The 144,179-nt window shown below is 37.0% G+C and overlaps 2 protein-coding genes and 1 pseudogene across 9 annotated transcripts; 1 reads left to right on the forward strand and 2 right to left on the reverse strand.

Moving 5' to 3' along the window:
• Positions 1-8,362: 8,362 nt before the first annotated feature.
• On the reverse strand, positions 8,363-9,509 carry LOC138823049 (zinc finger protein 42 homolog; annotated as a pseudogene).
• Positions 9,510-19,703: 10,194 nt separating this feature from the next.
• Positions 19,704-38,162, reverse strand: Cep44 (centrosomal protein 44). Of its 6 annotated transcripts, none has more exons than XM_070016460.1 (11): positions 38,079-38,162; positions 34,847-34,981; positions 33,671-33,818; positions 31,828-31,974; positions 30,913-31,032; positions 30,005-30,175; positions 28,511-28,717; positions 25,866-25,935; positions 22,940-23,058; positions 22,660-22,697; positions 19,704-21,953 (listed from the first exon to the last, which is right to left on the reverse strand). In XM_070016460.1, exons 2-11 carry the CDS (start codon positions 34,933-34,935, stop codon positions 21,911-21,913), a joined length of 1,152 nt encoding a protein of 383 aa, XP_069872561.1. In that variant the 5' UTR covers positions 34,936-34,981; positions 38,079-38,162; the 3' UTR covers positions 19,704-21,910. The 6 variants fall into 6 exon arrangements, with proteins under 6 accessions (XP_069872561.1, XP_069872562.1, XP_069872560.1 ...); XM_070016461.1 differs by having other exon boundaries at positions 34,847-34,985; positions 38,079-38,159; XM_070016459.1 differs by lacking the exon at positions 38,079-38,162 and adding an exon at positions 37,472-37,812.
• A 123-nt stretch (positions 38,163-38,285) lies between these two features.
• Fbxo8 (F-box protein 8) lies at positions 38,286-80,148 on the forward strand. 3 transcript variants are annotated; one of them, XM_070016464.1, is made up of 7 exons: positions 38,286-38,368; positions 45,909-45,995; positions 52,631-52,967; positions 55,547-55,673; positions 73,557-73,675; positions 74,770-74,966; positions 75,781-80,148. In XM_070016464.1, exons 2-7 carry the CDS (start codon positions 45,920-45,922, stop codon positions 75,966-75,968), a joined length of 1,044 nt encoding a protein of 347 aa, XP_069872565.1. In that variant the 5' UTR covers positions 38,286-38,368; positions 45,909-45,919; the 3' UTR covers positions 75,969-80,148. The 3 variants fall into 3 exon arrangements, with proteins under 3 accessions (XP_069872565.1, XP_069872566.1, XP_069872568.1); XM_070016465.1 differs by lacking the exon at positions 45,909-45,995; XM_070016467.1 differs by lacking the exons at positions 38,286-38,368; positions 45,909-45,995 and adding an exon at positions 38,692-38,782.
• Positions 80,149-144,179: the final 64,031 nt, after the last annotated feature.

The raw sequence follows: 144,179 nt of genomic DNA on the forward strand, positions 1-144,179 counted from the left end.
GTACACATTTTCCTTGCTTAGTTTTATCTCTGAACCACACAAATTTTCTTCATGAGAGTTTGACAACAAGACTAAAAAAAAAAAAATACAAAACAACAAGAGAGGGGATTAAAAGAATCACACCGGAAGCACCAGGATTTGTGAATAGTGGAGAGAAAACACCTGGGAAACACGCCCTTTTGTTACAATCTTAGGGTCACCTGGGAAGTTGTAAAAAGGGATCAATGGGGACCCAAGGATAAAGCAGAACAGAAATAACATCTGGAAAATCCATCTGTCTCTCAAATACTTATTGTCATTTAATGGATCCAGGTGGCTGGAAGATCACCTGAAAGTGATTACTCTGATACATGAAAGATCTGAACCAAGTTGTACCATTCACACAGCTTCCTGCTTGCCATTACATGCTCAGTTGAAATATTTCATTGCAAGTATATTTTTGCACTGTATTGAACCTGTGTGTAAAGAGGAAGCAAGAAGTAGGCGAACAAAGCAGAAAGCCAGGTCACAAGGGACAAAAAGATGAGCGAGACTTGGTCTGTGAGCTCAGGAGGAACGTATTACAGAGACAGGTAAATTAAAATGGAACCTGTGAAGTGCTATTATAGACTGGATTGTTAGCAGAGGACAGGGATGTCTGTGTCTTGAGGAGATGTGAGGATTCTCACAGCATTTGAGATGACTGTTGGAAAAAATGAAAGCAATATAATAAGGGGGGGCAGGGAAGGAAAATTGGAGGTGCTGAATTCCAGTCTGGAAGAACAAGTTTCAGCTGAAATCTGATATTTGCCACAGGAGTGAGACAGGGAAGAAGAGCATAAAGTGCAGAAGATGTAGAAGATGCTCAAAGACTGGTAGTGAAATAAGGGTACTGGGTCTAACAGCACCATCTTGTCCTCTTGGTGGAGGAAGGTGAAGTCCCACCCCCCAGGTGATGGGCATGCCTGAATTCCTAGAGGCAAGGGAGAGAACTTGGACAACAGACTCTTGAGCTTCCTATGACCCTGTCCCAAGACCACAACCCTATGTAGGCCCCAATGAGCTCAGCTGCCATTTGGGGTCATGCCTCATGTCTCCTGACTCTCCTCAGGTCACCATAGCTTCTCACTTCAGCTCTGATCTAGTTTGTTGGTATTGTTTTACTGCTCTTTCTTTGCTTTACAACCCTCATGGGTTGTAAGTATATAGGAGACTTCAAGTTCTTTTTGTTTTAAATATATATTTTTATTGTAAACATACAGTAGAGAGGGGTTAGTTACATGAGCAAGGTATTGAGTACATTTCCTATCATGCATTGTTGCCTCCTTTGTTTTTCCCCTACCATCCCTTCCCTCCCCAACTGCCCCCCCCCGTTGTAAAATTCGTTTTCAACATAGTGTCTTGTACATCTCATTGTTACAATGGGTCTTCCTGTATCCTTATTTTAGCATTTTGTTATTTATTTAAAATAAATAAATTTAATTTGGCCTGAAATAAACCTTTGTTTTCCCAGTTTTTAAAAAAAATATTTGCCCTCAAAAGCAAACAAACAACCTATAATCAGTTAGAGAGTGTAGAAAAATCAAGGAAAGGGACACATCAAGAATGACAACTCTCAGGGCTGGGAAGGTGGCTCAGTGGTAGAGCTCTTGCCTTGCATGCTCGAGGCCATTGGTTCAATTCCTCAGCACCACATAAGCAAAAAGAAAAAAGCCGGAAGTGGCACTGTGGCTCAAGTGGTAGAGCGCTAGCCTTGAGCTGAAGAGCTGAGGGACAGCGCCCAGGCCCAGAGTTCAGGCCCCATGACTGAACCCAAAAAAAAAAAAAAAAAAAAAAGAATGACAACTCTCTTGGAAAAAAATTATATTAAGTAAGCCAGGCCCAAAGAAACATAGGTCCCATGGTTTCCTTTATTTGCAATAACTAGTATATGTCTGGGGCAAGCAGAAAAGATCAAAAGCTATGTACATAATGCCCATATAAGATGATGTTAAGCTAAATGAACCCCAAGATAGGGAAACAGTGTTTTTTTTTCTTGCTTGCTATTGTTCCTAACGTACTTATAATGTACTAAGTTTTTTTTTGTTGTTTCTTTGGTATGTTCCTCCCCCACAGTATAACCCCTGTTTTCACTGTATTTGATTCTGGTGCCCTGCATCTCATATATATTTCTAATTTGGGGAGGGGAAGGGAAAAAACAAAATGCTTAAATAGGGATATAGGCTGACCCATTGTAACAATGAAATGTACAAGACACTATGTTGAAAACCAACTTTACAACTTCAGGTGCTGTGGGGCGGGGGGAAGGTGTTGGAGTAGGGAGGTGGGGAAGGAAGGGATAGTAGGGGAAAAAGAAAGGAGGGGGTAACAATGCTCAATGGGAAATGGACTCATTACCTTGCTCATGTAACTATAACCCCTCTGTACAGTATCTTTACAATAAAATATATATATAAAATAAAAAAGAATGACAACTCTTAAGAAATGTCCTGCAGAAAAGAAGGACCAAGAAAATCAAGGGGTTGATTGAACCAACAGAAATGGACCATGTTTGGAAACTGCCAGGGAAAAGGTGAGATTTGGTGGTCTTAAAATTAGATATAGCTCGTGAAGTGAGAACATCGGTAGGTTGAAGTGTTTAAAAAGATGTCAGCTAGAGAATGCTCCTTTTCTATTTCTTCCTATATGGATTATAGAAATAAAAGTGCTATTAATGTCAGTTTTTGAGTGGATGTTGGGATGTGACTATCAATTTGCCTCATCAAATTCTTAATTTGTTCTTTTTTTGGTTGTGCGGATTGAACTCAGGGCCTGGGCACTGTCCTTGTGCTCTCTTATTCAAGGCTAGCACTCTACCACTTTGAGCCATAGCCCCACTTTTCTTCCCTGGCTGGCTTTGAACTGTGATCCTCAGATCTCAGCCTCTTGAGTAGCTAGGATTACAGGTGTGAGCCACCAGTCCCTGGCTTCATTTTTTTTTCAATGAAGCAAAATCATATCAAAATCTCCAAACTCTATCCCACTGTGCTACTATGAAACTTAATCCTAGGGCTGGAAACATGGCTTAGGTGATAGAACTCCAACCATTGTATTAAAGCATCAAATCCTGGTCAATGAAGAAATAAAAGTCATTCCTGGAGTCTTCCCCTGTCCACTTCACAATTGCACTTTTATTCTGAGATCACAGGGAAATGACATTGGGACTACTGGCCATCATTCTTACTAATAACCCCAAACCTTCACCTTGACACTCAAGGTCCTGCAGCTATGCTAAGCTTTGCTGATCTTACATCACCTATGAACCAAGGAATCTACTGTGAAACTGCCCAGGGCCCTGCCGGAGTAGCCAGGACTCTTCCCCTTGTAGTCCTACCAGTTTCATAAGAACCAGAAGGACACAACATGTGCAGATCGTCTCTGCCTGCAAGGTGTGTAAGCCCTCACCTCCTCTCCTTCATCCTTGGGAAGCTGCTCTGTACTCTAGAAGACACATGTGCTTCCTTGTGTTATTTCAGAGCGCTCTAGTTCCGTCTTCACATTACACTCCATTATTTTCCCATTTCTTTCAAATCCTCTAAATTCTCTGAAGGTTTGTGGCTTTGGAAAACCAAAAGGCCAGAATGATTTGTAAGCCTGTTGCACGTTCTGCCCTATCCCAAAATTACTTAAATGGTCAAGGAAGTATGAGAGTGAGGGTAGACAAAAGGCAGAAAATAAAAAGAGGGGATCATTCATACACACAACACATAACCTACAGCCACGTGCCAGTGTGTGCATTATACATGTTGCATGTATAATACTGAGAAAACTGATGCATGAGGGAGTTTGACAAAATAGTACATAGTAGAAGTAAGAAGTTACCTCAAAACAAACATTCTCATCTCGAAACCTAGTCAGTTAATCCCTTCAATGAATTCTCAGTGATTTTCTAAAACTCTGATCATATGGGAGCCTATATACATCTACTGACAGGCAGCCAAGCACAGTGGTGTACTTACTTAGGAGGCTGACTTGGAAGCTAAGGCCAACCTACATTAGGTGTCAACACCTTCTCTCAAACAGGAAAAAAGAAGAAAAGGCCAAGACGCTTAAGAAAGGTCCAATCTGATTTTTATATATATTAATATTTCAATGAAGAATACCCACTATATAAAAATATACACATGAACTTTCACATGAATAACATTTAGTGTTTCCTTAACAATGGAGTTAAAAAAATAATTTAGATTGTGTGTGTGTGTCTGTGTGTGTGTGTGTGTGTACTGAGGCTTGAATTCAGGGCTTGAGCGCCATCTCTTAACTTCTGATCCAGGCTTATGTTCTACCACTTGATCCACAGCTCCATTTTTGGCTGTTTGGTGGTAAATTGGAGATAAGAGTCTTGCTGATTTTTCTACTCAAGATATCTTGGACTCAGGATCCTCAGATCTCAGACTTCTTAGTAACTGCGATGACAGGTGTGAGCTACCAGCACACTATAGATTTTTAAATGATAAAGTTGGTATATATGTCCCCTCAAGTTCTGTATGCGTTTCTATAAATAATAACTCATAATTGATATTTTCACCTTATCAGGGTCACACAGGGCTCAGGACTCTAAATACTGACATGGAGGGTCAGAAAAGCTATCTCAGGAGAGAAAGGACCTTGAATACTTATAGCCAAAGAATGTTATGATTATCTTAAACCATCAATACTTAAAAAAACACCTATTATGAACCTATTATGATGGCAAAAATTAAACCTAGCCACAAATTTTACACCTTTTACAACAATTAACTGGAAATGAGATCAGCCACCAGGTTTTTGGCCAGTAATGTGCAAGAAAACATCAGTGTGTCTCCTGCCCTGAGGGCTGCTGAAATGCCAACCCCTTGGTTACCACATGCTAAGGGAGACAAGCTTTAGTCAGCAATCCTGGGCTCTATGAGATCATAATCATAACTTCATGCAGAAAATTAGGAGGAAGTCAATGCCCTCTGGCAACGTGCGAGCGTGGTAGAGAAAACATGTAGTGTTGGTGAAGGCTTGATGACAATTCTGCATCTTCTTCATTCAGGCCATCTGCTTTCATTTATAATCATGATACTAATGCTCATCTGTTACTGGTTCAGGAGGGTTTACTGGTAGCCTAGATATATTCAAGAAGTTAAATTTTCAATCTGCATAGAAAGCTAATAGGACACTCAGTGGTCAGAGTAAGGCAGAATTCATTTTTTTTTCTTCTTCTTTTTTTTGTAAAGGTGATGTACAGAAGGGTTACAGTTACATAAGTAAGGAAGAGTACAATTCTTGTTGAATATTGTTACCCCTCTCTCATCTTCTCCCTCTATCCCTCCCCCCAACTCCTCCTTTCTGCACCCCCCCCAAGTTATAAAGTTCATTTCCAAGTGTCTTGTGAGTATTACTGTTGTATCAAATTCCTTGTCTCAAGTGATTTGGTTTGCTAGCCCCTGATTTGCGAGGATTATAAACTCGGCTCACTCGTAAGAACACCTTATTTTTTCTATTATTTAACATTTTAAAATTTAGAGTGGAGGTCATATACAATAACTCTCTGGGAAGTGGCGCTGTAGCTCAAGTGGTAGAGCACTCGCCTTGAGCTGAAGAGCTGAGGGACAGCGCCCAGGCCCAGAGTTCAAGCCCCACGGCCGACAAAAAAAAAAAAAAAAAAAAAAAAAAGGACTACAATAACTCTCTGATGTCTATAAATTATTTTTATATTGTGGATGAGTATTAAGAGGAGAGGAAAGAATAACTTGTGAAAATAAAACAATTTAGATAGCAAGAAAGTATTTGGCATAGGTCATAATTTGTAGATTAAATTCTTGAGTTTTTTTTTATGGAATCTGAATGCATTCCACTTACTAAATCCTCAGTTAATTTAGTGCTGAATTATAAGAGGCACGTGGGGAGATGTGAGGGATGTATCAGAGTTATCCCATGTTTATTTCTTTTTTGGGGAGTGGGGGTCCAGTCGTGGGGCCTGAACTCTGGGCCTGGGCACTGTCCCTCAGCTCTTCAGCTCAAGGCTAGCACTCTACCACTTGAGCCACAGCGCCACTCCTAGCTTTTTTCTTTTTTCTTATGTGGTGCTGAGGAATCGAACCCAGGGCCTCAGGCATGCAAGGCAAGCGTTCTACCACTGAGCCACCTTCCCAGCCCCCATGTTTATTCCTTATGTCTTGTGTATCCCTGTGAACTAAGCCATAAACAACTGCACCTGTACATTTATCTTATAGCCCTATGGTTTACACGTGTAAGAATTTATCTTAAGTATGTATCTCAAGTCCTATATTTCAATCTTTCTTGTAACGTTAATTTCTCCAGTGTCCCAAATGTATGTATTCAATTTTTATTCATTACCAATTGCAAGTAAGCATGAGAAGTCCTGAGTTCAAGACTCAGTACTGGCCCCAAAAAAGGAAAGAAGGAAAGCTGGTGGCTCATGCCTGTAATCCTAGCTACTCAGGAGGCTGAGATGTGTGTGTGGGGGGGGGGGGGTTAGGTTCAAAGCCAGCCCAGACAGGATGTGAGACTCGTATCTCCAATTAACTACAAAAAGTAAGTTGGAAGTGAAGCTGTGGCTCAAGTTGTAGAGCACTACCACCTTGAGCAAAAAAAGCCCTAGCACGCTCACCAAAGAAAGAGAAGATACTGGAGAAGTCTTTTTTTTAATATTTATAAGCATATGCATGAACACACCTTTATTTTAGTTTTTGACATATAATGATAAAGATTAATAGATTTTAATTTTGGATGTTTTTTTGTTTTGGTTCTGGGGTTTGAACCGAGGGCCTAAAAATTGCTGATATGCTGCCACTCCTATGCCTCCAGAACTGTTTTTCACTGGTTATTTTTTTTTTTATTTTTTGTGAACATACTGTACAGAGGGGTTACAATTACATGGGCAAGATAATGAGTACATTTCTTATCAAGCATTGCAGCCTCCACCTTTGTTTCCCCTTCCCATCCCTGCCCCCCCCCCCCCGTCGACGTTGTAAAGCTCGTTTTGGACATGACAACTTGTACTTCTCATTGTTGCAACAGGTCCACCTGTATCCTTAAACGACTTGCTTTTCCCCATCTCCTCCACAAATTATACCGACATCAAATATAGTGAAAGCAGGTGTTATACTGTGGGGGAGGGACATACAAAGCAACAAAGAAATAATCTTATAAATGCGTGAGAAACAAATGCATGAAAGAAAAAAACATTTAAATACATATCTAAGGGTCCATTTTCCTAACATCACCTTATCTGACCTTTTCTGCTTGATTCATACATATACTAGATATTGCAAATAAGAGAAACTATGGGACCCATGTTTCTTTGGGCCTGGCTTACTTCACTTAATATAATTTTTTCCAAGCCTTTCCATTTCCTAACAAATGGGGCAATGTCATTCTTTCTGATGGAGGCATAGAATTCCATTGTGTATATATACTACATTTTCTTTTTCTTTTTTTTGGGGGGGGGTTGTGCATTTTTATTTTAACTTACGAATTCACATCACCAAATATGATTACAATTTGATAGAATGATAAAATTATAAGACAAATCTAGCTTTAAAGAATATGTAACCACTCATTTTACTATATACTAAAAAATATTCATTAATTATAAGACAAATCTAGCTTTAAAGAATATGTAACCACTCATTTTACTATATACTAAAAAATATTCATTGATTACACCTGTGATTTACATTACTAAAAGCTACATAACTAAAAACTAGAAAGCTAAAAGTTATTTTCCTATGTAGTAGGTGAGAATATATCCAATAATCTAACATATCACGGGATTATGTTTTTGAAGTACATTGATCACTGACCTTTCTACTGAAAGGAAAAATATTGGTGTTCTTAAAATGGCATCACAGCTGAGTGCAGGTGCCAATATTCCTAGCTGCTCAAGAGGCTAAGATCTGAGCCATACAGCCCAGGCAAGAAAGTCTAAAAGATTTTCATCTCCAATTAATCATCAAAAAAGCCAGAAGTAAGAATCTGGCTTAAGTTGGTAGAGCACTAGCCTTGAGAAAAATAGCTAACGTACCAGTACTGGTACCAATATATATAGTTCAAAGCCAGCCTGGGCAGGAAACCCCAGAGACTCTTATCTCCAATTAACCACCAGAAAACCGTGGCTCAAGTGGTAGAGCACTAGCCTTGAGCTGAAGAGCTGAGGGATAGAGCTCAGGCCCAGAGTTCAAGCCTCATGACAGATTAAAAAAAAAAAAAAAAGACAAGAGACAAAAGAGGAAAATAAGGACGTGAAGATGATCAAATATATTTCATATATATATATATATGTACATATATATATATGAAAGTGTTAGGAACCCATTATTTTGTTCTAGGATAATTTTTTAAAATCCCCGTCTAGAAGCAACAATCTAGGATGCAAATTTTTCTCCAATTACTTTTCTACTAATGGGGTTTATCTTCCATCTTCTCTCTTTCTTCTATGATTTCTTTGTCTTCTTCGTATGAGTTAAGATGTGAGCTCTCATGTTACTGGACTGAATAAACTTTCTGTTACAGCCATCTAAAGGACACTCGAAACGTTTCTCGCCAGTGTGGATGCGTACATGTGTACGTAAGTTGAAGTCCAGGGAAAAGCGTTTCCCACATCCTTCATATGTGCACTGGAATGGCTTCTCTCCACTGTGCACCAGATAATGCCGCGGTCAGCTTGGCCTTTTCTGCAAATGCACGCCCACACTCGGAACACACAAACTGCCGGGGACTATGAACTAGGGAATGCTTCTTCAGGGCAGCTTTGTTTCTCACCATTTTTGTGCAGCCCCTCTCAGGACAAATCATTAACTTCAGAGCACCACATGCTTTACTATTCGGAGGCTTCTTTCCAGTACCTTCTGTGACTGGTTTAGGATCCAAGTCACCACTGGGTAGTCCTCCAGAAGTGAGCTTCTTGCTTGGTGTGTGCTCGGAATCTCCAGGCGGTGAATTCGTTTCAAACATCTGTTGAGGAAGCTCTTGTTGGCTGCCTTTGGTCATGGGTGACAACGAAGGCTTAGGAAGGGAGCTAGTAGTACCCTGAAGAATCTGCTCAGAAAGATTTTTTTCTGTTTCTTCCTTCAGGATTGCAAAGGAGTTAAGGAACTCCTCTTGAGGGATGGATTCAGAAATCTCACCTCTTATTACACATTCTATGTAACAGTCTGAAAAATCATCATCTCCAACAATATGATTAATCTCATACAGCAGGTCATCTTCATCACAGAGAGTTTCCCTCCTGTGGTCCTGCCTTGGTTCGGCTTGGTGGCGAGTTTCTTCACTCAGGCCTTTTGGGCCACTTGGCTTTGCCCTTCTGTTCATCTGCTGCCTCATCTTGCCCTCACTGCTTCCTCTGGGAAGGATTGTAGCAGACTAATAACAATCACTTCTGGGTAGTTCTGATCCAAGTGCCGCCAACAAACACCTTAGACTGTGAGCTCTGTGAAAGCCAACAGTTCTTCTATTTTTCACCACATGTTCCAGCCCTTATTTGTCCAAACGAACTCTGACTCCTCTTCGCCCAGTTCCCGCAGAGGTAAGACAAAGGAGAAATAGAACTCGCACCCCAACAGCTGGAGGTGCTCGGCTCCCAGCCCCAGCCTCCTCCTGCTGGGTGCATTCAAACTGGGATATACTATACTACATTTTCTTGATCCATTCATCTACTGAGGGGCATCTGGGTTGGTTCCATATCTTAGCTATGGTAAATAAGGCTGCAATAAACATAGTTGTGCTGATAGCTTTAGTATGGTCTTCTTTGTGATCATTTGGGTAAATGCCCAAAAGTGGGATTGCTGGGTCATAGGGGAGCTCTATGTGGAGTCTTTTGAGGAACCTCCATACTGCTTTCCAAAGTGGTTGAACAAGTTTACACTCCTACCAACAATGCAGTAAGGTTCCCTTCTGTCCACATCCCCTCCAGCATCTGTTTTTGTTAGAGTTCTTGATGTTTGCCATTCTAACTGGGGTGAGGTGGTATCTCAATGTTGTTTTGATTTGCATTTCTTTTATGGCTAGGGATGTTGAGCATTCCTTCATGTGTCTATTGGCCATCCTTCTTTCTTCTTCAGAGAAATTTCTCTTTAAGTCTTTAGCCCACTTATTTATTGGGCAGTTGTTTCTTTGAGGATTTGTTGTTGGGGGATTTAATTTTTTGAGTTCCAAATATATTTTAGATATGAGACCCTTGTCCATGGTATGGCTAGTGAAGATGAGAAGTCATTTTTTATTGTTTGTGGAAATCATGGAGTATTTTTCACACTGTTAAAATAGTGTTCAAAAGCTATATCTGGGCCGGGCGCTGGTGGCTCTCGCCTGTAATCCTAGCTACTCAGGAGGCTGAGATCTGAGGATCGTGGTTCAAAGCCAGCCCGGGCAGGAGAGACCTTGAGACTCTTATCTCCAATAAACCACCAGAAAACCGGAAGTGGCGCTGTAGCTCAAGTAGTAGAGCGCTCGCCTTGAGCTGAAGAGCCTGAGGGACAGCGCCCAGGCCCAGAGTTCAAGTCCCACGACTGACAAAAAAAAAAAAAAAAAAAAGCTATATCTGGATTTTTGTAGTAACAAAATATTCTGTATTCTAGTCAAACACAATTATTGTTTATGGCACAACATCATATGTTTTATATTTATTTTTGTGGGGGAGCCAGTCCTGGGGCTTGAATTCAGGGCCTGGGCACTGTCCCTGAGCTTCTTTTGCTCAAGGGTAGTACTCTACCACTTCAGTCACAGCACCACTTCCATCTTTTTCTGTTTATGTGGTACTGAGGAATTGAACCCAGGACTTCATGCATGCAAAGCAAACACTCTACCATTAAGCCACATTCCAAGCCCTGTTCATTTTTATTAGCATACATTAGTTATTAGTAGGGGGTTCTCATGTCCGTGTATGTATATAATTTATTTCCATGAATCTCTACACTGTTCTGTCTCCCTCTTGTCCCCTTTCCCCTTTCCAAAACAATTTCAACAGGTTTCATTGTTCTGTTTTTATACATGCAAACCACCTACATTGACCATATTCCTATTCATTCACTTTCCTTGTTAGCTAGCTCAACAATACCATAATTTTTTTGGGGGGGGGGTCGAGTCATGGGGCCTGAATTCTGGGCCTGGGCACTGTCCCTCAGCTCTTCAGCTCAAGGCTAGTGCTCTACCACTTGAGCCACAGCGCCACTTCTGGCTTTTTTCTTATGTGGTGCTGAGAATTGAACCCAGGGCCTCATGCATGCAAGGCAAGCACTCTACCACTGAGCCACTTTCCCAGCCCTACCATAATTTTTTGAATGTATGTGCTAGTCCTGGCACTTAGGTGCTGTTCCTGACCTTTTTTTTTTCTAAAGGCTAACACTCTACCACTTGAGCCACAGCTCCACTTCCAACATTTTGGTCGTTTGGTGAAGATAGGGGTCTTACCGTCTTTTGTGGCCCAGAATGGCTTTGAATAGTGATCCTCAGAACTCAGCCTCCTGAATAGCTAAGGATTACAGGTGTAAGCCACAAAACATCAAAAAATAAATAAAACAAATTTATACTAATTGCCATTTAAAGTATGTTATTTATTCTATTTTATGTACTTATTTCTGATGCCCATATTAGGGCTTGAATTCAAAGGCAGCTATTTTTCTCAAAGCTGATGCTTTATCACTAGAGCCACTTCTAGCCTCTACTGGCTTTTTGCTGGTTAATTGGAGGCAAGAGTCTTACAGACTTCTGCCACAATCCTTAGATCCCAGTGTCCTAAGTAAGCCACAAGTTAACATTTTTTTCATCATTTTTACCAAACTGCTTTATTTTTAGGATCATATTTAAAATGGAAAATACCTTCCCAGATATTTCTGTATCTCCAAGTGTCAGATCCATCATGTGCTTCAAACTGCCAAAATTCCCTGGCCAAGTATGCATGAATCCTGCCCACTTGCTGTTGTGGATCAGCTGTTTGTTCAATACATAGGGCTAGAATCAAAACTGTGCATTTGGACAGAGAGAAAATTATTTAAGTGGAGTATGTATCTATAAAGTCTGGTCTACGTGCGTTCTAAGTGGTTTTGTTTGCTTAGGATTGAGTAGGTTACGTTCTTGGTCCTGAGACCTAGAACATATAAAGACATTTCTTTCTAAATCATGCATTTACTAATGAAAGCAGCCCTCCAAGCTGCATGGGCCCACATTTGTTGTGGAGAACAAAGTTCTTGGAAATGGACTGAAAATGGAAAACCAATTGCCTTGGGCACAGAGGACATTTATATTTATTGTAGAAACACTTCAGATAAGACTTTTAAGAACCAGAAATCACCTTCAGAAAAACGTTATCATCTTTTATTTTAATCAACATGCAAGATTTTCATATTGATAGGTTCAAAAATTGTACAGTTAATTGGAAATTTTCACCTATAAGGATAAATTGCTTTAACAGTGATTTAGGTTTCTTTTTACTTTCTGTAGCCTGGGGATACCCGAGTCATTTATCTAGTATGCATACCTTTCCACAGCTGGATTTTCAAATATGATTATAAAGTTCATATGCCAGAACTCTCCTGAAAATAAATATGTCATCAGGCTTTGCTTTATTGTATGCATTTATCCTAAATGTAACATAGCTTGGTACAAACCTAGACTACAGTTTAGGACATTTTGCCAGAGCTATTCATGTATAGATAATATTGTTTGAGATTGTGCAAGGTGATTTAGAAACATCTGGGCTGAATATTTATGTACATGCCTCATATCCAAAGCCTTGCTGTTTTATAGTCCTTTAGGGGCAAGACAGGAACTATTTTAACACTTGTCAGTGTAACAGTTAATGCACTGCTGAGACAGACTTGTAAAAGATTCGAAGATTATGCAAGAAATGAAGGGAACATTAAAAGGGTTAGTGTTTCATCAACATTTATAGGTTTAGAAATAGCTTTTTTAGAATTTTTTTTCAGGAATGTGTCTTTCATATCATGTGGTTAGGAAACATAAAGCAAAAACTCATGGGAACAGACTTTTAAATATTATAAATAAACATCATGTTCAAAAGAACTAGATGATGCAGTGTTAATAGTGATAGATTCTTCAACAAAATAGTCTTCTCAGGCTTGTTCTGTGTGATCCTCTTATAGCCCTTAATGATTTTAGAGATATGTTTTATTGATTTTTATTTCTCTTCTTCCTCCTTTCATTATGCCTGTTTGATACAAACTATTTCAAAAATCTTAATTTGATAGAACAAAGTAAGTAGGCAAAAGAACTATAAAGTCTTTGTTCACTAGCCACGTATTCACCTCTGACAGCATCCATCTAGAGAGAGCCCTCCAGCCCTGTTGGCTGGACGAATGATTCCATAGTGCGAGGAGTCTGCACTGTAGCTTAGGATGCAATTATTTCCCCCTCAGAGTAGGAATATTATAGACTGTCACATAAGAAATTGCCACAGGATACAAAACACTTTCATTAAAACTATAACCAGGATTTATTTTAGCATAACACTGTCTCTACCTATTCATGGATTTCTCAGATTTTTAACATTTAAAGGAGAATGACATTAAAAAGGAGTAAGGTGCTGGAGCTTCTCCGGGTTTTTAATTTACTTCCTAGTTTTAACTTCTCTGTCTGGCTCTTTTGATACAATTTCTCTGTCTCTTCCTCTATCCTTCCTTGCCTCATTTTTCCCCTAATAAACTTTTGTCCATTTTAATCTTAAAAGGAATATGAATAGTCAATTACATCGTCTTTAGCTACTTCATGCTGTACCTGGAAAAAGAAACAGAAATCATTTCTGTATGTAACTTAGAGGTGTAGAAATGTATGTGTTTATACTTTTTCAAAATTAATTTATGTTTTTGTTATTTCTAATTAGTGGTACAAAAAGGTTTCAATTCAGCATATCAATTTACAGTGTCATGAGTGACACTGTAAATTTTGTCAACAGGAAATGTGATTATAGATGCCTGAAATTTTAATCGACAGGTTAATTAGGACTAAAAAACATCTAGAAATTATTTTTTTAACTACAATAGAAGTTAAAGAGATACTAATAAAACACATCTTGTGAAAGTAAAAAGTGTTACTGATACTGAGAGTTAATAGGATTTTTTGGAATCATAAAAACAGGAAGGAAATACTCCCCTAAAATTTGAAAATCCTAGGGGTAGAGCAGATACCAGGAAACCTTTGAGTTTAATAGGCTTTTGTTGTTTCCCAGCTTACTCCACGTGTTTATAGTCAGAGCCTAGGTTGCCTCTCACGGGGCTTTGTTATTACCCCAAGGCCAGGGATACAAAGCCTATAGAACCTAGCAATTGCCGGTTTTGAGCTGTTTCTTTGAGGTGCCCTAATTTTAAGGCTTTTTTGGGGGGGAGGGGGTGCTGGAGGGGGTAAGAGTTAGATCCCTTTGAATTACAATGTAGTCTAGATGTTTTGCCTTTTTAAAAAAAGATATATTCCTTCTGGCAATATACTTTTTTTAAAAAACACATATTAAGTATATAAATGTGGGGTTTCATTTTGACAATTCCATACATGTATATAATAGACTTTGATAATACTCACACTATGTTACTCTTTCTTCCTCTCACCAATCCCTTTATAATTTTTTTTTGTTGTAGACTTTTTTCTTTTTGGTCAGTCGTGGGGCCTGAACTCTGGGCCTGGGCGCTGTCCTTCAGATCTTCAGCTCAAGGCTAGCACTCTACCACTTGAGTGTCAGCCCCACTTCCGGCTTTTTCTGTTTATGTGGTGCTGAGGAATCGAACCCAGGGCCTCATGCATGCAAGGCAAGCACTGTACCACTGAGCCACCTTCCCAGCCCCTTGTTGCAGACTTTTAAATGAGTTTCATTATGTCCTTTTAATATAGTTCCATGAGGTACTTTGATAATATTCTTTATCCCTTATCCTCTCTTTCCCCCTTTCCACCTTCAGCTGACTTACCATAGTCTGAAAGTTATGTTCTTGAGTATTTCTTTTTAGATGTAGCTTCTATATATGAGAGTAAACATGTAGCATTTCTCTTTTTTAATCTATCCTATTTTGCTTCACATGATGATTTTTCAGTTTTATCTTTTGCCCTCCAATGATACAACTTCATTCCTCTTTGTGGATGAATAATACTTTTTAGGACTACCACATTTCAATAATACCACATTTATCTGTTTATGGACAACTTGGATTATCCCATAGACTTGGCTGTTATAAATGATGCTGCAGTAACCATTAGTGTGCACAAATCTCTATTGTGTACTTCTGGGTTCTTTTGGGTATGTTATATACAGGAACATATAGTAATTCTTGTCTTTAGTTTTAGAGGAAACTTTGTACTAATTTCCGTGGTGGTAGACGAATTCACACCTCTACCAGTATTATGTAAGTGTTCCTTTCCACATTAATCCTTGCTAGCATTATTGTTATTTTGATGATAGCTATTCTGACAAAGTGGAATCTCAATGTCTCTTTGATTTTCATTTCCTTTTTGGGTACAGACATTGAACATGTTTTCATGCATTTTTTGATCTTTTGTACTTCTAAGAGGTGTCTATTCATTTGCCCATTTGTTGACTGAATTATTTGTTCTTTTTGTGTTCAATTTTTTTTAGCTTGTTATATATTATGGATATTAAACCTTTGTCCAATGAATAGCTGGCCAAGTTTCCCGCCCCCCCCCCCTTCTGTAGGCTGTCTCTTCATTTTGGCAAAAAGAGGAAATGGATATAGATGGAATATTTCAATCTACTCTTTTTTTTAAGAAATCTTTTGTCAATGGTATTTGTTCCTAGAAACTCCTGGCTTATCTTTGTATTTTCACACAAACACACACACATGCATAGTTACATATTTTATTTTGCTGTATTATATAAAGTTCTTATATTCTATTTATTAAATTTCAAGCATCATTCTAAGTGTTTTTACCAATATGAATTCATTTAATCTTAGAATAATATACAGCTGGTGCTATAGTTATACAATTTCAAATGTTATAAATGCCTGAAGAAAATTAATGGCATAATGTGATAGAGAAGTTGCTAGGTACAGGCATCAATTCTGACACTCCCAGCATACCTCCCTGCTACTTTTTGATTCCAATTTTCTCCTCTTTCCCCAGTTTGAGACTGGACTTGAATCGGGTGTCTGATGCTGGCACTCTACTACCTGAGCCATGCCTTCAACCTATTTTTATTTTTTAAAATTTTCTCATTATTTTTCTGGAGTTTGAATCTAGGGGCTCATGCTTCCTAGGCAGACAATCTTATCTCTTGAACCATGCCACTGTCCATCTTTTGTCAATTCTAAATTTCTTATTTAATTCTAAGTCTTATGTATATTATCGATACAAATCCTTCACCTAATTTGTGTATCTTGTTCATTTTTCTTTTCTTCCTCTTCCTCCTTTCCTTTCTCCTTCATCCCTTCTCTAATTTTTCCTCCCTTCCTTCCTTCCCTCCTTCCTGCCTTCCATCCTTCCTTCTGCTTGCTTGCTTGCTTTCTGACAGTCTTTAGAGCTCAGATTGCCTTCAATTCTTATACCAAAATGATCACCTGTACACCACCATGACCAGCTAACCATTCATTTGCTTATTGGCCTTTTTTTAAAGATCAAATGAAATCTAGTGTAACAGTTCTTGTGCCTTTGTTGAATGCCTACAGAAAGAATGAGTGAATGAAAAGTGTTTTTAAAAATGTGTAAGTGCAGAGCCTGAAGTGGTACAAGTGTTGTTCTAGAATTGTGTGTGAATTCTGCAGCCTTTGAATACAATAGCCTTAATGTTTTCATGTAAAAATAATGCATTACACCTGAGTTAAGTTTATCTGATACTCCAAAGTAAATGTCCATGTTCATCCCATGGTCTCCAACTGTATACATTTTCAGGATAAGTAATCTTTTTTATTGTGAAAATACTGTACAGAGGGGTTACAATTACATGGGCAAGATGAGTACATTTATTATCAAGCATTGTAGCCTCCTCCTCCTCCTTTGTTTCCCCTTCTCTTTTCCCATCTTCCCCTCGCCCCCCCCAATCCTCCCGTTCCCCCCACCACCACTCTCCCTTCTTTTTTCTTTCCTTTTGTTACTGGGGACTGAACCCAGGGCCTCATGCTGGTTAGAGAAATATTCTACCACCTAGGCAGGGAATTCAAGAACTCATGATTCTCCTCACTCAAGCTACAGAATATCAGGGGTTATAGGCATGGACCACTAGTCTCAGCTTTTTTTAATGTAACTTTTAAGTTTTATAATACTTTGATCAGTTCTCCTTCAGCTTCAAAGAGACAAACCTGGGAATTGCTAAAAATATCAAAATTAAAGCTTTGAGCTTTAAAAAAATATTGTGCTTATAAAATTGACAATCCTTTTACTTCAGAAAAAGGAGAGAACACACCCAAATTAATAAACTCAGAGATGAGAATGGAAACATCACCACGGAAACAACCAAGATTCAGAACATTATAAGGGAATACTTCTCAAAACTTTATGCTAATAAGTTTGAGAACTTGACAGAAATGGACCTTTTCCTAGCAAATATTGACATGCCAAAACTAAACCAAGATGAGTTAAACCAGCTTAACAGGCCCATATCAAGCATTGAAATAGAAACAGCAATAAGAGACCTCCCAGCTAAGAAAAGTCCAGGACCAGATGGTTTTACAGCGGAATTTTACAAGGCCTTCAAAGCAGAGCTCACACCAATACTCCTCCAACTCTTCAATGAAATTGAAAGAGAAAGCTCACTACCGAACACATTCTATGAAGCCATCATAACCCTCATCCCAAAACCAGGCAGGGACTCATCAAAGAAAGAGAACTATAGACCCATTTCTTTGATGAACATTGATGCAAAACTTCTCAACAAAATTTTGGCCAATCGACTTCAACAATTCATCCAAAAAATCATACACCATGATCAAACAGGATTCATTTCAGGGATGCAAAGCTGGTTCAATATACGCAAATCAATTAATATTATTCATCACATCAACAGGAGCAAGAATAAGAACCACATGGTTATCTCAATAGATGCAGAAAAAGCATTTGACAAGATCCAACACCCCTTTATGATGAAGGTTCTGGAAAAATTAGGAATCCATGGATCATTCCTCAATACAATAAAGGCTGTATATGACAAACCTACAGCCAGCATTATACTCAATGGTGAAAAACTAAAGCCATTTCCTCTTAACTCAGGAACAAGACAAGGATGCCCACTCTCTCCACTTCTCTTCAATCTAGTATTAGAATGCCTAGCTACAGCAATAAGACAAGATGCAGACATAAAGGGGATCCAAATAGGGAAAGAAGAAATAAAACTCTCCCTCTTTGCAGATGACATGATCTTGTATTTAAAGAGTCCCATAGACTCCACTCCCAAATTACTCAAGCTGATTCAAAACTTTGGCAAAGTAGCAGGTTATAAAATTAACCCCCAAAAATCAATGGCTTTTCTATATGCCAACAATGAGAAAAGTGTGGCTGAAATTAGGAAAGCAACTCCATTTGTAATAGCCCCACAAAAAATAAAATACCTAGGAATTAACTTAACCAAAGAAGTGAAGGACCTCTATGATGAAAACTTTAAAATCTTGAAAAAGGAAATCAACACAGAACTTAAAAAATGACAAAATCTCCCATGCTCCTGGATTGGCAAGATTAACATCGTGAAAATGGCAATACTTCCCAAGGCTATCTACAAATTCAACGCGATACCTATCAAAATTCCACCCTCATTCTTCAAGGAAATAGAAGAGGCAATCCAAAAATTCATATGCAACAATAAAAGACCCCGAATAGCAAAAACGCTCCTCAACGGAAAGAACACTGCTGGAGGAATATCAATACCAAATTTCAAACTCTACTATAAAGCCATAGTAATCAAAACAGCTTGGTATTGGCATAAGAACAGACCTCAGGACCAATGGAATAGAATTGAAAACCCAGAAATGAACCTACAGACCTATAGCCATCTAATCTTCGATAAGGAAGCTAAAACAATAGAATGGAAGAAAGACAGCCTCTTCAGTAAATGGTGCTGGCAAAATTGGTTAACTACATGTAGAAAACTAAAGCTAGATCCTTATATATCACCCTGCACCAGAATCAACTCGAAATGGATCAAAGACCTCAGAGTCAAAGCAGACACTCTGAAAACATTACAGGATGGAATAGGAGAAACCCTAGGTCTCCTTGGCTCAGGCCGAAATTTTCTGAATAGAGACCCGGAAGCACAACAAATCAAAGAAAGGTTGGACAAATGGGATTGCATAAGGTTGCAGAGCTTCTGCAGGGCAAATGACATAACTAGCAAGATCAATAGAAAGCCCACCAATTGGGAGATCTTTACTAGCCATACAACGGACAAGGGTCTCATATCTAAAATATACTTGGAACTCAAAAAATTAAACCACCCAACAACAAATCCTCAAAGATACTTTTTTTTTTTTAATCGGTTGTGGGGCTTGAACTCTGGGCCTGGCCCTACCTCAGCTCTTCAGCTCAAGGCTAGTGCTCTACCACATGAGCCACAGCACCACTTCCGGTTTTTCTGAGTGATTTATTGGAGATAAGAGTCTCACAGACTTTCTTGCCCCCGCTGGCTTTGAACTATGATCTTCAGATCTCAGCCTATGGAGTAGCTAGGATTACAAGCAGGGGCCACCAGCGCCCAGCCTCCTTTTACTTTTTAATACTTCCCCAAATGAAGTTTGAGTAATAAACAACATAAAACATAGTTACAAAGCTTTTAGTTTATTTTGGAAGAAATATATTACATGTTAAAACATCACATTAAAATGGTAAAGAGTAAGGCAAATGTGACATAACTGTTTTTCCCAGTGTATTTGTCATCCCTCAGCTTTGCCTAGACTTTTCATAAATAGTAGATACTACTTTTTTCAGTCCTGAGTTTTTACTTAAGAATTTCTTTCAGTATCCCTCAGGCTCTCATCTAGATCTACTCAAAATTGCTTCTCTGTTTCCTTTCAACCAAGTGTAGAACTACGAGCATAGTTCAGATAGGGCAGCATGAGCTACTGATGCCTTTGTTCGTAGAATGGTGATTGGTTATTTAATTTAGTTTAAAGAATGCTGGGGATGGAATTAGTGTAAATCCCAGCTAAGTAAGGGTTAATTATGTAGCTACCTCTTTCAGGACCTCCAGGTCATTCAAAAGAGGTTGGTTTCTTATTACAAACTACTTGCCAAGGTAATTATGAGAGAAAAACCTCTGCTACTTCAAAAGAGAATAAGTTGGCAATTCTTTTAATAACTTGAAGTAAAAAATTTTCCTCGTTTTTATTCTAGGATTATATTGTCAAAATAATAGAAAACTTTTATTCATTCTCCTATTAGTTTTTGATTAAGTTGTTAGTTAAAAGTATAAATAATTTGGATTCCAAATTTATACTTGGTAACATAACTAGAAATGTTTTCAGTACATGCATGTATTATGCAAATTATATGTAAGTTATATTACAAACATTTCAAATTTGGTACATATGTAAAAAAAAGGAAAGAAATAATGATAGGAGGAGACAAAGAGAAAGACAACTTTCATCAATCTTCCACAAAAATCTTAAGAATGTTTCTTTTTAAAATTGGGACTGAATTTTTTCAGTTATTTCCCCTCTTTTGTGGGGAATCACTGGTTTTAAAAGTAAAATATATATGAGCCACAAGGTGGCACTATAATTCCACACTGATTCTGACAGTCCAGAAGTTCCTTCGACTAGGCTAGTTTTTCAAAACTGTGCTCTTTTTTACAAATGTATCTTGTTTATAATTGAAAAACCAAGGTAAACAGGATTTACAAACTATAGTCTATATTCAAATTTTACAAAATGCAGGGCCATATGTTCCTGTATGTTACCATAAAAGTTCATAGTTTTAAAGTGTATAATAACTAAACATGGGAATCCTAAAAACATTTTTAAAGTTCTACTTGTAATTATAATTTAAGGTTTTATATTTTCACAATCAAATGTCAAACCATACATTACAATATAGACAGCTGATATGAAAAACATCAAATAACAGGTGAAACATACAGGAAAAGAAAAATATTCCATCTTTCCAATAATGGGGTCAATTAAATTGTTATTACATTTTTATTTACAAGTCAGAAAAATATGTTTTAAAAATCAATTTCATTTTCTCTTGATTTAAGGCATTTCCTCTCATATATACATATTTATACATATTTGTACACATACAAGACAGATGCATATATATCCAACTTCTCATCATTAGAAAAGAAAACCCACCTCACCATGTGAGAAACCCACCTCACCTCTAGCACTGGATGGCCACCACCAATGTGTGTGTGCTGTGGGTAATAAGCAGGAAAACACTCAGCATGTTCTCAGTGAACCTTATAGACCTGCTTTAATACAAAAGGAGAATCATACCCACACTTTCCCAGCATTAACTGAAAAGGTACTGCTTTGTGACTAAGCATGAAACAGCTATATTGTTTTCTTTAATTTTCAATGAGCTTTTTAAACTTCTCAGTACAACTTACTCATCAGCACAGATGGCAAGACTGTATGTCGGAGAAACCTCCAGGGAACAATATGTAAGTCCTAGTTGGCATGCTTCCAACAGGATGTAAACCACGGTCTTCAAGCCTGTACTTTAAAACACACTACTTAGCACACTGCCAACAAATGTCAACACAAAAACACAGTGCTGTAATGACTTCACTCTGTTAAAGCAAAGAACACAGCTTTTTTCCTAAGTGAAAAGGAGTGAACCAATATTATCATAGCTCAAAAATATTCAAAGTATTTATTCACGAAAGAATGAAAAACTCAGATACCAAATGAAATCCAAATTCCTAATAAACACTGCAATGTATTAAAATTATAGAGAACTCTTAAAATATACAACATATACAGTAGCCAAAATTCTAGAGAAGTTTGTGCAGAAGGAAGTTCTACAATTAGCGACTGGAGATCTTGAGTAACTCTGCAGTTTCTTCAAACCTGAAATAGAATAGAAAAGTGATAGATAAACAATTCACAATCAGTGAGACTTAAGTTATTGAAACTAAGCTTTTGAGTCTAAAATAAATGTGAATATTTTTGTATTCATTTACTATTAATAATAAACATACTATGGCTAGATAAATGGAAAAATAAAGTCAATTCTTGAAGCTTAAATTACTCTAGAATTTTTCAAATTTCAAGACTATTCTAGTTTTGTAAGGGATTAGGCTGTATAATATTTTTATATAATTTCACTTTAGATTTTCTTTAAACTGTTCTTTTGTAAACTAAATGTTATTTGCACTATATAAAACATATCATTAGTGTAACTTTATCAATAACTTAATAAAAAGACTAGTAGTACTTTAAATACTACTGATCTACATATACTTAATATATTAACACATCATATATATACAGATAACTCTGGATTAACTGCCAATCAAAAATATCCCTGCACTCCTTAATCCAGTTAATTTTATTAACAATGTTTTTACATAGCTTGTTGAAATCAAAACAAGTGACTCAACTCACAAACACATAACTGTGGGTGGATTTATTATTCACTGGAGTCTGGAAGGAAATTCCACACCCAACGACAGACTTTTGAGGTTTGCAAGACATATGCACATTCTATGTATATATAACCCAATACAATTCCCTATAGAGAAACAAATTTCTGTGGCCCCTTTCTGTTACTTACATTTTTTTCATCCTTTCCATTTTCTGGATTGTTGTTTCCTTTAATTTAAAAAGCAACAAATTTAGGCGATTTCTCAGAGTGAACCATCCTCACCAATGGACCATGAACATATAAAACACAGTCTGAAACATTGCATTAATGCTTGTTTACTCAACACAAACAAGTATTGAGAGCTTAAGAGGTCCATTTATCTTGCCAATAGAATATACAATTAAATCCAATGTTCACTTTTCCTGGTGACCTTAGAAAGGAAATCTAAGCAATGGTCTGTCTTTCTTACCTCTGAAAGATCCTTCAAACCACAGTAACGAATTGCGGAGGCTCTGGAAGTTGATGATACTGAACTGTAACCAGAGGAATGAGGGACATTCGCAGTCCCCTCTACATTGCTTTTCCTATCTGGGAAGAAATTAAATTTTAGGTTACCTATTCCTTTTACGTCATATACCTATGAATGTATTTCTAGATGGAAGGAAATCAAATATTTTAATATTAACAAGGCTACTAGTACAGATCAAATATAGTTTTAGAAACTGTTCTTTAAGAAAACAACCTACTTTCAAAGATCTAGATATTACAAATTGGCTAATGTAAATTGCAAAATGCACCTGGCTCCCTAGCATATACCTGCAATCCCAGCACTTGAAACACTGAGACAGGAAGACTGTGAATCTGAGGCAAGCCTAGGTACCACAGTATGTCTCAAAAATAAAACACTGGAAAAGACAATATGATCTTTAGTTTGATAACACGAGTTTTAAACAAAAAGTTAATTTATTTTGAAACATAAGCTACAGACTTATGTAGACTCATGTAGACTTCCTTCTTTAAATGGGTGACATCTATTAACAAGTGAACATTGATGAATTGGGTATGATATTTTCTTTGACTCAAAACTACTACAAATTTTGTCACTATTGTTCTGTGGCTGAAAATAAATACCTCTTAAAAACTAGGAGATTTGGCTAACAAGGAACTGGAATACAGTAGAAATATTTTCATAGTTTGCAGCTATGAAAACCGTTTTGGGAAGCAAGAAAAGGAGAATATAGAAAGGATGAAACTGGCATATTTTGTAAATGCATGTGGAAATATAACAATAAAATATCCTATCCCAAGCTAATTTTTTTAAAAAGAGAAAGAAGTGGAGAAAAATGAAAAAGACATCAGAAAATACTCTATTGTGAGTTGACATATATGAAAAAAAGTTCAATATCCACAGATTTCTTTCTTTAAAGAACTAAAAAGTTTAACATTTCAGATATGCCGATGTTAAAGTTTTCCAAGCACTCAATCACAAAGTATCACAGATAAAACCCATTCCTAGCCAGGTGCCAGTGGCTCACACCTGTAACCCTAGCTACTCAGAAGGCTGAGTAGCTACAGAAGCAGGAATTCTTATCTCCAATTAAGCACCAAAAAGCCAAAAGTAGGGCTTTGGATCAAGTGGTAGAACACTGAGGACTTCGCCCAGGTTCCTAAGTTCAAAGCCCAGGATGAGCATACACACACACAAAAAGATCACGTTCCATCAAATAAATCCCATGTATCAAGCATACATTTAAATTTAGCAGCAAAAACAATGCCCCAAGTAAAAAGCAGGAAGTAATCAGAAAAAGCAGATATCCTTCCTTCCCCCAGCCAACAAATCTCCTTTTTAAGGGCAAATTACAAGGCTAGGAATTAGGAGCAGCTATCTAAATCTACGTTCTCTTTGAAAAGGTAAAAATCTACCAAAAGGCAGTATTGAAGATCACTTCAGTTTGGGTAAACTTCACCTACTTTACACATCCTGAAAGGATTAGAAGTCACTACACTGAAATCTAGTTGCTCAGCTCACAATTTGTAAAAGCTAAAGATGAGAGACATCATTTTGAGTCCTTTACTCCCATTTCACCACTTAATAACTATGTTACTGTTGACATAGTGACTGATTTCCATTCTATCTTGGTTTCCTCATCTTTAGAATAAGGATAATGACAAGACTTAGTCTGTATGGTTGCTTGAAGAACTAAATGAGTTAATGCAGTCAGAATAAATAATGCCAGCACATGGATCTATAACATACTGTTGTTACTATTTACATGCAATAGCTGGTGGCTGTTAAATACTTATATATTAACTTCATGATGAATTCTATTATATTCCTCTTCTACAAATAGTAATCACAGGCACAAATCAAAAAATGCAGACCTTTACATTAAAAAAAATACAAAAATCAAAAGAATCAAAACTGTTGCTGGGAAACAGATCCTTGCTACATTAGTCACACTGAAAACAACACTGTGACATTCAGTGACGTAGAAAAGACATTTCTCTATTCTCCACTCACTTTGTCAGCATCAGTCAGGGGGGGTTTACATGCAAGACATTGACAACAATTCCTCACCTTATACATAAGACACACACACGATTACTACTACTTAAACTTAGATTAAAAACTTGAAGTGACAATTTTTGTTACTCTACAACACTGCATTATTCTACAATAATCAAAGAATACAATATCTTTAACAGCTTGAGAATTTAGTCATCTACTATGTACTAAGATATACAAGTTTGGCGTTAGTAGCTTTTACGTTCATTATCTTGTGGTTGTTGTAGAAGCATTTTCATTAAAAAATAAGGCTCAAAGATGCTAAAATCTCCCAATACTCATAAAAAGCACTTTTCTGAAAGCCCTGTGTCATGACACCAGTGCTAACAGTGTTTAAGAACTTACCAAAGGAACTAGCAAGAGGGGTAGACGAATGAAAAAGGGGAGGAGGAACTCAGTTGAGAATTCATTGTATATACAACAAAGCTAAGAAAAGTAAAAGGGAAAGGGCAGGTGGAAGGGGAGAGAATGTTGAAGGAGGTGATAATGATCAAGCTGCATTGTATTCATAAACTACTTTGTGAAATGTACAACTACTTGAAGGTAACTTTTTGTTGTTGTTAAAAAAGAACTTACCAGCCGGGCGCTGGTGGCTCACGCCTGTAATCCTAGCTACTCAGGAGGCTGAGATCTGAGGATCGCGGTTCAAAGCCAGCCAGGGCAGGAGAGACCATGAGACTCCTATCTCCAATAAACCACCAGAAAACCGGAAGTGGTGCTGTAGCTCAAGTGGTAGAGCGCTCGCCTTGAGCTGAAGAGCTGAGGGACAGCGCCCAGGCCCAGAGTTCAAGCCCCAGGACCGACAAAAAAAAAAAAAAAAAGAACTTACCAAAGGGCAGAACTTCTGCATCACTACTAGAAGTGTACTCTTCACTTGCATTGGAGTCCATAAACTCATTCTGGAAAGCACAGAGAAATGTTTAGAAGAAAATGAAAAGAAAAAGTGTCTCACTTTGTACAACTAAGTATAAAATATAAAGATGGCACAAAAATGAGATGGAGGGGGCGCTGGGAAGGTGGCTCAGTGGTGGAGCGCTTGCCTTACATGCATGAGGCCCTGGGTTCGATTCCTCAGCACCACATAAGTAGAAAAAGCCGGAAGTGGCGCTGTGGCTCAAGTGTAGAGAGCAAGCCTTGAGCTGAAGAGCTGAGGGACAGCGCCCAGGCCCAGAGTTCAGGCCCCACGATTTACAAAAAAAAAAAATGAGATGGAGGTAAGAAGATCATGGTAAAAGAGTGAGTCCATCTAGGAAAACAGGAAAGAAACCCCAAAATGGCGAGGAGTGTAGTTAAAGTTGTTAAGCCTTGCCCAGCAAACATGAGGCTCTGAGTTCAAACTTTACTTCTACAAAAAACTAAATTCCTCTTTTAGCCAGGTGCCAGGAGCTCATGCCTGTAATCCTAGCTACTCAGGAGGCAGAGATATAAGGATCATACTTCAAAGAGTCTGTGAGACTCTTATCTCCAAATAACCACCAGAAAACCAGAAGTAGCACTGTGGCTCAAGTAGTAGAGTGCTCACCTTGAGCTGAAGAGCTCAGGGACAGTGCCCAGGCCCACGACCAACAACAACAAAAAATTCCTCTTTTACAACTTTCCCTACAAACCGAAGAGGCCATTTTTACTATTAAAAGATAGATTTAAGAAAAAAAAAACCCTCAAGGTTTTCGTAAACAACACAGTATTAACTCAATTTATAATTTTTTTTTTTTGGTCGGTCATGGAGGTTGAACTCTGGGCTCTTCAGCTCAAGGAGAGCTCTCTACTGCTTGAGCCACAGTGCCACTTCCAGTTTTCCATTGGTTTATTTGAGACAAGAGTCTCAGACTTTCATGCCTGGGCTGGCTTTGAACTGTGATCCTCAGATCTCAGCCTCCGGGGTAGATAGGATTACACACATGAGCCATTGACGCCCAGCTCAATTTATAGATTTTTAATATTATTTTATGTGATAAGTCAGTCCTGGGGCTTGAACTCAGGGCCTGAACATTGTCCCTGAGTTTTTTGCTCAAGGCTAGTGCTCTATTACTTTGAGCTGTAGCTATCAGAATTGTTTTAAAAGCAGAGAATGAGATAGGGAGAGGAAGAGAGATGAGACTGATTGAGATACATAGTTTACTTATGTGTAAATGTCACACTGAACTCTCTCTTGTATAACTAATATATGTTAACTTAAAAAGATTATAGCTGAAATACATGTGAAGAAAAGAAATACCTATTAGGAAAGTATTTATTATTTGTTATATTCACTATACACTATGTGGAAAATAAAGTATGCAACTTGTGGACAGGGATGGGAAGGTGAAACTGGTGGAAAGGTAAAGGAATGACACTGTCCAAAAAGAGTTATACTTATTACCCACTTTATGAAACAGTAATCCTTTGTACAAGACCTTAATAATAACAATAAAATATATACAATATAATGTACTGTTATAGAGTTCATTCATACATATTACTATATATACTATCTAAATATTATATATTGATGCTACATTTATATTATATATCCTCTTACATAATAATATATAACATATTAATATGTGCTTTTCACAAATCTGCTTTAAATTTTTAAAAATATAATTTCGTTGCTATTCTTAAGGTATTGTACAGAGGGGTTACTATTTCATAAGTCAGGTAATGAATACATTTCTTTTTGTTTTTATTTATTTTTTGCCAGTCCTGGGACTTGAACTCAGGGCCTGGGCACTGTCCCTGAGTGTCTCTGTGCTCAAGGCTAGCACTCTATCACATAGCACCACTTCCAGCCTTTTCTATTTATTTGGTACTAAGGAATCAAACCTAGGGCTTCATGCATGCTAGGCAAGCACTCTACCACTAAGTCACATTCCCAGCCCATGTACATTTCTTTTTGGATAATGTTACCTTTTCATTCACTTTCCCCCTCCCATCCCTGCCCACAAGTTGCATAGTTTACTTTTCACATAGTGTATACTGAATACCATGACTGCATTTGTTTACCCTTCCTCCCTCCATTCTGTGTCCCTTTCTCTCCCCCTAAAAAAAAAAAAAAAAAAGCAAAAACCACACCACCACAAAACCCCACGTTTCCATCTCTTGGAACTTGTTTTGATAAACAGTACTTAAATTGATGAGAGAAGTTATGCCTTTGGGTTCCTCCCCTGAGAGTATTCTCCTTTAGTCTGTGTGTATATGTTACCATGTCCAGTTGTATTTTAGATGGGAGCTTTCACAGAGGACAGGAAACATGTGTTGTGTGGCTGGGTGTCCCTCTGAGCTTGGTTGACCTCACTAAACATGATTTGTTGTAGGTCCATCCATTGTCCCTGCAAATGGCCTAATATTGTTCTTTCTAATGGATAAATAAAATTCCATTGTGTATAGGTACCACATTTTTTTGATGCACTCATCCATTGTAGGACATCTGAGCTGTTTCTGTAACTTGGCTATTGTGAAAATTACAGCAATGAACTCATTAGAGAAAGAATATACCTTCTTAGACAAGAGTATTTCTGTTTCCAGAAGAGTAACTCGACTAAGAAGATTAGTCCAAGTCTTCTCATCTACCATCACTTTTCCTTTAATTGCACTTTCCAACATGTCCAACCTTTGTTCTATACACGGCAACTTTTGAAGCTTCTCATGGCACTGAGTAAGCATTGTCTCAAGTGCAGCAATCTCAGGAATAGATTTTATATCCTAAAATGATTAAGGACCATAATTAAATTTAAAGTCATAATATGAACTGCTACTCCCTTACACTGATTAGTGTAAATCCCCATAGCACTGTGTTGTTTTCCACAGTTAGGAGTATGAGTGTTCATAGAGCTACCTGGAGCCAGCCTACTTGAATATTTAAATCAGTTTGTCGTGTACATGAGCTTGATACCTCCATTTCCTTGGCTAAAAAGAAATTACAGAAATAACTACAGTTTCTATTTAATGATTCTTGTGAATACAAGAGAAGTATAACAAAATAGCTTCTTGAAACAACACCCAGCATAAAGCTAAGAAGAAATGACCAAGAAGACACAGTGTTGAGATTATTCGTATGCTGTATAATAGGAAATAACCCCAATGACTACCTGGTAGATTTTTGTTTTTGTGCTGTTACCTAGTCTTGAAATCAGAGCTTTTTGATCTTGCTTGGACTTTTCACCCTTAATCTCTCTCCAGCCATCTTCTTTTTGTTGGTGAACTGGAAATAAAAATCTCGTGGAGGAAGTGGCACTGTGGCTCAAGTGGGAGAGCACTAGCCTTTCGCTGAAGAGCTGAAGGACAGTGTTCAGGCCCAGAGTTCAAGCCCCATGACAGACAAAAAAAAAGAAAAGGAAAAAAAAAATCTGGATTTGTCTGCCCATCTGGCTTTGAAATTTGATCCTCAGATCTCAGCCTCTGCAGTAGCTAGGATAACAGGTATGTGCTCCCTATGCCCCAAAAAACTCATTCTTTTTTTCTTTTTTTTTGGTTGTTTGTGGGTCCCAGAGTTCTTTTGCTCAAGGATAGTGTTCTACCACTTTGGGTCACAGCTCCACTACAGGTTTTAGAATTAACTGGAGACAAAATTCTCACAGTGACTGCTCTGCCTAGGCTGGCTTCAAACTGTGATTCTCAGATCTCAGTCTACTGAGAAGCTTCGATTACAGGTGTGAGCCACCTACACCAAGCACAACTAATTGATTTTTGGTGTTTTTTTTTTTTTTTTTTTTTTTTGGGGGGGGGGTCCGGTTGTGGGGCCTGAACTCTGGGCCTGGGCGCTGTCCCTCAGCTCTTCAGCTCAAGGCTAGCGCTCTACCACTTGAGCCACAGCGCCACTTCCAACTAAATTGATTTTTAAGTAATGATAATGTACAAACAGTATGACATGATTAATAATATAAAAGGCTAGAAGTATTCCAAAGCATCAATTCTGAAATATTCGTAAATGTCAAAATAAGAAATAGAGGGATATACTGAAAGAAAAAAAATAACACTCTAAATTCTTACCTGTTGCTGGGTCTTAACTTCACACACTTGTATTTCAGGAATTACTATTTCAGTAGTCTTTATGCAATCCGAATCAAATTCTTCACTAACATCTGTTACTGAACTTCCTGCATCATCAGGAAGGTCAACATTATCTTCATTGTACAGGTGACGGATCACCAGAGCTTTTTTCTGTATAGTCACAATATAGTTTTACTTCACAATTATTTTAAACACACACAGTAATTCTGCAAAAAGCATATCCATTCTTCTTCAAACATTAAAAAAAGTTCGCTACTACATAATGAATCAATACACTATACACTTACTACAAAGGTTTATGTACAATGTGCTTCAGACTTTATAGTTAATTGGAGATAAGATTCTCACAGTGACTGCTCAGCCCAAAGGCTGAGGCAGGAGGATTACAAGCCCAGGCTAGGCCTAGCTTTACAGACCCTGTTTCTAAATAAACAAACAAAATATTATAATATAATTTACAAATAATCAAATAGGATGCAGTACAACTTTCTGTTAAATTACAATATATTAGACTTTCAGCTAATGATTCCAATGTGTCTCAGTGAATTACCATAAACTTCCCTATTATTAATAAAAGGCTCTTTATATATTCCCATGTTTTAGGGAGGTCACATATATAAGTAAAAGTAAATGTACATGATTATCTAATGTAACTTACCCAAATGACTACTACTTTACCTAGGAAATGGGGCAGAATTCAGAACTAGAAATATAATCTTGTTCAATTTTACATTTCTATGCTATTCTTCTATCTTTAGGAATGTTCCTCAAATAGTACCTAGAATATGCTATTAAAAATTTTCACAATGCAGGATTTTGGATGAAATGTTTTACGAAATGCACTTGTCTACTGGATTCATTATTCTCTGCATGTTTTTCTTTCATACCTTTCCTGAAGTGATAAACCTGCTAGTGACATCAATTCCAACAGCTTCTGCAACGTTCTCATTGCTTGAAGAAGGTTCTGCCTTATCACAAACCATTGTCTTTCTTTGGCATGATGGGGTCTTAAAAAAGTATTAGATATAGCAAATTTTGTGAAAAGCATAATATGGATTTAAATTCCAATACCACTCACTCATTTCTAAAATAGAACTGACAAACAATTCAACTCTAATGAAACTACATTTCATTTAAAGAAAATCAGCAAAGCATGGTAGCATACATCTTGGCCTCAGCAATTGGAAAGCTAAGGCGATGAGTTTGAAGCCAGATGGGGTTACACAGTAAACTCAGGGTCACTTTAGGCTATCTATTAAGACTCTGTGTCAAAAACAAACAAATAAACAACAACAAAAACACAAAAAAGCTTGCACTGGTAGCTCACACCTATAATCCTAGCTATGCAGGAAGCAGACATCTAAGGATCATAGTTTGAAGCTAGATAGCCACAGCAGAAAAGTCTATTAAGACTCTTTTCTCCAATAAACTACTCATAAAAGGCCACAGTGGCACTATGGTTCCAGTCATAGAGCACTAGCTTTGAGCTAAAGAAGCTCAGGACAAACACCACCACCAAAAAACTCCACAAAAAAATAATAACCCAAAAATCCCACACAAAAACATATAAGAAGTAAGAAAAATTCATCTATGAATTGCTAATTTGGGACTATCAATACTAAGTCACAGATGTGTAAAAGAAACCAGTTTTTAAAGCAAACATGAGACTTTATAAGGTTATTCAAATTTGTGAATAGCACATTAAATTATACTATGTAATAATTTGTAATCTAAGATTTGATTTCATATACTGAAATACCAGATCACCTGGTATTTGTACAAAAATCTGTTCATAAAATCACCTTATCAAGACCAGACAATTCCCTGTGTTTTTTCATCACACAATTCAAAATATCACAAGTAATTTGAATTTTCCATTCTGCAAACCCACATTGTATGAATTGCTTTTTGGTCAAAATTGGTTTATAATCAAACTGATCACGAAGAAGCTGTAAAGAGAAAAAGTATAGTTAGGAGCACTTCTTTAATTCAAAATGATAAATTGCCACCCGGACAGTACAGTAATTGCTACCTTTGAGAGGACAAGAATGGTCAAGCCATTAACTAAAGGTTCTAAAAACATTTATAGAGCTGGTTTAAGTCATACCAGTAGAAAATGTATGCAGATAGAAAATAGGTAGCGATATACCAGAGAGATGGAAAAACATAAGATAGCATCAAAAGGTACTAGAAAAACTCCTTATTCATTAGAATAACATACCAGATATCAAAAAAGTCATAGTTCTATTTATTTATAATTCTACCACTACATAATCTTTACACAAGTCAGAAGGCCTTCTGATCTCAATTTTCATTTTTTGGTCATGGGGCTTGATCAATTTTTCATTTCTAAATAGACTACAATGGCACAGAGTAGATCCCTAGAATTTCTTATAATGTCACTTAGCCTTCTGGATAAGCTTTCTGGGTCTCAGGCTAAAAAAAAACCAGAAATATAACAGACACTACATATTAAATATTTAAGATTAGATTCAATAGAAATATAGATTCTAGTGTCAGTATAAAACCTGACCTCATACCTCAAAGAATTATCTCAAAGTTTCAGTTCCTTCTTACAATGAAATTAACTCAGAATTGTATGAATTACAATTTTTTCCTGAATATGATTATATTTATAATCTCTACCCATTACAAAACTTTACTAAAATTCGATAGAAAGCAGGTTAATAACAGTCAGTGGTATATTGTAATTATTAAGGTAGCAAACTTCATAATGTAAATTTAGTCTATAGTCTATATGAAAGTATTTTATCAACTATTCATACTATATACACAATCATGCAACACATGACATTTTGGTCAATGAAAGACCACATATACAAAAGTTCTCTCACAAGTTACAATGAAGCACTATCTATACAGGTATACACTGCATTGTGTTACAACACTGCTTATAGTATTCAGCAGAGAAATATGTTACTCTGTTTGTAGCCTAAAACAATATGCTACAAAGGTGCCAGGTAATGCAGTAGGATATACCATCCAAATTTATGTGAGCACATTCTGATGTCTGCACAGTGACGGAATTAACACAATTGTTAGAATGCATCTTCACTGATTTAACAGATGGGAATTGCACACTTCAGGAGTTATTACCAAAACCTTAATTTAAAACATTATTCAAGCTGGGCACCAGTAGCTACTCAGAAGGCTGAGATCTGAGGATCACAGTTTGAAGCCAGCAAATCTGTGAGACTCTTCTCTCCAACAAACTTCTCAGAAAAAGCCAAAAGTGGCAGTGTGGTTCAACTGGTAAGAATACTAACCTTGAGCACAAAGAGGCTCAAGTATAGCACTCAAGCTATAGGAGTTCAAGCTCCAGGACCAGAAAAAAAAAATCATTCAGTAAAGTCAGGCTCTGGTGGCTGATACCTATAATCCTAGCTATTCAAAAAACTGAGATCTGAGGATCATGGTTCAAAGCCAGCCAGCACAGAAAATGAGACTCTTATCTCAATAAACTACTCAAAAAAGTACTCAGCGTGGCTCAAGTGGGAAAGTACACTAGTCGTGAGAAAAAAAGCAGTGCAGGGACAAAGCACAGGCCCCTTCCTGAGTTCAAGCACTAAGATTAGAAAAAAAGAAATCATTCAGTAACCTTTAAAACTCATATATTCATAATACCTTATAAACAGTGTCGGTAAAGCAAATGTCATTCTTTCCTACAAGATCCACATCAGATTCCATCAGAAGTTCTGTTAGGTATGGAGAGTATGAGGTAAGAGAATAGCTGATGATGGGCAAAGATGCTGCTGGGTCTCCTTTTATCAAACTATAAGGGAAAAAGAAAAAATAATTCCGAACGTTGGATAGTCAAGGAAGTATTAGAAATGTGAAAAATATAAACTTAACATTACAAGCATAGTAATTAGATAATGCATGATGCTCCAGATGCTGTCTCCTGATCTAAATCACTAGAGAAAAACTGCTATGAAGTAAGGCTGCTCATCTGCTCATGTACTCAGAAAATGACAGCTCATTAGTGCCAGCAGTACACTCAACTACAGATTTTCTAAAGCTCAGTGTTACTTGGCGTACTTCATTTGCTTCGATGTACCACTTCTCAAAGACTACTTATATTACTTCATTTGCTCTCTAGACAAACTTGCAAAGGTAAATTTTTATGAAATATGTTAGAGACCAGGAAAATAGGGATGGAAAAAGATATATTGTGATTGGGTAAGTAGTTTTACTGCTCATATGAAATTTGTAACTTCTTAGCTTTTGCTAATTTCTCAAGCTTAGAAGTATCCTACTCTTCTGATTGTCACTCTTTATGAATCATTTGCCTAATCTTGACTTCCACAAGGTTATCTTCAACTGTCTGTTCCACAGTGATGTCAGTCAGAATGACTCCATTGTAATCAGTATCTATGGGAGACAGACAGAAGAGATGTTCTGTTTTCTAGTTAGCTACTCATGTCTTTGCTAATTCTCACACAGTACTTAAGTCCTGGGTACTACCCCTTTGCTGTTTTTGCTTGAGGCTGGCACTCTATCACTTGGGCCAAAGATCTACTTCTGGATTTTTGCTGGTTAATTAAGAGAGTCTCATGGTCATTTTTGCCTGGGCTCATTTCAAATGATGATCTTGATCTCAGCCTCCTGAGTAGCAAAGATTACAAATGCGAGCGACTCATATCCAGCTATGCTTTCTCAAATATTTTAAGCATTAAATAAGTTTAACTAGTACTCAAGACAAAAATCTTTATTTTTTTCTTTAAGAGATTCCTATCAAATTATATACTATCTCAAATTATTTGCAAAAAGAATACAAATAAGTTTTATATTACAGCTTACCCTACATAATCCACCTCTTTAGGATAATTTAGTGCACGAAGCACTTGTTCAAGGTTCCGTAAGCTTCTCTTTAAGTCACCTGTTGCCATGATGTAACATTAGATTCAGCTCCAACTCTTGGAATCTTCTAACTTTCTACCTAGGAAAAAAATTCATTAAAAATTGCCTAAATGTTTTGAAGCTTCTCAATCTTATTTTGTACAGATTCTTATAAGTACTTACATATATATCTTATACTAGCTCTATCTCTGAACTTAGTATCTTTGTATTCATCAAGTACATTCTGCCTGTATCTATTATAAATTCCTGAACAAAAAATTAAGCTTGACTATTTTCATTTGTCCTTATAATGTATTTCATAGGACACTTACATCATATGACTTCCATAAATGACTATTTTTATGCTTTTAGAAAGTATGTAATATAATTAGCAAAATAGTAGAGATAAGGAAATTTAGTGCAGATTTAATCGTTATTCCCAGAGCTCTGACCTCACCTAATTGTCAATTCGTTGCTTTTTTATCAATAAGGAAAAAAAATTTTGTTAAAAAAAAATCAAGTTTAAGGTAGGTTCTGGTGGCTTATACCTATAATGCTAGCTAATCAGCAGGGGAGATATGAGGATCAAGGTTCAAAGCCAGCCCAGGTAGACAATTTAAACATAAAACTGAAGAACAGTAATGAATTATAACCTAAGTATATCCATAATAGAATCGATCAGTAAAATTAAATACATAAAAAATAACAATTTCAATACATATAAAAAGGAATTTGATAAAATCTGATATTTAATAATAGTTTTCTTAATTAAAGAAAATGGCCTATATTTGTTACTTTAAAAAGGGCTAATATTTTTACTGTCACCATGAACCACATAAAAAGAGATATTATGCAGTTTATAGTACAGATTCCATCATTAAGAAACTTTTAATAATACTAGAAGAATACAGTTTAAGTAGACAGTTCACATGTATGAAACCACAAACTAGACAAGGAGGAAAAGAGACAGATAGGAAACTGAATAGTATACACTGTAAACACTCATGGAGATGTCACAGCTAATGCATGCTAAATTTAAAAGGGAGATAGACAGTCAAAGGGACAGAGAGAGACAGGGAAAGAGAGAAAGAGGTGGGAGAGAAAGGAGAGAGGGAGAGATGGACAGAGAGAGAAAGATGGCCAGAGGGAGAGAGAGAAGGAGAGAGAGGGAGGGAGGGAAGTGGAAAGAGTGTTTTTATAGTGTTGCCTAGGTTCCTCAGAGTTGGCTATAAATCTGTCCAACTGATTTTAAAAATGAAGTTGTGAAGATCATTAAAATCACGTCTCCCATTCAGGTATCACTGGATCACTGGACTCGATATATTTTGTTGTTCTGAATGAAGCTGACTAATAATTACAGCAGATAGCTTACACTAACCTTTTACACTAACTTAAAACTGAGTATCAGAAGTAGAGAAAAAGCCAAATGGTTCATGCCTGCAATCCTAGCTACAAAGCTGAAACCAGGAGGATCATACTAGAGGCAAACCCTAGCAGAAACGTTTGTGGAGTCCCTTTCTCAATGAAGAAGTATAAGGTGACACTAGTTAGTCATCCCAGCTATGCAGGGAAGCCTAACTCATCCAGTCTGGGGAGAGGACAAGAGAGACCCTATTTCAAAATAACCAGTAAACTTCAGGGCTGGCTGCATGGCTCAGCAGTAACCTAATAATCACAGGCCCAGACCGATAAATCTCAGGACTGCTCCCTCCTGCTCCCCCCCCCCCAAAAGAGAAAGATCAATAAAAATTAATTCAACTTTCTACAAATTAGGAAAGAAAAGCTTAACTAGGATTGAAAAGATTAGGAAAGTAGAGCTAGTGGCTCTTGTGGTCATATATGCAATCATTAAAAGGGTTGCAAATTATTTCTTTTAATAGGTTAGCCATAATCCTAAAAGAGTCTAGCCATAATCTGAAAAACTAAAGTTCATTAAGATTGATTTTTCTAGTGAGGAAAAAAAATACGCATCCCTCCAGGGAGGAGGAGAAATATTTGAAACCCCTGGAAAACACAAGCCAGGAAAACAAGCAGTACTTACTAAGCCTTCTATGTAGTATTCTATGAACCAACTCGATGGATCTCAGCTCAGAAGATCCAACGAGAACCAATCAGTGTATTATTTCCCAGCCCTAGACCACAAACCAATTCTGTACAGATGAGCCGCCACAGCTCTTCCCCTGACTTTATGATCAAAACGGGAAAGCGAGGAAGGACCAAGCACCGGTGGCTCAGGTACTGTGAGCCTGGCTACTTCGGGAGGCTGAAGTCTCAGGATCGCGGTTCAAAGACAGCCTGGGGCAGGAAAGTTATCCAGACACTGGAGACTGATTTCCAATCCACCACACACTCGGCTCTTTTTTCCTCCTCTCCTCTCCTCTCTGCCCCCCCTTCCATTCCCCCCCCCCCATACACACACAGAAGTGGAGCTGGGGCTTAAGTGGTACAGCACTGGAACACCAGTCCTGAGCCACCAAGCTCGGAGTACCCCAAAACACCCCAAACACTAAGAAGAAGGGGGGGACGACCCCGATCGCGCAGCGCCGGACGTGAAACGAACGAGTTACATGATACTCCCCTGCACACCTTTCTTTTAAAAGTTCAGGGGAAAAAAAATCCAAGAGCAAAAAGCGTTCGGATGACAAAGACAAAGCCTCCGAACAACGCGAACCGCTCGGGCAGGCAGACGAAGCCCGCCTCGGGTCCCGGCCCGCCGCCGGGACGGAACGCAGAGGGCCCGGGCGGCCGTCCGCCCCTCCTTGGCGCCTCCCGAGGGCCGCGGCTCGGCTCGCTCGGAGAAAGCCGCTCGGGCTGCGGGCACTGCGTCGGAGGGCCGCGGGAGGAAGGCAGTCCCCGGAGGCCGCGGCTGAGCGCCCCCGGCCAGCTGCTCCCAGACGCCCGGCGCCGGCCGCGCCGCTCTCGCGCCGACGGTTTGTACTGGGAACGGCGGGCGCCGGCCCGCCACGCACCGCGGCCGGCGCTGCCGAGCGGCGGGCGCTCAGGCCGCAGATTCCACACACCGCCCTGCCCGACCGCGGAGGGGAATCGGCCCGTCGGAGCGAGGCCTCATTCGCTGGCCCTCCTTCACGCCGCCCGAGAGAAGCCTGTGTGCCTTCAGTGGTCAGCCTCGCGGTGAATACACGGCAAACACTGTCCAGGCATCCGTGGCGAATCTGAGGAGCCGAGGACCCACCTGGTTCTTCTTTAGGGGCGGCTCCCTACGTCACTTCCGGCAACAATAGGAAACGTCAAAACCCCGGCGGTGGGCATCTCTGACTGGCGGGTGCTCCGAGTTCGAGGGGTCCGGGCGCTCTTGCGGGTGCTTCGGTGGCCGTCACCTTCACCGGCCTGAGCAAGTCAAACTGGGACCGGCTTCTCCATGGCCTGGGCACCGGTTCCCGGCTGAACAGTTTCGGTCTGGTGGAAGGCTCCCGCGCAGAGGCCGATTCGTCGCGGCGGCGGTGGAGATCGCAGGTCGCTCAGGTACGGCCGTCGGCTCGGATCACGTCTTCCCTTTCTTTTCTTTCTTTTTGCTTGCACAGTCTCTTTTTCTTTTTTTTTTTTTCTTCTCGGAAATAAAGACAGCCTAGCGCCGGGCACTTGGCTGAGACTGACCGACCTGCAGGAATTGACGACCAATGACCGTGTAAAGCGTGTTGATTGACAGCCGTGGTGACTTATTAGAAGGAAGCCTCGCTATCACGAGGCGGGAGGAGATGAGTTTCTAGGCCATTGAGGAATAGGTCAGCTGGGGGTGTCTCTAGGTAGTGACCTTGGGTCATTCCGAAAGAGTGGACCGACAACGAGGGTTACTTTGCTCGGGTCCACGTGTTGCTCTCGGGTAGTTAAGTGGCCGCCTACACAGAAGTTGTTGTTGTTTTCCTACTCTCGAGTAATGTGAGTGCACACACGCGGCGGGTCCTGATGCTTACTGACTGCAGCCGGCAAATATCGATTGGAAAGTTTGCTAAGTTCTTCCTTTGCCTTGTTTCTCTGTCTGGCCTCCAGTCTCTCATGTGATAGGTGCTTGTATTTTTTTGTTCGGTGAAACTACATAAATCCCACTTCTCACTCATTTAATATGGTGTAGACTTTAGTTTTATATTCTATATGTATCCGGTCAAACTTCTTTTATACGCGATTTTATATATGTATATGTGTGTATATATATATATATATATATTACTTTTAAGGATGCTGTTTTTCTCCCAATGCATATATCATAGCCTTCATTGGCAAATGTAGCCAATTTATTGTTTCATCTTTCTTTCTCCTATTTATTTACTTATTTATTAGCTTTTGTTTTGTTTTGCCTAAGATAGGGTCTTGCTGTGTAGCCCAGGCTGACCCGGATCTTGATATTTACCTCAAGCTTTCCTCAAACTCTAGCTCTTCGCCATGCAGAGTCAGGAATGTGAGGATTAAAATAACCACATTCAGTCCTCTTCTCCCCTCACTTTTTTTTTTGTTTAATATTTGGAGTTTACTAACTGTATTCCTGAAACCGAATCTCCACACTAGTAAGATACTTCATTAGTGATCTATGGCTAATTAACAAATCACCCCCAAATTTCACTTAGCTTAAAACAAGAAACATCTCTGTTTTTGCAAGCCAGTGATTGGGGTCCAGTTTAACAAACTGGTTTCTCATTCTTCTCACAAGATTTCAGTCAAGCTGTAGTTAGAGGTTGTGATCTAGTCTTAAGGTTACTGAGGTGGAGCAGGATATGCTTCCTTGTGCGGGATTATCCCCCGTTGCTGGTAGACCTAGAATCTCCACCACGTGGGTCCCTTCTTGGTATCATTCAAATGAGGCAGCCAGCTTCCCAACACATGCAATACAAAAGAACATCCTAGACCTAAAGATTTTACAACCTATTCTCAAAAATAATATCCCATTACTACTGCCCTTGATGTATTTGTAATGACTGTAAGCCGAACTCAAAGTAGACATGGAGAGGATTACACAGGGCGTGAATCTCAGGAGACAAAGATCTCTGGATGACGTTTTGGAACCACCTGCTGCACATATCCTGGCTAATTACTTGGGTAATAAAAACTGAGAAAAATTGTGGCCAACAGAATTGCCTTTAGCCAAAGAAAAATGCTAGATTGTAGAGGAATAAGCAAATGTATACTAGCTTTATCTCTGAGGAAGGGTTTTCCAATTATCTGAAGAGGCGAATTTCATATTTTGTTTACCTTTCGTATTTTTCTTGAAATGCTTTGCATATGAGAGGCCTGTATGCTTTATGGTCTGCATGAGCAAATAGGTCACAATTTGATATACTTTTATCCATTGTCCTTTCATATGTTTGATATTGATCAAGCTAGGGAGTGGTGGTTCATGCCTGTAATCTCAGCACTTCAGAGGCTGAAGTAGGAGTATTTCAAGAGAGCAAAGGGCAGGTTGGAGGGAGGAAGTTTTTAACTGAGGGCATCAAGCTTGCTTGGCTTGTTTGGCTGGCACTCTGACCACTTGAACCATGGCTCTAGCCTGGCTTTTTGCTTTCGTTTCATTAAATTATATTTTATTGTTATTGTAAAGGTCTGATAAAGAGTACATCTTTGAACAATGTACTTCTTCCCTCACTATCTCCCAGTTTTTCCCTTCTTACCCCACCTACAAATTGTATAGTTTATTTTCAGGAGTCTACTGAGTACCACTGCTGTATTTGTTTACCCTTTGTACTACCATTTCTGTGCCCCCTTTGACTCCCCAAAGACAGATAAATAAACAAATGAGACAATAGGAAAAGAAAAATAGCAACAAAGAAAAAAACCTCTTATTTCCATTTCCTGGAATTTATTTAGGTAAATATTATTTTACATGATCAATGCACACAGGTATTGCACCTTTGTGTTCCTCTCCTAAGAATATCCTCCTTTGGTCTCACTGTGTATGAATGGCTGGATACCTAGATACCAGTATAGTTTATCGTGTGTGTGTGTGTGTGTGTGTGTGTGTGTGTGTGTGTGTGTGTGTGTGTGTGTGTGTGTGTGTGTGTATTGTGTAACCATCCAGTGTTTCTATTTGTAGATTTATAGGCGCATTCTAGTTACTACAAATGAGGGAAAGTATGTAACTTACCTTTTGGGGAGTCTGGCTTACTTCACTTTATATGACTTCTTCCAAGTCTTTCTATTTCCTTACTAATGATACTGTGCCATTCTTTCTGATGGATAAGTAGAATCCCATTGTGTATATATGTCACATTTTCTTGATCCCTTCTTGCACTGAGGGGCATCTGGGTTGATTCCATATCTTGGGTATGGTAAACAATACTGCAATAAACATGGTCATGCAGATAGCTTTAGTGTGGCCTTGTTTGTGGTCTGTTGGATAAATATGCCCAGTAATAAAATTGCTGGCTTGGTAACAGAGCCCCACAGATTTTCTGCCCATGCTGGTCTTGGAACTTTGATCCTCTGTATCTGAGCTTTTTGGAGTTGCAAAAATTTCTGGTGTGAACGAATGGCTTCCAACTAGACTGAGAGGTTTGGGGTTTTTTAAGGAGAAAAGATATGAAAGAACCAAGAGTAAGTACAGATATAATGAAAAGACAGTGGTAGTCATTGTGTTGATGTGATCAAATTAGGATTTGTAAGGTGTCTTACAGACATGCTTTGGATATTTCTTTTAAGCGTTATTTGGAAGGTGCCATCTTCTTTTTGTATGGCCTGAATACTCATCACCAGCACAACTTTTGTCAGTGGTCCATATAACCTTTCTAGAAAAATAAGGTACAGTCTTTGGGTTATGACACAGTTTTGGCTGTGACCCAATGTGACTGCCTGTGTTTCTTCCAGTTTATCTCTTATATCTCAGGTGCTTCCTATCCACCTGAATATGACAAGTCTCACCGTGTAAATGTCCAGCCTTACTTCTTTCCCAGGTCCTTGGAAATCACTATTCTATATTCTGTGTGTGGTTTTGACTATTTTGAGTACCTCACATAAGCAAGATCCCTCTTATTGTCTTTGTGTTTTGTTTTTTTTTTTTGGGTCCGGTCGTGGGCCTGAACTCTGGGCCTGGGCACTGTCCCTCAGCTCTTCAGCTCAAGGCTAGTGCTCTAGCACTTGAGCCACAGCGCCACTTCCGGCTTTTTGCTTTTTGCTTATGTGGTGCTGAGGAATCGAACCCAGGGCCTCAGGCATGCAAGGCAAGTGCTTTACCACTGAGCCACCTTCCCAGCCCCTGTCTTTGTTTTTTTTAATGTAGTATTGACATCTTAACAATACTGTTTTCTAATCCAAAGTACAGTTTTTTCATTTATTTATTGTATTTTGTGTTTCAGCATTACAGTTTTCATTGTAAAATTCTTTCGCATTCTTGATTAATACCTCAATATCTTATTTTTGTCACTTATAAATAGAATTATTTTTTTCATTTTTCTATTCAGATTGTTCAGATTGTCCATTGCTGGTTACATAGTAGTAGATTTAAAAAGAAGCAATACAATTAAAAATGAGAGTGATGAGAAGTGTGGAAATTTTCTCTGGAATTTAAAACAAATAGAACATTTCTTACTGAACATCTGAAGAAATTAAGTTAAATATTTCCTGATTTTTAGTTATGTATCAATAACAAATCTTCAGTTTTATGTTGTTTAGAACAGTACCAAATTACAGTACAGGAACAAAATCTTCAGAAAACAAAATAATACTGTAAACCTATCTGAATTTAAAGAAAAACCTACAAATCACATACCATTTAGTAAGGAAAAGTACTCTTGCAGAACCAGATCTTTAAATTTAATGAGTGAGGGCTTTTTTATGTGTTCAGTGCACCTTGTGACCCCATGGTACTTAGCTGTTTGCCTTTTCTTCTTAGAAAGACCTCCTCATGGACTTGCCCTTCTTTCATTTCTCTATAGTTGTTGCCTTTAAATTTTGGCAATGCGATTCGTTATCAGGGTGTTTTTTTTCTTTCTAAGATTTGTCTATCTAAACTACGTTGGTGGTCTATTCTTTGGGATATGAAGAAATAAAATGCTAGGCTACAAATCTGATTTTTAATGTGTCATAGAAATTATTTTGTCAGAAACTCTCCCACATCCTTATGCCATTGAATAGTATTACTTTATATAACCTAAAGATGTTTAAAACCTAAAATAACCAGACAAGTTGGTACTCTCGACTTAGAAGTGCCAAAAAATCCTTTTTAAAAGTCTATGAAATTCCTTACCTTTAAAATTGAATAAAATTTGTTTGAGAGATAATTCTTTTGTATATATTTTAGACTTTTATCTGAGCTGGGACATGGTTTACAAATTCCTGTGTTTAAATAAGAAATATTGAAGAAAACTAGCCATTTATAATGAGACACTTAAATGAGTTTAGTCTTATGCCTGCCAGTCATTACATACCAATGGTTTACCACTGCTCGTTCAAAAAGAGCTTTATAGACCTCAGACAAAAGTATTTAATCAGGTTGTTTGCTTCAGACCTCCTTGCTTCTATTTTCATCTTTCACTGTGTGGATTTTATATAGATAAGCATTATATAATTCATTCTTCATTATGTGTAAGCATGTGCCATTTGAATATTTAGTGCCAAGGAATTACTGAAAGGATTAGTGCAGTTACCTTTTCTTATGCTATCTATACCTTATTTGGTATTTAATTTCCTGCATAAGGATGTATTGACTAAAATTGCTTGATATTCTGCAGATACATTTATAATAGATACACAACTGCTCTGAAAAATAATTCTATTTCCTTTATAGAAATACTACACTCTGGAAAAAGGCAAACATTAACCTCTTTTAGAAATGAAATGATCTATTGGCAGTAGATAGTACTATTACTATTCTTACCAGTTTTAGTAAATTGGTATTTGATTTCGTTTTTGTACCAGTACAGGGTTTAAACTCAGGACCTAAGCACTGTCCTTAAGCTTTTCCACTCAATGAGTGGAAAACATGAGCCAGTATGTTGGTGGTTCATTGGAGATAAGAATATTATAGACTCTTCTGCCTAGGCTGGCTTTGAACTAGGATCTTTAGATCTCAGGCTCTTGAGTAGCTAGGATTACAGTCACAATCCACCAATGTCTAGCTATTGCTAATGTTTAATTTGTAGTAGTTTCTAGGTAGCAGTTTCTATGTGCTGTGTTGTAACAGATTTTTTTTACACTAAAACTGTAGTTCTTTGCTTCTAAAAATATATCTGACTAGTATACCTGCTTCTTAGTTTTTTGTGTTAAATTTTTTAAAAATTGACCCAGCCATTATAAATTATTTTAGTTAAGACAAAAAAAAAAAAAAGCAGGTATGTCCTGTAAGTATGACCAACAAAAAGGCGTAAACAGTGACAGAGGTAAAAGATATGAGAATGGCGGGTGAAAAAACAGATGGTAAAACATCTCTGCCAGCAGTCTTTCTAACAGCTCTGGGCATGTGGTTTGGTGGTTAAGAATAGGAGCTTTGGATCTGATAGGCTTAAGTTTGAACTCTAAATCTGTTTGCCAGCAAGGAGGTGAGTGCTTGACACAAAGTATTAAGTAGATAGTTTGTAGCAAAACAATAATGTTACTGGCTACATGCTTTGTATACATGGACAGAAACTTTAAGGGCTAAGTCACACACCAGAAATAGTCCAGTAGTCCATGAAGTTTTTCTTTCCTATCTTGATGTAAAAAAGTTATCTGATCTTAAAAATAAAATTTTCTGATTAATAAGAGAAATCTCTTATTTAATATTTTGATGTTTTTCTTCACTGGGTCCCCTACACTGATAATGCTCTTTCCTTAAGTGGTATTTTTCAGTGTATTATAGGGATAGCAGTTATTCCTGAACTCAAACACAAGGTTTCTCACATTTTTATGCTTGGATTCCTTAACTATTAGATATCTGGTTATAGTTAGGTTATATCTATTAGTCACAATAACTTTTGTATGCCCTTTGACCAAAGTCACCAATTTTTCACATTCTCCCACCTCACTTTATTATTTCTTCTACATAATCACACCTCTCAATGTTATTGAATCGTTTTAGGGTAAATTGTATACATGTCTTGCAGTATTTGCTCATCTTTCTTTGGCTTTCATTGTCTTGGTGATTTGGGGATGGAGGGACAGTAATTCTCTCCTCTTAAAAGTTTCATTTGAATTTTCCTGAAATTCCTCATAATTAGATTCACATTATGGACTTTGTCTGGAATACAGTATAATTTATGTTGTGTCCATCGCAGGGTGTCACATCCAAAGACACATGAAGTCTTTTTGCCTTTTGTTGGGAAAAAAAAAGGCTAACTTTCAACATCTATTTAGGTTATACTATTTCTTATATTTCAATTAATAAATTTAATATTTGAAGAATTAGAGATATGGATAACACACAAACATATACACACAGTATTTGAGTAATATGTGGGGATATACTTGGAGAGAGTCTATAAATTTTCCATTCTTTATCAAATTCCATTCAGTATCCATTGATGATTTTTGCTTGAATTGTTTTTTTTTCCCCTTTGGAGGTTATAAAGCAGGGATTTTATTCTGTTGGGGGTTTTTTTCTTTTTCTTTTTTTTCTTTTTTTTTTTGGTCAGTTGTAGGGCCTGAACTCTGGGCCTAGGCACTGTCCCTCAGCGCTTCAGCTCAAGGCTAGCACTCTACCACTTGAGCCACAGCACCACTTCCAGCTTTTTCTACTTATGTGGTGCTGAGGAATTGAACCCAGAGCCTCATGCATGCAAGGTAAGCACTCTACAACTGAGCCACCTTCCCAGCCCCTTCATTCTGTTTTTAGTAATCGGTATTGTCTTGTTAAGAAAGAACTTTCCCTGCTTCTTTATTTACATATTTTTGAGATTTCATGGAGACCTAAGGATTCTTTGTCATGAAATAGATTATAACCCAATTTTATTTTGATTCCCAAATTATCCTAGATTTGGCCAATAGGACCTTCATCAGATTCACTACAAATGTCTCTTTGGATATTATTTCATTGCTTTTGTTTTGACTTGCCTTTATCTCACTGGACATTCATAGTTTATGTATTGGAAACATTGTCTCTTGCCAGCCATCAAGACAATGCAAGTGAACTGGAAAGGGGAAATTTGGGAGAAAGATGCACCTTTTCTCCATGTTCCTGTACAGCAGAGCTTCTGTGGGTACCTACTGTTGACAACACCCCAAAATATGTACTATGTAGAAGTATAAGATTTTTAATTGTATGTTAATATAAATAACTTTTACAGTAGTCATTGAAAAGTCAGAGGAATAATATTAATTAAATACTAACATTGCATTTTTAGTTACTACTTAAATACAAATCTAAAAAATATTGCACATTGCAAAAATACAAAAATGCCAGCATGCAACTGTATCATGTGTTACATCTCTTTTAGATCCAGGATGAGTTTTATGGTACTGTTGTTGATAAAGCTATGCTAGTATCAGCGTGAACAATAGAACATCAGAGCAGTTGAAGTATGGCACAGAGATGATTAGAGTGTTTGTCATTTTTACTTGATGAAAATGATTTTGCCAATACAAAAGTAATATCTAACATGAATCAGTTATTGGTCCTATAATGAACTTTATGCATATTATCATTTAGTATAGTGGCTTTTTGTACTATTAAGGTATTATTATGATCATTTTCTCACATTTCATATGAAAAAATAAAGCTGATGCTTAGAGTAATTTCCCCAAGATCTGGAAGTAATCAATATTCAAACTAAAATCTGTCTGCCTTCACAGCCTCACAAACAGTGCTTCCTATGTGACTTAATTAATACCTTATAGAGTGACTGTCATGTCCTTGTGAAATTTGTATCATTTTTCTGACTTACCATATTCCATGTCCGTTTTACCCTAAGCAGGATGGGAGAAGGTTGGAACACTATACTTTTTACTTTTTCCAGAGGTTAAACTTAAGAATCTTATTCAGAGTGGTTTATCATACTGTATTCTTACTCAATATCAAGAACTACTTAAAAGGAAAAAGTAGTATCAAAGGATCCATTTCCAGTATTGTGTAACATTGAAAAATGAAAAATGAAAATTTTCTTTGTCCTAACCATATCTACATGAGCTCCATTCCCTCCCCATCCACATCACTCTTTTTGTTTTTTTAAGAGCCAGCTGCTAGCTTTGTTTCTTTCTACCTTCTGAATGCTTTCTGAATCATGTTATCCAGTACTCAATTTAAATGATGCTCATTAAAGTCCAGAGCCTAGGGAAATCACCCTGATTTTTTTGTTCCCTAGCAACAGCCCTAAGAGTAACAACAGCTGCTTAACCATATGCCCCTAGAAGTTGTAGAGGAAATGCACAGAAACCATTCTTAAATGCCTTAAATCTTGAGATATCTGACATCACAGTCACCACATTTGATTGCTTATCCCCAGTAGTAGTATAAAAGAATAAGTATGAATAGGACAATAAAATTGCATTATTTTTAAAAAACCATGCTAGATAAGGTTAGTAACTAAAGTGATTTATAGATATTTTCTTGCTAAGTTAAAGAAATACCTTGATTAAAATAAAATATATTTCCATATGATTTGGAATCTCATGAAATGTGGCATTTCTGTCAAAACTAGGTAATTATTTTATAAAGCAACATGGCATAGTTAAACGCCAAATGTAAAATTCCTTACCAATTTTTGACATATAATTTTTAATTTAAATTTTATTGTAAAGGTGATGCTCAGAGTGAATACAGTAATATAAATCAGGTAATGAGTACATTTCTTTTTGAATAGTATTACTCCCCTCCCTCATTTTCTCCCACTTTTTCCCTCCCAACCCCCCACCCCCACATTCGTGCCAAATTGTAAAGTTCGTTTCTGACATGGTGTCTAGTATCACTGTTAAATTGGTTTATCCTTTGTCTTGCCGTTTCTGTGATTCCTCCTTCCTTCCCCAAATCAGATAAACTTATGTACAAGACAAAGGTTATGGAAATTAAAAACAGTGACATCAGGGAATAAACCAAGGAGAAAAAAAGAAAGAAAAAAGAAATAACTGCAAACATTACAATTTAAAAAAACTTCTTGGTTCTCTTTCTCAGACTTCATTTCAAAAAGCATCATTTTATATGCTCATATGTGGTCATCTCCTAAGAATATCTTAGAAATATTTTAGTTATTACAAATGAGGGAAACCATGATATAATTTTTTCTGTTAATAATTTTTTACTTATTCTATAGTATTGCCTTTTCTAGAATATCATATAATTGGACTCATATTTTCATATTGGCTTCTTTCACTTTATAATATGCATGTAAGTTTGTTCTTGCTTATATGCCATGGCAATTACTAATAAAACTGCTGTAAAAGCCGGGTGCCAGTGGCTCACACCTGTAATCCTATCTACTCAGGAGTCTTGAGATCTGAGGATCGCGGTTCAAAGCCAGCCCAGGCAAGAAAGTCCGTGAAACTCTTATCTCCAGTAAACCACCAGAAAACCGGAAGTGGTGCTGCAGCTCAAGTGGTAGAATGCTAGTCTTGAGCTGAATTGCTGAGGGACAGTGCCCAGGCTCAGAGTTCAAGCCCCATGACTGGCAAAAACAAAAAAAAACAAAACCTGCTATAAATTTTCATATGTTGAATTTTATGTGTAGACAAATATATATATATATATATATATATATATATATATATATATATATATATATATATATCACCAAGAATTGAGAATGCAGGCTCATATGGTAAAAGTATAATTAATTTTGTATGAAGCTGCTCAATAGTTCTTCCTAAGTGGGTAGGTCATTTTGTATTCCTATGTCTTTTCATTGATTTGGTTCAATAATTGTTCTGAAAATATAATAGGTATATAGTTGTATCTATTTTTTTATTTTAGCAAGGATTTATTTCAGTATAACATGATTAAAAATAGAGAAAAATAGAAAAACAGAAACATTCCCTGATCCCCATGGAGGAAATGGGAATTAAAGACTCAAAATGACTCTTCTCTGTAGCTTGTGTACTTTTTTAGCATATAAAACCATCATGATTTTATTTTTTTCTTTATAATTTTATTTTGTTGTCCAGGTGATGTACAGAGGGGTTACAGTTACATCAGTAAGGTAATGAGTACATTTCTTGTCAAACATTGTTACTGCCTCTCCTTTTTCTCCCACTAGCCCTCCCTAGTGTCTTGTATCACTGTCACATTAGTTCACCATTTGTCCTTGTTTCACCATTTCGCTATTCTCCTTCCCATCCCCAAATCCTATAAACGTATATACAAGACACAAGTTACCAAAATCAAAAGCAGTGACTACAGGGGACAAACCAAAGGGGGGGGGGGGAAAAAGAAAGAAAGAACTTCATACAGTACATTAAAAACAACAACATCAACCAAAAAAACCACCTCTCTTGTTTCCATATCTTGGAGTTCATTTCAATTAGCATCTTTTTATATGGCCATAGGTACATAGCTATTGAGCTATTGTGATCTTCTGCTACTTTTGTCCTTTTTGAGCTAGGCAAATACATGTGGTCCTATCAGTCTAACAGCTTCTAACCGTTAGATAATGGTTTGGGGAAGGTAAGATGACAGGCCCACTCAAAGCCAAAATGACTTTCAGGACTTCCTTTTGCCACATATGCCCTTTCCCCTCTGTTTTGGAAGGGTTTGGGAAGTTTCCAGAATTTTATAATCATTTCAGTGAAAGAATATTGAGAAAGCTCCTGCTGTTTCTCCAAATCTTGTAACCTAACATTAAAAAGGAGATACGGTTGATTTCCTGATTTTAACTTTTGAGTCTGTCATTTGGATATTTATTTAAAAAGTAATATTTCCCTGTCTCCTTGCCTATTTGTCAGTCCTGTTTTAATTTACCTTCTAAACAAGTTTGGTCCCTTTTAACCTTAAAAGGAATACAGAGGCGTGATGATCCATCTTCTATAGCTGCTTTGATTTGAAAGTGGACTGATAGACCAGAAGAGAACCAAAAAGTCATTCCTCTGTCTAATTTAAATGGTGACTTGGGAAATTCACTTGGCAGGAAATTAAGTTGATAGGCTTCCCTTATCAGGAACAGAAGATGACAAGGGTTAGAATATCCCAATCAAAGTCATTCAGTGTTATTCTTTTAAATGAAAGAGCAATTTAAAAAAAATAATGAAAAATCTGTCCTTTAAAAGTAAAGTGTTGGGCTGGGAAGGTGGCGCCGTGGTACAGTGCTTGCCTCACATGCATGAGGCCCTGGGTTCCTCAGCACCACCTAAGCAGAAAAAGCCAGAAGTGGTGCTATGGCTCAAGTGGTAGAGCCCTAGCCTTGAGCTGAAGAGCTGAGGGACAGTGCCCAGGCCCAGAGTTTAGGCCCCACAACCGACAAAAAAAAAAAAAAAATCATAAAAGTAAAGTGTTAGCCAGGTACCCACAGCTCACACCTATAAACTTAGCTACTCAGGAGGTTGAGGACTGAGGATCATGATTCAAAGCCAGCCTGGGCAGGAATGTCCATAAGAATGACCAAAAAGTCAGAAGTGGAGCTTTGGCTCAAGTGGTAGCTATCCTTGAACAAAAATGCTCAGGGACAGCTCCCAGGTCCTGAGTTCAAGTCCCAGGACTAATATACATAAAAAAAAAACATAAAGCGTTTGCTATATGAATAATTATAGTATTTTTAAATGAATAATAGAGAAATGGAAAATCTATAGATTTAGCATACTGAATATACTTGCCATGCACAAACAGCATATTCAATTTATATCACTGTGAGGACAACAACCTATATTTAACTGGTGTCTGTTTTAGATGGCCGTGGTAAGTTCACAGCTATGTTATATTGAAAGCCTCCTGGAGGGAGGAGGTTTGATCTTAAACCTTAATGACTCCAAGGCGTAAGATATTGTCCTTGATGAATCTGGCTGTTTCTGTTGTATCTCACTGTTTTAATTTGCAATTCCTCGGTGTATGAGATTGAACATCGTTTCAGGTGCCTATTTGCTATTTGTAAATCTTCTTTAGTAAGATTCTTTTTCTAATCAGGAAAGGGAACACAAAGTTTACTAAATGCTTAAAGTATATATTAGATATATAAGACTCTCCACTGTGCTTTTTTAATCATTTTTAAGTGAGTTATTCATTTTATTCTTGTTGAGTTTTTAAGATTTGTTTTGTATACTTTTATACTAGTCCTTTTATATATGGTTTTTTTCCTCCCAGTTTTCAGTTTGTCTTTTTATTTTTATTTTTTAATCTATAGGTTTTTTTCTGGAGGGGGGATGGTTCTAAGTTTTTAAATATTTTTACTGTTATTATAAAGATGATGTACAGAGGGGTTACTTTTACATAAGGTAAAGAGTACATTTCTTTTTGAACAATGTCAACCCTCCCTGTACTGTCTCCCAGTTTTTTTTCTCCTCCCATCTCCTCCCACAAAGTGTATAGTTTGTTTTCAGCATAGTGTCCAGTGAATACCAGTGCTTCACTTGCTCACCCTTTTAAAATATAGTTTTTAACCTTAACTACTAATTTAAGAACTGATACCATTTTTGTTGTGTTATGCTAGAGAAAAAAAAGAGTTTTGTGTGTGTGTAAAAATAAACTTTACTACACTTTAAAATCATATCATATATAAACTCTACCCCTGACACACACATAGCCACATAACCATACTTAATAGTTTAAGCTGCTGGAATGCCAGACAGTTCAGAATGAGGAACAGGAGTTTAAAAAGTTGTTCTGCAGTTTTTGTCTGCTTTCATCAATAAGTAATCTAATATAATAGCCATTGTCCAGACATGAGCTAAATACTTAGTGTGCATCATGTGGGTCACTTCTTTTTAAGTACTGAGATGGGTATCTTCAACATTCTTTTAAGTTCTAAGTTATTCCTAGGAAATAGGCAGTTTCTGGTTCCAGGTTTATCTTGGATTTCTGTGTTTTATCTTTCTAGGTGCTTTCTTTTTTAAGTTTATTTTCTTTTTTTCTTAGTTGTTTTGTTTTGAAGTCCAAACTAGATGTTTTTTAAATATCTGTATATAGGGAAATGTAATACATGTAACAGAACCAGTATTGCCCTGGTTGCAGGCAGAGATTGGACTAAAACTTCTTGTGCCTTTTCCAGGTACCTTGGGAATCCATGGGGTTATAAAGAGAAGAACTAGAAAATTCATCTAAATTATGATGATTTTTCCTTTAACACAACAGCAGAACCCAATAAATTGTCAGTTATTGCTGAGCTATTCATCCTGGAGTTCTAGGTGTCTAATTTATAAGGTTTTGGAATTAGACTTCAGGGCCTATGTTACATTTTATTACAGTCTACAACATAAGTGTAGACTGGCAAGCATAAACTACAAGTCTGTTTCACAGCTGTTATGCATCTGGGAGTTTGGTTGAAAGGGGCTAGCTTAGCTTAGCCTGAATTGTGATAAAAAGCAGTGTCTGGAGGCCTTTTAACTAAAGTCCTGTGTTCTGATCAGAGCTGCATTTAATACTGGCCCATACGTTCACATAATTATAATTTGTAAGAGTCTTCAGGACATCAGTAACTTTTAAACTGTACTACATGAAAAATTATTTTCTCACCTGTGGTCTTTAAAACTACTTAGCAAGCTCAGATGAAAGTGATGATCAGACCAAACATTCCTGAAACTCTCTATCCAAACTTGTCACTTAAAATATTCCACCTAGTCTTTGTAATATGCTACTGCTTTTATTGGGCTTTAATGAGGAATTTTAACACTGATAAATTAATGCTTCATGTCAGATTTGTTATGCCACTGGGAAACGTGGTTTACTTTTTGAATGTCATCCTTATTACACTCTGGCAGGCTTGCAGATGGGTCAAGGGCTGTGGAGAGTGGCCAGAAACCAGCAGCTCCAGCAGGAAGGCTATAGTGAGCCAGGCTACCTCACCAGAGAGCAGAGCAGGAGAATGGCGGCAAGCAGCATTGCTGGTACCAACCACCGGAAACAAGTCCAAGGAGGCATTGATATATATCATCTTTTGAAAGCAAGGAAATCTAAAGAACAGGAAGGATTCATTAATTTGGAAATGCTGCCCCCAGAGCTGAGCTTCACCATCTTATCCTACCTGAATGCAACTGACCTCTGTTTGGCATCATGTGTTTGGCAAGACCTTGCTAATGATGAACTTCTCTGGCAAGGGTAAGTTAAACCTACCAATATTTGATGCGGATCTTGGGTCATAGTCATGCTTAATGTTCTTTCATAACATGTATGTATTACGAGATACCTTCTTTTAACTTCGACTTTGCTCTATTAAATCCTGGGAAAATAAAGATATTGTTGTCATCAATCAGTTTTGATATTAGGAAGAGGAAGGCAACAGGGCAACCTTGGCTTTATGGTGGGAAGAGGATCACTCTGTAGTGATGTACATGTGTCAGTTACCCTAAGTGAGAAATCACCAGTGCATTTCAAAAATTCACAAGATTCTAAAGTTAAAATTTATAATTAGAAGTGAAGAGTCTCACATCCCTGCAGTAGTTCAGGCTTTCCATAGGAATTCTGTCAAAGAAATAAATAATTCTCAAATGTTGTTGTTTTTATTGCTTTCAAACAGAAGTATATGTGTGTTTACCTATATATTTCTATTTGTCACAGTTACTTCCTGGCATAAGTTTTATGTGTTTTTCTAAGCACCATTTTGTAAAGTAAGCAAATATTAGAAAGTAGATGGGTAAATTCACTTGCTTAAAATAGATTATAGAAGTTTTAGCAATTGCTGTCTAAGAATGCTAGTATTATAGAATCTGTTTCATTAATCTTAGCTACTCCTGAAATAGCATCACACAAAAAGATTATGTGTACATTTTTTTCCTTTAAGTCTTAAAATTGTTACCAAACATAGAAGAATTTGAATCTCAGGTTTTGTGGCATTCTTTATTGAAGTTTGTTTAAGTCTTCGATAAATAGCATATTTAGAAACATGTCTTTAAAAAAAATTGACAGAACTAGGGTATAAATTGAAGGTGTTTGCTAGGCTGACACAGTACCCCCTGAGACTTGAACTCATTTCTAACTGTAAATCAAAGTGAGAGAATTAAGAAGTAAACCTACATTGCCAAACTGTTATGAAAGTATATTTGTTAGTACTGATATTTCTAACTTTGGTTTCTGATATCATAGTAATATAATATAAAAATCATACATTTCTCAGTCAATAAATACACCAAGGCACTAGTTTCATCTCATAATTTTCTCACTGCTTTGTCATAGCAAAGGCACTTTGTGAGAGGAAATTCTATTAGTCATGTTTAAAATCATGTTTAAAGTGTTCTATGAGCAAAAGAAGAAATTAAGTACTTTAAAACTTTCCAATTCTTAAGTCTTTTTTTCTACATTTTATGCTCCCAGAAACTTCACTTATATTCCTGTATTTGAATTTTTAAAAGTTTATTTTTAAGCTTAGGTGAACTCAATCAGAATGAATTTTTCATTTGGGTTTAAATCAACATTGTTTATCAGAAGATTTCTGGGTGTGGTAGCCCATACCTATAATCCCAGGGAAAGCCCAAGGAGAAGAAATGTGAGGTCCAAACCAGCCTGGGCTGGTAAACCCTATTTCACTAACTTCTGTGGTATATAAGAAATGTTTCCTTTATTTTTTGCCATATAATTTTGGCTATAACCCTAGATTCTCTTTTTCTTCTTTTTCCACGCTTGCTCTAACTCTCTATCCTTCTGCCTTCCAAATGCTAGGATTTACACGTGTGTACTACCACACCTGGCCTGGGTTTTCTTTTACTTACTGATAAATTGCTTCTGTTTGAAAGTAAAGACTGGCTCAGTTTTTATTTTAACTTCAATTGTGTTGAACATTTGAAAATGTCAGGAAATTCTGTTGCTTATACATAGTTTAATAATAAAACTTACAAGCTACGTTGATAAAGACTAGCAAAAGATAAATAATTTCCTAAAGCAATTTATTATACTTATAGTTTCAAACAGTAACTGCATTCAGTTGGTAAAAAAAAATGCAAGTATTTAAGCCAACTATGACATCCATTTCACAGGTTTCATAGAATTTTTATACAGTCATGAATCATTATGATAAAGAACCAGTGTTCTTTGTTTGGTTTTTTTTTTATTTTGTTTTTGTTGTTCTGGGAATCGAACCCAGCACTTGGTACATGCTAAGCAAGTACTCTGTCTCTAGTTACATTCCCAACTCAAGAAACAGTGTTTTTAAAACAGTATCTTTTTTTTTTGTGAACATACTGTACAGAGGGGTTACAATTACATGGGCAAGATAATGAGTACATTTCTTATCAAGCATTGCAGCCTCCTCCTTTGTTTACCCTTCACATCCCTTCCTAGCCTCCCCCCCCCCCCGCCCACCCCCAACAACCCCCCCCCCACACCCGCACCAAAGTTGTAAAGTTTGTTTTTGACATGACAACTTGTACTTATAGTTACATCGGGTCCACCTGTATCCTTAAACGACTTGTAAAACAGTATCTTTAAACATGTTAGCATCACAGCTTTTGATGCTGTGGAGTCAAACTCATTGGATTCAAAGCCTGCTGCTCATATGAAGCTATGTGTCTTTGGACAACTTTTTTGTCTCTGCTTTTTATATGTTGTGTCTGCATCAAAGGACAGTTGATAGAATTGAACAGTTTAATCTCATTAAAATATTCAAAATAGTGCCTGCCACCTAGTGATCACTTCAGAAATTAAATACATTAACTTTTGGTCTCATTTTCTTTTAATTTGTACAGGTTGTGCAAGTCCACATGGGGTCACTGTTCCATATACAATAAAAACCCACCCCTAGGATTTTCTTTTAGAAAACTGTATATGCAGCTGGATGAAGGCAGCCTTACCTTTAATGCCAACCCAGATGAAGTAAGTGAAGAATTTATCTAATTTGCATCAAATGAATTTTATTATAAGCTTGCTGCAACTTTGTAATACCAAAAACTGACAGGTAAAATACCAAGTCATTGAACCTACCTTTAAGTCACTGAGAAACCCAGTATCTTGTTGTGCTAGAACATAGTCATTTTTTTTGCCTTTCCATGCCACTTTCCTATCATTCTACCTGCTCACTTATATATGACTGTCTTATACTGGTCTTACTGAAATACAAATTCGCAGTGAGAATAAAATTTTGATATCCCTATAGAATATGTTCATCACATTTATCTACAGCATGTTTTTCCATTTCCATTGTTTCCATTTACTAGCGATATAGTTTTAGCAGGTAATCATACAGAACACCATTCTGATTTCTGACATCTGAATTTTAATCATTAAATGATACCTTTAAAAAATAGTTTCATAAAATTCCATGCTGACAAAAACTACTTGTATAAAATTAACTAATTTTGTGTTAATTATTTAATTCTTAATATGTAAAAATGATCAAATGTAAATAAAAATTCCCCTGACCTTTCTTATTATTTGTAAGTATTTTTGAAAAGGTCATACTTTCAGAAATGTTTAAATATCTTCTAGACTTAATCCTTGAATCCCAAGTGGAAATTATATAGCTCTTAGGGCTATTACTTTTGGATGCATTATTTCTGAAAGAACTTAACTGAAAGAATTAGTTTATTAATTTTTAAAAACCAACTTAGTCATTTGTAGTGAAAGTGTTAGGACTATTTGTTTAAATCATGTATCCAAATATTTCCTAAAATAATCTTCACTTTTGTTATAACTAAGCAAATATTTCTTCAGTGTAAAATATCTTAAATGGAAATACTGATTTTATAGATATATAAAATACCAGCGATGATGTTAACTTTTAAATAAATTTATATTTGTTTAGTACATGTATTTTTCTTTACTAATTTTTTCTTGAATACATATAAAAACCAAATAAAGTACCATTGCAAAAGTTTACAGTTATGCACATATCTTACCATTTGAGTCTTATACTTACAAATGTAGATAGATAGATCTCTGTTACCTTCCTTGTAAACATATAGCAGCTAGTACATCACCTTTTTGATCTTGTGTTGTGGCATACCTGCTATAGTTACGTGCTGAGATTCTGCTGTAATTAAATATTCAGAGAATGGTATTGTTTTTATTTCTTTGTTAGAATTAGACATTACTACTTGTTCAAATAATAAACTTTATAATAAGAAAAACATTTCACTTCAAATTCTTCTGACAGTTGAATGATGGCTAATGGAGAAAATCTAAGAATAGTGTAGGGCTTTACTCTAGAGTAGATAAGAATCAGGAGAGGCAACTAGCCAAAGTCCCAAACTCACTTCTATCATAAATGATGCTGATGCTGAATAATACTGATATCCTGAATTTGTATAACTTGCAAATGTTACTTGTAAGGAAATGTAACTTGGTAAATACCAAGTTGTAGGCTGTATTTCAAAGTCAGAAAAAGTGGATATAATTGCTGATATTGAAATAAGTAATTATTTCATGATAAAAGAGTTACAATTTTTAAAGCAGATAAAGCCATCCTTTTGTGCAAAGATTAAAAGTAAGCTTAAAATAGTAGAATATGGATAGTTTTAAAATCTAAATTGGAAAGACTAGAGGCAAAGTATGTTTCTGGTTTTACAGGTCCATATATCAAACTATAGTATTCTTGTTAGCATCTTGTCTAAAGCTTAAGGGGAGTCAGGGAAAAGAGCTAAAATTCTAGTTCTTTTTTTTAATTGTCAAGAATTTTAAAAATTTTAATTCAAATATTTGATAAGGAAGGAAATTGAAATTATTATAAATATATGTAATTTAAAATAAGATTTTTAGATCATTTTTATGATCATCAGATCTTAATTCTCCATCCTATCTTCCATTGTTATTGAGAGTTGACTGTAGTTTCTTTTTCTTCCCTACCTGGCCTGAATAAAAATATACTGAAGCATTCCCAAGATACTGAATTTACCTTTCCTGTAGGGCCAATTAGTTCTGCCAAGAATCACAAAACTGAACCACTCAAAATGTTTGTGGTTCCAGAATTCTAATTCTATTTTTTATGAATACCAGTAATTTTAGAAGGTATTGGCTAATAACAAAGAATTTTATCTTTACCAGAGTACATTTAGGATATAAATAGGCAAAAAGGATAATGAAATACACTTAGCATGCTCAAAAAGTGGGAGGAGGGTTTTTAATGATTATATTTTGTACTTTCACTACTGAGACAAATAATATCAACTTGGCTGATTATTTGCCAATCAGGTCTTCAAAACTGAAATCATGTTCATGAAAGACTTACCCAAAAATATATTCTTAAATAGAACTTATTAGCTAAGTGTTAGCCAGGTCCTTAGCATGACTTGCTACAGTTCTGAGTACTAGAAATCAAAGTAACTATTTGAAGTTTGATTATTTATTTATTTATTGCCCACTCCCTGGGTATTGCCATCAGACAGTTCATTTAAGTACTTAAGGTATTACGTTCAAATGCAAGTGCTATTTATTACAGGTGCCTGAGATAAGATGTATATAATTGTTCAGTAACATGAAGTCTACGTTTCTGTAATTTCTAGTTTATACTTAACAGTTTCATAGCAAGCATCATTAGAATATTATAAAAATAAGAATACTTACAGCCACAGGGAACAAGATTCTCCAAAGGACACCGTTCGTGTCACGGATATGGGTAACCAAACTCCACAGCAACTGCTGGCGGTGGCTCATGGGGTGGGGTTGAACATCTGCACAATCTGTGGTAGGATTCTCTAGCACGCTGTTGTGATATGCATGATGTTGTGATCTCCGCTGTATGTAACGTCTTGACCTTGTGCATGAGCTTGTGTATTTTGTGGCAGATGGCCACATTCTAGCAAAGGAATGTGCTGAGACCTGTCTGTTTACATTAAGTTGTATTTCCCCTGCATGTACAAGTCGTGTGTATCAACTTGACTCCCCTGGCAGCATTATAACAAAGTAATTGTACTTATAACCAGTGAATTATATTACTTTTGCTCCATTTTCTTGAACATTTTGTTGTTAGCATCTGAAAACTTGAAGTAAACATGGTTTAACTTTAATACATTATAGGCTCTTTTTCATTTAAGCAGCTTTTGAAAATAACCCCACTGAGGTTATTAGAAAAGGTTTTTTTTAAATGCAAGCACATTTTTCCTATCTTCATACACAAAGACTGCTATGATACAATTACATGTATTTCACTAGGTTGACCTCAGATATAACCTATTATGAAAAATATTCTAATTTTAACTTAACCTATAAGTTGTTGATGGAAATGAATATATAATTTATCTTAAAGATAACATATGTATTATTTTTGTTAGTGAACCAGCTAAAGTACAAACAGGAAATTTATAAGACTTCTTTATTATAGAAAAGATTTCAGGAGTTTATACACAATTTTTACTGATACTGAATTTTACTGACTTTTCACTTACCTATACAACAACAAAGTGGTCCTTCCCATTACTTCATAACTCAGTAACAGTACAGACATTACCAAAACATACGGATAAACTTTCTTAAATGTATGCTTTGGGAATACATAATAAGAAATAAATTCTGAAGCCTAATAAATTTGTACAAAATAGGTTTATAATTAGTTTGCTTATTCATAGCATTTCTTTTAAAAACATTTCTGTTTATTACATTGATATCCATAAAATATTCAACAGGTAAATGCAGTATGCAGTATATTCCAAGGGCATTTGCTTTAGTAGTTTCATTTGTTGGTGGTGGTAGTAAAGGAACATTCCAGGGAATACACTTTTATGTTTTTGAGTAGTATAGACTATCTTTAATCCTATGATGTGTAAATAAGTATATTAAAATAGTTAAATAGGCTATTGTTTATAGCTATCTGACATAATCTCTCTTATGGGTATGTTGATGTATAATTGCTGTTTTCCTATAATCTTCTCTATTATGAATGTGTATGGAACTATAGTTACTTGTAACCTTTTCCATAATCTAATAGTATTTATTTTAAGAAAGAGGAAAAAAAAACCTGAACATTGAATTGAGTCTTCACTGAGATACTTTTTCATGTTCTGAATTGTGCTTGTTGTTAATTGTTAATTATCACCTTTTGCCTACACAATAACTTCAAAGAACAGAGAGCACAGTGAGTTAGATTATATAGTGAGTTAAATTATATAAATTTGTTTGCCTCCTGAGTCCGCAGGGGTATGTCTCAATGTGGTACAGTGATCCCATGAAGGATCTTTCCTCTGCTCACTAGGGCCCTCTTGATAGCCAGATGGTCACTCACCACATCTCATATCGTCACCTGTTTACATGACTATATTCCCCCCAAAAAAAGAAGGCAGAAAGCTCTTCTCATATTCCTTAGACATATTAGGAAGGGGGAACAAAAACCAACTTTTTCAGAAGCTTTCTTTTGTTTTGTTTTGTTGTGGTACTGGGATTTGAGCTCAGGATCTTACTTCTCAGTTTGTCTGTGTAACTCCAAACCTCAATTCTCAGATCTTAGGCTTCTGAATAGAAGTATTAGTGTGAAACACCGCACTTGGCTTGTCCTTTTCTAGTGAATAGATCTGAGTCATACGACTATTAGGGAAAAGACTAGAATGGTTGCATGATCGGTATAGATGTGTAATTCAGCACCTGGTTCAAAGATGCAAGAAATAATGAAAAGAATGAAATGTCTGAGGCAACAACCATCTGTAACACTTTTTAACCGAAGTTTATAATTACAAAGTTTAGAATTCTTTTTTACTTTTGGTCTCTATTGAGTCCAAGATTTTAATTCCCAAAAGAAAAATATTGACACCAGCTGCACACAATCTGATTTAATAGCTAACACCATCTTCTTGACATTTTAGGTCTTTTTTTTTTTTTTTGTGGGGAGGGGCGGTCTGGTTGTGGGCCTGAACTCTGGGCCTGGGCGCTGTCCCTCAGCTCTTCAGCTCAAGGCTAGCGCTCTACCACTTAAGCCACAGCGCCACTTCCGGCTTTTTTTTTTCTGCTTATGTGGTGCTGAGGAATCGAACCCAGGGCCTCATGCATGCAAGGCAAGCGCTCTACCACTGAGCCACCTTCCCAGCCCCAACATTTTAGGTTCTTTTACACTGAATACGCTGATAGAAAAAGAGGAAAGAGAAGAGTTGTGCTCTGATGTGGTTAAACCTCATCAATAGAGGATATAGATAGTACTGCACAGTGAGGAGGAAAAGGATTGAGATAGAAGTCAGATCTTAGGGGTGCTTTCTCATATTCTATGCTAAAAGTAATTGTCAAGAAACGTATTTACGTATGTAACTGGAGCCCCTCTGTACATCACCTTGACAATAAAATTAAATTTATAGAAAAGAACTTTGCAGTAGGCCTATATGATCCATCACGTTGAGTCTTCACTGGGGAAAGCACCTAACCAGCTGAGTGGCAGGCTGTAAGAGTTCAGTGTAAGTTATTCCAAGCTAATCAACTTTGGTCTGTTTCCCTTGCCTTCCATGGCATCCATGTAATACAGTTCTGACTCCAGCACAACACAGGTGCCACGAGTAACCCTGGTCTTTGGTGCATTAATGAGCATGCACTGATAGGACTACCTACAGCCATCCTGCACCCATGACAGATTGGAAAACAGCAGACTGGAAAGTGCCTTCTGTGAGCTTAAAAGCCCGGGACCCATAATTGTTCACAATTGTTTGTCACATAAAATATTTTTCTTTTAAAGTAAATTTGTCCCTTTACTGGACGTTTGAATTAGGGGTTCCTATATGGGCAGCCTAAACCATCCTGATGTAATTATGATTGTCATTATTACCTGAACTCATAGGAGTTTAGTATGTAATCCTGAATGTATCTTATTTTGAACACTGCTAATTAGCAAATGAATTTGTTCCCAAGGCCAACAAGAATATAATGAGAGCAAAAGAAATTAGGGTATGACAATGGGAAGGGTCCCTCTCCAAATAAAAGCTTTACATAGTTTCTCCTCTATCACAATTCACAAAACCCCTTCCTCTTTCATAAACATCAAAGTGCAAAAATATGCCCTTGAGATTCGTAAAATACTATCTTCTACCTAGAAAAGTTAATCCAATAGCTAGTTACAACTAGTCAAGTATGCTAATTTGGAAGCCATTCACCTGTCTTGAGGGTAATGTATATGCATATTGCATGTATCTATCTATGTATCTATCTGTGTAATATCTACCTTTTTAAAATCTGATTCATTAGTTGATTTTAAGATTGAGAAGTCAATTTTATCTTTTTATTAAGTCAATTGTACTTTATGCCTTGCCCTAACAATGCTCAAAATTAAGTGTATTTAAAATAATTAATTTTCTTTCATATCATGACTTTTTTTGGGGGGGGGTCCGGTCGTGGGGCCTGAATTCTGGGCCTGGGCACTGTCCCTCAGCTCTTCAGCTCAAGGCTAATGCTCTACCACTTGAGCCACAGCGCCACTTCCAGCTTTTTTCTTTTTGTTTATGTGGTGTTGAGGAATCAAACCCAGGACCTCATGCATGCAAGGCAAGCGTTCTACCACGGAGCCACCTTCCCAGCCCTCATATCATGACATTTTTGGACATTCCTTCTTACAATCAAAGTCTTTAGATTCTGCATCACTTTTGGCCACTCATAGTTAAATGGATCTTCAAATTGATGTGTTGCTTTTAATTATTTAGACAGTGACTTTGACCTTTGATTATTTGGACCAGTCACTCAAGCTTGAATATATAATTGAGGCATTTCAAGGTGTACAAGAGTTTTCTCTGCCCTTCATTCTTGGTCCCGTTTATGTGAAGGTGTTTGTTTTATATTACTTTATTACTATTTTACCCTAGTTGGATTACACAATGCTTAAGTTTTTTGTTTCTCCTAAAGGTCAGCTGGAAGAGTTATACACAGAGATTTAAATATTCATTCAACAAATATTTATTAAGTATCTGTACTTTATACTTGTTATGCAGCTTTGATTTGGGGGCAAGTTACTGCAACTCTCTGACATTTCAATTTGCTCTTCTGTAGAGTGGAGGCAATACGATTACCTATAATGTCATCTTGTGTTGATTAGTTAGTGCTTTTACCTGCTGACATACATGGATCTAGATATGTCTAATGGATGTGTTAGCTGCTCTGGTTTTGGAACTTTTACATTCTGTTTGCAACCTGAGTAATGATCTTGTAGGAAGTATATATTGGTAACATCAACATGTCTAAGCTTTGGTGATATCCCTTGCTGTTAATTGTACTTCCTGAAATGCAATAAAGAATCTTTTGCAAATATAACATTTTATTTTAATGATTATGCCTCATTTATCCTTTCAGAAGCCATATATAATAAGAGTCTAATGTTATGAAACTGAGAATGTATTTGGCTTAAATGGTGATAGTGTGAACAAATACTTTCACCAGTGAAAATTCCACTTAAATCCAAACTATATTTCTTCTTACTATATAAGGTGCTTTTTTTTTTAACAGTATTAGGGATTGAACCCAGGGCCTTGTGCCTATAAGATAGGTAGGTACTATACCAACATTTTTTGTTGGTACAGTTGTTGTTCTGGAGATGACCAACTGGACACATCCTTGTGCTTTTCTGGCAGCTGGGATAAGCGGTGCACACCACGTTTCCCAATCATTGGTTGGGATAGAGTCTCATGAACTTTTCTTTTAATACCCAAGCTGGCCTTGAACCTCCATTCCCTGATCTTCACCTATCAAGTAGCTGAGAATTGCTGATTTGAGTCACTATGCCAGCTTTTAAAGGTTTTTTTTTTTATTTCAAAATTGTTTTGAGCTAAGATATATACTTAGAAATGTAAATATTAAGTTCTAGGTAATATGTCAAAACTAATCTTATCAATTAGTTGTTATGTGCACGTTGTATATATATGCATATATATATATTACATGTGATATTTGTATGTGACGTCTATAAATTAAAATTTCTAACTTAGTTAACATCACATTCCCCTTTCTCATTAGCTTGTTTTTTTTTTTTTTTGTTTTTTTGGGTTTTTTTTGCTGGTCCTAGGGCTTGAACTATGGGTCTGGGCTCTGTCTCTGAGCCCAGTGGTCAAAGCTAGCACTCTATCGTGACAGCCACAGTGCCACTTCTGGCTTTATCTGAGTAGTTTATTGGAGATAAGAGTCTCACGGACTTTCCTGCCCAGGCTGGCTTTGAACTTCGATCCTCAGATCTCAGTCTCTTGAGTAGCTAGGATTACAGGTGTGAGCCACTGATGCCCAGCAGTTCAAATTATTATTAATAACAAGACAATAAAGTTTTATCCTAATAGAGATTTAAAATGCTTTCTCTTCCTTGGGGGACAAATTAGAGATAGAAGGATTTTTCTAAGACTCTTGCTTCAACTCAGCAGTAATTATTATTACTTGTAAGTCATAATTTATGGTAATTATAATTTGATATATTCTAGTCATATGTATGGCTCTTTTTAGGGAATATCAGTACCTAAAGATGTGGTTTATTTTCTGTTTGAGGCTATTATAACTAATTAATAGACTTAATTATTCACTTGAACTTTTAGATGACAGGCTTCATATTTGTTTGACATTGCTTTCTCTAAAAAAAAAAAGCAGAAAAATTCATTCTATACCTCTCTTCATTTTCTCTAGATCTTATTGGAGTTTTTCTGGATTTTTGTTTTTGCTGGTACTGGGTTTTACCTTATTCTTGCTCAGCTTACTTTCTTGTCTGATGATCTGCTACTTGAGCCATACTTGCAGCCTAGCTTTTGGATGTCCCTTAGACATTTCTGCTCACGTTAGCCTCCAATTATGATCCTTTAGTCTCAGCTTCCTGAATATCTGTGACTCCAAAGATGAGCCACCAGTGGCTTGCTGAAATGTTACTTTAATGTACAGAAAAATACTCAAGACAGAGATGGTAACACTAGGTATAGGAGGGTGTTGAGAGAAAAATGTACTCCAAAAAGGTTGTCTGGTTGTAGAATGAAGTCTCCAGGAAATAGTTATCAGCACTGCCTGTGGTCATCTTGTCTGGGATAGGTTGCAGAATCTCAGATGTCTTCTTCCCAGGGGAAGATTTCTCCTAGGCAAGAATGGAGATATGCTATAGAAAAGCCTCTTCCTGCATCACTCTCTACTAATACTGACAACTGTGAGTTTGCTTTTATGAAAGGATCGCTTCTCAGAGCCATTCTCAGTTCTCTGGCCCCCTTTAAGAGCCATCTGTGCTAAAGAAGTATCCTGAAGTTAAGTGGCCAGTTTTTATGATCCTCAAAAACAGTAGCATTTCTGATGTGCTAAAGGTTAGCAAACTTACAGTAGAAAGGAGAAAACACTGCAAAACTTAGTTGTACATAAGACAATGAAATGATGAGACAAAAATGTAGATATCTCATTAATAAGATTTGCATTTATTACACCGCGGGTAAAACAAGGTGATGATTTTTATATTCAAACTCTAGAGTACCTGTCTGACTGAATAGGGAGGTTGAAAACTGTACTCAACAGTGTTTAACTGATTTACATTTACCTTAGCTATTCTGTATTGCTGTAGAAAAGAAGTCATCTTGATCATTGTCCTTTACTGTCAAACAGGACAGTAGGAATTCTCCCATTTGATCTGCAGAGGTCTCTTTTCTGATGTGCTTGTGAATTGTTACTATCCAGAAAGTAAAATTTTTATAACACATTAATTCTTACTTTTATTATGAAAATGTTACATTTGATTAAATTTTCATTTGTTTTAAATTATGGTTAAAAAGTATGCATAAACAATAATAACAGTTTTTATGTTGAAAGATCTAGAAGTGTGGATTGAATAATTTTGTTTTCAGACATGTGTTTCATAAATTTAAGGATTATTTGTTTTGTTTGTTTTTTTGTTTTGTTTTGCTAGTCCGATGGTTTGAACTCAGGCCTGGGCACTGTCTCTGAGCTTCTTTGGCTCAAGGCTAGTGCTCTACTATGTGAGCCACAGTGCCACTTCCAGCTTTTTCTGTGTATGTGGTACTAAGGAATCGAACCCAGGGCTTCATGCATGTTAGGCAAGCACTCTGCCACTAACCTTCCTAGCCCTGGATTATTAGTTAAAATGTTCCCAATACCTTTTAAAAAATAAGTCCAATATTCTTTTTTAAAAAAAGCTTTTAAGGGCTGGGAAGGTAGCTCAGTGGTAGAGCACTTGCCTTGCTTGAGGCCCTGGGTTCAATTCCTCAGCACCACATAAGCAAAAAGAAAAAAGCTGGAAGTAGCGCTGTGGCTCAAGTGGTAGAGCGCTAGCCTTGAGCTGAAGAGCTGAGGGACAGCGCCCAGGCCCAGAGTTCAGGCCCCACAACCGGACCAAAAAAAAAAAAAAGCTTTTTTTAAAAAAAAGTCCAGTTTGCTTTGTACTTTATAATGTCTTAAGAATAGTTTAATTATATGGTACCGGATTTTATATGAAAGGACAGCATTGAATAAAAGTAGCTATACATCATTTGCTTTTTAACTTTTTATTAAATGTTCTTTAGGAAAATAATTCCTTAGTATGTGTTAGTTTTGTGATTGCTTCTATTGATTCCAGTTCTTCTACAATATTTCTGCCAAGTGCTTAACAGCTGTTACACTCAATGCCAATAGACAAAACATTTTCACTTTGCATACCTAATCCTAAATATATATATATTGACTATGAGTACACACACACACACACACACACACACACACACACACACACACACACACACACACACACACACACACACACACACATGCATACATATAAGATTTGGCTGAATGTAGATATGAGATGGACTAACTCACATTAATTTCACCTGGATTCTTACTGCTGCCTGATTTACCTTAGTTTATTCCTAGTGGGTTCAGTTATGTCCGAATCATTGTTAGTAGAAATCTTTTTAGCATTGTATAAAAATTCAAGTCATCTCTCTTTTTTTCAGTTCTCCCTCGATGACCTTGCTAAGAAGAAAATGTAATTTTGCTATCTCTTTTTGTTTGTTTGTTTGGGGTCCGGTCGTGGGGCCTGCACTCTGGGCCTGGGCGCTGTCCCTCAGCTCTTCAGCTCAAGGCTAGCTCTCTACCACTTGAGCCACAGCGCCACTTCTGGCTTTTTTCTTTTTGCTTATGTGGTGCTGAGGAATCGAACCCAGGGCCTCAGGCATGCAAGGCAAGTGCTCTGCCACTGAGCTACCTTCCCAGCCCTCTCTTTTTTCTTAGTTCTAATAAATTTTTCAAGTACATGTAGTTTTCTGGTTTTATGCCCATTCCTTAGCTTTCTACTTAGACTGGAGCCTCCTCTCTTTGGGGACCTTTCTGAAAATCATTACTTCTTTTTCCCAGTCACAAAAGCCAGTTCCCTTCTATTTCATTTTGATCTCTTTGACTTATCCAAAAGAAAAATGAAAGCAGCCATATTTATTTTGCTAAACACTTTAATATGTCTACAACAAAGGGAAAGTTCTCACTAATCAGAACACTATGGCTTAGAAAGGTTGAGTAAAATGGTTTTATGAGCACATCATCAAGTGGCATGACCATGATTTAATCCCTCTGAAAATGATGCCCTTTGAGCTCTACTATGTTGATTAACCTTTATTCACCTTTGCTACTTTAAATCTCAAATACTCTTTGACTACTGAGACATTCTACTCTCTTTATTACTTTAGCTCCTGCAGTCCTTCCATATTCTGTATCTCCAACTCTCACTTTTTTCTCTACATCCTATTGGTTGCCTACTCCACTCTCATCATAGTTTCCTTCAAATCAACACCCTAAGTAATGTTGTTTTTTTGTTAGTCAGTTTGTCCTATTAGTCATTTTCCTCTTCATTAAGCCAAAACCATTGGCTGTCTTTTACTTCCTAATGTCCTGTGGCCAGACAGCCAGAATATGTATCAAGTATGCTTACTTTTTCTTTGCATTTAAATAACACATGGAGTCTTTAAATGTGTTTTTACATCCATTGTATCTCTCTATCTCTGTTTTTTCTACATCTTCAAATAGTAGTAGTTGTTGTTGTCCATTATCTAATTTACTTTCTATTATGTCTCTTCATACCACCCAGTAGTCCCCACATGGAATCAAGACTCCCTGTGGATGCCCAAAACCAGGGATAGTTACTAAACCTAGCCATACTGTTTCTTCCTATAAGCATACCTAAGATAAAGTTTAATTTATAGATTTGGCACATTAAGATACTAAAAACAATTATAAAAAGATATTGGAGTAAAAGGTATGTGAATGTGGTCTCTTAAAATACTGTATTTTTACTTTTTCAGTTAAAGGGAGCATTTTTATGGCTTTCCATTGGCCTGGCTGAATTGTTGGCACCACTACTCTTGTGCTTTGGGGCCATTTTTAAGGAAAATACAGGTTACTTGAGAACAAGCATTGTGATATCAGGACAGTAGATCTGATAACTGAGATGGCTACTATGGGACTAATTAATGAGCTTGTGTTATGTACATATATGAATCAGATGGACTAGAGCTAGACAGAAAAGGTTTCATCATAGTACATGGTGGACAATTGAAAATTTAGGGATTGTTTATTTCTGGAATTTTGTATGTAGTGTTTTTGTGTAACAGTTAACTGTGGGCAATAGAAGGATAGAAAGAATGAAGAACATTGCTTTAGCATGTCACAAAGCCTCAGTACCTTCTAGTTAGAAGAGGTTAGGGGATAAATGTTCTTTCTCTAAAATTAACAAAAATATAATAACTTTTTAATCTTCAATTACTTTTTATCATCCATCTACCAGTGGCTCACACCTGTAATCCTAGTTACTTAGGAGTCTGATACATGAAGATTATAGTTTGAAGCTAGCCCAGGAAGAAAAGTTTATGATATTTTATCTCTCCAATATAAAAAGCTGGAAATGGAGCTGTGGGTAAAGTGTTAGAATTGTAGCTTTGAACAAAAGAAAGAAAGAAAAAAAGCTAAGGTATCATTCATGTCCTGAATTCAAGCCCCAGTACTGGTACCAAAAAAAAAAAAAAGTAACATGATATAGTATTAACGGAAGTGTTCCAGTTTTTATCTTACTCAGACCCATATAAATCCTATCATTCCTTCAAACTTGAACCAAATGTCTTATTTCATTCTGAGATTTCCTTTCATTGTACTACTGATTTGTCACATGGATATATTTTATCTGCTTATTTTTATGTGGTTTTATGCACTCTCTCTGAACTTTTCTGCTCAAGACTAGCACTCTACTACTTGAGCCACAATTCTACTTCTGGCTTTTTTTTTAATAGTTAGTTGGAGATAAGAGCCTCTGGGACTTTCCTGACCAAGCTAGTTTCTAAACATGATCCTCATATCTCAGCCTTCTAAGTAGCTAGGATTATAGGTATAAGCCACCAATGCCAGCTATTCTAGTTTTATTTTTGTCTCATCATCAGATATTACCTTTAAGTTTTCTTAGGGCAAAACTGTTTTCTTTTTTTTGGGGGGGGGCTCCAGTTGTGGGGCCTGAACTCTGGGCCTGGATGCTGTCCCTCAGCTCTTCAGCTCAAGGCTAGCATGCTACCACTTGAGCCATAGCACCACTTCCGGCTTTTTTTTTTCTTTCTGCTTATGTGGTGCTGAGGAATCGAACCCAGGGTCTCATGCATGCAAAGCAAGCACTCTACCACTGAGCCACCTTCCCAGCCCCAGGGCAAAACTGTTTTATACTAATCAGTCTCTACTGCTGAATAAAAATATACCTTTAAATAAAGATTTTAACAATTTTAGCATATTGGTTTTGGGTTACTTAACAAAAGTTTTTTAAAGCTGATATACATTATCTAAATATGCACATATATGTATATAGATAATACTCTACATCTAAATGAAGACTTAGAATTCGAATTGCTAAGAAATTTAAGATTTATGGCATGAACCATATTTACCAGTTAATCATTTTCTGAAGAAACATGAGAGTATTTCATACTGAGTATTGTCATACTCAGAATTATTTTCTAAGTATATTCAGAAAGTACTATAATTTCCTTCTGAACTGTTGTAAGATAAAATCTATTTGGCCAATAGTTTCCTCTCAGCTGAAGAGAGCTTTACTTTATGTTGTGCAATCATCCTACTAAAGGACTGAAGCCATTATCACACAGTACTTGACATAAACAGCAATTCTCCCTAGCTGACAAAAGGAGCTACAATGTTCCTGAAGCAATTTTAAAAATTCTAAAAGTTGGAACAGAATAGAATTTGCCTAAAAGAACTAAAAATCTATATAAACAATGAAAATAGCTACAAACTAAAGCCTAAGTTTACTTTGGAAATGTAAGAAAAAAAAATCAAGCAAGCAAATGACCAACTGGCAGTTGTCCTTTCTTAGTTGATACTCACTTGTACCTGTAACTGATGCTCAATCACTGTGCTTCTGCATTCATCTCGAAAGACACCTAACCTGCAGTCCTTAGAGAGGTTACATGCATTTAATTTATATTTTCCAAATGCATACAAGATGTAAAATAAAATCTTTTAAATGCTGCTACCATTTTCTGGAAAGAAGTTCCACAATATTTTCATTGCCCGTGACTCAAAAGAGAACATGTAATCTTCATTAAATCGCCACAATGTCTGCTCCTTTTTCTCTTTCTACATATGTTAAAGTCTTCAGATGTTTTACAGTCTTATTCTTCTTCTCTAAACATTTTTTTCTTTGGTTTATTATTTCAACATTCTTCAAGTCTTCCTTATATAACATGAATTTTATATCCATCAGTAATCTCTAGGTCCTAATATCCTGTATCTAGATAAATGCTAATTTATCAACATACTTTATAAAATGTGACTTTCAAATCTATACACTTTTATAAGAAACAGTGTAATCATGTATGTTATAGTAAGCTTTAACCTTGCATTGGAAATTACATATTGATTTTGATGCTCATTTTGTCCTTTGCTTATAAGAAACTAAATAGACTTGTGCATGCACACACATACTACTAGGAGTTCTAATCCTGACTAATCACTACTGTAGTGAGGTCACTACTATTTTTCTAAAACTTTATTAAAAACTAAACATACTTAGCCAGTTATTAACAAAAAGTATTGCCTCTCACCAGATACAATATGGGTTATGTTTTTGTATTTCATTGTTACCTGAAGCTTCAGGACTTAAAATGATTGCCAGTTTACTTATTAGAAACATTTATAATCTGGTCCTACCCCTTTTTCTGTTTCAGTAGTCCTTCTGAAGTAATTTTCTTCTCCAGAGACATCTCAAACTTGAAGTCATTGCCTCCTTTTCTCACAAAATTGGATTATTTCAGGCTTTTTACCTCATTTTTTAGGACTGAGTTTAAAACTCATGTGATTACTTATATGTATTTGATTGCCTTTGAAGAAGTCAGGTTGGATTAGCATTACCTTGTTAAAACATAGGTTTCATAAAAAAGGGGAAAAAGCCAATAGTATATCTAATCTTGCATATTTCATGATGCTTAATCAGGCAAATGACAAAGTTCCTTTCTACGTAGCAACAAGCAATATTAAAATGGCATATCGCATACAGTTATAGAATTATATCTCACTGTATCATTATTGGGCTTATTTTGTATCTTTTTAAAAGTAGATTTGAATTAATTTTACAACTCTTAAATTGTGATGTGAGCATGAATAAATAATTATTTAGTAATACTTAATTGGTATTGCTCTGTCTTTAAAGCACTTCAATCAAAATTAAACACTGGAAATAATTCTAAAGTATTGTTACACTTTTACTCTGAGAAATTTTGGAAACAAACCTGATACAACTTATACTAAGCAGATTCATTAAACATACAGTCAACTCCCAATTATTCAAAGTAATGGTGGAAAGGATGGAACAAGTGTTAAAATTTCTCTAGTTCTCCAAAGAAAAGATAAAAAGTAAATAATTTTGAGATGTACTGCAACTATATATAAAAACAACATAAAGAACCTCAGAGAAAAGGAAGGAAGGAAGGAAAGATGGAAGGAAGGAAGGAAGGAAGGAAGGAAGGAAGGAAGGAAGGAAGGAAGGAAGGAAGGAAGGAAGGAAGGAAGGTCAAGGAAAGCTCTTGATCCCTAGGGCATTCAAGAGGGAGAGGGGAAACAAACAGGCTCTTAGGCTCTTGTGGGGATAAGGACTAGCTAGAGAGGGTTGAGCTAAGGAAGGAGAATGAGAATTACTATGATGGAAGTATATTGTCAGCAAGTATGACTGGAACAATGAAACCTGTTGAAATTGTATTAGAAGGTGGAGGAGAAAAAGGAAGCGTGGTGTGTAGGGACATTGATGAGAATACATTGTATACCTGTGTGGAAGTATCACAATGAAACCCTCTTTGTATAGCTAATATATGTGAAATAAATAATATTTAGTCCCTACAATTGCTGAAAGCTATTTTAAAAATTTTAGTTCCTACAGCTGGTAAAAGCCAAACAAATTCTTGTCCTTCTATCTTGATCATATTACATCCTTTTCTCTAGGATTCTGTGAGATATAGCTTATGACTGAATTCATAGGAAATTTTCACATTATCATCCTGTATTTTTTAATGTACATTCCTAAGTTGGTGCCTTAATACTATTAAAATTCACACGAAAAATTAACCCTGCTATTAAGATATTATCCTGATGACTGATAAAATTAGTTTTATATAAAAAGTCTTATTTTTGAATTACAAATACAGATAATTACAACCTTTTAAAACCATTATTCATAGAACCAAATTGCTTTTAAAACTTTTTAATATAAAATTATTATGAGAATGATTTTACTTAATTAAGACTCATAAAAATTCTTCTGACTTTTTATTCTAATGTGTGCAGTATTTCTGAGTACTGTGTGTTTGTAAAGAAATGCTGAAGGAATTTATGTGTGAAAGCAGTATGTTGCATGTATTTAAGATGTCATTTTCTCTACCAATTAACTGCACACATTGTGCTAGTATCCAGACACAAGCATTCTCATGAATGCTTGTGTCTGGGTAATTGCAAGTTGAAATAAACACACCTGCCTTTTATTTCAATTGAAAACTATACATTCAAATCCATCTAAGACATTAATTTGAATGTGACCTCCATATATGTGAGAGATTACTGCTTCAGCATTTTATTTATTGTTGTTGTTTTGTTATTACTGATTTACATCTAAATTAGATGCAAACTTATGGGTAATGCTTCTACAGAAAACTTTGCATGCAGAGAAAAGGAAATTCAAAGATGAAGACCTGTGAGAAAAAAATTGAAGTATTTTGTCTTATTATGCTTTGCCTCATTGTGTACTTTACTTGGATTCTTGTAAAATGTAGTGATGTTTAAAGCCAAAGTAGTAAAATGCATGAACCAGCCAGGAGTTTGGCCTAATTTACTTTAAATAATTTGATTGTTGTTCTTTCCCGGATAAAGTTGTTGGTTTTTCATTTGGAGAATGTTTTTTTCCTAGAGAATTTATTTCCTTGAAAAGCATACAACAATTTGTACTTCAAGGAATCGTGTTTTCTATCAGGCTGGGAGAGTATTTTGGATTGTTACAGGCTTATTTTATAGCACATATTGTATTTTCTTTCACATCCTCTCCAAAATTAAGCCATATTTCTGTATAGCCAGTTTTGACCTGGCTATATCGTTTAACCAGAAAGCTAAATTAAGATTTATTTAGAAATATTAACTTTGAATTTCCTGCTTTTCATCGCATGTAAATTATCAGCCACAAATGGTAGTTTCACTTCAGGTCCTAGCTTCTACTTTGCATGATAAAGCTATAAACAGTCCAGTGATGCCGGAAAGAATATATAGCTATGCTTTCAATATTGCCTAGTTGTTAACATGTTTAAATAAAGGCTGATTTTCTGTTTGTTACTTGTCTTTCGGCGTTAGGGGGTGAACTACTTTATGTCCAAGGGTATCCTCGATGATTCACCAAAGGAGATAGCGAAGTTTATCTTCTGTACAAGAACACTAAATTGGAAAAAACTGAGAATCTATCTTGATGAAAGGTACAAGTAGTTTAAATTTCTCATCAGAAATGAGTTACATAATGCCTTTGATTAGTTAAATTTCACTTCAAAAAACTATAGTATCTATCAGGCTTCTAGTTGAAAAATGGAGTGAAGAACCACAAAAAAAAAATGTTGCTGTATCTTATTATGTAATCTTTATATTATTGATAAAGAAGTTGCTGTTATAAAATAAAAATAGCTGGGCATCAGTGGCTCACACTTGTAATCCTATCTGCTCTGGAGGCTGATATCTGAAGATGACAGTTTGAAGACAGCATGGGCAGAAAACTGGGCAGAAAAATCCATGAAACTCTTATCTCCAATAAACTACTTAAGAAAAGCCAGAAGTGGCACAGTCACTCAAGTGATAGAGTGCTAGTCTAGGAGGCTCAGGGAGAGCGTCCAGGCCCCATGACTGACAAAACATAAAAAATAAAATCAAACAACGGAGTCAGGCTATAGGCATGGATTAGTAGCAGAAGTCCCTCCCTAGTGACCATGAGCCCCGAAGTTCTAACCCCGGTACACCCCCACACAAAAATAAAAGTGGGTACAGCTCCTTACTGTACTTTGTTTGGTTATAAACTATTGATAGAATCATTCAAAATGGTTGAACATCACAAATAATCCTATTTAGCTTCTTAAATGTTAAAAATAGTCAATACTTAAATGGGATTAGCTGAACTAGTTGTCAATAATTATTTTTATTCAAATATTTGAGGTTTGAACTCATGTCCCGACACTTGTTAGTGAAATGCTGTTATCACTGAGCTGTGCCTACAGCCTTGATTTCTGGTGGTTATTTTTGGGATAGGATCTCATTTGCTGCTCTGACAAAAGCTTGGGCTCTATCTGCCTATGTTCGGTTTCCCATGCAGCTAAAATAAAGGCGCACACCAATTTCCAGCTCCTCATTGAGAAGCGGGGGCGGGGGGGGGGGGTCTCATGAACATTTCTTCAGAGGCTGGCATCAACCTCTGATTTTCTCTCAGGCTTCCAATAGCTCAGATTGCAAATATGAGTGTCAGGCACTGAGAATTTTTTTTAATGGGAAAAGTTAACTAAAGCTGTCCCTTTTTATTTTTCTATAGGAGAGATGTCTTGGATGACCTTGTAACGTTGCATAATTTTAGAAATCAATTCCTGCCAAACGCACTGAGAGAATTTTTTCGTCATATCCATGCTCCAGAAGAGCGTGGGGAGTATCTTGAAACTCTTATAACAAAGTTCTCACACCGGTTCTGTGCTTGTAATCCTGATTTAATGCGAGAACTTGGCCTTAGTCCTGGTAAGCATATGCCTGTACACATATATGTGTATGTGTATATATATATATGTATATATATTATATAATATTACTTTCCTCCCTTCCCTATGACATGTAGGCAAAATACAATCTTACAAGAGACAGAAAACTGCAAAATATTTGCTTGAAGCAGTGATCAATTGAAAATATCATTATGTGAACTTAAAGGGATCTTGAGTCATAGCTATTATTTATCTGTAATATATAAGGATACTACTTAATATATAAAACAAAGTTAACTGAGCTTCCTAATGTCTTTATAATTGTTGTTTCAGTATTAGGTATTTTTACTAGTTAATTGAAAAATTGAGAAATTTTAAAGTTTTTTAACAATCCACCCATAAGGAACACTTTCCACTAAAATTTGTTTCCAATAACCTCTTCATATATTGTGCTTACCTTATTAATCAGAGGTGAGAAAACATTTACCTGGCATAAAATTTTACCTGACATATTTAGCTCAGTTTTCCTAAGTCTCCAAGATTCTGAAATATAAATATGATAGTAATAGCAAGTGTCACGACATTTCTTACTGTTGTAATATTAAACAACAAGTAAATGCTCACTGAACTGGTATCAAGCTCGATGATAACTGCCCTAGTTTGCCCAGTGCTGAGGAGTTTCCCAGGACATAGGACTTTCATTGCTAAACTGGGAAGTATCTAGGTAGTCTGGGATGGATTGATCTCCCTATGTTTAGTTATGAGTTAATCTCGACCTCTAAATCATGAACATTTTTGTCTTATACATTTGAGTGTTTCAAGATAGTAATTTGAAATGTTCTTTTTCCTTCTAGATGCTGTCTATGTACTGTGCTACTCTTTGATTCTACTTTCCATTGACCTCACTAGCCCTCATGTGAAGAATAAAATGTCAAAAAGAGAATTTATTCGAAATACCCGTCGTGCTGCTCAAAACATTAGTGAAGATTTTGTAGGGCATCTTTATGACAACATCTACCTTATTGGCCATGTGGCTGCATAAAAGCACAATTGCTAGGACTTCTAGTTTTTACTTCAGACTAAAGCTACCCAAGGACTTAGTTAGCAAATACGGTGATTACATCAGTGCTGGTCATTCTAGCCTCTGTATACAATCAAGCTAGAGTGTATAGCCTCTTAATTGTTTTACTGTTTCCTTTTCTAATGATTTTCCTTGAGGAACTAAATAATTTTGCAGGATTTCTCTTAATTTTGCTTATCATGTTTTGCACAAAGTAGAGCCATTGGTGGACACAGCTGTTAAAGAATGTTAAACTGGCATTATACTACATGAGATGGTATATTTGTGCATTAGATTTGCCTGAAAAACTTTATTCATCATTCTTTTTTAAATACCATGTAATGTATACATATTTAACTAAAGAGATTTATAATCATAATTATTTTATTGTAAAGATTTTAACTAAAAGTTTTCCTTTTCTCTCAAACCGAGTTCTTATTTTTTTTTTTTATTCTGATCTAAGGCTATTGTTGGCTTTGTAAATGTTGGGTCTGATTTCATTCAGAAACCAATACCAGTTCTTTCTTTCTTTGGACTTTGAACAGAGTATCTATTTGTTATTATATAACTATGCAAACTGATACGTACTTGTATAATATAAATTTATCATTCAGTTCTTTTCAAACTGTCCTTTAAGCAGAATTTAAAAGGTACACTTACAAACAATAGAAGTTATAGAAGGCTGTTCAATTTTGCTTGTTTATGTCTGACTTAGTCCAACTGTTTTCCTAATCTTGATTATCTCTGTTCAGAAGCCATTGAGAAAGGGCTGTTGATGGTAAACACTCATTATTCATTCAGGCAGACAGACAATATTTATCAAGAGTTGTCCATGTGCTGGCACTGTCTTGGGTACTATTACTGGGGAATACTTAGACATGCGTTCTGCCTTCATGGGCATTAGAAGACTGGGTACATGAGGAAAATGCCACTTAATAAAGAACAAATGTATTAAGTATGTTGTGATGAACAATCATGTAAGAATTCAGCTACATCACATTGTATGGATAGAGAAAGTGTGTTGTTTATGTGGTAAATCAAAATTACTTCTAAGTAAAAAGTAAAAGCACTGGACAAATATAATATATGATGGCTATAACTTCTCCCTGAGAGGAAGGAAGTTGGAACAGAAAGCCCTTAAAAGTTTGAAGTCCTAGCCATGCTTTTTGTTGTTGTTTGGAGATGGAAGGCTCCAGGGCTTTTCTGCCCAGGACTTTGACTCTTGATCATTCTGATCTACATATCCAGTGTAGCTGAAATTAGATAACATGCTTTACCTCACTTGGTTCTTACTATGAGTGTCTTATTATTAAAGGTAGCTTCTCAACAGAGAAGCAACTGGTAGAATGAGTGGAAGTGATAACAATCCCATACTTTATGTATTTTGTGTGTGTGTGTGTGTGAATCCTGAGGCTTGAACTCAGGGTCTGAGAACATCCTTGGACACTTTTACTCATGGCTAGTACTCCACTGCTTGAGCCACAGCTCCACTAATAGCATTTTCCCCCCATTTTGGTGATTGATTGGAGATAAGAGTGCTCAGGCTGCCTTCAAATCGCAATGCTCAAGATCACAGTCTCCTGAATAGGGAGGATTACAGGTGTGAGCCATTGGCACCTAGCTTCTTTTACATATTTTGAACTTGGAGCTGATATAGAGTTAAAAATTAATGAGAGCAGGATATGTAAGTCAGAGTCATTCGTATTTAAAGTATATTAAGTGGCCTAGAAGAAAAGATAAGTCTAGATAGTTTGGAAAGTAAAAAGTAATTGAGAAACAGTACTGTAAGGTTTAGTCTAGAAAAGGAGAGTTTATAAAAGTTTAATCAAAACTTCAGAACTGGAGATGGATGGTACTCCAAGAGCTCTGGAAAGAGAATGTCAAGAAGGATGCTGAGGGCTGGGGATGTAGTTTCTTGGTAGGGAACTTGCCGAACATGGGTGCAGTCCTGGGTTGCCTTCTTTACCCCTCCTCCTAAAAAAAGAAAAAGAAGAGAAGAGTGTTGAACTTCATTTACTATAGCCCCCATAAGTCTGTAAGCTGCAAAGTCACAACACTGCTAATTTTTTTTTAATATTCCCTTACCCGATGTGCAAAATGTGAGCGCTGCTGAAACACACAAGAGTGCTTAGGCCTGCCCGCAACCTCCTTCCTCAGTAAGAGCCGGGTTGTTTCAAGCCCAGAATGTACCACGCCTACTAGGTGCTTCTAGTCAAGTCTTCCTATACAAACTCACTAGTCATCTTTTCTAAGAATCAGGTCATAATTTGAAATAGGGAAGGGGAAAAGGGAAGCAGAAGGAAGGGAAGGCAGACTGGAGAGGGAGCAAGGATAAGGAAGAAGAAAAGTGAGAAAGAAAGGAAGGGAAGGAAAGATAAGAAAGAAAAGAGGTGAGGAAAGGGAGGAGAAGAGAGGAAAGAAGATGGCAGGGAAGAAGAAAAAGCTTTAAAACTTTAGAGCCAGGCTGGGAAGGTGACTCAGTGGTAGAGCGCTTGCCTTGCATGCCTGAGGCCCTGGGTTCAATTCCTCACCAAATTGGCGCTGTGGCTCAAGTGGTAGAGCGCTAGTCTTGAGCTGAAGGGCTGAGGGACAGTGCCCAGGCCCAGAGTTCAGGCTCTACAACTGAGAAAAAAAAAAAAAAAAAAACAAACTTTAGATCCTATTGTCATTAACAGGAATTATCCTGCGTATGGTCTATTAAAGTTAACTCTGATCTTAATGAGTCCTGTATTTGCCTTATTTTTTAGGAAGCTACTAATTCCTCCCCTGTATTTACCTGTTGAAATGTTACTCAGCCTAAGCTAACATTCTGATTTGAAAATTGTCATTCGTAAACTTATTATAATTGTAATTGTAAACCTTTTTCATCCTGGACAAATTTCTCAATACTCAGAGATGGAAATTTAATTATTCATGTTTTCCTCAGTACTGCACAGTAAAGGCATTGCCTCAAGTTTCCAGACAAATTCAGTTATTTTACCTCTGGTTCAGTTTTTATATAGTCTATAAAATGATAGCTTCGCTATTTTTATTTTTACAAGATGTATCCAGATACCACAAGTGTATACAATTTGCAGATGAGAGGTTTTTTTTTTAACCATTAAGACATATTCAGCCTATTAACTTAGAAATAGATGCCACCTAAGACCTCTAATTTTAAATATCTAGATGAATCACTGCTATTTTAAGATTGTTTACCAATTTTTTCACCTTTAAGAATTCAAATCATTAATCTTGCTACTTGTAATTTCAATATTTCTTTTATTTTTGCCAATGAGTATGTATATATATACATATATGTGTGTATGTATATACATTACAATTACCATATACAGCAAAGCAAAACCCTATGAATCGAAAAAGAGAGGATAGACTAAAATATACCAAAGTATTATAATGGATGTTTTTAATTTCCTCTTTAAAATATTAAGGATAAATTATTTAGGCAAAACAAAATTCATTGAACTATTAAAGTTAAGTGATATTTCTAATTCACCTGGCACATTTTTCCCTCAAAATATTTCCATATATTTTGTTCAGAATTTGTTTTATTTTTAAGACATGTGGCTGATCTGCTAAATCATATCTAGACAAATGTTTTGTTTTCAGGCTTCAGAAAGTGAATTGTTGTATTTTTTGTCTAATCGAATTAAAGACCAGCAAGAGAAATTTACCATATCTTTACTGAGGAAATTTTCATTTGTTAAAAAAAAGAAAAAGAAAAAAGAAAATGCTTTCTTCTTGGCATAGCTGGGCAGGAAGGTTGGATTTAATTTAAAATGATGAATGAGATCGTGTCAGGTCCCTGACTTTACCACCACTGCAGTTTGTCAGTGGAACAACTGGGAAACCTGGACGCCACTCTGTCGCCCAAAAACCACTCTCCAGGGAAGAAATTAACTGGAAGAACTAGCGCCATGTACACGTCAATGGCATTGTCTCTCTGGGATTGACAGTTTAAAAGTCTGAATCAGAAATATGCTTGCTTGGGGACATGTACCTAAGATATTGTTTCTAATCTCTTTGCAACTAGTTAATCATTTTTAAAATATCTAAGTTGTTGACATTTTCCAAAGGAAACTATTTGAAGACAAAATCTGTACTAAGGCCCCCTATCCTTAATTTGTTTTAAAAATTAAAATAAACAAGGAACTTGAGCCTCTCAGGTTACTTTCTGTATTTCTTGAAGCACTTGAAAAGTTAAAAAAGAAATACCTTTCAAAAGAATGCTTCTTTTAAACATAAACATGACCTAATTTTATAGTCAACTTTTAAAATTATTAGACTACAATTTGACTTAATATTCCTTCTTCTTTCATATCATATTTACATTTAAAATGACAGGATTAGCTAAAACTAAATTGCTGTACATGGCTTGTTATTGGGTAGTAAATATTTGCTCTGATGTGGATTATAAAACTAGAATTGCAAAATTATTATATTTGGTATTTGTGTTTAATCCAAATTTAAACAAATGTGTACATAAGAACACCAGATACCATTCTCAATACCAACTACAAGATCAATACTAAATTACAACAATATTATATACAAAGTGTGATTTTTACCACTTCTTAATAGCAGTGCAATGTCAATTGTACTATTTTCCAGAATGCCCATCCAAAAATGTTAGAGAAAGGAGGGGGAAAATGGTTCTTGAAAAGGATCTAAGCCCACACTAGTGCCTCATCAGCTGTCCCTGGAGATGTTATCATAGTGGATTTGCGCTCATTCTGTGTCTGGTTCTCTACCCTAGAAATCTACTTTGTCAACACATCTCAAGCTAATGTATTTTTCATGACACTGATTTTTCATGATAATGGTCCAGCACAAAGGAAAGGAAAATGTTAAAGTGTTAGCCCATTGATCAGTACCTTCTCTCTCTTTACTGACCTACCTAAAGCATGTTGTTGTGGAATCAGGGTGAGAATTACCTAAGTCATTTGTGGTATATCTTGTGTCAGAAGCAATAGCTGAATGTATATTGCAATAGAGATGATTTTACCTATTTAAAACTTCATAAAATCACCTCCTAGGCAATACTAATATTTGCTTCTGTATTTATTTTACACTGTTCAGTGAAAATTGAGTATCCCTTTCCCTTCTATTGCTTGTACTTGTTACAGAAATTTTCTTCAGCCTTAACATAGCCATTAGATCATATGTGAGGTTTAAAGTCATCCTGATACATTTTGTGCTTTTCTTGCTGTTTAAGGGGAGCCAGGGGTCCATGCCTGTAATTCTAGCTACTCAGACTGAGATCTGAGGATCATGGTTCAAAGCCAGCAAAAAAATTCCCCTAAGACTTTTTTTTTTTTTTTGGTTGTGGTGGGGACTGAACTCTGGGCCTGGTGCTGTCCTGAGCTCTTCAGCTCAAGGCTAGCGCTGTACCACTTGAGTCATAGCACCACTTCCAGCTTTTTCTGCTGGCCTCATGCATGCAAGGCAAGCACTCTACCACTGAGCCACCTTCTCAGCTGCCACCCTCCCTCCCTCTCTTACCTCCAATTAACCTCTCAAAAACTAGAAGTGGAGCTGTGGCTCAAAGTGGTAGAGCACTAGCCTTGAGCAAAAATGCTCAGGGACAGTGCCTAGGCCCTGAGTTCAAGCCCCATGACAGACAAAGAAAAAAAAACACTTCTCATATATGCATGTGTACTACACATGGTCAAGGTCATCATAGGCCCCCAAGGACCTACAACATGGCAATACATGTAAAACATTACATTAGAGTCAAGTTTACACATAAAGATTCAAATAAGCATTTACAGAGGGCCCATTATGTCCTAGAAAAAATTTACCAGGTACAATGAAAGAGAAAAATAAGGGGCGGGGGGAAATCCCTTGTGATGAATTGCATTAGTGATAGGCAGGCATCACAAGGGATTTTTCCCTCTATTTTTCTCTTTCAAAGACAAAGGTGGTAGTTTACTCTGGTAGTCTGATGGTGTGGCCATCTTGGAAGGAGTACATGAACAAGGCCCAGTTGACTTGCATTGGGAGGAAGATGATGATAACAGAGTGGAAAGGGACAGGAGAAAATGAGTTTAGCTTTGGTTAGTCAAAACTAAGGTAGAAATAGGACAAATACCCAACTGTATTCAGCAGTTAGTTTGTAAATAAAATACAGTGTTGATATGAGAGATAAAAGATGAAAAAGTCCAGTATGTTCTCAAATAAAATAAAATACAATTTAAAAAAAAAAAAAAAAGATGAAAAAGTCCTTGGCATGTACATATAAGAAAAACTACAGGAAGAGAGGCAGATATAGTCATGAGGCTAAAGTACGATGCATGCCATATAGTAGTCCTAACAAGTTTTTGTGGAAGGAACAAAGTGATTTTCACAAGTGCTTTCAAACAGAACATCCCCAAATATGCCTCATATATATATATATATATATATATATATATATATATATATATATATGGCATATACTAAATAGTATATAATAGCATATAATACCTCAATTGAGTCACAAGAAAACTTCAAAGTAACCAAGTTACTCTCTTCCAGAAAGCTTGCATTCCTGTACATGAGTTAGTCTAACAAATTATCCTTTTTATTTTATTATACAAGAGGATGACTGGATACTGATTAACACACCATATGTTTCAAAAAGCTAGGATTTTTAATGTTTTCACCATAAAGACATGCCACAAACTTAACAGATAGACCTATTTGCTCTGAGTTAAGTGTTATACAATGTACACATGTATAAAAACATCACACGCTGATCCATTAATGTGTGCAATTTGTTTCTACAGTGCTTGGGATTGAATCTAAGGCCTAGTGCCAGGCAAATGTTCTACTGCTGAGCTATATCCTCGGCACTTGGTTTCCGAAATAGTATCTCACCATGTAACCCAAACTGGTCTTGAACTTGTGATCCTCCACCCTCAGCCTCTCAAGTACTTAGTAAACTCTAATTAACCATATCATAGTTGGAGTACTCAAAATGAAATTTTACTCAGCTATAGTGAATCTTATGCAAGTAATTAAAATACATAGAAGCAGAGTGCTAGTAGCTCATTCCTGTAATCCTGCTCAGGAGACTGAAATTAGAAGATCATGGTTGGAAGTCAGCCCAGACAGGAAAGTCCATGAGACTCTTCCAATTATCCATGCACACATGCGCGCGCGCACACACACACACACACACACACACACACAATGGAAATGGATCTGTGGCTCAAGTTAACTCACTAGCCTTGAGAACAAAAGCTCAAGACAACACTTAGGCCCTGAGTTCAAACTCGTGGACTGGCACCACACACACACACCACACAAACACAAATCCTCCCTCCTCCACTTTATTTTTTTTTTGGGGGGGGGGTCCGGTCGTGGGGCCTGAACTCTGGGCCTGGGCACTGTCCCTCAGCTCTTCAGCTCAAGGCTAGCGCTGTACCACTTGAGCCACAGCACCACTTCTGGCTTTTTTCTTTTTGCTTATGTGGTGCTGAGGAATCTAACCCAGGGCCTCAGGCATGCAAGGCAAGCACTCTACCACTGAGCCACCTTCCCAGCCCCCTCCTCCACTTTATGTACCCCATCCCTGCACAGCTCTCAGGGACCAAAGACATTCTGAATTAGTGGTTTTCATACGCCCACTGAGGTTGAGGTTTAGGGTCATCCTTTGTGATGTGTTTCATGGCCCTTGATTTCTTCCCAATCCTGCTGTCTTCTAAAGCCAACAAGATGGCGCTGTTCTCTATATCCTTGTGATCTTAGAATATGCTGTGGGGTTAGCACCTATGGGACCAGAATCTGTTTCCCTACAGGGCTTAAGCAGGCACAGTGCTGTGGCCCTCAAGATGTTCCTTCACTTAATTTTTCTGCCTTTGGCCCTAAACACTAGTCAGGTCTGCTCAGAGCCTTTCTTGACCTGCCATCAGCCAGATATCTGTGGGTCACCACCATCACCAATTTGTCAAACAGGCTCACATTCTGTTTAGGACCACCCCAGTGCTTCTCAATCTCCCTCCAAGCCAAGCACCTGCCTCATAATTAGGGGATTATGGGGTTGACTGTTGAAACCAGGACACTTTGGAGGGTGTTAAAATGTGAAACCAGATGGTGCTTCAAGACAATGGGTGTAAACTAAGAATGTATGGTCACTCTACCGGTGACTATAATACTATGTGCTAAATGCACTCATAAAAGCTTCAATACTTTGTAGTGGGGTCATTTAGAATGTAATGAATGCACTGAGAGGTCAAAATTTGTTTCCAATCATAATCATCTCTAAATTGTTTACCAGTTGGCATCCAGGAAAAACAGCATCCTGTTGAGCTGGAATGTTTGCACCTTGCTGCTCAGCACAGCTCAGATTCAGGAGAAAATACTTTTTCAGCATCTTGGAAATGTAGCTTGGGACTAAGGTTTTCTGTAAAGGAGCTCATTTTACAATTTGTTCAGTACCACAAGGAACTGAGTCTGAGAATTTTCTGTAAAAATCCTGGAATAACAATAATGCTAATGAAATTCAAATTGTTAGATAACATGTATCTTACTCTTATTATATTTACTCTGAAAAGAGCTTTTATTCCTTAACTTATCCTCCGAAAAGTATACTCTGAGGAGACAAATTTGTCATTATTTCTAAGAAGGATTTAGTTATTAACTGAAAGTATGTTCTCATATGTATATGTTCTCAGTGTATGTACAGGCTCAGGCCTGTAATCCTAGCTCAGAACAGGAAATCTGAGGGTTCAGTTTCAAAGTCAGCTTAGTCAGAAACATCCAAGACTCTATCTCCATGTAAGCAACAAAATAGCTGGATGGGAAGTGTGGCTAAAGTGGTAGAGTAAGTCTTGAGGGGGAAATAAATCTAAGCAAGAATACAAGGGCCTGAGTTCAAGCCCAGCAAAACTGAAGGCGGGGTAAAGTGGTATTATTAGTTAGTGTCCATACTGAGAATAAGAAATAGCTAGGCAGAAAAATAAATAAATAAACACAGAAGATAAAGAGGTTTTCTGTTTAAAGTGGCCTGTAGTCCAGAACTAGGATTCTTGGTCGGAAAGCTCTATAAGTGAACCGTGTGGCAAGTGTGCATCACACGCGGCATCAGAGCTCACCTAGGTGGGCCAGTGCCTTCCACGCAGCTCCCTCCCTAGTCCTTGTGTCATCACCATTGTTGGTCCCTTGTGTATTCGTTTCTATAACATCATGCATGCGCACTTGTTGACCTGATGTTACCTTGTGATATTTCGCTCCTGAATTTTGGTCTAGTTAAATTCCATAAACCGTTAATTGAAATATTTTTTTCAAGAAGATTGTTGTCACTCTGAGGTTATAGGTCCTTGATGCAGTGCTTGCCTAATATTTGCACAGTCCTAGGTTTGATGCTCAGCACTGGGCAGAGGAAGGGAAGGGGGGGGGAAGGGGAGAGGAAACTATATTCTTAGAGATAATGCTGTCACACAAACAATATTCAACTCAACATCCATTTCTCACTTGTAGATTTTTATAAGCACCCCTCTAGGAATGAAGATCTTCACCTCATATCGTAAGTAAAAACAGGAAAATCTTAAATTTTATACTTAGTTTTAAAATTGAATTTATTGCTATTATTAAGCTTTTGTACAGAGCAGTGAAGTTTTAAATTTAAATAACTACAAATATTTCTATATTCTGTATAAACCATTTATCAGAGAAGGGAATTTTTTGTTGTTCTTGTTGTTGGGCTTGAACTCGGGGCCTGGGCGCTGTCCTTCAGCTCTTCAGCTCAAGGCGAGTGCTCTACCACTTGAGCCACAGCGCCATTTCCAGTTTTCTGATAGTTAATTGGAGTCTCACAGACTTTCCTGCCCGGGCTGCCTTTGAACTGCAATCTTCAGATCTCAGCCTCCTGAGTAGGTAGGATTACAGGCGTGAGCCACAGGCACCCGGCAGAGAAGGGGAATTAAAATAAAATAAAAAAATCTCTTGGAAAGGCCAATTTCCTTTGAGGGAAAAATGTTTTCTTTCTGTTGCAAAGAAGAGGTCTGAGTAAACAAAGTCACTGTAATGGAAAGATAAGATCTCATCAGGTCCCCGAGAATAAAATATAAACACAAGTGCATGTATGCATCTATTAGCATACACATTTAGCTACTTGCCAATATAAGTGCTATTCTAAGATGTAGTGTTTTGAACACTAACCCCCAAATTAACAAACCAAAATATGACTAAATTTATCTCAGTAAATGTGAATAAAGTTGGCCTTATAGGCCCTACATGAAACCAAATGCTTAGACTGTTAGGCAGATTCCTGTAGAAACACGGGAGGGAAAAGAAAAAAAAAAATCTTAATGTAAGCTTGGGAATCTTGTAGACATGCCTTTGAGAAACATAGAGGACTCTCTTCTTTGATAGAAGCAGTAAGTCCCTAGCAAGAAATGCTAAAACTGAATGCAAGATATATTCTGACCATTAGATATTAACGGTAGCATCCAGAAAGAGACATGAATAACAAACATGGTGGAAATTTTCACAGACACCCATTATTCTTTGCACCAAATTTTGCTCCACGGTATGCTGTCAGTTTTGCATAGTTTGCCACCTAGTGGATGACTTGACAACTACAGATTATTCTACTTGAATAATGAATTTCCATACTTTGGGGGTGGGAGGTGTGTGTGTGTGTGTGTATGTGTGTGTGTGTGTGTGTGTGTATGTGTGTGTGTGTGTGTGTGTGTGTGTGTGTGTGTGTGTGTGTAGGGGAGGGGTTGTTCTAACTCCACCCAATGCAAGTGTTTTGCTTGCTTTACTCATTGGTGCTCCCTGAAAGCTAGAAAGCAGTCAGTTAATAATTGTTGAATAAGGGCTGGGAAGGTGGCTCAGTGGCAGAGCACTTGCCTTGCATGCCTGAGGCCCTGGGTTCGATTCCTCAGCACCACATAAGCAAAAAGAAAAAAGCCGGAAGTGGCGCTGTGGCTCAAGTGGTAGAGCGCTAGCCTTGAGCTGAAGAGCTGAGGGACAGTGCCCAGGCCCAGAGTTCAGGCCCCACGACCAGACCCAAAAAAAAAAAAAATTGTTGAATGAACCGTAAATACTCACTGGAAGTCTACCATACTTAAGGATGTTATGGAGAATGCCACTACAAATATTGTCTCCAAAAGATCTTAGCCAAAATGTGTTTCCTAACTTTATTCTATTTTTTCATTTCCATAAATGGTATTTTAAGTGTTCAGTGGAGTTAGGCTTTGGGGTTCCTCTCCTAGGAGTATTCTCCCTTACTCTTGCTGTGTGTATATGAGTGCCTAGAGACCTGTATAAGTTATGCCTAGCTGCATTTTAGATCTAGCTTCCAGCTATGAAAGAAAACATGCACCAGGAAAGGGTCTCCATTCTCATGGAAGGTATGCAGTTACGGAGCTCACCAGCAAGAGATGTCTAATGTAGACAGATATTCCAGAGCTTAATTTAAGCAAGTGAGATGCCAGCTTCATTTCATCCCAATTGAATAAATCTAAATTCACCCTAGAAAATGGCCATTCTCCTGTTTCTAAAAGGACATTATTACTTTTATCCCTGGTTTGGACAATGGTGTTTTTTGCTATTCACAACATCTGCTATCTAAAATTATAAAGCCTTTTGACCCTCACTCCCCCATTTTGAGACAGAGTCTCAGTATGGAATTCAGACTGAACTAGATTATGAGATCCTCATTTGTCTTTAAAGGCCCTTTAAAAGAATCATACATGTTTATAGACACATTCATAATCATATGAATATATTTGGCTATGATAAATACATGTGCATATGTGTGTAATGAATGTGTATGGTATGAACACGAAGTATAAATGACTCTTAAATATATTTCTCCTAGCATAAAGACTAGTGACTCAAAAGCAAATGTTTATACTCTAACTATAACATTTTTTAGACTTCTGAAAAATAGTCTTTGAAAAGCAAAGTGAGGAGCATGGCTGATTACAGATAAGACTCAGATGGTTGAGAGCTTTCATAGCTACATAGGAAGCCAAGGGAAGGAGGAAGGCAGGCAGGCAGGCAGGCAGGCAGGCAGGCAGGCAGGCAGGAAGGAAGGAAGGAAGGAAGGAAGGAAGGAAGGAAGGAAGGAAGGAAGGAAGGAAGGAAGAAAGAAAGAAAGGTAAGAAGGAAGGAAGGAAGGAAAAGAGAAAAGCAAAGCATATAATTGTGTTTTAGTACCTTATGATTTAGACTGGAAACAGTTTCCTAGGTAATCTACCTCAAATTTCTCTTGAAGGATTATTTTCCATTCTAAAATCAGCACACACACACACACACACACACACACACACACACACACACACACACACACACACACACACACACACACATGGATATGCTATATAGCCCAATAGCCTATTGAAATAAATTGTTGTACTTATTTTCCAATCAAGCCACATAAATTTGCAATATGCTAAAAGATATTTTAATAATATATTGTATAAATACAAATGTTATTTTCATTAGCTGAAATTATACCTATTCAATATATAAAATCATTTATATTATAAACAATTAAAACTCTCCCCAGGATTCATAGATTTAAACAATTATGCATACTCATTCAAATAAACATTAAATCCAAAGAAAGTAATTTCTTAATTCTAATGGGGTCAATGAAAAATACAATCTTATACACAAAGCCTACAAAACAACAGAAAATCATTTTTTAAAAAAACACAAAGTGAGAAGTAAGGATGAGAATGGGTGAGGTATAGCTTAGAGAAAAAGAATTTGTCTAGCATATGCAAGACCCTAGTTTCAATTCCCAACATAAGGAGGGAAAGAAAGAGGGAGAGATGGGAGAAGAGGAAGAGAGAAAGAATTCTTGCAATGCCCTAAATTTGCAACCTTCAGACTCACAGGTGTGCACCACCGTGCTGGGACTAAGGTCTAATATTACTTAAAATATTCAGTCTTCAAAGCTTAAAAAAAAACTGAAATTGCAGTAGTACAATTCTTCCAAAGTAACATTTTCCCTAAATTAAAGAGATCCAAGTAATCTTTTCACAAGTCTTATAATTTCTTACATATCTTTTTGACTGAATATAATATTGTTGTGCCCATACAAAAATAGCATACACACAAAGAAACAAAGTTTAGGATAACATTTTAATTATGTCTTAGCATACGTGAAGTGATTTGTTTTGTTTTTCTCAACTGGATTCCCAAATCAAGGTCTACAGAATTTATGTGAACCAGCTACATATATCATTTTCATAATGGTCCCAGGGGGCAATAGTCATACACAGTTACTGGAGCCTTCACTAAAGCAATACAGTTCAGAGACTTGTACTATAGCAGACAACTCTGTACAGTCCCATCAGCAGATCTTGTTCCGTTGACAACACTCCTTCAGGTAAGAAGTTGAAACATTTATTTCTTTGTATAAAGTTCATGACCATTTTAATGAAATAAGAGGATTGTTTCTGCTACAGTGGGGATAGAAAGTTTGGGGTGTAGATTGTGGGGGTAGGTGTTTTTACTCCCATGCTGTATAGCTGAGAAACTTTGGACTCAAGATAGCTCTACAATTAATACTAATATTACTACAAAACTACTGAAATTGCACATTATACAGATAGTCTGACTAAAATGATGTTCTTTTTTTTTAATCAAGAAAAGGTAAGTAGATGTTTTTCACAAGCTTGAAGATTTTGCCTTCCAATATTACCACTATAGTAGGACTAATATTTTTGTGACTATATAGATAAATCTCTATTGATCTATATACATAGGCTTATATATATAGATTGATAGATATATCTACCTATCTGTATACATGTATATATGTATGTATATAGATATAGAGACATAGAGATCATCCACCTCACAGAATCAACATACATCAGTTCAAAAGAGAAATGAGGTTTTCCAAGTTATTTTATATGCATGACAGATGTGGAAAGAATGGTAAAAATCACATGACTATTCATGTATGTTAAATGTGCAAACAAGACTGCAACCTAATACACAATCTCTAAATTTGCAAAAAGATTCAAATAGCTAATTTGTTCAGCTTTGAAGTCTCAATATGTACTGCGTACACAAAAAGTATCTACTTTTTTTTGAGAGAACTTTTAAAAGTGAAAAATTAATCAAGGAAAATGTTATTCCTTTTCCTATTTCGATACAAAGTTGAAATATTCTAATTGTATTATTTTTCATAAGAGGGCAGCATTTATATAATATGGTTTCATATGAAATGTAGGTAAGTTACATTTTACCAAAATAGTAAAACATTTTATTATGCTAGTTAATGACTTCTTGAAATATGCATGTATTACTTTTATTTAATCCTTGTCTGGAAATTAGATAGAGTAGTTTTGTAACCCAGAGTTAGTTGTTTCTCTTGGTTTAATGAAAGGTGAATCCTTACAGAGGAAAATTATGAATTATAGTCAGCTCCACAACATAATCTTATTTTTATACTATTGTGTGAGAATGTTACCTGGCGAAGGAAAAATATTTTATTTCAATAGAAGTGAATGTTTAAAAACAAAGCATACTACTTGCTGCGAGAATTTTATAACCAAACATCATCTCTGCAGAAAAGCTGTAGAATGGCTAAGAGAACTATAGTTCCTTAAATTGACAATGCAAGATCTTAATGCCTTTGTGATAAGCCATGCCTTAGGGATGCGGTTATCTGGGGTGGACAGTGGGTCCTTGCGGAATCTATTCCTTTGCTTCCGTTTGTGTTGACTGGGTTCTGTCACATGACTAGCATACATCCTACCCGATGCCAGTAACTGAATTCTAACCTCCCAGGTTCATACCACCCGAATCACTTAGTAGTCAAGGCGTCTGGAGTAGTACTCATTAATAAAGGGGGTGGTTCCCCTGTCTGATTTTGTTGTGCCTAACCTTTTATGTACGTCTCTCGTTAGCTTCGTGCATGACTTTCACCAGATTTGAGCAGAGATGCCGCCGTGGAGTGCCTACTCATGTTAGTTCCTCACCCAGGGGAGCCGGGGCAGGAGGTGACAGACAGAAACAAAGGACCCCTGAGGTCGGGAAGCCAGGCCACACATTCCTCCAAGGTTCCAAGGCCTGATCTCTGCGCCGCTCTGCAGGCCTGCCTGTTAGCATCCTCCAGGCGCGGCCTGGTACCCAGGGTCTGCAGGCTTTCCAGCATCGCAGCTTCAGTGGCTGGGGGGTGGGCTGGGGAGGGCCGGGGGGGGGATGCCCGTTCGCTCTTGGAATGCAGGTGACCAGGGCTTCGGATCGTGGGTGGATGGCAACGTGGGACGTTGACTTTGTCCATTGTGAAGAGAAATAGCCACTCACCCTCCGGGAAGAGCCCCCCTCCCCCCCCCCCCCCCCCGCAGCGGCAAAGGTTGTAACATTCGCGGTCTTGGTCGACTTAGATCTATTTTATAGGGCGGAATCCGTTCCCACCGCCCTGGGTCCGTATTCGCGGGGCGCTGGGCAGCCCCCCACCCCCCGCTGTAGGTGTGCAAACTTAGTGCCGCCGAGGAAGAAGAGTCGGACCCCCCGAGCCGGCTGGGAATTGTGACTGGTGGAGGTGGGGGGGCGGGTGAGAAGAAGCGCTTCGGGATCTGATTGCTGTCTATTTCACAATAACATCGATCCATCACCTTGGTGGAACCAGTCTCGCTCCTTCCCGCCCCCCCTCCCGAGAGGCGCCATGGGGGCCCCCAGCAGCTTTGCTGGGCTCGGCAGTAAGTAGTCCGCACCCTAAGATCATGGTTGCCCAAGGCAAACGGCCAGTCCCGGGCCCTCGCTCCACCCCGCGGCCATCCAGGCAATTCTGGCTGGGCACCAAAGCGCACCCGGAGAGCTCTGCAGCGCGCGGCGTCGGGACCGGCCCGGGGTGCGCAGGGGATACCCGGGGCCTGGCGTTCAGCTAACCGCTGGGGGTTGAAATTGAATACAGAGTAGGCCAGGAGGCCGGGAGTTGGGAGCCTTGGGGGAGGCTGGGGAGAGGAGGCACGTGCGCTGCCGACTCCTTCGGGGGCTGCTCCAGTCGGGTTGGCGGTGGGATTCTGCTGTCAGCCCACACTGAGAGTGGAACAAAGCTGTCTTCCCCGGATTGTGCTTCTGTGCTCATTCACTGTACCCGACTGCACGAGATATTCCCCGAAAGTATCTGCCGGGACGGACACTCCTGGGTTAGGGAGGTGAGGGGGGCGTGGGGTGGGGGTCGGGGGCGGGGTGAACTCTAGCAATCTACTGCCTCTGCGCTCAAGGCTTAATTATTGATTCGCCATGCGAGAATGCAAGAATTCGCCGTTTGATCTCCTTCTGTGGATGGGGAACCTGAGCCCCGCAGAACTGGTCGTGGCATGTTCAAGGTTGCATAAAGCCCAGATAAAACGATCCGATCCCAAACCTCCGGATCCGCGCGTGCTCTCATCGCTTGGCCCCTACCACATACACAGTCCCATCTGTAACATTTATTCTGTTTTAAAAACATCAAATCCCGACTCTCCCCCACCCACCCCAGCCGCCCCACAACAAAAAAGCTTGTGAAGGAAGATTCGCTATTGGCTACCAGTGCAATTTATCAGTATACTTTCAATGTGATCGTTTCCAGCCAACGCCCAGGAATGTACTTCAGATCTCCTCCTGAGTGCGATAAGGGGATTCTCAGGCAGAGGACGCCAGATGTGGGGCTACTACATTCCCGAGCCAAAACCCAAGTCGGGGACCGACGCACCCTGCTAAGGGGGAGGTCCAGGAGAGGAGCAGTCAGCTTGCCAAAGGACTCAATCAACCTTCGTCTATCCTAAGCGGTTAGAAAAGGGACTGGCTTTTGTCCAGCAAACTCTCCTCTGGGGCAGCAGAGGGTGATATAACTGCGATTATCCCCACTATTCACTTTATTTTTTTTTTAAGGATAATATTTGAGGATCTCACAACGCGCACACAGAATCAAAGCAAACCCAGCCATTTCAGATGGACTAAGTCCTCCGTAGCTTCCTGCATGTGTTTGCTTAAATCTAGGGGAGAGAGTTGGTAGCCCTCAATTTATTTTTGAAAAGGAAAGGCCGCAAGTTGTATGTTGTCTCTTCCCTTTTATCTCAAATGATCTGTCTTTCCCCTCTCTGAATAGAAACCCCTAACCTTCAACTGTCAACTGTTTTCCAAACACCAGATTAATGCTCTCCAGGACTCTCCGGTAACATGACCTCTCTGTTTTCAGATGTGTTTTCTAACATGTAATCGTTTGTTTGTTATGTCTCTCCGTATGAAATCAGGGTAACTGGCTGAGGGCAATGGGATGGATGTGGAAGCTGGTTTTTGTTCCCCTGCAAGTGTGTGAGGCATTTTACTTTTTAGTTTCAAGGCAATGCATCCTCTGGAGAGAAAAATCCAAAGTGCTGGTATTGAAAAGAAATCTAGGCGCTGGAGCAATGCTTAAATATTGATCTTTCTCCAAATAAGAATGGAAAAAATAGATTTTTAAACATTCATTGTAGGAAGAAGACCTTTGGTGTGGGTGGTGGTGATACTCTTTATCTTGTATTATGTGTTACGATTCATCAAGATTTTTAACTTACAAATTACATCCCTCTTTAGACTGGTCTATTAAATTAGCAATTTATTTTAATCTGAGAAAGAAGAACCTTCTGGTGTGTGTCATCATTTGCTTAAATCTGCTCTTCCTAACACATTCTAGCCACTATATTAAAATGTATTAAATCACAGTACCAAATTTATCAATAATTTGATTTCTGAGAGTAATAGGCACTGACTCCAATTTGATTGGAATGTATATGTGTATGAATTAATTATTTGGAATACAGCATCAGATTTGCATTAGTGTTTCTACTATAGAAAATGTCAAATATGCAAGAAGAGTTTAAATCTTGTTTTTAAAAAATATCCAAATTTTAAAAAGGTATTAAAAAAAAACTATATACTTTCAAGAGCATCACATTGTTCGAGCTAACTTCTATTTTTCCCAGTGGGGGAAAAAATGAAAGGCACACTCAAAAGTGAATTTTGAGGGTAATGTCTACCAAAAAGATGCCAATTGTATACATTTTTCCCTCTACAAAATACCGCGAAACTGCTTTCATAGTTACTAAATATTTCACCAACCAACCAAAGACTAAATTGCTCTGCTCATGTGGCCAATGGCTTTTCCTGCCTGTATCAACCTCACTAACAGCCCCACTGTGGCCTTGGTGACTCTGTCCTTTCTGTCATCAGCCCCTGGCCAACATTTTGCCTATGCCGTTCCACTAGAGGAAATCGTGGTTCCTAGTTTCTTGGCGACTCGCTGTGTGATCGCGCTGTTGGCCTCCTTTTTGAATGGACACTTGGTGGCGGCCAGGCCAGCCATTGCTCAGACTTTACAGGCCCTTCCGTGGTTTTATGACAGGTTGAGGAGGCTGGAATGTTTATAGATAATAAACAGCTAATCCGTTTCTTGCCTAATGAATCGACCCACCCGCGTACCAGTGGAACTCCCCTAACTAGCTCCAGGAGTCGCCGGAGCCAGAGGCTGGGAGTGAAGAGGGTGGGTGCTAAATCACCCCACATCTCGCCGCGGAAAATCAAAGTTAGGGATTCCTAAGCCAGCAGGCACGGATTTCCCAGGTTCCAGTGGGTCACCCCGGGAACCTCAAGCCCAGTTCTGGGCCACCAGCTCCTCTTTACCCTGGTCCTAGGCATGAATTGCAAGGCTCTGTGTGTGTGTGTGTGTGTGTGTGTGTGTGAGAGACAGACAGACAGACAGACAGACAGACAGACAGACAGACAGACACAGATCTTTTAGTTTGTATGAGTTGCTAGGCGAAGTTTGGTTAGCACCAGACCTGGGCACTCCAGATATCCACGTGCCAGGCTAGAGTAGGTATACCTGTAGTCCAAGCAACCTCTCCAGATTCCACATTATACCAGGCGCGGGCATTTAAGAGCTTTTTCAGGAAGAACTTTCTGATGGTTGCTTGGGAAGCACTGCAAGGCCTCAGCAGCTGAAGAGAAAGCCCTTTGGGCTGGGTGAGCAGGTAAGTGGTGAGAATTACAGCATATAGTTAACACTTCAGAGTCCTGTCTGTTAATAAAGAAAAAAAAATACGCTCAAACCCCCAAGAGCACTGGAAAGCGCCACGGATCTGCCAGAAAAACATTGCAAGAAGAAAAGAAAGCAACGCCCCGGAGACATTCTTTTATACACATTATGTCAGCTGCACACGGCCTCTGTCAGTAGCTGAGGGGGCCAGGGATGTATTGACGCCGACTTGGGGCCGAGAAAGACTCCAAGCCTAGGGCTCCCGTGGTGTTGTGCTGCGGGAGTCCTTCGTCTAGGTCAGGAAAGACTGGAGAAAGTTGGAGTTTACCCCTGGGGCTTTCATTTCCCTAGGAATGCAAACCTGAGAAGCCGAGCGATTGAAATTCTGCCAGCACTCCACTAATAATCCCATTAGAACCGTTTCCAAAATCCCTTCAAGTCTGTGCTGAGAATAAAAGGATCCTTTTACCTAAGACGGTGCTGGTAGGTAAATTGTGCGGTTCAGAAATTTCATTTTAGAAAATGAAAAAAAAAAATATATATATATGTATATATATATATATATATATATATATATATATATAATCTTTCAGCCAAGCACCCAGTTCCAGAATCTGTTCTCCCCAAAAAGCCTAAGGCAGAATGTGAGATGCAATATGTGTGCTACCATTTAGGAGTCATTCTGCATCTCTATGGAGTAGGTCATATTTTGTTCACTATTTTCTTAGGTGGCAAGGTCTTCCCCAAACTGTGAGTCAAGAGCCCTTTAAATCTGGTCATTTCATGAGCGCACACGCACCACACACACACACACACACACACACACACACACACCACACACACACACACACACACACACACACACACACACACCACCTACTAGGGATTCCACTCTAGAGGAGAGAACCAGATTTATATTAGATTTCATTTGGCACTGACATTCAGATGATGTGATTTTTAAAATAGAAACAAGACATGATGCCAGGCGTCTGCCTGAACCGTACCCCCTTCTTATCACCTCAAGGCTTTATTTGTGTAACTTGAATCACAGACTTCCTCTCCCCAGCTTTTTCATGGTGTAACTGATGAGTTTTATAGCAGACAACAGCCACCTTGAATTATCCTTTCCCGAAAGGGTCCATTTTTATCAGAGGTCCATTCTCAACTAGTGGCTCTATGTATCAACCCATGGGAATCTTCCCATTCGGTGTTTTTAATGTCCTGTAAGAAATCTTGACTTCCTGGATATTCAGTGGCACCAAGTGAACTCCAAGATAAAGAGCAGCATATGTCCTTAATGCTGTTTGGATTCCATTTCTACCTGGGATCACTCCTGTCCACGTGATCCAGTCAAACTGGAGTCACATTGGGAAGAATTAGCAGGTCCTGAATGGAAGTCTTTTCCCTCAGTGAGGAGAGGAATTGTCCAAGGCAAGAAGACTGCAGAGCCTGCACAGTCTGGCTGTGACCTCTGCTCATCACAAAAATCCTGATTTAATTACCCTTTGAAGAAAAAGAGAAATAAAAATGATCCACAAAGGAAAACTGGAAAAAGAGAAATAAAAATGATCCACAAAGGAAAACTGGAGTAAAACAAAGAAATGAAAGAAGGAAAGGGAGGAAGAAAGGAAGGGAAGAGGAGGGAAACAAAGAAAGGAGGAAAGAAAGGAGCGAGTGAGGGTAAGAAAGGAAGGAAGTGCGAGGAAGGAAGAAAGAGAAAAAGAAGGAAGGAAGAGAAAGAGAAAGAGATCAACAGCAGCGCACTGGCTAGCCTTTTGCTTACTCTGACTTTGCTGTTTGATTTGAATTGGCCTCATCAGAAGTAAAAATAAGAACAGAAAAAGTGATGGGTATTTCAGCACTGAACGTATACGCGATTGATAGCGGAAGCAAAGAAAAATAAATTCCGGTTGCTTTTAATCAAAGGAAGAAGAGTGCTATTTGCATACGTAGAACTGTAGGAAAAGGAACACTGAGCGCTCAGAAAAAGGCTGCGGGGCTCCTGGGTAGCTCGTCAGCCGCACGCGGGGTGGGAGGAAAGGGGAGGGAAGCCGAGCTGGAGTCACCGCCGACGTGGGGAGGGGAGAGAGGATCTTACTCAGAGATGCAAGAAATCGGACCTGATCTCAAGTCAAACAGCCAATTGCTGGGCTCAATTTTATGTAATCATGAAAGGAACCGAGGATTCCCACCAGGATAGATACCTGAATCCTAGCAAGCGCCGAGAAGTTAGAAAGCAAAGTGTTCGGATTAGCTTCCAGACGTGCACGCCAGAGAGGACTCTTCCTTACAGCTGCTCTCCGCATCTGCACCTCGAAGGGTGCAGTGGACAGAGGAGACAGGACACAAGCACCAGCACGTTTTGGGGATCACTTCTCCGAGTTGGTGCCTGCAGAGGTTAAGGACGCAGCACAATTTTCTTCCTCTACCCGTGGCATCCACAATGTCCAGTATCCTCGTTCCAGTCTGCTGGAAAAGGGAAATGCGCGTCAAAACACACTGTCAACTGAAAAAGATTAGATAAGAACACTGCGCAGCACTGATGACCTTGCCACTTATAAACTGCAAGAGCAGTTGCCAAGGAAATACTAGATAGAATTCGGGTTTCGTTTCTTAGCAATCCCATTCGCATCTGAAGTTGGCATTTACTGTAGTCGTCCTTATGACATCCTCTGGGTGGTGTTTTCTTTTTCCCTTTGGACAAAGCGAAGCTGCCCGGCCTCGTAGCTGCAGAAGGAGCCTGGAATCACTGTGAATTCAGAAGCACGAAAGTACTGAGTGTGCTGTTATTCTTAAGGGCAGTTTCCTCCAGGGCAGGCCTGCGGATGTGAATTAATCTGGTCATGGTGACTCATACACAGATAATCCAGTCACAGTCCCCTTTTTAATAGAATGCAAAAATCTAGTCCCAGAAGAGCTCTTTGTCTCTATTGGAGAAGTGAAATAAACACTCAGATCTTGCTTTGACAAGAATACGATTAAAGAATTATGTCATTACATTTGACTTGAGTACCTTACTGTGACTTCCCACACAGAAATCCTGGCAATTAATGTTATAACTTGTATAATAAAATTTACGCAGAGTTCTGAGAACTTTTCAGCCTGGCCTGGGTAATAACAGAGATGGAAAATGGAGGGAGGACAGGTGAATTGAAGTAAGTACTTATTATAGTATTTATAGCAACAAAAGACTTCCAGGGTAAAAATTCAGCTAAAAAAAAAACAGTAATGAACATAGTCAGAAGAATTAAGCATACATATCAGAAAATAGAATCTTTGGAAGTAGAATCTTTGCTGACCAAGATGAGGGAGGGGTGGAAGAGCAGGGGTCTTCCCCACACCTTCCTGTTTGCTAGGAATTTGTCCTCTACTGCTTTGGTCCACAGCCAGAGACTGTGAGTATGGGTTTTTATATCACTGCCCTCCATTGCTGGTGCTTACCATCCTTCTCTTCGCTAACGTCCCCTACCTGTCACTGCTCTGCTCCCAACCCCCCCCCCCCATACCTTATATTTCCCTGAAATGATGACCTAGAAAACATTTGTCTGTCCCTCCCCTCATCAAAATTACATGGTTCTCTCCAGACCCCACTAGGTTTCAAGAGCTAATAGACATGCTTATTCCTATAGAGATGCTAATGGAAGGTTTAATGTGTTTCTGATGGATGGTTTGATGTGGTCTTAACTAATATAATTTCCCTAAAACCAATGCTTTCAAAACCATTCTCTAAAAGGTGAGGCTAGAAATGGAAATTTTAGGCAGTTTTGCCACAAAGAGAGATACTGAGAAGGAGCTGGTTTTTTATAAAGATCTTTTAAGCTATAATGTTTTGTTTATATGGAAGTTGAACTGGCCCGAGGCCACTTCTAAAGTGAGAGAATTGTTATTTTCTAAATTAGTAGTGAATCATCCCACCCATAGTGTGTGTGTGTGTGTGTGTGTGTGTGTGTGTGTGTGTACATGTGTGTGCACATGTGCATGCATGTGTGAGTGCTAATACTGGGGCTTGAACTCCTGGTCTCCTCCTCTTGCTCTTCTTTTGCTCAAGGCTAGTGCTTTATTAGTTCATACATGCCTCCAGCCTCCCCAGCTAAGGTCTTACAATGTAACATAGGCTGGCTTTGAACTCAAAATCCTTCTGCCTCTGTCTCCCAAGTGCTGGGATTCGGTGTAAATTATGATGGCTGGCAAAATTCCTTCTTAAAAGGAATTCTATTAAACCAGACATGGTAGCCATCTTTTATAGTACTAGCTATTTGGGAGGCTGAAACAGGAGGATCACTTGAGCCTAATGTTTCAAGAGTAGCCTGTATAGCAATGAGACCCAGTTTTTAAAAAATGAAAAAAAAACAAAGAAATATACACACACACATATATATCTATACATATATATGGAATTTTTGTTTGGAGGTTCCAATAAATGAAACCAATGAAAAGGAAATGCTGTAGTTCAAGGGAGGGAGGTGGACGTAGGGCCTTGAAAATAAGGTCAGTAACTGCCCATCAGCCCATCTTTGTCACTATTCCCCTTGGGATCCTATGAGTACAGTATAAAAATCCTTATTTTGCATGAGGTCAGCGTAGAAAATAGCAACAATATTGCATAAGAAACACCCAGATGGAGGCAGAAATTATATAAGTAAAAGTATTATCAAAAACTACTAATGAGAATAGTCACACATATTTAGATCAGATGTATACACCTAATATATTCCATATTCATGGATTCAGAAATGTAACTATAAACAGTACACTTCTGAAAAGGTTCAGTTTTATGTCTTTAAAACAAGGTCTACCTAGCAATGTCACCATCTGTTCCAAGCAATTTACCCTAAGACAATCCCTGTGAGAACTCTGGGAAGAAAGTTACAGGAGTGAAAATTCATGAAGGCTGTGGAGATATTTTCCATGGTTAAAACCAGGTCAAGCTGTACTGATAAGAACTGCAGAAACATTTGGGACCTTCATAAACTTAAAGGCCACCAGCCAAAGAAATTGAGTATGGAAATTTCCAAATGCTGGTGAAGCAGCCAACAAATCCTGCCAACACTAAACATCTCATACGTTGTTAAATTGCAGAAATCAGATATTTTCTTTCAGACATGCAATCAATAAAGTAAAAAACGCTAAGAGGTTGTTAAGTTGGAAGTTTATCTATAGAGAAAAGAAACTTTCTCAGCTGAAAATATGATGGACTACAAACTGTGTGGTTAGTTTCTTCTCTCTTTCCAGAGTATCTCTGTAATCCAGAAATAACCAGCAAAAGACAGTCTTGCCTTTTTAATTACTGCCTCTGACTCATTCGTTATTTGACCAATCAATAATCCTCTCTTTCAAAGAAAGCATGAGACTCTGATTTTGCTAGGTGTATATCATGCCAATCTTCTACTAAGTGCATTCCTTCTAACAGAACTGGGTCTTTACATCTCACTTGAGCACCATGTTTAACTGATAAACATGATTTAATGTTGTGTTGGTAACTATTCAAATAATTTTTGACAGTTTACCTCCAAAGTCTGCAGTAAATCCCTAAAAATCCCTGAAAAGCAACCATAACTAAATCAATTAACCAGAGCTCTTGATTTCTACTTAATTGTGAATCTTGAAATAATGAATTTTATAGTTATGAGGACTCTCCCAAAGAGCCATACATTTAAGAACAAGCTTATGAATTTTTATGTGTGTCCAGTTAGTAGGGGAAGAACAGTCATTAAGAAAATAAAATAAATGGAGAGTATATTGCAATTCTGGTGATTTAATGAGTTACTAACCTTAAAAATACTGATATTTTCCACAGAGCTCTAGGCAACACTTTCAACTGTGTTTTTTTAAATTAGTTAAATGTTGGATGCATAAAAGAAATGTAAAATACTACCTACATCTAGAGGTTTCTATTTCTATTTCTCATCTTTAAGAAAAACTGGGCCTTTATAATTAATATTTAATCCTTGAGCATGAGTTAAGTACAGGATTATTCAGAAAAAGGTCCTTCAAATGACACGTATGTGGAGCACAATGAGGTTTTATTTTGTAAAATATGAAACAAAAGATATGTCTGGTTTAATCCATTAAAAGCAGCCAATTTGATAAAGATTCTAATTAATGGGTTTTGAGGGACTTTAGATTAGTTGGCTTAATCTTTCACTAACCAAATTGTTTGATCTCTAACATCTACATTGTTATATACTGAATAATACATTAAATTGGAACCTCTAATGTTTAATTATGAATGAAGCTTAATTCTCTTCCAAAGATAGTCTCTTAAATTTATTTTTTATTAAAAGAAACTATGTGGGGATTCATTTCAAAGTTTGATATACAGGCTTGAAACAAGTACAGAAAACTGTAGGGCATTTAGGAAACAGTAACGAGGTGGGTGGCCTGTCATGTCATTTCTAATACATCCAAAGTGAAATGGGGATGGACGCAATTATGAAAAAAAAAAGTCAATGCAAACATACTTGTGGTGAACTTGGAATGCTGGTGGTATGAGTGATTTCTACAATGAAACAGAATCAGCCATTACAAATCAGTGATTTTTGTTAATCTTTGTATCAGTCTATGCATCAAAACCAAAGGAAATAAGGTAATGTGTGCTTGGGTCTGGAACCTATTAAATTATAGCAGAGAACAATGCACATCTGCATATGTGATTAGTCATGCTCTAATTTTCTTTTAATGGCTGTTTGAGAAAACCTACAGCTTACTTCCCATCCGTCTTCCTTAAGAAGGCAGGTAGAAGACACTCAGTCTGCCCATCCAGTATTCTATCCCAAACTTGAAAAAATTGTGCAATCAACCAACTACTTGTGTAACAAGACAGTCTACAAAGAAGACAGAGCATACAGTCTCCATAAATGAGAAAATGATAAGTAAGTACGTAAAATGTTAACCATCTATAGAGGACATAAATTGGTTCACATATGTCTTGCACAAAGTGCTAGACATACTAAAAGGTAGTAGCTTTTCTTTACTGCTAATGAAAACAGTTCTGGAAAGATCTACTCAAAACTGATAATATCAAATGCTTCCAGGTAGGAAATAGAGTTGGTTGAAGAACAGAATTGGGAATGAGGTAACTTTTTCCCCTACACTTTTGAACTCCTAGAATTTTGCATATGAAAATGTTTATAAAACAAAACCAACAAAATAAAATAATTTCACTGACACTTTTCAAGATAATGATTCAAACAGCTCTTCTTTGGAAGATTCTATGTGGGCCTTAGTGTAGAAGTGGGCATCTGGCTTGAATGTTCAAAAGTAGAGAATGATATTTGAATGGAGAGAAAATAGGTGGAGAATTCTAGACAGAATAATGGAGTACAAGCTGTTTGTGGTCTCAATAAATAAAAATCCTGGCTACATGTGGTTAGGGGTGCATGGCTGGAGATAATAGAGTTAATATGGAGCAAGGAATTTCAACTTCTAACCAGAACATGCTTTGAGAAACTCTCAAGATGGTTGAACAGGTGCAATTAGTCTGCTAATAATACTTAGCAGGGGATTGGGATGTCAAAGAGTAGACTGTGATCTAGGGGAGAATGGTTGAAGAGTGAAGACAATCAGGGTGCTGGAGGTTCCCAAAGAAAGGATTGTTCCTAGCACAGGATTCTTTTTTATTGTTTAGCAGTACTGGTGGCTGATATCAGGGTCTCCTTTTCTACCACTTAACCATACCTTCAGCCCTTTTGATTCTGGAGTTTATTTGTTGTTGTTGTTGTTGTTGTTGTTACTGTTGTTTTTGTTGTTCCAGATGGAGTCTTGCATTTGCCTCAGATCACTATTATTTCTGTCTCTTGGAGTAGCTGAGATTAAATTTGCATCATCATGCCCAATCCCAGCACTGAGTTCTTTTGTTTATTTGCTTGGTGTGTGTGTGTGTGTGTGTGTGTGTGTGTGTGTGTGTGTGTGTGTGTGTGTGTGTGTGTGTGTGTGTGTGTGTGTGTGTGTGTGTGTGTGTGTGTGTGTGTGTGTATGTGTGTGTGTATTGGTCCTGGGGGCTTGAACAATGGGCCTAATTGATCTGTTCATGGAGTCACAGCTCCACTTCTGACCTTTTTTGGTGATTAATAGAACAGTCTCAGATCCTTTCATGCCTTTACTGGCTCCAACACAAACACTTCAGATCTCAGCCTCCTGAGTGCCTTGGATTACAGGCTTGAGCTACAGGTGTGTGACTTGCTTGCTTGTTGCTTGAGACAGGATCTCCCAATGTAGCTCAAAGCTGGCCTTGATGTTTCTGTCTTCCAATTTCAGCCTCACAAATGCTGGGATTACAGGTATGTGCCACCACAAGCTACCTGGCTTTAAGTGGACTCTTAAGTGTTAAAAAAAAAAAAAAAAAAAAAAAAAAAAGCAAGTCCCAAGAAAATGCAGAAAATAAAAAAATGATTTACAAGTAATTTTTGAGAAAATATGTACCATGTAATGTTGGTGAGTAGACATTTCCACGAAAGTGTGGGGGCAGGGAGCCTCAAAGATTACAGAGAATGTAGTACAAAAAAAAAAAAAGAGAGAGAATATTAAAATTAAAAATCCCAGTATAATCTCTCTCTCTCTCTTTTTTTTTGTCTGGGGCTTGAATTGTGGGCCTGGGCACTGTCAGGACAAGCGCTCTACCGCTTGAGACACAGCACCACTTCCGGTTTTCTGGTGGTTTATTGGAGATAGGACTCTAAAGACTTTCTTGCCGGGGCTGGCTTTGAACCATGATCCTCAGATCTCAGCTTCCTGAGTTGCTAGGATTACAGGTGTGAGCCACTGGTGCCCGGCTTTAATCAATATTTTTTTAATGCATGAATCTGTGTTGGGCAGGATGTGTTGTGCAAGAAGACACACTTTTTGTTTTTAGTGATTTGCCTACTTGTAAAGATAGTCATTAAGTAGAGAACTAATAGTGAATGGATTATGTGCCATGGAAAGAGAGGTTTCTAGCAATGAAAAGAACAGATTGGAAATAGTAGCTGGAACAGTTTGTTAGGGACCCATAAAACAACTGTTTTGGCAACTAGATCCATGCATCTTTGTACTGGATGGTGAAAACTTTTCAGGGAGGCAAGTGAAGAGAAAAGGCTTACTTTTAGAACAAAAAGACAGTAAGATTTTAAGGTAAGAAGGAGGAACACAAACTACAGTGCAGAAGTATTGCTGTTTAGAGAAAGGGAGAATATTTGAGTCTGGCACTGCACCCTGTGTAATGTGGAGGTCTGAGTACTCAGTTTGGATAATGGGAGAGAATGTGGAGACTAATTGGCTCCAATCTGTTGCAAGGCTACAGTCATCAACTCCAGGCAGTGCTGTGGCAAACGCATGCATGGTACGGTTAGGTAGAGACTGGAGTCCGGCAATAGTTTGCTACATAATCAACAAAAACTCATCACTGCTAATTTGAAAGAACTCACAAAACTTGACCTTATCCAAGACCTTTTAATTCAGAGTGGATGTATACATGACATTTTATTTCTCCTTCATATTATGCTAAAATAAGGTATATTTATTATTTACCCACAATGAGCAATATTTTTGTGCTAAGAAAAATGAAAAGAATACTGTTTTTTTTAATGGGCTGATTGGACTCAAAACAAGATGTTCATCAGATCTTAGTAGCCATAGACCTCCTCATGGTAGATATGACTAGGAAAAGATCCTGTAAGAGTTCATCCCGAGCTTCTGTTCCGGGATCTATTTCAGATGCTGGGGTAATTTGGGGGGACTGGGCAGGATTTGAGTCTACAGGTTCTATTCTCACCACTAGTTTTAAATGAAAAGCAATGAATATGGAAGAATTAAAACAACCCACAACCAACCCAACCTTTAGTGACTGATCTTCCTCCTCACTGACAAGACTGCTGGATCTGAAGGTCAGAGCTAAAGTCGGCTGTGGGACAACAGGGTAAAAGAAAGGGCAGGTAAGTGCAGAGTTACAAGAATTGTCACATGATAGGATGCTTCATTCATAAAGCTCCTCTTTCCTAACTAGAATGTGTGTAGATGTGTGTGTGTAGTGAGGAAGGGGCTGACTCATTCCTCTTTGCTCAGTCAAATGAGAAAGCCCGCCCCTCAATAATCTTGAGCAATTCTAAGAATCAAAACCCAAAGCTTCATCAATAATAATCAAGATTTATACTGATACATTTAACACATCTCAGAGGTTTGAAAGTGCAATCCACATTTGAGTGACAGCTTCTGGCTAGAGACCTGATGATATAAATCAGATAGCTCCCTTGCAGCCCAGTGTTGATAGAGACACTATAATTCATGAGTAGATGTTTTAATGAGAAAAGCTACCCATTACGTTGTCATACACTCCCTGCAGGAATATCTCTTTGTCATTTAGCTGTGAATACATTTCCATTTTTATAAAATGTGATAAGTAGCAGTTGAGCACAAAGAAAAATAAATAGATATGATTCTGTTATTGCTATATTTTGCCAGGCATCAGAAGTCAGTCTGTCCTCATTATGATCCTTTTCAAAATTAAGTCTGTCTGTTAGATAACCTAAGCCTTTAAAGTCATATATCCTATTTTAATTTTAAAAGATTCTGGTTGTGATCACTGAATAGAATTAAACTCCCATGTAAAATATGGGAAGAAAGGAGGTAAGGGGAGGTCATCTAGTGTTACCTGATAAAAGGAGACAGTAATATTTAAAATGAGGCAAGTGTTGCACCGATTTATGATGTATTTTATCTGCAGAAGAAACCATAGTTTATTGTGGTGTCATTCAGCTTGAATCGTCAGCTGTATATCTTTGACTTTTTGAATGTAACTGTTGAAAGGAAAAGACTTTGAGAGATGGGAGTTAGGAAACAGATCAAAAGCTTAAAGCAATTTTGCTTTGCTAGTTCAAATATATTTTTATTGAAACATATTTTGTTGTCATGCATGCATAAATGGTATATGGTATCAGTCAAAAGGGTGCAGGCCCCAGAGTACTGTTAACAGAAAGGAAAGAATGTGAATATTCCTGAAAATGCTATAATCAAACTCAACCATACAGTTTTCTTTTTTAGCCTCTAATTTTGCAGGGCCAATTCTTTTTCATAGGTAGTGTCTACTAGAGACAATATAAGTACATTCATAATGCCAGATGCACAGACTAATGTAGCAGTAAACTTACAGAACATAAATCTTCATGAGTCTATAGGAAGCATTAGAATATTTTAGGAAGCTAATGATGGTTCCATATTTTACATAAGCCGTTACATTTAATCTATAACGATTAAAAAAGTTTTATGTAATTTCATTTATATTTCTTTGTTGCTTCAATTCAATTTGTTACCAATGTAAGTACTCATGAAACATTTAAATCTTATTAATTATTCTTTGATTCAATCTGATAATATATTGTTATAATAATGATTATCAAGTTAACAATTTGCTAATTTGAGTTAGATCTATTTTCTTACTTCTGCTTCAGGTTTTCTACCTACATCAACATTCTTTCTCCTTTAAGTATTTTTAGAGTATTGGAATCGATTAACATTATAGATTTCAAAGTATTGCAATAACTTTAAACATTTTCTTGTCTAGGACTTGATTTGAGATTAGGATTGGATAATAAAGCACTAGGGCTTTTAGGACTAGGATTAAATTAGCAACACTAAAGTCTGAAGACATTCTGAAAATTAATCCCTAAGGATTTAAATTATTTAAGAATCATCAGTAGAAAAGGCAGGAGAGACTGAAAAGAGAAGATATATTCTATTGTTGGTTTTATACTTTTAAAGTCCACTATTTCTTTTTTGTAGTTTGTGCAGGACACAGTTAATAAAGAAATAAAGTCAACTCACTTTTCTGTCCCCTTGGGCATCCTCCTTCTTCAGAGCAAAAACCCAAAATGTACTCTTGTTTGGTCATCTTTGGTGTCCTCTGAACAGCTAATGATCTGAGGTTTGAGGAGGGGAAGAAGAGAATTAGCAATCATAAATTAAGTGCACTAATGCTTTTCTTCAAAAAAGCAGAGACATCAAATACAGGCACTTCAGTATGTGTTCTTACCTTCTGCAAAGTGGAAAACAACAGATTTTTTCTCAAAAGGCTGTAGTAAGTGATAAAGCCGCTGGTGTTTTGAGTTGGTGTAACGATTTATACAGGGTGCTAGGAGACTTACATAATTCTTAGTATTATTTCAAGAACAGCAGCTTAAAAGGATCCAGTGCCTTGTATATCTTGTACAGGCTTTATTAGAATGTTTACAGAAGGACCCACTTCATAACTCACATCCTTTCTCAAAGGAAAAACTTCAGAGCAGCAAACATATGACAGATGTATGTCCTTGATGGTTTGGGGCGTATAGAAAGTTTAATTATTTTAAATAATTAGTGGAGGAGTATTTCACATTAGCACACATTCTTTTTTTTGCATTTAAACATTTTGTTAAGTACTGTTGTTTTGTTTTCATTATATCCACCAGAGAAGATATTATATAAGTGTCTGCATTTAATCGAGGGCACTGCATGCTAAAATCACATCTAGGGAAACTTACGGTAATAAAATACCTTTATTCCTTTTCTAACAAAAGAAATCATACTAAGTATTTGGCTATTTCAAAGACTTTTTTCCACCTTCACCTTTTAGTACTTCAGCAAGGTGAACATCTTACTGAATAGAAGTTTCAAAAACTTAAAAGCATCTGGGAAAAACATTTGAAAGCAATGAGTTCCAGAATTTCTTGCATCTAAACAGAGAATTCCTGTAATTGATGTAAGTGTCTGGTATATACCCTGAATGAAAAGAACTTAGCAGAGAGAAGAGCTGATACAAATGTTGAATGCTAGACTCCTAAACACAAATTTCACTTATTAAGAGTAAATGTGTTCATTTGTATTTCTTAAGTATCTCTTATATGGAAGATATTGCATCAGATATTTATATTTTTCAAGCCCAAACAGCACTGTTAACTATTTTGATTTCTTGTGCTTCAGAAAGGAGTTAAAAATGCCAGATATGCTGATGTTGCTCTATCTCATCTTATACTTGTTTATTCAATGGTTTACTTAAGTAGCAATTTATTACTTTCACTTATTAACACCTAGCGGAATTATTGAAGTAAAAAACTAAATGAGAATATTGAGTTTGTTAAACAATTCCAAGAGGAACTCATTCTGTAAAGATATTTGAGTTGCTAATGCAAAGAAAACATATAAATAAAGCATGCGAGCTATTTACCCTGTTTTCAATGTTGGCAAAAGCTTTTTTGTAATTTGTTTTGTAAAAGCTGTAAAAGCTTTTCTGTTAATTATGCCCTAAGTTCTAAAGAGGCTATGCTATTTCATTCCTATGTAAGTATGTAAATATATAAATAGCATAAATGATCATGTAACATACTAGTTCGTGATGTACTTTAACATTTTAACCAAATTAAACTACCTATTTTTAACAGTAAAATGTAATCACATCTATATTCTGGAAACATAAACAACTATTAAAGTATGATACTATTTTGATTTAAGGCAGTTTAATTTTGCTCGACTTCTTTCATTGTCCCAGTTTTTTTTTCTTCCCATTTTTCCATTCCTCATTTAAAATTTCTTTTTCCAAAAGAAATGTTCTTTCATAGGCTTTTGTTTTACAGACATTTTCCAAGGTTTTCTCAACAAATTCAGAGACATTACATAATTTATACATTTATATGGTTTGAGGAGCTGCTTTATGGTTTAAGGAAGAGTTCTTCTAAATTTTTCCTAGTTCATTAAGTACTTTTCAGTTTTGTAAGGCCTCCAGACTTCTGGTGACTGTACATAAGACAGTAACACTTCATTTTAAATAGTAAAATTTGGAAAATTAGGAGCTACAGTGATTTTAATGATCTCATTCATGTATTTGATTATTGATTTACAATCTTCTTTTGGAATATTTTTCTTAGAAAGTTCAGAAGTAGTTATTCCAAAGACAAACGATAGTACAAATATATGCATGGATAGACTTACTTCTGAGTGCTAATTAAAGATTAAAAATTCCATCAATCAAAGTAATATATCAGTTTATCCCAATGAGTATTTTGTGAATAATTGATTTTAAAAAACCATAATAATATTATTCTGGACCAAAATGATGAATCTTCAAAGACTATTTGGCAACATACTTGAATCTGAAGAATATATTCCTATACATTTTGTTTCAGCTTTAAAAGTTGAAGTCATCATATTTTTAAAAGAAATAAAAGGCAAGGAAACAGCCCATCCTTATCTATCTACATCTGCTATTTGTCTATGTGCAGTCATCCATTCATCCACCCTGACCATTTCTCAAAAAACAATCAATCACTTGCTAAGCTGAAAAGAATATTCAATACTTACAATATCCCCAAAGCTGATTTTGTTATTTTCATTTGACTTTAGTAGTGTTAAATTTAAGAGAAACATCACATATAAAATATTTGCAATAAAGAAGTGGTCTAAGATGTTAAATTTTTAATGAGCACCTGGTGTCACAATAAGTTTCAAGTCTAACATTAACCAATTGATTATTTTGAGCTTGTTTTCTTTTTCTAAAACTTATCAGCCATTATGTAGTCTGTATTACATATATAATTTAATATATGTATATAACATAAATAAATATACACAATAAATATAAATATAAAATATATTATCAGCCATCATATAGTCTATATTTTATATAAATATGTAATATAAAATATATTTATATATGTATTCAATCATTAGACACAGTGTCTTTTAAAGGATAGCATTCATAGATTGAAACAAATCATTACTAAAAAACACAAGACTTAGAGTCAACTTTCAAATTTAAATATTAGGAACAAATTGCAATCAATGTATTATTTTGAATTCTGACTATATCCTTTTTTTTTAAATCACTAAAATTCTAAGCCTTTCTGCTTGCTACATGGCTCCAATTCTTCAGTCAGAAGACAAGACTGTGAAAATCTGCTATAGCTTTCCATGTGACTTGATGAATAGCAAGAGAGCTTAGTGGAAATGTTGAACTCCTTCATGATTAAAAAGCAAACCTTTAATGTAGTTTTTGTTTACCATGTCATAAGTGCAGCGTTGGAAGTTACTGCCAAAGAGTCATTGGAACAGGCATCAGTAAGGCAATGTCAGCCAGCCAATGCTTTGAAAATGATTCAGTTCCTCTAGCCTTATGACTAAAATAATATCCAGTGGCTCCAGCCCCAAGCCTGGTTAATGCATCTGTCCAGAACACATAATTACTCGGTCATAACATTCCCCCGGCCACCAGCCAACAAACCAATCAGCATTTCTTCTTAACTCACTAGAATTTTTGCTGTGTCAAACTGTTTGATCTCTAGGTAGTAAAAATGCAAAAAATGGAAGGATACTGCACTGGAAGGTTTTAATTTAACATAGTTTCTCATGGAAATTAAATTTGAAGAGAAACATGTTTTTTGTTGTCATGACTGAAGCCGAAATTTTAACTTGGTATCCCTTGCATATTGTACAGTTTGTTTTCACATCATAAGTGAATATTTTAAGGCATCTTAGTGAGGAAATCATCTAAGGTAAAATTTTTGATGAATGTATCTTCAGTTACTATTTCTTTCCAAAGCAGTAACACATACAGCTGCAGAAACATTATCTTTTTACTTAATACAAGTATGCAAGTACTGTGTATGTGTGTACAGAGAATTTCTCATATCACGTTCTAAGCTTATTACATTTGAATATCTGGCAATAAGATCACTGTAATGATTCTAGATTGAATTACTTTTATTTTACCTTGCATTTTGCAGACTTATCTAAAAATGTTTTAAAAGGGACTTCGGAAAATTATTTTTTAATGAAGTGAAGGTTCATTGAGTATGTGAAATTTGATCTCAGTTATAAAGGCTAAATAGAAATGAAGCTCTCCAAAGAGAAAGAAAAGCACGTGGGAAAGAAGGACGAGTGTAAAAGAAAATGGCATTCTCAGGAAACCTCAGGAGAGTTGGGCCCTCTGGAGAGTGAAAGGGTACAGGAGATGAAGATGGTTTCCATGGTGACAAGAGTCAGGTTGCCAATCATTATAACATGAAAAATAGAAACATAGCCCCATTAGTTAAAAAATGTCATGAAGTATTTCAAGGAGTTAATTTAGGGACAAGTAAAAATGTCCTCTCTTATCTCCCTTCCACTTCAAACTTCCATCTCTGTCAGGATTAGGTAACAGAGTAGTTACTGGATCGTGATTTTGGCTTCATGTCTGATGCAAAAGAAGAAACAAACCACTTTGTTTCCCACAGTTGTCAAAATCCACCTCGCTTTACTTGCTTATCCTAGGTACACAGTGACCCGCAAAGGAACAGGACCTGGGATGATGATTAAAAGCTGACATTATAGAACAAAGTTTATTCTTCCAATAGGTAGTCACTGTAAACTCATGAAAAGAGGCACAGGAGTGTGCTTTTTAGTTTGAGAGGAGGATTATGTATCTACCTGTACTTACATATCCACACAGGATGTTTTCTGCCTACTTTTTTTTCTATTCTGGGTCATCATGCATGTTTGTGTTCAAATCTGCAGTTTATGGGTTGGTCTTCTGTTTTACTTCACTTCCTACCCAAATCAGTCATCTATCAAAATACCGTGATAAGAAACACAAACTAGAATCTCTAAGGTCATTTTGAGTGGATGTTTTATCATTTCAAGGGTGATTTGAGCTTGTACTAATGTTAGTATGTTCAAAAGATAATATGACCCTCTGGGGAGAAGGCGGAGGGCCACGCCTGCTTTACAGTTGTAAATCTGCATTTTTATGTTCAAGTGTATCCTTGTATGTGAAGTTGGGAAGCAGAACTTTGTTGAAGGATGAATATGGTGGTTACCATGATAACTGAATCAAATAAAATCTTGGTTTCAATAAAAGGCATGAGGTTTGGAAATTACTATCATTTCTGCTGTTAATAATAATCATTCCAAGGAATGATTCCTTGGAATTGACATTGAGAATGGAACTTTGCAGTTTGAGATAACGGAATTCATCCTCGTTCAGCAATATTATTCATTAATAGCAGCGAGATTTATATATAGTGGCTTAAACACTGTGTTAAGACAAGAAAAAGAAAAAGATAAAATTAGAAATTAATTTAGATGTTTTATTAAACCTAATATGTTAATATTATTTTAATAATAAAAAGTTACTATACTATGTACTTAAAAAATTAATTTCTCTAAATCTAATGTTTATTCAATCTGCATAAGAGATCTCAATTTGAACTATCAGTATTTCAAGGGCTCACTAACCACATATGAATGAATGGTAGCTACCATATTACACAATACATCCCTACAGTGGTGCTGAAATCATGATTCTGGTATGCTAATTTGGAAGAAAATTGGCATTTTTTTTCTCTAATTTATCCCTACAGTTTAGTCCTTGAATAGCAACATCACAAAGACATTCACAACAGAATTCCTTTTTTTAAAAAAATCAGATGATCTAATTCATTCAGATTTTTAATGTTTTTTTTTTTTTTCTGTCGATTATGGGGCTTGAACCAGAGGTCCTTCAGCTCTTCAGCTTACAGCAAGCTCTCTACCACTTAAGCCACAGCACCACTTTCAGTTTTCTGAGTGGTTTATTGGAGATAAGGGTCTCATGGAGTTTCCTGCCCGGGCTGGCTTTGAACCTCAATCCTCAGATCTCAGCCTCAGGAGTAGCTAGGATTACAGGTGTGAGCCACCAACATCTGGCCATTGTTGCTTTTGAAAAAGGATTTTACTATGTTGCCTAGACTAAACTAGAATCCTCCTGTCTCAGTCTCCTGAGTACTGGGATTATAAGTATGCTGCCAGGCTCAGTTCATTTAGATTTTTAATCAGATTAAATTCTCCTATTTCTTCTTGAATCTTTAAGTTTCTCTCAGGGATACATTTGCATCCTACAAAATATTTTGAATGCCTGTAGGCATCACAGTAGCCTAAGTAATATCACTAATTTCAGACCAAGAAGCATTTTTCACACTGTCATTCCTTTTTTTTTCTTTTTTATCTTTTTTTTTCTTTTTGTTGGGTGTGGGTCTTGAACTCTGGGCCTAGGCATGTCTCTGAGCTCTTTAACTCAAGGCAAATGCTCCACCACTTGAGCCACAGCGCCACTTCTGGTTTTCTGGTGGTTAATTGAAGATAAGAGTCTCACAGATGAACCTTCTCTGGCTGGCATTGAACCACAATCCCCAGATCTCAGCCTCCTGAATAGCTAAGATTACAGTCATGAGCCACCAGTGCCTGGTTTATAATACCATTTTAAATCATCTTTTCTGGGCCTGGGACTTGAACTCAGGGCCTGGGCTCTGTCCCTGAGCTTCTCTGTACTCAAGGTTAGAACTCTACCACGTAAGCTACAGTGCCACTTCCGGCTTTTTCTGTTTATGTGGCACTGAGGAATCCAACCCAGGGCTTCATGCAGGCTAGGCAAGTACTCTAACACTAAACCACATTCCCAGCCCCTAAATCATCTTTCTAAGCAAAACCGATTGATGTTTATGCCTGTACTGATCTCATTATTTACACAAATTTAAATTTAAATTTGATGATACTTAAAAATATGTATTTCAATGAGTTGACATTATGTTGAAAATCAATATAGACACCCTAGAGGAACTCATAAAATAATGTATTACTTCTTGGAATAATATAAAAGATTTTGGCCCAGCATCTGTGGCTCATGCCTGTAATTCTCACTACTTACAAGGCTAAGATCTGAGGATCATGGTTCAAACCAGTCCTACCACTTGAGCCACAACTCCACTGAGTTTTTATTGGAGGAAAGAATCTCATGGACTTTCCTTCCCTGGGCTAGCTTCAAACCACAATCCTTAGATCTCAGCCTCCTAGGTAGGTAGGATGACAAGCGTAAACCACTGGCCCTTAAGTGAGTTTTAACCACTCTCAGCTTCAGTTTTCCCGCATGTAAAAATTAGATTGAAAGAAGTATCTATCTTGAGTACAGAGAAGACTGAAAAAGATAACTCAACTCTTCAGACATCTGGCAGGACAGCAAATATTCACTAAATCTTTGTTATTATCACTTCAAACTTCAGTGAGCTAATCAACTTTTTCAAAATACCTTCTGGTAAGCATAAGACTCAAATCAACATTGCACATCTGTGTACTGAGCACTGACAACGTTAGCAGTATCACAGTCATACATACTCTTATGATGCTGACATAGCCGTGTTAGCCAAGTTTCCTAGATATACAACACAAGGAAAAATTAGCTGTGATAATAATACTTTTTGTTTTGAGGGAATGCAATCCAGAAAGTCAAGTATGAAAGAAAATGTATGCAAGATCAAATATAAAGGAGCACATTATTGGGCTGGTTAGGTTCATGATGAGCTTATGATTTTTCTTTTTTCCCATTTTTTAATATATATATTTTTATTTAAAGATATTGTACAGAGAGGTTACAGTTACTTGAGTAAGGTAATGCGTCTATTTCCTATGGAACATTGCTACCCTCTCCTTTGTTTTTCCCCTACCATCCCTTCCTTCCTCACCTCCCCAAATTCTCCCTCCCCTTACCCAAAGTTGTAAAGTTTGTTTTCAACATAGTGTCTTGTACATCATTATTTCAGCATTTTGTTATTTCCCTACCCCTCCTCAGATTAGAAAAATGTATTTACAAGATCTCTTCTGTACACATTAAGGGAGCTGTGGGGTCTTATAGTCCTTTTTTGAGTAGAGGAAGAGAGTAAATGTTATCTGTCATTCTTCCAACTGTTTAAAGTTGGCCTGCAGGGTCCTAACAGATTTTTTTCCTTCTTTCCTTCCTTCCTTCCTTCCTTCCTTCCTTCCTTCCTTCCTTCCTTCCTTCCTTCCTTCCTTCCTTCCTCCCTCCCTCCATCTCTCTCTCTTTCTCTTTCCTTCTGTCCTTCCTTTCTCTCTTTCCGTCTCTCTCTTTCTCTCTCTTTCTCTCTCTCTCTCTCTCTCTCTCTCTCTCTCTCTCTCTCTCTCTCTCTCTCTCTCTCTCTCTCTCCTTCCTTTCTTCCTTCCCTCTTTCTTTCTTGCCAGTCCAGGGGCTTGACCTCAGGGCCTGGCACTGCCCCTGAGCTTATTTTTTTTGCTCAAAGTTAGCACTCTACCACTTAAGCCACAGTTGCACTTCTGGCTTTTTCTTTTTATGTGGTACTGAGGAATCGAACCCAGGTCTTCATGAATGCTAGGCAACCACTCTAACACTAAGCCACATTCCCAGCCCCCTCTTTTTTTGTAAAGGAGTGAAGCCACAAGAACAGAGTGAAAAGCACACATTGAAGTGGGTGAGCACATGCTTATAGGGGTATGCTGATAAACAATGTGAGAAAATTGGGAGCCACGATTACAGCAATCTTCTGCACCTATATAAAACTGAGCACTTCCTGCTGGAAAGTAACAGCAAGTGTGTGGATGTAGAAGGGTGAGGAAGCTGACTCTGATATATACACATGCTAAAGGAGATGAAGACTTAGGGGAAATGGTATGAGAATACCTAAACCAACCTGTTACAAATTAGCTCTGTTTAGGATATGCTGAGTATCTCTGAATATCTAAAGCATTTCTGATGTCCTCTCTATGAGCAACTCCTATTAGATGCCAACACATCTACTGCTGTAATTGACCTCCAATGGAATGAGCAAAACAAAAGATAATTATTAGTATAAACCAAAACAAACAGTTAAAATAAGCTATGACAGTACAGGAAAGAAATAGGCTATACACAGAACCTTATCAATGATCATGTTCAGAAGATATGCACAAGTATCTTTAGGCCTTTGTGCAAGTTAGTATCTGACATACATTTTACAATTCTTTTTATTGTTAGTATGAAGATGTACAGAGGGATTACAGTTTACCGAAGTCAGGTAAAGAGTACATTTCTTTGTGGACAATGTTACTCCGTCCCTCCCTCTCCACCAGTTTTTCCCTCCCTTCCCCACCCACAAGTTGTATAATTCATTTTCAACATAATGTCTAGTGAGTATCACTGCTGCATTTGTGACATCCATTCGCTGAGATGCCACAACTCCTAGATGTGAAGCAGATCTACTTTGGGGATATTTCATATTACAGAGAAATGATGACTTCATCTCAAAGACAATGTAAAATAACGTTAAGAATTTTAAAGGTATATTTTAATTTAATTTGAATGGAGAGAGAAAAGAATGAAAAATATAGTGGCTTTTAAAATATGGTTAGCCCACAAAAATGCTGCAAAACGTCCAGCCAAAAGCTTCCCCAAAGGTGTATAAGTGGCCACTATAATGACATACCATCAGGTTTGCGAACTAGAATGAATTAACAAGCAAATGATAGAGTAGATACTCTGAACACTTCTTTGCTATGTAGAGAAAAGTTACACAAAATGTACAAGATACAGGAGAGAGCAAAATGAGTTCATAAAAAATTGGAGTATAGAAACCACAAAAAGTAATCTCAGCGTTGTAACCCATTCACATGGTATATGCGTCTGTTTGTGTGTGCCGTATTCAGGATGTGCTTCTGTGTTATTTCCTTAATTTAGGTGAAGAAGTGTGAAAGTGAGGAGTAGCAGTTTGGATTGAAAAAAATGGACACAGCCAAGCCTTGCAAATTAAATTACGTTGTTTTCAGGTTGACCTGGAAGGAATGAAGACACTTTGCCATGATAAAGGTAGACAGTATGGGAAGAGTGAGATGGTGAGAAGAACACTTGCAGGAACTACAGCTCATCTTAACACCAGTGCCAGAACTCAAATTGGATGAAGAGGTCCTCACATCGCTAGTGTTCCTGGGACAAGTAAATCTTCCCAATAAATTGTAACTTTATCGATGGCACAAGATAGTGACAGCACTGAAAAACAGGAAGAGTAAAGGTGGAACTCCAAATATAGAGTCACTGATCAGTAGGTTCAAGTATACAAACAGAAGGTTTCAAAGCTCACTTTATTATAATCTATTTAAAACATTAAAATACAAGGCCTCATGCTGGTGGCTCCTGCCTGTTATCCTAGCTACTCAAAGGGACTGAGATCTGAGGATCAGAGTTCAAAGCCAGTCAGGGCAAGAAAGTCTGCAGGAGTCTTATATCCAATTAACTACCAAAAAATTGGAAGTGGAGTAATGGCTCAAGGTGGTAGGGCACTGAGCAAAAGAGCTCAGTGACAGTGCCCAGATCCTGAGTTCAAGCCCCACAACTGACTCCATATACACACAAAAATAACACTATAGGAAATACCATTATCAAACAATAAATTAATGATTATGTGAAATTATTAGTGAATGGAGAAATATATCCAAAGAAATATTGTAGAAGATAGCACAGAGAGACTGACAGACAAAAACCAGCAAACAACAACAACCAACAACCCAGGAATTACCAAAAGATATAGTACAAAGCCTACCATAGATATCCCCAGAAGAACAGGAAGAGATGGAACAGCAGTTAAAGTTACATTCAAAGGTTCCCAAACTGACTGAATAAATCAAATCACAACTCAAAAAGCCAGCTGAAGCACAAACAGAAAAAGAGAAAAATAAACACCTATTCACATTAAATTGATATTAAAAGCCACAATGAAATACATTTCAAAGAGAAAATCTCAAAGGCAATTAAAAGAGGAAAGAAACAGATTGCTTTCAAAGGAGCAATGATTAGACTGACAGCTGCCTCCTCAACAGAAATAAAAGAAAAGAAACAGAAACCAAGACCACAAATCCAAACCTCAAACAAAACGCTAACAACAAAAAACACAAAGTAACATTAAAAATATTTAAATAGAATAATAAGTTATATTTATATGTATTATAAAATACCTTCTAAAAATGAAGGCAAAGTTAAGATATATCCAGACAAACAAAATGCTGAGAAAATTTATCTCATTTTACAAAAGGAAAACAAAACATAAAGTAAAATACGCTTTTGGACTCAGAAAAATACTATTCTGGTATGAATATGATTTTCACCTCTAATACCTATGTTGAAATGTGATTGTCCTATACTGGTTTTGGGAAGTAGAGCCTTTAAAAGATGATTATGTTAGTAAGAAATAAGAATGCTTTCCTTAAGGGAATAGTTTAGTTCTCTCAGTAGTGGCTTCTTACTCTCACTAGACTAGATTTCTTACTGAGTGAGCAGATGGTTAATTAATGACTTTATGGAAAAATTGGACAGACTCAGTGCAGTGAATAGAGTGGTATATTCATGAGAAAATTCAAGACAAGTCTGATTTTCCTTTTTAAGAGAACGTTGGTGTTCTTGTGAGGACAATTCTCCATTTGTTTCTCATTTTTTGTGAACAAAATACTTGCTTTTTCTAGACTATTTTTAAAGAACGTTTGTATAACTACCATTCTTGGAAGACAGAAATAACGTCTTGGAGCTAAGAGAAAGCATGAGTTTTTTCCCCAATATAAAGAAGATAATGTCTCCCTCTGGTGGAAAAGGCAGGCAGATCTACTGTCTATTGGGTTTCCCAAGCTCGGTGTTCAATGCCACACACAAGATATCATACGGCTTCATCACCCTGTAGACATTCAGCCTTGGATACACAGCTCAGTCAGCTGCTTTGACTACTGTTTGAAATCTTTTGACTGACCCAGGAATATGGCATTTCCCATCAGCATCCATGGAAGCTGATTTCAGGTTAATTTGTCAGCTTCTGTACAGGATGACTTCTTAGACCTTTTGGGTCTCTACCAAAATTCCTGTTTTGTGTTTTTTTCTCAGGATGCATTGGGATTGACCATATCATATATCTTATTTGTTAATCTTCAATCATCTCTCTGCTGTAGAAAGGTATTCATTTGTTGCTATGGATCCAGTGCCCGAACAGCAATGTGTTTATGTGTTTTGTTTTGTTTTTTATTAAACAAAATGAATTTACCATAATGCATCTTCACATACAAATACTGTTACCAGCCTTAACTAATTACACAAAGTGGTGTCACTGTAATAGTTATGTAATAATTCATACTATCTATTGAACCTACCTGTATAACTCGTAACCCCTCTCCTTTCTTTAAAACAATTTTCATACATATATGTAATATACTTGAATCATATTTACTCTCATCAGCTTTTCCTTTTCTCCTTCTCTTTCTGCTGTTTTCTCCCCTATCAGTTTCCCTTTTAAAATCATTTATCATCAGCATCATCAAATTTCAGTTTCGATTCTTCATATGAGCAAAAACATGTGATATTTGTCTTTCTGAGCTTATCTTGCTCAATGTGAAGACCTCAAGTTTTGTATCACGTAATGCCTCTCTCCTCTCCACTCAAATGGGTTATGATCCAGCCTCAGGATAAGTGTTGTTGATAACCTTAATGTGTAGACAGAATGACATATATCGACACAAACAGATGATATAGATTCAGTTAGACACACCAGACTGAACCTGCAACATTCTCTATTTTAGAAGAAGGAATTCGCTGATTACTCGAAGAAATTACTTTTCTGTGCTTTTATATCCCTGAAGTTATTTTGTGTCTGTTATCATTCCCTTTCCAACATAACTTTCCTACGTTCAAATAAAGAACTATTTGCTTCTTATTTTCAGACCATCCCCAGTTTCTCTCAGCCTTCTTACTGCCTCAGCCTACTTTTTCACTGTGTGTTATTTATCATGGAGGTCTACGTGAGATGCTCATCCTTTCTCACTATTGACTTCATGGAAAAAAATTTTCTATCAAATTTCTTTTTTTATTACCACAGTAATAAAACATTGAAATGACAACATTAAAATAATCTACAAATTTGGAAGCAAATGAAATTATGTGTAGTTGCGTAAATAGTGGGAGGGAAAGGATGGTAGGGGAAAAACAAAGGAGGAGGCAACAGTGCTTGATAAGAAATGTACTCATTACCTTGCGCATGGAACTGTAACCCCTCTGTATGGTGTTTTCACAATAAAAAAAACATTAAAAAAAGAAATTATTTGCTGATGTAGATTATTTAGGACAATGGCCATCATAACATGACATTGCTAGCAAAAATGTCAGTACTCGTTTTTTATAATCTACCTTTCTTCCGTAAATGGAGTTTCCACGTAAGTCTCTATCAAAGCTAGAACCAAGTCACCATTAAAAATTTTTGAGTGTTTTGAAACAAGTTTTTTCTCCACTTCTTTTATCTTCATGGTGGTATCCAACTTGTTGGAAATACTGAAAAGCCCGCTTTCATGCCTTCGCTGCATTTGCTGACATCTAGTATGTTTCTCATTCCATGAGACAAAAATTAAAGTCTTAAGCAAATTTCCTTTGGAATCTCACAAATCCTCCTTTTTTGGAGATTTTCACTTTTTCTCACCATCTGAAAATCAAGAAAATCTCTAACGTGCTATGTCCTCCAATGGTCTAACTCCTTCCAGTGACTTCTGGAAATAATTAACTTTGTACTTCAGAGATGAAAGCTTAGTTAAATATGCGAGGGACCAAGCAGATGTGGCAAAACAGGCCATTCTGTGCATTGTGCGGCTGATGATGAGCATGCGTAGGACAGCATCTAGAGGCGGAGGAAGGACGGTTGGCTAGAAGAAGAAACTAGGTCTTACTATAATATGATCTTATTGCAAAATACGTATCTGGATGCAAACAATATAAATCTATCTTTGAAAGTGTATTTCATTGACATGTATGTAACAGAGGCAAAGTAGAAAACAGACCACGAGTATTTTAGAAGATCTTTTGTTAATATCTTTAATTATATGGAAAGCAATTATTTAATAAGAGAGGTTCTGTTTTCTAACGTATTTATAAGATGACTTCTTTGTTGCTTTGTATGTCCCCCCCCCACAGTAAAACCCCTGTTTTCACTTCACAATATTTGATATTGGTATAATTTGTGAGGGGAAGGGAAAAATCGTTTAAATAGGGATACAGGTGGATTCATTGCAACAATGAGATGTACAAATCGTTATGTCGAAAAAATGAACTTTACAACTTTGGCAAGTGGGGGGGGCTCAGAGATGGGAAGGGATGGTAAAGGGAAACAAAGGAGGAGGCAACAATGCTGGATAAGAAATGTACTCATTACCTTGCCCATGTAACTATAACCCCTCTGTATGGTATTTTCACAATTAGAAAAAAGAGAGAGATTTTGTGCCATTAATGTAATGAAGAGTAGTATGCAATGACATTGTACACAATTACTTCTTGCTATCAGACTATGCTGTTGTTGCTTTTTCCATTTGGGCCTATGATATGGCATTTCTTTTCTTTTCTTTTTTACTTATTTATTTTTGAGATAGGATCTCACTATGTTACTGTAGCTGGCCTCAATCATGAGATCTTCCTCTCTCAGACTCCTAAATTCTGAGATTATAAGCATGTACTACAGTGCTGACCTCATGATATGGCATTTCTATATGTTTTATTCTTTTCAAGGAAGATTTTTAAATTTTTTTTGATGAATTCTGTAACTTTGGATAAAAATTCATATCTAGATAGTATACTTAAATAATTTCATGCATATTGTATTATAAAATAAATCTTTCTTTTTAGTTTATTGTCATTTATGTAAGTGATCAGCATGTATTTCTCGTCTGGCTAAGGTAAAGAGGTAATTGTCAATGTACTCAAAACAGTTACACTAAGAGCAACCTCTTCTTTGTCATTATTGTCAAAGCTATTAATGTCCAATAATGCACAACAATAATACTGTGGTTTTGAAATTTTAAAGTTTTGGAAATATTAGAGCATCAACTTTTAGCTACTTTCCTTTTTACATACCTAGATGAGAACTAAGCAAGTCTTTCAATGGAACTTTCTTGGGTTAGCAAGTTATATCTGTTCTGGAATATTTCTTAGCACTGAGACATTTAATGTATGTTACACATAAACATTACATTTTTGGCAAATCTTTTTATGCTTTACTATGAAGAATATTCATGTCAACTTGTTTCTTTAGCTTCTGGGTTGTCAGCAGCTTAGAATATATCTTTCTGGAATCCTAAAATGTCTCTGTCATCCCTTATTTCAAAGATGAGAAAACATATTTATAGGCGTATCAATTAATCAAAATAAACTTTCCTTGACATATTTCTCATTGGCTTGAGGCACAAAGCCAGCTTCAGTTCATAGAAATTGTAAGCTTGGAAATATTATTTCTTCTTTGAATTTTGTTCTGTCATAAATTTGAATATTTTTGCAAACATTGCAAAGTTTTTATATAATAAAAATGAAGTGATCTTTTTTCCCTGGTAGATATACTGAAATGATGTCATAAAACATTGTGTGTGTGTGTGTGTGTGTGTGTGTGTGTGTGTGTGTGTGTTGCCACTGAAATTTTGTGTTTCAGGCTAGCACTCTACCACGTGAGTCACAGCTGTACTTGTATCTTTTCTGTGAGTTAATTAGGGATTAGATTGGCACAGACTTTCCTGCTCAGGCTGGCTTTGAAATGCATTCCTCAGATCTCAGCCTTCAGAGTAGCTAGGGTTACAGGTATGAACCACCCGAGCGTGGCTAAAAACAGTTGTTTTTTTTTTTAAAGTTTTAAAAAAATTATTTATTTTTATTTTATTTATTATTTTTTGGGTCCAGTTGTGGGGCCTGAACTCTGGGCCTGGGTGCTGTCCCTCAGCTCTTCAGCTCAAGGCTGAGCCACAGTGCCACTCTGGCTTTTTTCTTTTTGCTTATGTGGTGCTGAGGAATTGAACCCCAGGGCCTCAGGCATGCAAAGCAAGCGCTCTACCACTGAGCCACCTTCCCAGCCCCAAATTATTTTATATTTATGTTCTTGTATAAATAGGTTTCAATTTCAACACATCAGGTAGTAAATACAATGCATCTTGATCAATGTTTCCTTTTGAAATATGTTTTAAATGGACAATATCAGGAATACAAGTTGATATAACATTGCTATATTTACTTTTCTCCATGAAAATACAAATTTCTAATACCATTTAGAGCTAAAGTAAGAATATATATACACACATATATATGCACATATATAATGGATGCATATACTGGAGTTTAAACTTGGACTAGGAGCTTACTAGTTAGGTACTCTACTGTAAGCCAAGCCTTCAGCCCTAAATTTGTCATGTTATATTACTGGCAATTACTATGGTTGTCAGTAAATAGGAGATAGATATGTAATAATGTTAAGAATGTTAATATTATGAAATTTCTTCATTGAAATAACCAGTTAAACAAGTACAAATTTCTTTATGGCACCAAATTTTAATCATAAGAAAACATAATTTTATTGATATCTTACAATGAATAATAGTCTAAAAATTTGATAATAAATATTAAAAATAATAGTCATTAAAAAATTGAAACATATTGCTGGGCACCAGTGGTTCATGACTGTAATCCTAGCTACTCAAAAAGTCAAGATCTGAGGATAGAGGTTCGAAACTAGCCTGGACAGGAAAAGTCCTCAAGATTCTTACTGGCAGTTAAGTGTCAAAGATGCCAGAAATGGAGGTGTGGCTCAAGTGGTAGAGTTGCTAGCTTGAGTAAAAATGCTCAGAGACAGCGCCCAGGCCCTGAGTTCAAAGCCCAGGACTGGCACCCTCCTCCCCAAAAAAAGTTAAAAAAAATTGAAACATGTAATGTTAGTGACATGACTGAAAAAAATCACATATATGGCATGTCACCAATACACATAAAGATTAACATATTTAGAAAATTATGATGAAAATATGATTCATCCATTAATCCTGACATGAACAAAAAGTGTATAATGGAGTTACTTTATTCTTTATTGTTTAACTGAAAACCATTTTGGTTTTGAGTTACATACACAAGGGAGAAATGAGAATGGGAGGTGTTAACGTTCTTGGCATAGTTTTACTACCTTCCAGGTTGCACACGGTTCATGTGTGTACTACCATGCCTAAAACTCTAGCTGTTAGATGTGCTCCAAGCTCATCTGCCCGATATCTTTAGTGGTGACATTGAAAACTTAACTATGAGGATTTTAAAGTCTTGTCCTGAGTTTTACTGTTGTGCCAACTGAAAATATTTTAGGTGCATCTGGAAGATGTAGAGAAGGTTCATCCACTTGATTTATGACATAGCCCTACAAGAGGAGTGTCTGGAACAAAAACTTTAAGGCCCCTGTAAAGTCCTTGAATTCATAAACATCTTACAAAATCCCATTCCCATACCCAGCAAATGAATTTAAACAAGAACCTGAGCAGAGTAAAAGCAGTTATTGACTAGCTTGTGTTGAAATACTCTGAACTGGAGGATAGCATGAAATTGTGATTTACTATCAGTATTTTCTTTTTTTATTATTTTTTATTTTTATTTATTTATTTATTTATTTTGTTCCAGTTGTGGGGCCTGAACTCTGGGCCTGGGCGCTGTCCCTCAGCTCTTCAGCTCAAGGCTAGCGCTCTACCACTTAAGCCACAGTGCCACTTCCGGCTTTTTTCTTTTTGCTTATGTGGTGCTGAGGAATTGAACCCAGGGCCTTAGGCATGCAAGGCAAGCGCTCTACCACTGAGCCACCTTCCCAGCCCCACTATCAGTATTTTCTTATGCAAACTCTGGTTTGAATTTTCCTTTTTTAAGCCAAAATAGACAAATACTTAAGTTTACAAAACAAAATTCTTGGGAAATGAAATCCTATGCTCCTAATAATTCTCAGGTCAATTCCACAGGTTTTTTTCTTTATCTTTTAATTTTTATTATTATCTTTAAGTAGGTGTAGAAAGTAACAAAACAGTATATAAATGCAATATATCTCGATCAATATCACTGCTTTCAGCGTTCTTAGCCAATCCGCCCCTAGTTTCTCCTTCCCTCACTCTCTTCATTTTGTAGGATTTTCCCTTCTTCTTCTCATTTATCGACCCCTTTCCCCTTGACCCTACCCCACCCTCTTTCAGTACAAACTTCCTGGTGTTTTATTTTGCTGAACTGCGATTTTTGCCTTTTTACAGAATTGTACTAACTGAGATCTCCTTTGAATCTATTGCATTTCAGTTTATACACTTGTATATGCTTGTATACTACTCCATGTATTTACTTACATGTTTGTAAGCGAAATCTACTTTTCACATACAAAATGAAACATGGATCCTTTGTTTCTCTGGGTTTGACTTATTTCACTTAACATAGAGTTTTAATTACAATGATTTTTGTGTTTTCTGAAGGCACCTTCTGTATGGAGAAAACTGCTATTGCTATCAGATGCCTGTGACTTATCTGAGTATCAGCAGGTGTCATCTAAAACAGATTTGTGAAAGTTAGGACTCAGTCTGTGGTTGAGGATGCTGATATGGTCATCTGAGAGTATCCGTAAAACTTGGGCCTGGGAAACCAGGAGTGTAAAAAGAAAATCATCTGAAAGCTGAGAATAAGGAAAGATATCCACAGTTATAGAATCTGATCTAAATCCTACCTTTGGTTTGAAACAAGGGAATGGTAGGAGCTAATTTGACCTGGTGGGAGCTAATCTGACCAATTTCTAAGATGATCTGATTGATCATCAACATCATTTCCTGTGTGTCTCTTCCTTTTACATTCAGTTCCCGAGTCTGTTCTCTATCCTAAATGTGTACATATACCTGCATAGTGTTTTGGTTTCCTATAGGATTAGTCAGAAATTTTACTTCCTCAGTTGATCTATCTTAAAACCTTGAAGTCGACTATACTGGGCTGAGAAGCTGGAGAAAGGTTGATGTGCCTTTAATGACTCCTGTGCTTTGCTACCTTGAGTAAGGTACCTATTCTCTCTGAGCCTAAATTCCTCATCAGGAAATTGGGGATAATGCTAATACTTCTGCCTCATGAAGGGGATTAAACCCATAAAGCATATAGAGAGAACACTTAATTTAGTACAGTATGTAACACAGAGCAGCTAGTCAACAATGATGCATTGTCTTTCTTTATCTCATCCTCAAGGTGAAGAACTCTTCCACTGTTCAAATACCATTTATCACATTCTTGTCCCTCTCCTACGGGTATTTTATTTTAAATACATAATTTTATTGATATCATTAAGGGGCTGTACAGAGGGGTTACAATTTCCTAAATCAAGCAATGAATGCAAAGTCACCTCTTAGAGGTGATTTCTGGGAATGAAGATCACTTATTCTGACAGCATGCTGCCCATTACCTTGGATCATTTCCTCCTTTATTTTGATAAACAGCCCTCATTTGAATTCAAATATCTGGGAATTCTGAGGACCTACTGGGAGATGTATCCATACAGAAAACCTTGGTTATTGTGTAAAGTTAAGAAGAGAACAAAGAAAAGAAGAGAAAAAACATGAAACTAAAAAGCCTGGCACAAGGGGAAGGAGGTGTTAAGGGTTGCGGGTTAGTGGGTTAGCTGCTGTAACAAATTGTCATGGGCTGAGGAACTTAAGCAATATAAATTTATTGTCTCAAAGTTCTGGATGCTACAGGATCAAGTTCAAAGATTGTAGATGGTTAACAATTTTTAGTGCCTTTACTTGGTCTATCTGTGTCCCAATCTGCTTTTAGGAGGGCATTCGTCATATTGGATTAGGGCCCATTTCACTGAACTTAATTATGTCTTTAAAAATCCTATCTCTACCTACAATCATATTCTAATGTACTAGATGTTAGTATTTCAACATAGGAATTTTGGAGGAATGGAATTCAGCCCATAATTTGGGACATAAAATTGATGAAGGGAGAGAGAACTTTAGAAAAGGCAAAATCTATTAGCCAAAGGCTAGTCAAACAAAACCTGAAGTTGTCCCAGCCAGAGAAATCCAAGTTCAGCAGGCAAAATGAGTGAAAAGTTTGAGACCTTCAAGAAATTGTCCATGAATCACATCTACAAAACCTATTTTAAACTTCTTTCTTACCTCTCAACTTCCTACATAGAATGTAGTTTCTCTCCATTTTTCTTTTCCTTCCATTATGACCTCTCCAAAACCCCTCTCCAACCAATGAAAATTCACTAATACTGCAGTTGCTATAATATAATATCATAGATGCTAATTGTGATACTTTCCTTTTTACTTTCGTTTTTTTCTCCCCTTCCTCCCTGATCATATTGACCTCCTTTCAGCATTTCCAGGGTGACAGTGTACCATCTTAATCCCAATTCTCTCTTGATTAACATAACGGAAGAGTCTAGGATCCCAGTATGCAAAGTATGTAGAGAAAAGCATGAATCTGAAAATCATCAGTCTTTTCTCTCCTACTGTAAGAGACAGAGCAGATGTCACTAGATGTTATTGATAAACAACTGTCTCAATAACTGTTTGTGTTTGTACTTAATGCTGCCTTGGTTGATAAATCTTTTCTTGGGAGAGTCTGTCTCTGGCTATAATCAAACTTATAACTGCTGTGAAAGCCATTTTCATGTTCAAAGAAAACACAGCTGTACTTGCTCCTCATTTCACTTCTTCCAAGAAGAACATCTTAACATTAAATGAAAACAATTTAAAGACAAAAAAGAGTGCTTGGAGTTCAAACTATTGCTTTCTTTGAAAGTTTTTATTAATGTACCAATTTTTATTAATCTTTTTTTCCTTTGCTCTTGGCTTCTCCCCCAAACCAAAAAAGAAGTCACTTAATTTCTATATTTTCATCCATATCTAAAGAAGTTTACGTTTGGGGACATATGACTGAATTGTGTATGCCTGACATTTTATGTTGACACATCTATATATTCATGGAGAATATTTTCTGCTAAACTTTGTGTGTGGTGATTGCATTCTTTTTTTTTATTGTGAAAATACGGTACAGAGGGGTTACAATTACATGGGCAAGATAATGAGTACATTTCTTTTTTTTCCCTGATGGTCTTTATTCTTATTTATCTGCTAATTACTGGAAATTATAGTCAACACATAAAAATTGAGCAACTCTATGGCTATAATTAAGGTATAAAGATAATGTCAAATATATGTCAGGCTAACAATGCATCACATTTATATTCAGTCATTATTATGCTACAAGTTCTTTTAGCTTCAGTTATGCAATTATTTAATTTGTTCTTTTTGTAGTAATACTCAGAAGAGTCCATCACAATGATTGGTTAATTGAGAAAATCTTAAACATATTTACAAGAGAGCAAAAGACTCATTATTCTATAGAATTATATTTATCGATTTATTGTCTCTTTCCTTTCAGTTGCTCTCTCTAGAAGAATTTTTTTTCTTTTTTTTTGCCAGTCATGGGGCTTGAACTCTGGGCCTGGGTAAAGTTATTCAGCTCTTCAGCTCAAGGAGAACACTCTACCACTTGAGTCATAGCGCCACTTCCGGTTTTTTTTTTCTGGTGGTTTATTGGCGATAAGAGTCTCACGGACTTTCCTGCCAGAACTGGCTTTGAACCACGACCTTCATGTACAGTATGTTCACAAAAAATAAAAATTAAAAAAAATAATTTATAGCCTGGCACTAGTGGCTCACGCCTTTAATCCTGGCTACTCAGAAAGTTGAGATCTAACGAGTACATTTCTTACCAAGCATTGTTGCCTCCTCCTTTGTTTCCCCTTCCTATCCATTCCCATCCTCCCCCCCCCCCATATCTCTACCCCACCCCACCCCACCCCACCCTCCTGGCCAAAGTTGTAAAGTTCGTTTTCAACATTGTTGCAATGGGTCCACCTGTATCCCTATTTAAACGATTTGTTTTTTCCCTTCCCCTCCACAAATTATACCAACATCAAATACAGTGAAAGCAGGGGTTATACCGTGGGGGAGGGACATACAAAGCAACAAAGAAATCATCTTGTACATATGTTAGAAACAATCGCATGAAAGAATACTTATTTTTGAATACTTACCTTGGGGTTCAAGTCATTGATTACATTCTTTACTTACTTTTTTTATTTCCTATAGAATCTTGGCCATTGGTAATTACTTTACTTACCTATGGTTCTGAAAACATACAGGACTAATACAAAGTGTAGTGCTTTTAACTAGTCATCTATAAGCTGTGTTTTAAAGTGAACACACTGGATATGGTAGCCTATCATTTTAGCACTTGGAAGACAGAAATAGTGAGTTCAAGGCTTGCCTACGGCACGCAGAAAGTTCGAACACAGCCTGAGATGCATAGTGCATCTGTTACAAAAAGCAAAACCAACAAACAGAAAAGAGTGAAAACAACATAATTTTTGGTCAGTTACATAGTTTCTCTCTCTCTCTCTCTCTCTCTCTCTCTCTCTCTCTCTCTCTCTCTCTCTCTCTCTCTCTCTCTCTCTCATCTCTCTCTTCCTCTCCCTCTCTCTCTCCCCCTCTCTCACCTTTTTTTGCTGGTCCTAGGGATTGAACTCTGTACCTGGGTTCTGTCCCTTAGGCTAACACTCTACCACTTGAGCCACAGCCCCACTTCCATCTTTTTCTGAGTAGTTTATTGGAACTAAGAGTCTCCCAGACTTTCATGCCAGGACTGGCTTCAAACCACGATCCTCATACTTTAGTCTCCTGAGTAGCTAGGATTACAGGCGTGAGTCACCGGCACCTGGCATATTGGGGTTTTTATGAAATTAAAATGCATTTTACTTGAGCTAGCATTTTATATATAATCAGAAAACGTATCTAGTAGCATTCTGTAAAGGAGCTTATTTTTACCTTATTATATAACATCAGTATTCTTTAGTTTGATCATATTTGGCACATTTTAATGGACAGATTTATTTACAAGTATAAGACCATTCACTGAAAGCTAACTTCTTAGCAACAATAGTTATGAAAAATGTAACCAGATAACATGTCAGGTTCTGATAATGTGCTAAATATTTTCATTGTAGAATTTTAGTCATAATGATGTTATTTATCTGAGCAATTTGTATGCTTCATCTTCTTTATAAAATTATGCATTCCTCCCAAATTATGAATGAAACTGTCAATGTTAATTTGTTTTTTTAAATTGTTATATATTTAAATTCAGTTATGTATTTTTCTTTGTAGAATAACTTATAAGGATAATAAATAATGAATATATTTTCAACAAGGTGGCGACAAAATGAGCAGAAAATGTAGTCACTTGAAAAAAATGTTAAGGTTTTTCTTTTCAGTATATAAAAAGAATATACCTCACTAAAGGCTATTGTTTTATTCAATTGTTAATTTTCTTTTATTCTTTGGACATATTTTAGTTTGTTTAAATTTTATATGTAAAAATTACATATATAAAATCACATATATATAAAAATTACATGAAGCAATATTCCCTTATATTTGCAGAAAAAAATAGAATTGTTTTTCATATAAAATGAAGCATGGTCTTCCTTTTTCTTCTTTTTAGAACTGGAGGGAGCCAGGCGCTGGTGGCTGATGCTTGTAATCTTAGCTACTAAGGAGGCTGAGATCTGAGGATCAAAGCCATCCCAGGCAGGAAAGTCCATGAGACTCTTATCTCTAATTAACCACCAGAAAACTCGAAGTGGCACTGTGGCTCAAGTGGTAGAGCACTTGCTTTGAGCTAAAGAGCTGAGGGACAGTGCCCAGGCCCAGAGTTTAAGCCCTACGACTGACAAGAAAAAAAAAAAAAAACTGGAGGGAACATCTTTTTAAAAAAAATTAGACCTTATATTTGACTAATTCACGCATTTTATAGACTAGAAATGAAAATCATCTTTTAAATTTCAGTACTGACTAGAGAAGAAACAGCCAGGTTATCCATTAGGCATCTTTAGAACTAGACTTGAATCCTTTCGGTTTGGAGAAAATTGGTTCCTAACCACATTACTTCCTTTATTCTTGAAAGGGTTGGAGAAGCCAGAAAAGGAAAACATATTCGAGTATCTGCTGAGGACTGACTGGAAGTGGTGGAGCACCTTTCTGCACTTGGCTTTGTGGTAGTGCTAAATATATCACGTGTGTTTTGAGAACAGTGTGTCCAAGATGCCCCGTGGATTTGAAACTTAACTGGATTGGTTCTCTCCGTCTTGTCCCAGTCGCAGGGCCCAACTTTCTTTAGTATCTGTCATATCTTTAGTATCTGTCATACCACTCTTCACAAAAGATTGTGCTCTGCTATTCTTTAATACTCATGTTTTTAGAATCCTTTACTTTCCTTTTTCTATTTTGAATTAAAGGTAATGATTAAAAAGAATGCTAATCAATAGATTCCTATGAGCTTATTCCTTTGTGCTTTCTCCTCATTTAAATAAAAAATGAAAAAAGCTAGGTATGAATATATTATTTGTCAAAGAGGTGTGACAAATGAAACTTTACCCTCTGAAAATGCCAAAGAATTGTGCTGATGCTCGAGCTCTTTTTCAGGTGCTGTGGTTCTTAATTTTGCTACTGATGTGGAAAGCAAACCATTCAGTTGACAGTAAGTAATTATGCCTATATACACACATATATTTAGCTTATGTATATGTGTGTGTGTATATGTGTGTATATGTGTTTATGTATACCTGAAACAGGTAAATTTTTAAGTGTGTGTGTTGCCCCAACTCATGTGGCCCAAATACAATGTTTAATATGTAGGTGCTTTTTATTATTTTAGAAACATCAAAACGTTTCCTGGAGTGAAATCCCTTTCCCTAATAAATCCAGCGAAATCATAGAGTCAGACTGCAGTTGTATATTGAAAGAGGATCAAAAGTCCTTTCTTATAAGAAGAACAAAAAGCCCCCCCCCAACCTTTTATATCCCTTTTAGAACTCCCCACACACACTTTGAATACTCTGCCTGACAGGGCTGATCCAACAACTCTCAATATTATAGGCTTCCAGTTAATTACTTAAAAACAGATAAACTCAGTGAAGGCCAATCAGCATGTAGGAATGTATGTGCGGCATGACTTAGTGCTAGGATTCTCAGGAGATAAAAGACATGGTGGGAAGACAAAGATAGTAATTGAGATTTTTCTTCCAACAGTCTTTTTTCCTTGCCCCTCTGACATTTTACAGTAAATGCACACTCCCTGGAAAGCTATGCTCATTGCATAGGTATTGGATCTAAAGGAGTCACTGAACACTATCAGAAATTAGAGCATTTCAATTTTAATAGACATTATCTTGGAATGTTATTTGTAGCATTGAAAAATGGCTCTGGAAAATTTCTCAACATTTCTTGTTGAGTATTGTTATCCTTTCCCTTGTTCTCCCACTATAATTTTTTCCATTTTTCAAAATATGTCAACAGCATCAGCGCTTGAACGTGTCCATATTCTGAGTTCTGCTAGGGAGGCCTTCTGTCCTCTCAAGGAAAGAAGAAACTGCTTTTGTTGTTCATTTCTGAGATAGGGTGTTGCTATATAATCCACACTGATCTCCAATTCATTATTTTCCTGGAATGCTGGGATTATAGACTTGTGCCACTATGCCTAGAGGCATCGTTTCAAAAATTGTATTTTATTGTTATTGTAAGGATGATGTACAGGGGGGCTTACAAGTAACATAAGTCAGGTAATAAGTACATTTCTTTCTGAACCACCCTTTCCCTTGCTCTCTCCCAGTTTTTCCCTCCTGTCCTCAACTACAGGTTTATAGTGTCTAGTGGGTATCACCGCTGTATTTGTTCACCCTTTGTTCCACCTTTTCTATGCCTCACCCCTTACTCTCCCAAAGACAAATAAAGATCCATAGCTGATACTAACCCATAGAGACTCTGGGAAACTTCATCTCTTGGGGAGACAGGTTTCTGGATGCTACTGTCTATAGACTTAGCACCTCAATTACATATTCTCTTGTTATCTGCTCTACCAGATGTGTATTTAGATTTCCTTGTTTGTTCCTGGGATGACTTGTGTAGCTGTTTACATTTTGATGTTTTGATTCTGCATTGTATGTCTTTTGTTCTCTTCAACACATAGAATGACCACTTTCTTTTGTAGACATCAAAAATAAATTTTCTGTATTTTCAATCGAAATAGTTTATACTTAAAAATACATCTTTTATTTACAGGTTATTATTTGCAAATGGAGTCTGTTTTTGTCTCTGAAAACAATTTTTCTCTCATTAAAACAAAACTTCTCTCTATTTTATCTATAAGTGCTAAACAAAAACAAATGAACAACAACAACAAAAACTCAACACCTCAACAATTACAGAATGCAGATCTAGTTCTTCTATTCAAAAAACATTCTTCAAAGCGATGAATATTCTAATATTTATGGCCATTTAGCTTATTCAAATTTTATTAATTTTATATCTGCATACTTCCATGAAAGTGTGCAAGCTGAGCCATCTTAAAGATTATATAGCATTTTATTTGTCCTACAATGTATAGGATGTGAGTATCCACATATATAATAGAAAGAAACCATAAGAGTAAATTAGTCTAGTCATAGTAGGATTGTGGTTCATGTGTTAAACTAGGAGTTTGAGGTAATTAAGTATTTGTTATTTTGAGAATTCTTACTTTTAAGGATATCTGTTTCCATGTATTTAAAATAGTATTCTATTAGTAGCATCTCTAGCAACCCGATCATTTTGTCTTCTTATAGCTTTCTCTTACTATCCTTCCAGGCTCCTGGGTGAGAACCTTACATTTACTTTCCTTCATGAGGAAAGGATGTCTAAGCAAAAGAAACAAGACAAAAATACTCAAATAAATATTTTACATGTTACCTTTCTTCGAAGGAGCAAGATGAAAAGGCAACATTGGTATAAAAGAACAAATTTAAGGTGAAATTATGGGGCGTAATATAAATCCTCATTAACGCCGAAACTTGAACAGAGTGCAAATAATTACCTTACCACGAAACTGTGGCATAGAGAATACAGCAAAAGAAAGACAGAGAAGAAAATATGGAAGAGTTGGCTGTAATGTCTCTGGGAAAGCAATTGCTAGTCACCATAAAAGGGTGTGTCTGATTGGGTTAGCTTGTCCAATCAAATTGGTCAGGGTATCGTGAGGATTCCACAAAGTCAGGAAGACACTCTTGTTACCATCTTCCTTGGAGCTGTATTTTGGATCAGCCAGTTCTTTGTCAGAATAATAGGGTAACTTCCATTTTTCTTATCTTTAGGTAATTGTACAAAGGAGTTGCCATTCAATAAAGCAGTTTATGAGTACAATGCATTTTGAGTAATATTACCCCTTTCAACATTCTTCCCCATTCTTCCCCCAATCCACCCCTTCCCTCAATTTTCTTTATTTTGTGGATATACATTAGTATAAAAAGTGCCTTTGTATTTAACTGTCATTCATAGAGTGAAACTATGAATGTGACTTTTAGTATTTCATGAGCTTTCTAGAACAGTTATAGTATCACTCAGAGTACCTTGCTATTATATTAATGTAAGTACATTTGATGAAATACTTTGCTATTAGAAAAAAAAAAGAAATGAAATAGGATTGGAAGAAGCATCTTGAATTTATTTTGAGCTAAGCTAAAGAGACAGGAGAAAATACTCAAGAAAATAGGAGATTTATTGTCCTGGCTTCAGGAAAGTTTCTTCCAACTTCCTATTGAAAGAATCTCAGCATTTTGAACATTTGCTCTGATCTGCAAAAAATTTGTTTTCTTAGATGAAAATCAAGGAGAAAGAAAGCCAAGAAATGTCTGCAAGCAAAGATTTTAAAAAATTCAAATAGGGCTGGGAAGGTGGCTCAGTGGTAGAGCGCTTGCCTTGCATGCATGAGGCCCTGGGTTTGATTCCTCAGCACCACATAAGCAGAAAAAAAAGCCGGAAGTGGTGCTGTGGCTCAAGTGGTAGAGCATTAGCCTTGAGCTGAAGAGCTGAGGGACAGCGCCCAGGCCCAGAGTTCAGGCCCATGACCAGAACCCCCCCAAAAAAATTTTAAATAAAATTTACATGCCCCCCCCTTATCCTGAAAGGGAGAAAATAAAGATAAAATTGAATAGAGAGAGTCAAGTCTTTATCATTGGCAAAAACAGAAGCCTTGAGAATACCTATATAATAGCAAAATATGGTTGAAAATGAATTAAGAGAAAAATGGTGTGTGTGGGGGGGATCTAGAAGAGTTATAGCAATGCCTGAAGAAAGGGAAGACTCAGATGCCATTAATTTTAATAAATGCTCAGGCTCTCCAGGTCAACTATAGCTATAAGAACTAAATGACACTAACAAAAACTCACAAAAAAGAAAGCTTACTATTGTTCGATTTTGTATATTGTCACTGGAGATCATTTCAAAGAAATGGTTTCCATGCTAACCTCTAGAAATGTCTTAGGTGAAGGGTTTCTTTCTTTCTTTTTTTGAATGGGAAAAGTCCTGTAGTTGAATATACACAAACCACTCTGACTAATGGTTCTTTAGCATTATGCCATTAATGTTGCCACTTCACAGAGATATAGTTCAGTAAGTGGCCCATTAACAACATAACATGGAGGAACAGCCTAATTCTACCCCCCACCCCCATCACTGATCCACTATTTGAGGTCCCTGGCGTTTGTACTGATAGAATGTCTGCGAAGCTCTTCAGCAAATAGCAACTCCAAACCAGTGCCAATTCCAACGCCCTATCATCCAACCCCAGCTTGCTGCAGACACTGTTTACACAGTGGTAATCAACAGAGTAAGTTTAGAATATCCTAGAATAAATTATGATAAATTTCCTGCTTCAGGAAGATAACATAATGGATCAGACACTGACTATCTCAAAGGAGAGTGAATTAATGAACGTCGTTTTCAGTGAGCAATTACGATGGAACTCCTTATAACATTTGAATTAGGATATTTTCAAGCAGATTTCTCTCTCTCTCTCTCTCTCTCTCTCTCTCTCTCTCTCTCTCTCTCTCTCTCTCTCTCTCTCTCTCCTCCCCCTCTCTATTCTTCTTCTTCTTTAATTTGGAGTTTATGTTGGAAGAATTAAAAATAACTGTGATCTTTTTAGGCCAGAATAAACTGTTTACAGCAAGAGTCTAGCTAGGTCTTTCCGGAAAGACAATGTTGTTTTTCCAGTGTTCTTCCTCCCACCAGACTGACCTAGTGATCTCCAGAAAGAATTCTGCAGAGTGTGCCAGATATGAAGTTCCTAGAGTCTTTTTTCCCTCTTTAGCTAGGGTGACTGGCTAATATCTTTACAAATCTATTGAAGCAATTTTTTGTGTGTGTCTTCTTCCATGGAATTTTATTCCCACATGCAAGCCTGAGCCATCTGTACAGAATTCATGATTCACCTTTGACTTCAAAAGTCTGCACTAGCTGTCTCCAGTGAGCGAGGTAGCTGCCTCACAGAGACCCAGCTCATTCCTACCTCCTTCTCAATTCCCTTCACTTAAGTTGAAACATTCCTTTTTCAGTCTACTGACTTTATCCATTTGATCAGAGATCGTGTTTCTCAAAACATACATTTTCTCCAGATGATTTTTCTACCTTAAAGATAGAGGTCATGGAATAATGCAGTTCTCATTTTCAGATCTTACTACCCTAAATCCTGGTTCTTAGAATGAAATGGAAAGGGATAAAGTCAGTATTAATTAGGCATAGTTGCTGTGGTAACACACATTCATCCAATTTGGAAATAATAGCTTTTTCTACTTCTTTGCATTTGTATGAGGTATTTGTTTCATGACTGGGGCAGAAATTTAAAGTCTTGGTTAAGCAATTTGGTTCTGGGCTCAGAAAGAGCTAGGTTCTTACCACAACCCAACCATTTAACTATCTTTCATGAGTTACTGAGTGATTTCATGATCTTGGTTGAGTCACGTGACACTTGTAGACTCTATCTGAAGAATGGAATTAATAGCAGTGACTGAGAAAATGCTAAAGTGTGAACTTGATGTTTAGGGAACACTCAGTAAGTGTCAAATGTAGGGACTAGAACTCTGGTTTTAATCCATGTTATATAACCACATCCTTGTTTTCCTCAAGGATTTCTTTCTTTCTTTCTTTCTTTTTTGGTCCGGTCATGGGGCCTGAACTCTGGGCCTGGGCGCTGTCCCTCAGCTCTTAAGCTCAAGGCTAGCGCTCTACCACTTGAGCCACAGCACCACTTCCGGCTTTTTTCTTTTTGCTTATGTGGTGCTGAGGAATCAAACCCAGGGCCTCAGGCATGCAAGGCAAGCGCTCTACCACTGAGCCACCTTCCCAGCCCCCTCCTCAGGGCTTACTATGCTGTTTCCAATCACTGTTAACTGGTTAGGAGAAAAATCTGGTATAAAGAAGAGGCAAAAATTATAAAACAAGGGTTCCCAATGTTCAAAGGTTTATAAACCATATAGAACTACACAAATATTATAATGCACAAATATTATAATAATAAGAATATATGTTCTAGTCATGGGCAGTAGTAATAGTCCATTTAAAATGTATATAATGAAAAAAATGTATACAATGAAGCATGGCACCAATGTGGCACCAATAGGAAAGCAGGTAATGACAGTATTAGAATGGATGTGGCAGAATAAACATGAACTTAGGCTAGCATATTACATTAGCTGGAAATGACAGCTGACTGACAAGGGCTCTGTAATGCTCTGATTCACCAGGACTGAGCCTAATACTCACTCTTGGAGAAGACTGTAGAATTCTCTTTACAAGAACTGCATAGACTGAGAATGGGAAAACAATGCTGTCCCAAGAAAACTCAGATACTTTTACTGAACAAAGGAGGAACGGAGTCTCCTTCCATTTTATGTGGGCCCCTCAGCACTTTCACAGCGAAACAATAGTATGGCTTAAGAGATTCTTCCTTATTCTGATAAATACTATGGTGCTCCATTCAAGTGTGATAAGTCCACTTGCCACATTAATGATATTCTATTTATGGAAAGGTTGATTATAATGAAAATTGGGGGTGAAAACAAATATGGTTCAGAAACTGAATAAACACATGAAAGAAATTAGTGCATTTTGAGTTGCTAATGAAGTACATAGGAACTTTCATCACATTTATTTAAAGAGGTAAATTCTGCTGGGTGGAAAATGGTCTTGCTACAATGGAAATGGATATGCTTTCTTTGACACATTCTGGCACCACAGAATACTCACTAAATGTTCCTCTTCTGTCTCATTTCCTAAGGAAAGTAGCCATTCCCTCAGTTCTCCTTCTAAATTGTGACATCCTAAATTGTTCAGACAAAGTGTATTTCATATAATGAGTGCTTACTATTAAACAAATAATTTCTCTTGAGCATGCTACAATGAGCTTCTCTAGTATTTGACACGGTGAAGTCATTCATATAACTTGTAGAACAAATAAATGAGTAAATAAATAGATAAACATAGGAAGTTCAAGAAGTAGTCCACTAGGATTTAGCCCAGGTTAGGATTGGAAAGTTCTCACACATGTCCTCCAAAATATGAGAGCAACTCTTGATGGGTTCATAACCAATCAAATCTGTGGGATATCAGAATCACTACATAAATAGATTCACAGGATCTCCCAAATTATGCATTGGAAAAGAAGTATGGATGTGTACATGTGTACATTCTAAGATAAATGACTCATAGCTTTCACTAAATACATAAAACATTCTGTGATCCTCGAAATAGTCAGAGCCATTGTGTTTTCTCATGTAAGTGTGAAATACAGTTCTGGTCCACGTCTCCTCATACATACATAACCTCCCCAGCTACCAGCGCCAAAGCTTTGCTCTTCAGTGGTGGCCATGATTTTAGCCACCAGAAATGAAGAAGCTAGTATCATTTCATCATCATTAATTGTCTAGGAAAATAGTTTCCAGGAAAGGATCTTCTTAGAGTTTTGACATTTTACTGTTTTCAAGAAGCTGGAGTTAAAAAAAGTGCTGCCAGAGAAAGAGAAAAATTTTAAAGAAATTTCAAGGCATATAATGAAATTCAATGTCAAAATGCAGTTAAAATGCAATTAAAATGATATATATATATATGACTTACTAGAAGGAAAGCTAAATGCTAAGAGTATAATTTATACATATTTGATAACCATCTTATAGACTGATGGAATAATGCTACTTGTTAAATATCAGTAATGATTGGGAAAGAGGGAAAGGAGCAGGGAAGGGAGAATTATAAAGAAGAAGAGATTGATTGGAGCATCTTGTAAACATATGTGGAAAGGTAACAATAAAATTGTCCCAATTTATAATTAATATAAATGTGTGTATGTGTGTGTGTGTCAGTAACAACAGGAATTAGCAAATACTCATCACTTTTCTACTATGAGAGAAAGTATTACTTATTTTAAGTATCAATTTTTTTAGATGTTTACAAATTTCTATCTTCCAAACTCTTAAGCATTTTAAGGTAAATAGAATATATTGGCATATTCTATTCATATAATCTATTTCATATAACACATATATTTAAGCTGGGATTATAAACAAGAGCCACTTTGCTTGACTCCTTCAATATTTGTATTTATGAGTCATTAACCCAAGAGCCTCTGAGGATGTTAATTTCAGAGCCTATAATTTGAATTGTATTAAATGTATTTTAGATATTTGGAATTCAAGGGTAGATCCATTCATATTATCAAACTATTAATAAACTCAAACCCTTTGAAAATTGATTAAATTATATCTGCTCACATACTTTTTTCAACTTAATTAGAAAGACAATTGTTTATGTTAGTGGACATTGCAATATTAAAATGCTACAGACAAATAAGACTGAAGGCTATTCAGGTTCAACATACCATTTTTCCAGAGACTCTACCCCTGAGCCATCTACCACTTCATGACAAGATCACTATGGGTCTAGCATTTAAGAAAAGAACTTTTACAGAAATTTTTATTTTTCTGTCCAAAAATACCAGTAGAAACATTATCTAGTTATTCTTTTTATTTTATTTATTTATTTATTTTTTGGGGGGTCCGGTCGTGGGGCCTGAACTCTGGGCCTGGGCGCTGTCCCTCAGCTCTTCAGCTCAAGGCTAATGCTCTACCACTTGAGCCACAGCTCCACTTCGGCTTTTTTCTTTTTGCTTATGTGGTGCTGAGGAATCGAACCCAGGGCCTCATGCACGCAAGGCAAGCGCTCTACCACTGAGCCACCTTCCCAGCCCCTAGCTAGGTATGCTTAAAAACTCTAATAATGAGATAGGAGTGGTACATTTAAAAATCATTGGTACGAAGTCGTTATGTAGAAAAATGAACTTTATAACTTTGGTGGGGGGGGAGGGGGAGGGGTGGATGGGTGGATAGCCGGGAGGATTGGGTGAGGGGGTAGGGGGGAAGATGGGAAGGGATGGGAAGGGGAAACAAAGGAGGAGGATACAATGCTTGATTAGAAATGTACACATTATCTTGCCCATGTAATTGTAACCCCTTTCACAATAAAAAAAGAAAGAAAAAATCATTGGTACATTTTTTCTCTTTAAAAATGAACAGTTACATGTTAAGTAGGACACAATATTTACCCAAATTTACAGTCTAGACCATGAATCTAGACCTTGAATCCTGAGCTGATTCTGCTCTTTTGATATCAACGATGTTTTTTCCTTGGTTGAGGTGCAGTCCAAGCTCTTTCCTCTTGCTCTGGCGATCTCTCCCTTGGTTTGTCAGAGTGAAGTCTCCCATAAAGTGTACTTTATAGCTCAGGACTAATTACAGCCCTGCAAACTCGACTTTCATACCTCTGCTCCACTGTGTTCTATCTCTAGTGTCCCTCTACACTGCCTACAAAGCCACAAATGTGACTTGCCATCACCTGGGCTCTATGCTCAGCTTTTCCATAGCTAAACTCCACTGGGAATTCATACAAATGTTAAGAAGAGACGGCCCAGTTTTATTTAGAAACATGAGGAATTTTACTTCTACCATGACACATGACAAAACACTCTAAGATGTGAAAATATATCTTTCTACCAGGTTCTGAATACTTTTCAGACTTTATCTGCTTCTAAAACCAGAGTAACTAAAGATATATATATATATATATATATATATATATATATATATATATATACACACACACACACACACACAAATATATTTATATGTAAATATATATAGTGTAGCCTCCCACTCTCACGTTTACCTCTACTATTATGGTGTTTGGTTGGAATGTCTTCAAATGGAGCGTGTAGTGCACTGAACATTTGTCTCCATCTCCTTAAATTCATGTGTTGAAACCCACTCCCATTTTGTAATAGTGTTAGAACAGGGGCTTTGAGATCATGAGGAGGGAGCCCTCACAAATGGCAATGATGCCTTATCAAAGAGACCTTAGGAGAGCTCACGCACACTTTACAACCATGCAAAGACCAGGAAACAAGGAAACAGCCATATGTGACCTAAAAGAGGGCCTTCATCAAAACTCAACCTTGATGTCATCCTCAACTTGGACTTCCAGCTTCCAGAATTATAAGAAAATAGATTTTTGTTGTTTTTACATTTCCTATCTAGGATAAATGTGATAGTGACTGGGACAGAGCCTATCTCTTTTATGAAAATTTCAAGTAAAAAGAAAAATACCGACTTTGAGAGAAATGATGAAAGAAAAACACAGATTGGGGACATAGAGAATAATTACAAGAGCTGTGTATGTTTGCAGTGGCTGGCATATGATTTAGAAATGAAAGTGAAAAAGCACAATTTTAGGAATATTATGATGTTTAACTATTGCCGATATTTCCTTGCTGCAGAATCTTAAGTTATACTTTATGTATTTTTCTCCTTTTCACAAGAATTAGGGCTGGTCAAATTTTCTTCCATTTCCCCTAAACTCTTCTCGTGCTGTTTTGTCCCCCTCTACTACACAGAGCTTTTTACATAAAAATAAATAAATAAATGGAGTAATTCTGTATGGGAAGGAAAACTTTACAAGCAGATAAATCTCCCACCATTGAATTTCTGCCAGAGACAGATTGAGCAGTTTATTTTCAAAAAAGTGATTATCACTTGCATATACCACTATGTTTGCCTCATGTTAGGTAAAACTAATGGCTAAAAATTTCAACCTGAGTTTAAAACCAAACTTTAAATAGTAACACATGATCTTTATCAAGTCATTATAGCATTGCATCTCTAAGCCAAAAAGAAATATTCATTCATAAAAGAAAGGCATTTTCTGTGACAGTCACATTGTAAACCAATAAAACACCAATCTAAACCACTTAGAAATTTGTAATTTACATTACTGCATTATGTCCATGATATGAAAAGGATGCAAATGCATGACTATTCAAATACGTGTTGCGTTGGATTGTTATGTAATAGTAGTTCTATGTTGAAGTAGATTTCCAGCAATTTTTCCCTTGAGTGTTCTCATTGCACTGCTGTAGCTAGTTAAATCTGTTCCATTGGTTTCTTATTTCAGTGAACTGTTGGATATTTAGGTTGGGGGGGGTCAGAAAACTGAAGTTGTTTATATAATGATACAATAAACTATTCAGTTTCTAAAATTTGACTCTATCAAGTGGAAAAAACCTTCAGCACATAAAAATGTGTTACACAAATAAATATATAAACTATTTTATATGAAGTAAATGGTAGTATTTTAAGTAGACTATGGTGTAAACTTGATAGATACTAAAATATTTTCTCTTGATGTATATTTAACCTCCGAAATACTTATATTTATCCAAAATAAGAAAAAATTGAATGGAAATGCATGTGATTATCAACACACATTTCCATTATCTTCATAAACTTTACTCATTAGAATTTTTAGATACATGCATATGTTGTCCAGTTTATACAATGACAGTGGGTTGACTTAAAAAAAAAACAAAACTAAAAATTACAGCCTGTAATTCTAATTATTCAGGAATCTGAGATCTGAGGATTGCAGTTCAAATCACCCTGGGCAGAGTAGTCAGTAAAACTCATATCTCCAGTTAGCAATCAAAAGGTCAGAAGTATAGCTGTGGCTCAAATGGTAGAGTGCTAGTCTTGAGCAAAAAGCTCAGGGACAGCCCAGGCCCCAAGTTTAAGTCCCAGAACCAGCACACACAAAAAAACACCCTCCCCAAACACAAAAAATAAATAAATAAAACTCTAAGAAATTATTAGATTGAAAAAGTTGTAAATTTCCTTTTCACTTTCAAACAATCTTTTCCAGATTGTAGGACGGCTGTCACAATATTCAAAAATAGGTCAATCATAGAGTTAGACACTAGGTGGCAATAGAAATCCCTCAAACTGGAGACATTGTTGGCTTTTGTCCATGCCTCTTAAAATTGAAACCCGTCTATCTCTGATTGACTTCTGAATTTTGCAGAAGAATAAGAAATATAAAACCAGTAACATTTCTATTCCTCTACCCTCATCTTTTTTCTTTTGATGAAGACTTAAAGTTTTAGTGAACCAAAATATTTCATATATGTGTGAGATACAGTTTGTAAGATAACTTTAGTGTATTTATTATAGTTATGAGGATGTGTGTGAGATATTATGAAAAAGTATTGGCACATTTGTTCATGAGTGCTAATAATGCATTAATATTTTGTCACACAAAGATGAATTTTTTAATTTATGCCTTTGTCAATAAGACATACAGTTCAATTTGTAAAATATAATATGAATGTGTTGGATTTCTTTTTTTAGTACCACCTCTAATACAGTGAAGATTTTTCTCCCAAAGTGAGTGAAAAGTTGCAATTTTCTACAGAGATGTACTTTGCTAAAAAGGATGACTGGGAGGGAGGGGAGTATTCTGAGACGAGACATACATTTCATATAATAGAATTCCTTAGTAATATTTATAAAACTGCTGTTGATATGTGCTCAGATTCTTATGTGATTCAATAGTAATGTACCAATAAAAATAACTACTGTGTCTCTAGTATGTTAACCTCACTTTGCACAAACCAGCCAGCTCTTTTTGAGGATCAGTTCAAAGTGCTGAACTTCATGTATGGGGTATGTATGATTTAAGAGCCTGGTTACTTTCAATTTTCTTCTCAATTTTTTTTAACCTTACAGCTGTTGGAGAAGTTGTATTTGAAAAAAAATAAACTTTTCCAGTAAAGTGATTATACATTTTTTTGTTAGATAGGAAGCTAGGTTTTAAAGGGTGATTTCATGATTATTTGCTGTGAGTATTAATTGATGATACTTTAGAGACTAATTTTGATAATATACATTCTAATTTTATCAAATTAAAAATTCATTGCAGATTAAAGTCGTCTAGAGAGAGTAACCTAAAAACAACGTGTAATTTTTCACTGGATATTGGATCAAGAACATAAAAACAAAGCCCAACAGTTCACTGAGGAAGAGGATGCTATAGTATGGTTTTACAGAAGAGTGTTTTCATTCTTAGGTGATATGTGTGCAAGTGTTCAGGGTTCAACTGTTACATTGACTGCTACTAACTTTCAAATGGATCAGCATTTAAATGGCTAGAGAATGGGGAAGAAAGAAAACGCAAAAGAAGTAAATACTTCAAAAGGATGTATGGAAGTTCCCGGTGCTATTCTTTCAACATGCTTGGTGGGTTGGTATATTTCAAAACAAAATCCGAGAAAGAAAATCAATCACTTTAAATCTAGAAACACACCATAGGGAAGAAATTATATGCTGGTTTTTTTTTCTACTTGCCTAGAATGGCTGTATCAT

This window comes from Dipodomys merriami, unplaced genomic scaffold (genome assembly GCF_024711535.1).
Source record: "Dipodomys merriami isolate MVZ:Mamm:240054 unplaced genomic scaffold, mDipMer1.0.p SCAF_12, whole genome shotgun sequence".
In the NCBI taxonomy this organism is placed as follows: Eukaryota; Metazoa; Chordata; class Mammalia; order Rodentia; family Heteromyidae; genus Dipodomys; species Dipodomys merriami.

Bases quoted from the DNA above. Each gene is read 5' to 3' on its own strand.
- Fbxo8 (XM_070016464.1), top strand. From the start codon at position 45,920: ATGCAAGTGAACTGGAAAGGGGAAATTTGGGAGAAAGATGCACCTTTT. The intron at 45,996-52,630 runs GTGGGTACCTAC...ACACTCTGGCAG, and splicing joins TCCTGTACAGCAGAGCTTCT to GCTTGCAGATGGGTCAAGGG. The intron at 55,674-73,556 runs GTAAGTGAAGAA...TTTCGGCGTTAG, and splicing joins TTAATGCCAACCCAGATGAA to GGGGTGAACTACTTTATGTC.
- Cep44 (XM_070016460.1), bottom strand. From the start codon at position 34,935: ATGGCAACAGGTGACTTAAAGAGAAGCTTACGGAACCTTGAACAAGTG. The intron at 31,033-31,827 runs GTGATTTTATGA...TACTTTTTTAAG, and splicing joins AATTGTCTGGTCTTGATAAG to ACCCCATCATGCCAAAGAAA. The intron at 28,718-30,004 runs GTAAGAATTTAG...TAATCATTTTAG, and splicing joins AAGTTAAGACCCAGCAACAG to GATATAAAATCTATTCCTGA.